The following is a 136,375-nucleotide window of genomic DNA, read 5'->3' as shown; positions in this document are numbered from 1 at the left end:
CACAAAGCTAGCCATGGGAAGTTTAGAGTTTCTTACACAGTGAACAAATTATTCCCCAACCCTCCTTCAAGGCCAGGATAAAATCCTAAGCAATAACAGATAATAAATAAATAAATAGATAGATAGATAGATAGATAAATGTAAATAAAATTAATAATAATTATTAATAATAAATCATTGTAAAAGATTTTTAAAACACTTTAAGGGGCATTCGGCAAAAGCCAAGTTCCATGCTGCCCCTCCCTGGTAAAAAAAAGAAAAGAAGAAAGAAAGAAAAGAAAAGAAAAGAAAAAATGATCCGGTGCTTCCAGGATGTGCCACACACTGCTGAGATGACCTTGTCTGGGGAGACCCAGTTACTTTTTGTTACTTCTGAGGTTTGACTTTGAACCAGCTCATTTCAAGTTGAGCCAGTAGATGTCAGTGTTCAGCGCTCTGAGACATTCCAAGTGCCAAGAATCCACGCTGAAGTTGTGTTAAGCCCAACAGAGGGTGGCCAGCCACCAGTAGATGTCACAGAGGTAGTTTCTGTATATGAACAGATTTAACCCCTTTCTGACCGGTAACTTACAGCCCACACGGGGCTTTTCGGTGAGCAGTGGCTTCGGCAGAAGCTACGGTTCTGTTCGCGCTCTCCCCAGTTAGCAACAGACAGCTAGCTAGCTGATGGGAAACTGGCTGCCTCGTCCATCCATCGCCCTCCCTGCCCGAGCCAGGGGTTTTCTTTTAACTCTCAAGCTCCTGATTGCCCTTAATTCGGTAAAGTCTGTCGTCACAAGCTTCCCGAGCCCTCTGGCTGTCTGGTCCCTTACGTGCACAAACAGAAGATGAGGGCTGAGCCAGATGTGAGACTCCCCCCTCAGATCTTAAATTCCGATCTGCAGCAGCTTCTGAAAAGTGGCACCTTACTTGTCCCTCGTGCTCATTATCGGTGAGATAATGAATTTATTTTCTTTTTTTCCGTTTTTCCCCATGTGTGTGTGCTTGGCATGTTTGCACATGCGCGTTTGCGGGCATAGGCACCTGTGTGAGACACACACGTGGAGGCCGGAGGCTGATGTTGGTAATCATCCTCCGTCTCCCTGACACCATCTTTCCTGAGCTAAGGTCTTCTGATCAACCCCAGAGCTTGCAGAGGTTGCAAGCATTGCCGGCCAGCTCCCTCTGGTGTCCCTGTCCCTGCTTCCCAGGGCTCCGTCACACCACGCCCATTTTCTGAGTATTTCTGAACTTCTGAACGCTGGTCGTCACACTTGGAGGGAATGTGATTTAGCTGCTGAGCCATCTCCTTAGCCTCAACACAGTGAATTTGCAAACACATTGTACACATAGAGGCAAAAGTCCTGGTTTTTACACATTAGGATACTTAGTTTCCCCAAACTTGCAGATGTTTGATTATTCTTATTAGCATATTGCCTTTGAGCAACCAAATAAGCCCCACTACTCGCGATGTCCACTCAGTGGTTCTTTGACCATAAATAAAACAACCTAAGGCTTGTCTCAGAACAGTTTACTATTAAAAAAAAATTTTTTAAACAAAATCATCTCCCACACCTATTCATGCATAGCAGTTTTAAATAGTTCTTGGATTCTTATAACAAATACGACCAATGCAAACATGTCTTTTAGCCTCTGTGGATCCATATGAGAAGGGAAGAGATAACCTGAGGCAGAACCAGGCCTGAGCCCTGTGTCCAAACATAAAGGACTTATGAAATGGTTTGGTGCCCTGTGTGGAAAAGCATATTTTATAAGGTCACTCCAAAAACGAAAGAAAAAAAAACAAAACAGGAGTTAGTACAGAGGGAAAGAGTCTGATCTGTTTAGTTTTATCTTCACATATTAGCTTCAAAAATATAAAAATATTACACAGTATTTTTTCTCTGACTCCCTTAGTTTCTTGTAGTTTAAAATAAGAACTAACAAAAATCCTAGGTAGTGTGAATAGCTACACATGCATACTGGCCTTGCCCCTGGCTTGATCCATGAACTGTGGGCCGTGTGTGTGTGGGGGGGGGTGTGTGTGGGTGTGTGTGTGTGTGTGTGTGTGTGTGTGCGCGCGCGCACGCGTGTGCATGTGTGCATGCATGTGAATGCATGCATGTGTGTGTACAAAAACCCCTTCTAATCAGAAAAATTTTCTGATAACATGAGATTCAATCCATCAGCACCTGTGAAACTCTAACATAAGGAGTCCGTGAAGCTAATGATGGAAACTAGACATGACATAGGTTCTGTCAGTTCTGTCAGTCATGGCATGGATGAGGGAGCTGTAAAAAAAAAAAAAATGGTGTGGAAGAAGATGGAAGCCTAAATTTAAAAAGCCTAAGAACTGAAGAGAATGTATCAAAGAAAGATGAACAGCAAAACCTGAAACATTCAAGTCTGGGGTAGAAGTCGCTGAGTGATAAGCCTGATTCAGAAGTCACATTGCTGGTTTGCACGCACGCGTCTTTCTCAAGTGAGGCCTATGCTTCCTATTATAGCAAAAGATCACAGAACAAATAATCTAAAATCAAACCAGGTTCTTCATTACATAAAATCCAAAAAATATTCAAGCCCAGCCTATTGGGTCAAGAAACAAATGCCTTTTCCATTTCCTCACCCCAGGGAGTCAGCCAGGATGGATCACAGCTGCTCAGGAATTAGCTTATTACAGACCAGGAGCAATGCAGCTCAGCCCTGACTCCTTTACTCCAGTCTGTCTCCTCTCTACTCCAGCTTAAAGCTGGGCCCTCCCCGACTGCACCATCACCGCAGTATCAACTCTTCCCTTTAAAAACTGAGCTGAGAAATTCTGCTGTGATAGTATGGTAATGTTGTTCCAACTTAGGGGGGAAACACTAAATACAGACAAATATATCAAGTAGGGGAAAACAGAAAATAGAAATACATGCTTCAAAAGCTAAAACTGATTCTTATTTTATACATACACACTTTTACACACATTTATTTTGTGCATATGTAAACATATACACATGAACATCCAGCCTTCTTATTATATGCAGCTTAATGATAGTTCTTTACATTTCATTTGGCAAGAAAGGCTCTTAATAATACAGTCACACTAACTGCCAATGGTATGTTGCATTTGAAATATTAATTGTCTAAGTGTAAGAAAAAAAACTGCTAGTGGTTATGTTAGCGAAACGTTCAAGCCATCAGTTTATTCATTGACATAAATATTTGCTATACGTGATGCACAGGCCCCTGCTAAGTCTGTGAAATTACTTTCCCTGGGGCTTTGCAGGGTCTGAAACTAAAGGTTCTTTCCTGCTGTGGTTTTGGTTTCCATTTTCTACGTGGGACCCTCTGAGCATCCTGGTACTTCTCTGCCAGGCAAGGTGTTCTCTGTCCTGGGTGGAGGTCACTCAGAAGTCCAGGTCCCATGCAACATCCCCAGGATTCCCTCACTAGTAACTGTGTCTTTTCTTGCACCCTGAGTGTCCTATAAACTCAGCAAGCTTAAGTAAGGCGCTCAGTAATGCTCTTCTTCTGTGTGAGCAGCTATGGATGCTTCAGAAGTGCCTTCAGCCATGATAATGTCAATACTGTCCTAATTTACTGCTGATCAAATCTGATTCTCCAAAAAAATAAGAAAAAGCTGGGATTATTTTGACATCCATAAAGATGTAGTGTGCTTCTACCGTACAATGAAGACAACCAGAAATCACAGCCACATATAAAGTAGAAATCAAGAAATAAAATAGTTTTTGGAGCACAAATCCCCGAAGCCAGGGTAGCCTTTTTCTGTCCCAAAGTACTAATGAGACCTTTGCATTCTCTACAAGCAAAATGCTCACAGCCATAAAGAAAACTGGAAATTGCCTGAGGGCACCTGTCACCCAGACTCGTACACACACTCTTCCAACTCTGTCTCTGCGGTCCAGTATGAGACTAGGCAATAACACAAAAGAGTAGCCTTCGTTCTCAACCCACTTTAGTGAAAATATGGGGGGACACACGGAGCATAGGAAAGAGGGGCAACAAGGGTGGAAGAGAAGAGGATAAAAATAGGAGGGAAGAAAAAATGTTGCACATAAGCCGGCAAGCAAGAGCATAATCAATAAATTCAATATTGTCTAAGCCATGTGAAAAACAGAGCAGTTCATCTGTCGAGAATAACAACCTTTATGCCAATTTATTTTCAACAGTTTCAGCCTGAAGCAGAAAGAAAATCATAAGTGATAGAAGGATCCACTTGAACATTTTCAGAGAGTCACTATTGTCTTAAACTGTCATCTCTCATCTAGCCAGTGTTCATTTCTCCCACCCTCTCCTCTGAAATTTCAAGCAGCAAGTTTCAGATCGATTTAAGTCCCGGTTCTTTCCAACCTACTTCTCCTAAACAAATCCCACAAGGTACACATCTCACATAACAGTTACTAGTGTAATTGTCGTCAGCAACTTTCATTCGCAGAATAAGGGCTTGTGCCAGTGAGGCCAGATGGTGTTGCCCAAACCGAGCACAGAACACGTTCTCCATCTCTCTCCTGGAGACCCTTCCATATATCCAAGAGCCCTTTCTGTGGAAGTGGGTGAATAACCCAACACTCTACAGTCAATAATGACAGTTCTTGGCCTAAGACAATCTCATGAGCACACAGGACGCTGTAGAGCCCAGCCGGGACCTCTGAGCTCCTACCAGCATCCTCAAGGAACACAGGACTGAGGAGCCTCAACTACAAAGCATTTTTTGGCTTCGGCCTCAATGGAGTTGTCTCACTTCCTCCTCAGCCCTCAAGTCATTGGAAAAGTGAGGGGAGAAAAGAACTTTAAAGGGGGGACCAGAAATCCCCTAACATACTCCCCAACTTCAAATATTCCAGCTCTGAGAGCTCACAGATCTGTGCAGATCGTGAGCTATGATTTACAGCCACCGAAGAACTACAGATAATGGTTGCTAATAGTAACGGTCAAAATGAAACACCATCGGATTTGATAAGGATGGTCAGTGTGAAACACGTGTGGAATTTCAGCAATAGAATTTGTGTATTCCTTCTCAAAAATGAGTATCAGGCGAGGTCTAAAAAAAATACGAAGAGGAGCACACAGGCTAAAAATATTGACTTTGCCGATGAAGCAGAATGTTTCAGGAAAAATCCAAAATTTTCTGAAATGTTTTTCAGATGCCATTTGAAAGCCCTGCTTGATAGATATGGGCCGAAACTCAATAGGAAAAAAAAAATAACTTCTTCAATTACATATTAATATTCAGAACAAGGGATCTGGTCAGTTTCTACCTGTTCTTGGTTCTTACAACCTCAAAGAAAAAGAGGAGGGAAAAGGACGGCCACACACAACCTCATCGAATCCACGGTTCCTCTGCCTGTGAATCCTGCCTGTATGTCCTCAAAAGCTCCCTCATGGACCATTGACCCCCAAGTCCGATTTTAGGCAGTAGATATTAGAACGTGCCCTCTCTAAACAATTTCAACCCTTTGTTAAAACTCACCGTGGGTTGAAGGGCCTGCCAAAACCAGAAGTTCCCTTCCTGGGCTTCTAGCTGGGTCTGCTCGGATCTGTCACGTCTTTTTATTGGTTCCTTCCTAAGCGGCGCTCCGGTTGCTTTGCACCTCCGCTGATGTTAAACATTATTGAATAAAAGGTACTCATTTTCTAGACCGAGATGCTCTCCCCACCCCTTGACAGAAAGGACCAATCATATCCTTGGAGAAAAAAAAAAAGAAAAGAAAAAAAAAACACACAAGCTCAAGTTATTGAATTATGAGGAGAGAAGCAATTTTTGGAAGCTTAATTTATCGGTGATTAAAAAAAAAACAACAACAACAACAGCAGCTACGTGGCCCTTATATTGATCAAGAAAAAGTAGTGGCGGAGACTAATGCTGTCTGCCGACTGTACTTTAAACACTATGTACTTGCTCTTCTGATGTCGAAGCCTTTGCCTAATCTTTTAAATAACTGAGGCTTAAACCTTAAATTCTTTCCGAATGATTTGTCTTCCTGGGCTATCTTTTCAATCGAGGCAGATTCTCCTCAGTTACCTGACAGAATTGCCTGAGGAGGACTACTAAAATGGGAAAAGCAAAGCTTGTCAATGATTTTAAAAGCATAAAGGTTAAAACTAACCCAGGCCCAGCTTACACCTTTAATGTTATGTCGGGGCTGAACATCAAGTTTTGTTCCTTCACAGAAAGCACCCATGGTTCCTCACCGCCAAAAGGAGACCTTCCCGGGAATGGCACTGGGGTTTGGCGGTACACGCTGCTTCATTTCAGCTCCGCAGCAACAACTACGCTGAAGCAGCCTGTTGTTGTCACTGTTTCGTGGATAAGAACATTACAGTCACAGAGAAAACTCGTGGTCGGCCAAGGCTGCAGTTAACTACATATAAGCCCAGTTTATCAGATCCAGAACGGATGCGCAGTTCACAACAGGTCCAGCTATGTGGTTCCTAATAGTGTCTCACGACAGGTGTGATGGCTAAATCAATAACGAAACCCTCAACAGTGTTGGACTTTGAATATGAAAGAGCCCCCACGGGATCGTGTGGTCCCCAGCTGGTGGCACTGTTCTGGGAAGAGGTTGGGGACTCTTAAGGGAGGAAAAGAGCCTCGAGCAGAAAGCCTCGAGCCCCTTCCTCCATTTCCAGCAAAGATCGCCCTGCTTCCTATTTTGCCAAGCAGAGCAGGCGAGCTCCTCCAAGCCCAGCTTCCAATCCTCCCACAGCCATGCCTTTCCACCACGAAGAACTGCATAGCCCCTAGACCATGAGCCAAAATAAATCCTTCCTCTTTTAAGCTGTTTGTGCCACATATTTTGTTCATTGACCAGAAACATAATACATGTAGCGTTGTTTAAAATAATATTTTTGTGAAGAAAGGGAGTATTACCTTGTTGTTGTTGTTAGAGTCAAAATGTTACACGACAATGAACACTGTCATTTTGGAGAAGTCTCCTGAAAGTAAGAGTGTCTTAGACCAGCCCTCTGAAGAAATATTCCTAGATATTCCTGCATAAACCCAGTTTTAAATATCCTAACCCACCAAAACTAGATTTATGCTTTTTATATGATAAGATCCCATTTTTTGAAAGGTTGTCAAAATATTTTTAAACTGTAATCTTTTAAACTGTCACAGTCATTATGGAAATCGGTGGTGGAGTGGAGGTTCCTCAAAACCTAGAAATAGATTTATCATACTACCCATCTGTACCGCTCCTGTTTATACACTCAAAGGATTCCATGGCCTACTACAGAGATACGAGCTCAGTTTTTTTCATTGCTGCTCTGTTCACAGTGGCTAGGGGATAGAATTAGCCTGCAGGCCTAATGAACACATGGCATACAGTGCAATACTCATCAAAAGGACACAAACATAATGTAGAAAGAGGGAATTTGACAGGTTAGTAATCGAAAATCTCCTCCTGGGGAATTAAAATGGAACACAAGCAGTGTAAACAGAAGAGAGGAAATGCTAAATATAAAAATATTAGTCAACAAAATAAAAACATAAAATCAATAAAGAAAAATCAACGGAACTACATATGGCCATTAAAATGTTTCTTGGACAACGGGTTGAAGAGGTAGCTCCTTTGGTAGAGTACTTACATGCCTGGCACCCACCAAGAGCTGGGTTTGAACTCCAGCACCACATAAACCAGGCAGAAGGTCACATGCTTGCAATCTTAGCCTTTAGAAGGTAAAGTCAGGAAGATCAGAAGTTCAAGGTCATCCTTAGCCCTGCAGTGTCTTGGACTCCAGTCTAAGGTCTGGGAGGAGATCCTTCAAAACAAAAAAGTCTTTTCTGCTTCCCAACAAGTGCTGGCAACACAAGTCTTCTTTTTTTTTATTTTTTTATCTTAGAAAGACAACAAACTGGCAGTGGGTGGGAGTGTTTCAAAGGGAATTTACATATTCTCTTATCAAATTAGCTTTCTGGAGGTGTACAGAGAACAAGTCAAAAATACTTGCCTTTAGCAAAGAGTTGTAATAAAGGAGAAAAATAAGCAAGGTGAAATAAATGGTGTTTTAAGACACCATTATTTTAGTTCCAACTAAAATTTCAACTCAGATCTCATTTGAGAGCCCTTCAGGAAGCATTTCAACTGGGAAGGAAAGCAGGATGATAGGATTTTTAAAATCTATAAAGCCTTCAACATTTATTTTAACAGCAAACAAAACGCTCCAACCACTCTCTAGTCAAATGTGACAGTTAACCAGCTAATGACTGTGGGTTTCAGCAGCCACCTCATAATGATATCTGAATATGTGTTTTCTTTCCGAGTTTTACATAAACTTCATACTTTAATTAAATTCAATTATGCAAACATATCTTTTGTAAATTTCTTTGGAAATTTTCATATATTAAGTCCATCACACATGAGTATGGAGAGATATGGTGGTCTGATAGGATATTTCAATTTTCTCTTATCTGTTAAGGCATGCTTTGTGACCCAATATGCAGTCAATTTTGGAGAAAGTTTCACCAAAAGAAGGTATATTCTTTTGTGTTTGGGTGAAATGTTCTGTAGATATCTGTTAGGTCTATTTGATTCATAACCTCTCTTATCTCCACTATTTCTCTGTTTAGTTTTTGCCTGGATGACCTGTCTATTGGTAAGAATTGCGTGTTGAAGTCTCCCACACATTAATGTGTGAGGTCCAATGTGTGTTTTAAGCTTTCATAATGTTTCTTTTACAAATGTGGGTGCCCTTGCCGTTGGTACACAAATGTTAAGAATTGATATGTCATCTTGGTGTATTTTTCCTTTGATGAGTATGAAGTGTCCTTCTCTATGTCTTTTGATTAATTTTGGTTGGAAATCAATTTTGTTAGATATTAGAATGGCCACACCAACTTGTTTCTTGGGTCCATTTGCTTGGAAGATCTTTTTCCAACCCTTTATTCTGAGGTAGTGTCTATCTTTGATGTTAAGTTGTGCTTCTTGTATGCGATGGAAGGAAGGATCCTGTTTTCACATCCACTATGTTAGCCTATGTCTTTGTAATTAGGGAATTGAGTTCATTGATATTGAGAGATGTTAATGACCAATGATTGTTAATTCCTGTTATTGTGTTGGTGGTGGTGGTGGTGATGGTGGTGGTGGTGGTGGTGGGTTTCGGTGGTGGTGTGTGTGTGCATGTGTGTGTACACGTGTGTGTGTGTGTGTTTTCTTTCTTTTGTCTTTTTCTTGTGTGAGATGATTATATTTTCTGTTTACATGGTGTAGTTAACCTCCTTGGATTGGAGTTTTCCTTCTAATATCTTCTGTAGGTCTAGATTTGTGACTAGGTATTGTTTAAATTTGACTTTGTTATGGAATATCTTGTTTTCTCCATCTATGGTGATTGAAAGTTTTGCTGGCTATATTCTGGATATAGTCTGGGCTGGTATCTGTGGTCTTTTAGAGTCTGATTGACATCTTCCCAAGCCCTTCTGGCTTTTAAAGTCTCCATTGAAAAGTCATGTGTAATCCTAATAGATTTGCCCTTATATGTTACTTGGCTTTTTTTTTCTCGCAGTTTTTAATATTATTTCTTTGTATGTTTAGTGTGTTGATTATTATGTGGTGAGGGGACTTTATGTCATGATCAATCTATTTGGTGTTCTGTGTCTTATATCTTTAGAGGCATGTCCTGCTTAAGGTGAGGAAATTTTTGTTAAAAATATTTTCTGGGTAGAGTCTTTCAGAAGTCCTCTGTGGAAGGCTCCTATCCTGTTCCTTGTCTTCTCCTACTTCTGATGTCTATCCTGTTCGTCCTTCTGAATGCAGATTAAACATCTTTCCTAGGGTCCTCCTTGTTGTTTAGCTTCTTTAGGGCTATAGATTTTAGTATGTTCATCATATATTATATGGCTAATATCCACTTATAAGTAAGCATATACCATATGTGTCTTTCGGCTTCTGGGTTACCTCACTCAGGATGATCTTTTCTAGTCCCATCCATTTGCCTAAAAATTTCATAATTTCCTTGTTTTTAATTGCTGAATAGTATTCCATTGTGTAAATGTACCACACTTTCTGTATCCATTCCTACATTGAGGGACATCTAGGTTGTTTCCAGATTCTGGCTAATACAAATAAAGCTGCTATGAATATGGTTGAGCAGATGTCCTTGTTGTGTACTTGAGAGTCTTTTAGATATATGCCTAGGAGTGCTATAGTTGGATATTGAGGAAGCACTATTCCTAATTTTCTGAGAAAGCTCCAGATTGATTTCCAAAGTGGTTGTACAAGTTTACATTCCCACCAGCAATGGAGACAGGTTCCCCTTTCTCCATATCCTCTCCAGCATGCATCATCCTTTGAGTTTTTTATTTTAGCCATTCTGATGGGTGTGAGGTGAAATCTCAGAAGCTTACCACAGAGGGCCTCTGAAGGATTCTACTCACCAGGATATTGAAGGAGATACTGAGAATCATAGCCAAACTTTGGGCACAGTGCCGGAATCCTTATGGAAGAATTGGGAAATAGAAAGACCACAAGGAGAACAACAGAGCCAAAATAGCTGGGCCCAGGGGGTCCTGCAGAGACCTATACTTCAACTGAGAACCATGCATGGAGAGGACCTAGACCCTCTGTTCAAAGGAAGCCCATTGGCTGCTCAGGTTCCAAGTGGGTTCCCTAGTAAGGGGTACAGGGGCTGTTTCTGACATGAACTCAGTGGTCGGCTCTTTGATTACCTCCCCCTGGGGGGTGCAGTCTTTGCCAGGCCACAGAGGAAGATGATGCAGCCAGCCTTGATGAGACCTATAAGCAAGGGTCAGATAGAAGGGGAGGAGGTCCTCCCCTATAGGGGACTAGGAAAAGGGCATAAAGGGAGAAGAGTGAGAGTGGGTGGGACTGGGAGGAGACAAGAGAGGGGGTTGCAGTGGGGATACAAAATGAATCATTTGTAATAAATAAATGTATAAATAAAGTTTTTAAAAATATATTTTCTAGGCTTTTGAGCTGGGATTCTTCTTCTTCTGTTTCTGTTATTCCTAGGTTTGGTTGTTTGATAGTGTCTCAGACTTCCTGGATGTTTTGTGCCAAGAATTTCTTAGGTTTAACATTTTCTTTGACTAATGTATCAGTTTCTTCTATTGTATCTTTTATGTCTGAGATTCTCTCTTCTATCTATTGTATTCTATTGATGATACAAACTTGCATCTGTAGTTCCTGTTCACATACCTAGATTTTCCCTCTCCAGGATTCTTTCAGTTTGTATTGCCTTTATTGCAGCTAGTCCCGTCTTGAACACTTTTACTCATTTCATTCACTTGTTTGTTTCTTCCTTTCTTCGTTTGTTTCCCTTGGATTTCTTTACAGAGTGTGTCCATTCTTTCCCATTGTTTGTGTTTTCCTGTACTTCTTTAAGGGATTTTTTCATTCCCTCTTTAAGAACCTTTATAATCTTCATAAAGTTGGTTTTACGTCATTTTCTCATGTTTCAGCTGTGTTGGAATATTCGAGGCTTGTTGTAGTAGGATAACCGGGCTCTGGTTGTGCCATATTGCCTGGGCTATTGTGGACTGTAGTCTTATACTGGCATTTAGGCATCTGGGTTTGGGATGAACATAGGTCTAGGTGCTAGTTTCTGAGTTTGTCTTTATTGGATGGATGTCTTGTTCCTGGGTTTCTATTTTCTCTTTGATCTTCTGGTCTTTGTGGTAGACATGTCTGGCAGCTGGTGTGACCTCTGGTCCAACAAGGAGTCTCTATCAGAGCTGGGGTATGGACTTCTAGCAGCTAGTGTGGCCTTTGGTCCAATAGGTATTCTCTGCTCTTCTGACTGTCGCAGTCTGCACCTGTTCTAGCTAGCCTGGCTAGCAGCTACCTGAGCTGCAACTCTCTGCCTAAGATGAGGTAGGCACATGGCTGTGAGGTGAGAGGGAGGGTTGCTGGGGTGGGACCTTGAAATCTGAGTTGAGAGTGTGGGGGGATTCTGAGTGCAGGGGTAGTTCTTACCTGTTTTGACTGGTGTGGCCTTCACCTGAGCAGCAAATATCCATGTGTATGGACAAGGGAATGGCAGCACGAGCAGATGGTGGGCAGGAAGGAGTGTCAGCATCTTGAATCTCTGGAATTCAGACCGGAGGCTTGGGATGATTCAGAGGGAAATTGGTGATATTACCAATTCTGACTGGCAGGACCTGCACCTGAATTGCCTATACTAGGCTTCTTGATCTTCAACCCACAAAGATGTGGTCGTCTCTTTTCCTCTGCTGTTCTTTCTCCTACTAGAAGTGGCTTAGAATTATACCTGGTGTGTCCTGCCCTTTCTCTCAAATTCTAAAATAAAAAGAAAAGAAAAGAAAAGAAAAGAAAATTATTCTTTTACTTCCTTAAACCTGCTTCTATTTTCCTTTATGGATAAGGAACTGAGGTTTCTCTGGTAACCAAGCCAGCAATAACACAGAATACTACAGGCTATTAATGGATAGCTATAAAATCTATCGATATATGCATATAACTGATGATATCGCTCATCAAGTGAAAGTGCCATTGTCAAGTCTGGTAGCGTGAGTTCCATCCCAAGAACCCACATGGCAGACAGAGAGGATCATTCCTTCAAGTTATTCTGTGACTGTCACTGGTATGTGCCCTTATTTATTCACACACATACATGCTACACAAAAGCATATATATATACATATACATATATATATATATATAATTTTAAAGCATTCAGAAATACCCATGGTATAATATATAATGTTTATATTACTATAATATGTAAATAAAAGTCTTAAAGCTCTGTATGTGTTTGGAACCAAAATGGGTATTCATAGAAGAAAGTACCTCAAAAAGTCAATTCTAGGTGGGGTTTTTTCCTATTTTCTTTCGCCAAAATATCCAATACACCTCTGTTGATTTTTAAATCAAATAAATATTTAAAGAGAAAAATAAAAGAAGACTATTGTCATACAGAGAAATTTGGAAGAAAAGAAAAAGTAATTTCCTCTAAATTATTTGGCCTGCTCCTTAATTTGACAGAAAACTGTGGTGTAGGTTTGATTTTTTTTTAATTACTTTATTAGGGGTTCATGAATGCCTCTACCTTTCTTCAAAACTCCAATCTTAGGTAAGAAAGGAAGAAGCTTAGTAGGGACAGGGGACAGGAAAAACCTCCTTAGATTTAGTTCCTTGGGGCAATCCTACTCTTCCTCATCAGGATTCCAACAGTCCAGCAAACAGCAAACAGCAACAGCATGAATCAACAGCAGCCTCCTTGAAGCATTCTCCAAAGTGTTTCACTCTAGAAGTGTTTGAAGCAGTTCTCTCTCTCTCTCTCTCTCTCTCTCTCTCTCTCTTCCTATTTATACCCTCTCAGAGTCTGCACAACCATGCCCCCTACACAAGGTAGTTTCCAGCTGATAAAAATCGTGTGCCCTCTCATGAGGCTGTGATCATCTGTGGATAAACTAATGCATTCCAAATGCCACACATGGGATTACAACAAAAACATATTTACATAACATAACTGAATTTTTAAAGAAACCAAAACTACCATTACACTGTGGATCACAGTCAGCTGTTTCGCTCTTTGTTGACCACTGACATGCTTCCATGCCTCTAGGCTTTAGCATGCATTCTTCTAGAAGTCATTCTAGCATCACCTTGTGTTTCCACAAGATTCTCAACATTCATTTCCACAGCCACGCCCTACATGGATTCTTTCAATTTTCCCACTCAATTGTAGATTTTTTTTTTAATCCGTATTTTCTTCTCTGTTAGAGACCACTTTGCCTTTTTGGTTGGACATTTACCTTATACCTAACCCCACCTCAACTTGATGCTCTGACATGGGCAGTGATTTTACCATAAAAACAAAGCCAATACAAAAGCAGTTTGTAGATATGATTTCTTCGTTTTTAAGATGTCCTATCTGGTTAAGAGTTAAAAATGTTTGCCAGAAAGAAGGGTGCTAGAGCTACATAGACTGTTACAATTCTGTGAGAAAAGGCTTCCCCAGTTGAAGTGTTACAGCTCTGAGGGGAAAGAAATCCTGGCAGTTGAGAACTGAGGAATACCACAGAGTCACACTGCACAACAAACCTCACACAAGAGATTTATTGGGAAGGACACAAGAGGGTGGCTCCTTCTGCTTAGGTGATAAGCAGCAAAGAACTGAGCAGAAGACAGGTTAGAGTTTTCCAGGATGAAGATTTCCAGGGTGGGGATTAGTGGAATTTAAGTCCTGAGCTTTAGGTGAGCTCCAGGATTAGTGGATTTTGAGCTCAAAGTTAGGTGGGTTTTCAAGCTCGGAGACTAGTAGGTTTTTGAACTCAAGGATTGTTTGGTTTCCAAAACTCGGAAGTGAGCTTAAACTTTTTCCATTACTCTTGCAATAAAATGAATGACCAGCAAAATAAAGAATATTCTCAAATAAGGCTGCGCAGACTTGTTGAGCCACATTTGCACCCCCCCATCCCAAATTCTTCACATCTCATCCTGCAAATCAACCCTGATGTGTGCCCCACTCCTTTTCCAGGGCTTCTCCTTTGTCCCGATGCCTTGATTTTGTTGTCTGTTTTCAGTTCTCCTTCATCTCTCCTCTCAGGCTGATACAGATGATGGATGGCTTCATTTGTTCCAACAGCCCTGGGTCACCTCAAAGCAGCCTCAGAGAGTTCCCTACCCCTGATGAGCTTTGGAAGCTCTGTTATCCTTTCTCCTAGCAAACTTTTATCTTTCAGCATCTCTAAACCTTTACACATATTCTCACATGTCTATTCATAGCCGACTGGATTCTGTGAATAATGTACTCCCAAGAAGAATATGTCCCTTTCCTAGAGTGCCCATCCTAGGACAAGGTACAGGAGAAGGGAGAATAACATGAAAAAGAGAGATACAAACTCCTGGGCCTGTGTCTGCTCAGCCTCAGTGCCTTCTTTCTGCCTGAATTATGGAAGCAGAAAACCCAAGGCAGACACCAGAGTTGAGGAAAATTGAAGAACCCTATACCAAGTTCACCACTGACAACTGAGCATCCGTGTGATACAGCTCTCCCGCCTTCCTTATGTTGCCCAAGCCTTCATTTAGTTTGCCTGCAGCGTGGGTTCACTTGAAGAAGAGGCTCCCGAGTTCATCAGATTCTTGAGTCTGGAAGTTTTGCAGTGTCTGTTCTTAGCTGCCTGCTATGAGCCCTGGGCCAAGCTCAAAATGGAAACAGAAACAAGCCCTACCTAACCTAAAGTTCCAAAGGCAGTAACATGGGTTAGGAAGCTGCAAAACTCACATATACAAGAAAGCAGTTGTCAAAGAAATGCCAGTTAGCAGAGAAAGGCTGAAAATCCCACCTTAGGCCACTGGCTGGGGCCAGGTACAGAGAGACTCAGCATATCTGCAGTGACCTGTGCCCCTTGCGATGCTAAAACGCTTATCTCTGGGTAGAGACCAAAGATGCTAATGAAACGTAATACATGAAGTTGTGTGGAGAACTGCATGTAAGAACATGCTTTCAAATAATCCTATTGTAGCTGAAGAGCGGCAACTAACTCCTAGTTAGGTTACAATGGCTGTGATAAAACACCAGGACCGAAGCATATTGGGGAAGTCAGCACAGGAACTCAAGCAGGGCAGGAACCTGGAGGCAGGAGCTGATGCAGAGGCCATGGAGGAATGCTGCTTACTGGCCTGCTCCCTGTGGCTTGCTCAGCTTGCTTTCTTATAGAACCTAGGAATACCAGACCAGGGATGGCACCACTGACAATGGGTCAGAGCCTCCCATATCAATCACTAAATAAGAAAATAACCTTACAGGCTTGTTTACAGCCCAGTCTTATGGAGAAATATTCTCAATTTAGATTCCCTCTTATGCAGGAACTGTAGCTTGTGTCAAGTTGACATAATACTAGCCAACATACACATCAACTGCGCTAATAGATGACTGACCATGGGGCTCCCCAAGATTTCTGGTGTCCCTCATTTATAAAATAAAGGGACAGAACACAGAGAATCTGATTGTCTAGTTCCAGCTCAGTGTTCATTGGTTGACTTGCAGATGGGTTTTCACAAGTGTTTACTGTACTGTTTAGTCCAAAGCGACAGTTACTTGAATCAAAAAGAATGCCGGTCAAATAACCAATAATCCAACATAAAAATCCAGCAGCTTGGGGCTGGAGAGATGGCTCAGTGGTTAAGAGCACTGCCTGCTCTTCCAAACAACCGGGGTTCAATTCCCAGCACCCATATGGCCCCTCACAGCTGTCTGTAACTCCAGTTCCAAGTATCTGACACCCTCACACCAATGTCCATAAAATAAAATTAAATAAAGTATAAAAAAATCCAGCAGCTTGATTTATGTCTCCTCACTAGTAAACAACTACATTGAAATAATCTTGATTTTCAAGCTCCAAATAAAAAGTCCATCATAATCAGCTTAGATAGATATGTGATTTGTATTGACCTTGACATTTTTTTATAGTACAAATGAACAATAATGATTTTCATACATTTTCTGACTTGAAGTAAAATACAGATCTTAACAGTAATTGAAATACTACGCAAATTGGTTGCAAACAGTACAGAAATTTTTATTAATGCTTTACTGATATTTGTAAATATCAAAATACCTTATCAGTTTTTGTGGTTTCCTTTGAAACTGCTATTAAGTGTACTGAGCTGGCACAACTGTTAAATGTATTTCATTTAGACTGACAAGGTTTTGAAAATCATGGCCCTTTTTTTCCCCAAAAGTCAAACCAATTCTAAGGCAGCTAAATTGCTGTCATCCACGTAGGTGGCGTGCTCTTTTTGATTTACGCAGGGGCAGTAGACTGGAGCAAGAATGAGCGAGCTGATTTAACTAACCCACTACCCACTGCACTCCGAGTGCATATTAAACGTCTTAAATGGACTTCGGACATTTGCAAAAACTTATTATGTATTGACGCTTAAAGCAATTTAAATACTACTCAAAGATGGAAGTTACCCAAAGTGCGTTCTAAACTCTGTGAGGTTATTTTCTGCATATTCACAATAATGAAAGAAACCAGAAGCAATACAAGTGTCCAGTGCCAACACAAGACTCCAGCGTACAAAAAATGCACCAGCTAGATATGTCTTACTGTGTCATTGGAACGGGAAGTATGAAGAACACAAATCTGCTTATGAGACATAATATTGCAGGAAAACAGAACACCCAAATAATTTATAAATGCACACATACAAAAACAGGATGTACTTGAAAAGTAATAATTTTTTTCATTAGAAAGCACATCAGAGGATGGACATCAGAAGAAGAAGAAAGCAGGAAACAACCTAGGAACCTGCCACAGAGGGCCTCTGAAAGACTCTTCCCTGAAGACTATCAAAGCAGATGCTGAGACTTTATGGCCAACTGTTGGGCAGAGTGCATGGAATCTTATGTAAGAAGTGGGAGATAGTAGGTTATGGAGAGGACCTGAACCCCCAAGGAGAGCAACAGAACCAGAAAATTTGAATACAGGGGTCTTCCCAGAGACCCATACTCCAACCAAGTACCAAGCATGGAGATAACCTAGAACCCCTGCGCAGATGTAATCCATGTCAGTTTAGTGTCTAAGTGGGTTACATAGTAATGGGAAGAGGGACTGCCTCTGCCACAATCTGGTTGGCCTGCTCTTTGATCACCTCCCCCTGAGGGGAGAGCAGTCTTACCAGGCCACAGAAGATGACAATGCAACCATTCCTGATGTCATCTGATAGACTAAGATCAGAAGAAAGGAGAGGAGGACCTCCCCTATCAGTGGACTTGGGGGGAGGGGCATGTGTGAAGAAGGGGGAAGGAGGGTGGGATCGGGAGGGGAGGAGAGAGGGGCTTATGGGGGGATACAAAGTGAACAAAGTGTAATAATAATAAACAATAATAATAATAATAATAATAAACACCTTAAACACAATTTTAGAGATTATTATCCAGAATAAACTCAAGGCTGTCAACAAATTTTTGAGTGATTCTTCTTTATAGATCAGGTTATAGTGTTTATATTATCTAATTTTATGAATTAGAGTCAACATTAGGAAAAAATGAAAAAAAGAAAGCACATTAGCAAGTATTTTAAATTTCTATTATATTCATTTCTGTGTTTATGTGTGCATGTGTGTGAGCATGTGTATATGTATATATGTGTGTTTGTGTGTGTGTATGTGTGTGTATGTTTGTATATGTATTTTTTTGTGTTTGTATGTATATATATATGTGTGTGTGTTTGTGTGTGTGTTATATGTATGTACGTTTTGTGTGTGTATGTGTGTGTGTGTGTGTTTGGGTGTGTATGTTTGTGTATGTGTTTTGTGCGTGTTTGTATGTGTTTTTGTGTGTTTGTATGTATATATGTGTGTGTGTGTTTGTGTGTGTGTTTTGTATGTACTTGTATATGTGTTTTTGTGTGTTTGTGTGTATATGTGTGTGTGTGTCTGTATGTGTGGATGTCTGTGTTTGTGTGTATATATGTGTGTGTGTCTGTGTATATGTGTGTGTGTGAGTGTGTGTATGTGTGGATGTCTGTATTTGTTTGTATATATGTGTGTGTTTGTGTGTATATGTGTGTGTGTGTGAGTGTGTGGATGTGTGGATGTCTGTGTTTGTGTGTGTGCGTGCACACAGGACGTGTAGAGATAAGGAAACAATCTGTGGGAGTCAGCTCTACCCTCCCACCATAGGTATCCCAGCCGTCCAGCTCAGGTCGTCAGGCTTGATGGCAAGCCACCTTCATTAGCTTAGCTGACTTGCTGTCCTGCTTAGAGGGTATTTTAGGTGTTATTTTTAGTAAAATTGTTAAAGATTACTTTTAGTGAACCTCCTATTAACTTTAAAATATGGAATTTTATATTAACGTTTCCGGAATAACAAAAAAGTAGATAATCCCTGTACTTGAGCAGTGAAGTACTAAACCTTCTGGATGGGTTTGTCTTTTTTTCTAATTTTTAAAATTTTTTAATTTTTTTATTTATTATAATTTATTCACTTTGTGTCCTAGCTGTAATCCCCTCCCCTGCCCCCTTCCAATCCCACCCTTCCTCCCTTGTGTCCTCCAATGCCTCTCCCCTAATCCAATGATAGGGGAGGTCCTCCTCCCCTTCCATCTGATCCTAGTCTATAAGGTCTCATCAGGAGTGGCTGCACTGTCTTTCTCTGTGGCCTGGTAAGGCTGCTCCCCCCTCAGGGGGATGGTCAAAGAGCCAGCCACTGAGTTCATGTCAGAGACAGCCCCTGTTCCCCTTACTAGGGAACACACTTGGAGACTGAGCTGCCGGGGGCTACATCTGTGCAGGGGTTCTAGGTTATCTCCATGAATGGTCCTTGGTTGGAGTATCAGTCTCAGAAAAGACCCCTGGGCCCAGATATTTTGGTTCTGTTGCTCTCCTTGTGGAACAGATGGATTTTTCAAAGCTCTACTGATTTGTAATTTACAACAATCACTCAGCATTTACACACACACACACACACACACACACACTGAAAAAGAACTTCTCACCACTTAAATGCAACACTATACATTTTGTAAAATATTCTTTAACAGAGTGACTATTACAATTATAAGTATATAAACATATTTTCTTTACTTTCTGGATAATGAAAATAAATTTTTTGTCTTTTTTGCCTGTTTTTTTTTATTTTCTCTCATTTTTATAATAACGTAATTGAAACTACCTTTTCGGGGGTGGGCAGCGAGCTTCTCAGGTTATTTGGGTTCGATACAGGAAGGAATAGGACAAGAAACAACCATTACAGACACTGACACTCAGTGCCACGTTTGCACACTTGGTTTTTGTTTCGCAGAGACGAAGCATGTGTGAATTTTGTCCACCTGTTGGCTGATTTAAAAATACTGTCTTCACAACATCCCTAGTAGGCTCAACTTTTAATTGGATGCTAAAAAAAAAAAAATCACTTGCAGTCATCAGAAAGTTCAATATCATAAGTAAAAAGATAATAAGCAAGGAGTCTTCGGAAAGCTATATTTACTTAAAGAAAGAAGACTAAATTGGCTTGCCTGGGAGAGGAAAGTGCTACCTTCCTTGGAGGACTGTATTCCCAGTAAATGTGTTTCAAGACAGAAATTGAAGGAGAAACCACATAATACCTTCGTCTGTCTGTTTGCTTGTCTGTCTGTCTGTCTGTTTTTGTCTCCAAAGCGGCGCATCTCTCCATAGCTTTAGGAAGGCCAAGAAAAAAAAATTTTTTTTCAATTTTATTCTTTTAAGCTTACTATTTTTAATAAATGTTTTGTCATGGCCTTACTATTGCTTTAAAAAAAAAGTGGTTTTTGTTTTGTCTGTTTGTTTGTTTTTACCCTTTTAGGATGTCCTCTCATTCAGAAGTCAGCATAATCCTCTGCGAAAACAGCTTCCAAACTGAAGCTTAAACTGACATTGTACTGCCTCATGTATCCACAACACAACCTATGAGGTCTGTTTCAGCGGAATACAACCTGTGAGGTCTATCTCAGCACCTTCTTGCCCAGGTTTTTTTGGTTGGCTTATTATGGAATGACAGTATGTGTTATGAGTCCATCAGAATAGTTATGCTGCAGGAATGGCTTTCATTTTAATCTTGCCTTGACTCGTTTGCTTTCCATTCACCAAAGCAGAAGGAAGTCTTGGCTGAAAGTCATGGAGAGCGCTGGTCTGCGCTGTTCTCACTGTCCCTTGCTCTCTGGCTTAGGGACTAAGCGGCGGAGGAAGCATCAGCTGCAGCCCAGTGAACTATCGGTCACCACAGGTAAACTCAGAGACCAAGAAATCATAGGTCAAAGAGCCAGCAAAGAATAGAGCACTGCTACGCTTGTAAGCACACCTATGACAAAATAAATCAGGGGTCCGCTGACATAAGATGGGGGTAAAGTGGAGAAAACGATCATTGCTGTGGACTTTGAGTTGGGAGATAACGATTGGAAATGAGTGTTACCGTCAGAAACGTGGAGAGGTCAGGTGAGTGCTCTGTGAACCTTCTCGGCTTGCACAAGAATGCGTGGTGAGCAATGGAAATAGTGTCTGGATTGGTGCTCCCTGCATGATAAAAACCTAACTGGGCACGTGTGAGTCTTCTCTTTGCTAGAATCATGTCGCAAGTGATCCTAATAACTCTGTGCTCCGCAGCTAAGACTTCCACACACATCTTTTCAGGGTGTTTCACGCAGAGTATAGAAGGAAGGACGTGTTTTTCTCAAGTTTTGCTCCATCCTTTTTGAATTTAGATTTAATTTATGATTACGTGTAAATTGAGAAGGCTATGCATGTGTGTGTAGGTGTCTGCAGAGGCCAGAGGAGGCCGCTGGATCCCCTGGAGCTGTAATTACATAGGTTGTGAGCCATCTGACACAAGTTAGTTGGGATTCAAGTTAGGTCCTCTGCAGAAGAGCAACACAAATATGATCTGCTGAGCCATCTCCAGCTTCTCAAGCCATTCTGTATGACCTCAAATCAGCTAAAGTTTGAGAAAAACCCATATTAGTTTGCTTTATGTTTTTTGGTGTAAAAACACTAACCAAAACCAATGTACATAGGAACAGGCTTATCTCAGCTTACAGTTTAACATGCACCATCAAGGGAAATCAGGCAAGGGACTCAAGCAGGTACCCAGAGACATGAACTGAAGCAGAGGCCGTGGAGGAACACGGCACGCTGGTTTGCTCTGTCTGGCTTGTTCAACTACCTTTCTCACACAGCCCAGAACTGCCTTCACCACAATGAGCTGCCTCCTTTCCATCAATTAAAAATGAAGAAATGCCACACAGACAATCTGATCTAAGGAATTCCTGAGTTGGTATTCCCTCTTCCCAAGGAACTCTGGGTAATGTCAAGTTGACAGCTGAAGCTAACAGACTATGACGCTGTTGTAGGACATTATACCCAGGGAGACAAGAGCTCCTCCAGGAAGCTTCTCCTTCTTCCATGTCAGCCATCTTTACTGCTTATATATGCATGGAGAGGGAAGGGCCCAGGGAATCGGGTCAGCTTTGGGGGCTTCATGAAGCTCTTTTTGAATTGTTTGTTTTCTTGAGCTTAACAAGTTTTCCTATAGATGTTCCAAACTCATCTTAGATGTTCCTTTAGCACATCCTACTCTTTCGCCTCTATAAACATCCTATCTTAAGATGCCCTGTTGTTTCAGCTCCCTTTCATAATCTGTATCTTAAGAAGTTTACCCCTAAGGAAGAAGGTTTTATCTCAGAGGCAACTGCTATATAACAGCTACCACCTTTTAGTATTAGTATTAGTGTTAGTATTAGTATGAGTTTTAGTTTTCATGTTATTTAATCTATTGTGGGACTCTTCTATTAAGGTCAAAGTCTGGCATTTCTGGATGGCCTCTGAGCCTAGTATAATATGATGGACTCCCTTCATAGCTGGGTTACCTCTCCTCCTCCTGATCTGGGAACCCAAGATCTTCTAAGAAGCATCACACAGCCCTCAGGGAGATTACAAGCTCAACCCTTTACTGATAAGAAACCGGTTCAGTTGCAGCTGAGGATTCCTGGAAACACCCACCCTATAATGATGTCTTTGGTGTCTTGGTTTTCAACCAATGACCTTTAGCCATACCTAAAGCTCTTCCCCCACCCATAGGATAATTAAGTACTGTGTTCCCCTTCTTATGATAGGGCTATGCTAACACATTCACCCTCAAAACCTGTCACACCGTCCAAGGTTTCTAAGACCCTGTTTCCCACAAAATAAAGGGGACAGCAGGCCAGTACCATCTATTTCCCCATGACCAGCTTAGACTTTTATGAGTCATTTATTTTGGGGACGAGTGGGTTCCTCTTCTCTCCAAAAAATCATCACTGGACCCCCAGTGCTTGGCTGGCAGTCAGCTACGTACTGCTGGCTTCCCTGAGCTTCTGCTATTCACCAGCATGTCAGCACAGATCACTGCTGCTATCTTTCTTGCATCCCTCTGACCACCGCAGTGTCTGTCTGTGAGAGCAAGTGGCCAGCTGTTCCCAAAGCAGCCATTTTGCCTGCCTGGTTCCAGGCTCCCGTCTTTGCCTCTCTAAGTTTTTGAAGCTCCGAGCTACCCTCCATTACTGGCTGCTCTGGAAGCAACCACCAACCCACCAAAGTGAGGCCAGGCCCTCATTGCTGCCTGGCTTGGGTTCCAGAGCCCTGAGCTCCTTTGGCGCCAGTGCTTCACCCTTCTCTGCCTGGATTGTGCGGCTCTGTTTCTGCCCAGCAGCAGCAGCAGCAGCAGAAACACAGAACTACAGCCATGTCCCTGGAGCCCAGGCTCTGTTGGATGTGGAACAACATTCTATCATACATTACATCCCAACAGTTTCCCTCAGCCTTTGCCCTCCCCCAACACCTCTCTCCCCCAGATATACCACCCCTTTGCCCCCCCTCAGAAAAGAGCAGAGTTCCCAAGGACATCAACCAAACACGACATAGCAAGCTACAATAAAACCAGGCACACACCATCACATCGAGGCTGGACGAAAAGAGTTCCGTAAGTAGGCAGGACAGTTAGGGAAAGCACCTGCTCCCACTGATAGGATTCCCACAAAAACATCAAGCTATTCATCCATAACATGCATGCAGAGGACCTCGGTCAGACCCCTACAGGTTCCCTGATCTTTGTAAGCCTCTGTTAGCTCTGGTCAGTTGATTTTGTGAGCCCTGTTCTCATAGTGTCCCTGACCCCTCTGATCCTTCCTCACCCTCCTCCACAGGGCTCCCCAGTTCCACCTGTTTGTCTGTGGAACTCTGCATCCACTCCCATCTGTTGCTGGATGAAGTCTCCCCGGTCTCTTTGATGGTGATTCTGCTAAGTTCCAGTACCAGAATACTGTGTAGTCAGGACAAACTCAGATGCCACCTTTAGATAATTCTTGTACTTCTATTCAGACACGGTTCTGAAGAAATAGTCATGAATTTGTGTATGTTCATCCTTGTTCTATTCATAAGGCATTTGTGACCACAGTTAGAGGGATAGTTCTAAAAACCTGAATTAGCAGGTTTCTGGTCAATTCTATCACAGGTCAGGGAGAGCCAGAGCTAAACAGTCTCTTCTGGACATGTCAGGATTGCTGCCCTCACAACTCATAGCAGCTGGAGTTGCTGAAACAAGAGTAAACCAGTAAGTATTCCAGCATGGCGTAGGAAGGGGTTCTTAAACCTCTAAGCCTGAAGGCTATGGACAGTATATTATGGGAGAGGGAGAGTAATTTTCTTTAAAGGAGTGGTTCCTGATAGGTCAACATTGCTCCAGTGAGAGAACCCACACCCACAAGTAAGTGGGCAACACAAATTGAAGTTGATTAAAGAAAAAAGGAGGACACAAAGTTGGGGGTCAGGAAGAAGGGGTAGATGTGGGAGGAGTTGGGATGAATATAATCAGAACACATTGTATGACACACTCAAGTAATCAGTAAAATAATTTTTTAAAAATAATTTTTCCCATATTCTTACCAGCATAGATTTTTTTTATGAGGGCCATTTTGACAAATTTTATCTGAAATTTGATTTGTCTGCTACGTTGTAGTTGCTGCCTGGGTTGGATGTTTCCTACAAACATCTTCCTGAATCACCTTTGCATTTCCCATGCTTTGTAGCTGCTCTGTAAATTCTTTCTGGATCCCAGGACCCTTTGTCCCTCTTCTCAGAATAGCCTTTATTTTTAAAAGTTTATTTTTAAGCATGTGTGGATGTGTGTGTATTCATGTGTGTATCTGTATGTTTGCATGCGTGTATGTGTTTGGGCATGCATTTGTGTGTATGTGTGTGAACAAGTGCCTATGGAGTCCAGGAGAGGGTGTTGGATCCCCTGGAGCTGAAGGTACAAACGAAGTGCTGGGAACCAAACCCTGTTCTCTTCAACCACAGTATGTTTGCTTTGAAACACTGAACCATGTCTCCAGCCCTGTCTTCCTTCTTCACATTGATGGTCATCAACCATCAAGCCACAGGGAGAAACTTCTAGTCTATCTTAACACAAAAATCTGATATAATTTTAAAGTGTAGCGATACCTAGTTCGTTGAAGGAAGTCTCTAACTTTTCTGGATAAGCTAGGCTGCTTTACACCCGCACCATTCCAGAGATTTTAATACTATTACATTGAAACTTTTGCCTCACATTTCATATACTTCTCCCTCTCAAGCAAGCAGTCATGAAGCTTAGCTTTGGGTCCACCGGATGTTAAATGCATGGCCTTTATATACTTCTGACTCCGTACCTATAAACTGGAAACAAAATTTCGCATATGACCACATGGATTTGTGAAGATCAAGTACAATAATACCAACAAGCCATTTCAGAGCTGAAAAGGATTATAAGATGTAACATCCTGATCACACTGTTGGTGATTTGGGGCATCTATCAGTATCTGCTACATGCCAGAACAACTGATGCCTGTGTGTTGTCTAACTCCTCCTTGTTAATTGTCATTTCATAGGTCAAAAGGTCATACTTTCATGAGTTCTTGTCTTTTTAGAGCCTAGGACATGGTTGTTTTTAAAAGGAAAGCATACTAGATGTCAGCGGTGGGTGCTAAACATACAGGACAAAAGTGTACATATATTTATGCATGTTTACATATGCAAATCTATACATATGTGCGCCCTTTACATTATTGGGGGATGTTTAGAAATGCAACCATCCTCTCCCTTTTGAAGTTTTGTTACAGTCTTTGAAAATTCCATTTATGTATACAACATACCTTAATCATTCCTACTTCCCTCTCTCCGACAGCCCCCAGGAAATACCTTCACATACTGCTCTAAATTTTGTGTCCTCTTACATATTTCTTAAATTTATTCATTCGCTTTTAACCCACTGAATAATTCTCTGCTTTCAAAATTACCTTTTACATGTCTGAGCGTTTTGCCTGTGTTTGTGTGTATGTACTCTGTGTGGGAGGCCCACGGAGGTCAAAAGAAGGCGTTGGATCTTCTGGAACTGGAGTTACATTTGGTTGTCGGCCTCCATGCCGGTGTTCGAACCAAACCTGGGACCTGTGCAACAATGATAAGTGCTCCCAGCTACTGGGCCACCTCTGGAGTTTCTACCTTCTCCCCTTTTAAAGAACCAGTATATGATCATAAGTATTGTCATAAATCTTAAAATAACCTTTTTGTTTTTGCATCCTCATCTCAAGGAAAATGCTTTAGATTTGTGGCATTTCTTCTCCCCCTTATATTTTAAATTTGGTCCTGTAGCACTTGCCATTTCTTTGGCATACAAACAAAATATAGGATTCAGTTCTGAGAAGAGAAGCTATGAGAAAAACGAAGCAGCTCCTGTCTCGGGGCAGTTTTATTTACAAGTTCTGACTCATTCTGATTCAGGTAAGTTAGGGTTTAAATTAGACTGCCTCTGTTGGGCAGGTTATACTGATCCAAAAATGGCACAGGGTGAAGAGAGGTGTGACAGCCACGTACAGTGATTCATTTTTGGCCACAATTAGACTTTCTCCATCACCCGCCAAGTGTCGACAGTCTTAGGTATGGATCTGCATGGCCCCTGTTTCAGGCTTCGTTGACTTCTGGTAATCTTCCTCAGCTACTGAACAGTATTGATTCTATTTCCACACATCTCAATGTAATCGGCTTCTCCTTAAGCGTCCCCATGGACACCAGAGACCAACTTGACCTGTTAAATAAGCAGAGTTATAAGCAGAGTTATATCCTGTTAATATTTTCTCTCTGCTAAGGTGAAGTTAGACACCACCAACTGAGGCAACTTTTAATTTGTTCTTAAAATAGGACAAATGAAACTGGACGACCTACCCCTATTGGTCCATATCATTGGCAGTCAATCAATAGTAGAATTGGTATCAAAGGTATCGGGAGACAGAGAATGACTTGTACACAAAAGAAAAACTAGGCCAAAGGGCTCTGGAATCATTAAATTTAAATCCTTCAGCTATCTCTTTTTAGGTATTTGCAATTGCCAACAAATACAGAAGTACAAAGCATGAATATTCAGTCCTCTGTATATTCCTAATATAAATGCATTAAAAAGCTATCATTGTAGAACATTAGTGGTCCCGCTTGTAGAATATACATAATCTTCATTTAATAATAAATTCTAAAATTCAAAATGCTTACAGGAAAATAACGCAAAGAAATAAATCAGTCTGTATAACCTCACGTAATAATGTTACGAAAGTCAAATTCTACACCAATGGAAAGTAAATTTCAACATTTTCCAACATACAGCCTTTGCCCCGCGGGATGTCAATGTATTCATGTTAAATACTTTCCACTATTCTCCAGCTGAGTCTGCTTCAAGGCACAGGTTACACCTGGAGTTGAGCACATAGTAGGACACCAACAATTACCTATTGGTGAGCAACAAACTCCAGAGTGTGCTGTTCTAGGTGCCTTTCATATTTCTCATGGCAAGAATGTAAACTCTTTGTCCTCTTTTTCAAATGTGTCGCCAGTTAATACTCTCCCTCTACGGCAATGTAACACTATTCCTATTTAAATCCCATGCTTCTATGTTCTAGGAACAAAATACTACCTTCAGACTTCATTGTTATAAAGAGAAGTGCAATTGGCATTATGTCTTCAAAAGACATCAGTAAAAGAAATTGGGGGCAAGAGACACTATTGGGGTTATGCTTCACACTTCCAGAGGATCAGAAAGATCTTGCATAATTATATATAAATACATCTCCCCTTGACAAGAATACTTACTCCATTCCCCACACTCAGATTCCAAAACTACTGATCCAAAACATATATCTCCCTCTGTGAAAGATAGTTTATTCTGAAAAAAAAAAAAGAGTGACCATGGCCCAGGAATTCAGGTTGACCCATATTAAAAATATCCGTAAGTCCATGAATTCTTAAATCTCCTTTCTATACCTTGCATCTTTGGTGTTGACCCTACACTGGCTAACGTATCATAGTAAACCCTTTGTATGTCCCCTTTGAAAACCACAAACTCTATTAAATCCAATTCATCACACTCACCTTCAGTCTCTTTAAATGAATCAAGCAGCTTCTTCATGTTGCCCAGTAGTCGAGAGGCACCCCAATCTCCAAAACGAGCTCTCTAAATCTCACCTGGTAGAACAAGTCTATAATGTTGGCTACTTAAAAGACTGAAGCAAAAGGATCACAAGGTCAAGGCCATCCTGGGCAGCCTAGTGAGAACCTGTCTCAAAATAAAAAAGGTACCTGGGATGGATGTAGCTCAGTGGTAGATCACTTCCCTGGCATGCACGAGTCCCTAGGTTCAATCTCCAGTAACCAATATTACCTTCCACCACCCCAAAAATAAAAGAGGGCTCTTCTCTGTTTCCATATTTCTTTCCCCATCCTGTCCTGACCAATGAGTCTTTATTCTATTTCTTTAAGACAACAGAAGCTACCAAAAGCAAACTTTCAGGGACAGCCCACCATCACTGCCCCACCCCCACACACACCAGCACCAACCATCGGTGACTCTGGCAGTCTCCCTACTTCCATAGCTGATAAAGTCTGAAGTCAAATGTTTTCCGGGTGGTAGCTCCCAACTTTGAGCAGCTGTACCTTCATGATTCTTACTAACATTTCCCAATTGCAAGGAGCTTGAAGAACTTGAATAGAATCCTTAATAACAATGTAGTGATACAAAATTTATTTTATTCACTTGAGACAGGTCACAAAAGAGGGAAAGATCTGTACAGCATTCACAACTGATCACGGGCCATAACTTGAGTCACAATTATACGACCAACTGACTTAATGATTTACACAAGTTACTAAACACCAAAGGGTTGCCTCCTGTGACACCATCGATCATATATGATACTGAAGACTGGATGTCATGTAAAATGCATCTAGCATGTATTCTCTTCAGGTTTATTTGTTTTGTCCCCTTTCAGATTTGTTAATTTTACATAGGTGAAAGAAACAAAACAGGACTGAGAAGGTGGCTTAATATGTAAAGCATTTGCTGCCAAGCCTGAGGACCTGACTGCCTGAGTCCCTTCCCCTTCCCCTAGGTCCACATAGTTGAGGGAGATTACAAGAAAAAACAAAAGACTCTTATAAGTTGTTCTCTGACCCTCACATAGGCTTCATAGCATATGCATGACCCTTGACACATGTATGCACTGACACTCACACACACACACATACACACACACACACACACACACTAAGTAAATAAATGTAAGAAAACTATAAAGAAAATAAATTACAATATTAGTTCTACTCTGTGGGAGGCAGAGAAGTATCAACCACAACGTCATGCCCAAATTATCCCAGAAATGGTGACTGTGCTTCTTTCCTGGAAGGGAAGGCTGTTTTATCAGATGCAATTAACGATTGTGATGGGAGTGATCGTTCTGCATGTTCTGGGTTGGCCTTGTGTGATCACAAGGATCCTTAATGGAGAAAGAGGAGTCAGGAAAATGAGACAAAGGAAAATCTATCTATAGAAGAAGTCGCTGTGACCAAGTATGTGACAGATTCAACCTAGGCTGGGACTTGAAGATGGTGGACCAGCCACAATGACATCAGGTGGACTCTGAAAGCCAGAAAAAGGAGCCAAATGGGTCCCACTCCCCAGCCTCTGAATAGAAGCTCTGATCTGCTGACCCCGTGATCCATCCAGTGAGACCGAGGTTGAACCTCTAGGTTTTTAAAATAATAAATATGTAGTGTTCTAACTTATGGCAATCTGGCACTCAAAAAGGAACTAAGATATAGGCCTCCTACCCATCACCAAATGTCTACCACTGCCTTGCCTGCTCCTGTCCTAACCAGACAGCTGCTTTCTACTTTAACCCCATGGATGTGTGTTTAAAGAGAGATATTTGTTTCTCTTTCTTTCTTCTCTCTTCTTTTACTCTCGTTTGTGCTTAGAAGCCTTCTTAAATTTTGAATTAATTTTTAGTATTATACTTTTGTTAATTCTTTGATAATATAATCCCCATCAAATTTCAATTGCAGTTCTTCACAGAAATTGAAAGGAAATTCCATATGCAAAGAAAAGTGACCCAAGATAATCAAAACTATCCTGAACAAGAATTAAAAAAAAAAAAAGATAAAAACAAACTTTGGAGGTATAAACATCACAGAATTCAAGTTACACTACGAAGCTATAGCAATAAAATCAGTGTGGTATTAGCGTAAAAACAGACTCACTGATCAATGTAATAGAATCAATAACCCAAATATAAGCCCACACTTCTACAGCCACCTGATTTTCTCTTTGTTGACAAAGAGACTCATAATACAGTATGGGGGGAAAAAAAGACATTTTCAACAAATGGTGCTGTTCACACTGAATAGCTACAGGTAGACAAATGAAACTCAGTCTTTATCTCTTACCTGGCACAAAACTCAATTCCAAATGATCAGGGACCTCAACATAAAACCTGATATCCTGAATCTGATAGAGAGGAAAGTAAGGAATATGCCTGAACTCACAGGTATAGACAAGAATAGGCTTTCCGAACAGGACCTAACACAGGCATTAAACCAGCAGTTCATGAATGAGAATCGAGACACTAAAAGTTTCTGTTCAGCAAAAGACACCATCACTTGAGTGAAGAGGCAAGCTACAGAATGGGCAAACATCTTTACCAGCTGTATGTATCACAGAGGATAAGTATCTAGCACAGACAAAGGAAGAAAAAACCCAAAACATCATGAAAATGAACAAACCAATTTAAAAATAGGACACGAAACTAGAAAGAAAATTTCCTATTTAGAGTGTATTTTCATCACCTCCAGTCTCTCCTCACATGGCTTGTCCACTCCCTGGGTGAAGACCATGATCACTAATAGCCACCAAGCCTGAAATATCCTTTTCCTCCTTGCAAAGCTTTCTAGGCTGTTTGCTTTTGGTGGTGATGGTGGTGGTGATGGCAGTTTATTGTTGCCGTTGTTGTTTATGTGAAAACTGATTCTACAGAGCTTAGCATGACCTCAAATATCAAAAATCTTCATCAACATACTAACATAGGACATTCAGGCCCTCAGTAATTTCTCCTTCCTCTCAGCAAAGAACAATATTAGCTCACAACTATAAAAGTATATTCTTGGTGTCTGGCCATCTGCCTGGAAAGTGCACAAAGGTTTACTTTTCAGGAAGGATTTGGGGAAGTGTTCTTGGGAGAGCCGTGGAGCATAGGAGGAGGGGGGACAGGAGGACTATGTGGCAGGACAGTAACAGCTACTGATCCCACAGGAGGCTCCGTAGCCTTGTGGTCCTTCAGAAATGTTACAGACTAAGCAGGCCCTTATTATCCCCCTCAGTCCATCATTTCTTGCCAGGTGATCAGTTGCTTATGGAAAGAGGAAGTTTTTTTCGGTCCCCGAAGGACAAAGCAAAGAGATCAGATCAGCTGAGAGCCACCACACTCGGCTGCCACCTTTACTCCCTATAGCTGGGAGAATGGGAGACTTGATCAAGCAGAAGCTCAGCTATGTCACTGCATCCCCAGCCACAGTGCAGTGTGGGGTTGCAGTTTGTCTGTCTGTATCTACTGTACTAGCCTTTCTGGTGGCTTTAGAAACAGTGAATAGTTGGAACAAAAATCTGTCATATTATTGACATTTTTTTAAAAATATGGATAAAATCATCTAAAGTGATGCTGACATGCAATCCTTCTTTCAGGACCTGCCAGGTATCCCATGAGTAAAGGCTCTTACTGTTTGAGAATCTGATTTCCATCTCAGAGATCCTCAATGGAGAAAGGAGAAAGATGGCTTCCACATGCTCTTTCCCAACACAGAGAGAGAGAGAGAGAGAGAAAGTAAATTTGATTTTTAAAGCATCAATAATAGCAAGCTGAACACCCATATTCATCTCTCTCAGCTTCCTGACTGCAAATGAAATGGGACCAATTAGCCCTTGCGAGGCCTCCTGTCCTAACAACTCCTCCACCAGGATGGTCCATACCTCCAAACTCTGATCCAGAACAAACCCTTCCTTTCTTATGTTGCTTTTGTCTGGCATTTTGTCACAGCTATGAGAAAAACAAGTGATACACCAGACAGCAGAATTTATCTGCACAGTTTGCAGTTCCATGTTGGATTCACCAGCCTGTGAGTCTGGACTACTGTCCTTTTCATTCTTAAGACAGATTCTTTGCCTGGGACCAGGCCAGAAAGCTAGCAGAGACGACTCCTATCTCCAGTCAGCTCTTGCTCTTGGGCCTAATAAAATTCCTTATACAGAAATCATCAGTTTCCTTTCTCTAGTCCCCACTACCAGAACTGGGGCTGTAGATAAAATACATGCCAGCATGTCCATGACCAAGGGTTCAATCCTCAGCAGTGGAAAAGAGAGAGGGAGGGAGGGAGAAAGTAGAGAGAGAGTGCTCCAATTCCCATCTTACTTGCTATACAAAGCCCACACAGCCACAGAAACAAGGATGGGAAAAGATAGCATTGCTGCAGCTTGTAGCATGTGTCACACACACAGGGGCAGGGGCAGGCATTTCATAGCCATCACCTTCTTCACTTTCTACAGTACAGCAAGGCGTTTGAAAGTTCATTTTATAGAGAGATAAAATAGTAGACACAACTGACCGATAGATTTCCCAAGACACCCATAAGAGGTTTGACGTGCTCAACTACATGTCTCCAATCCTCCTTTCTTTTCTGTTGGATTACGTTGTTTAATTGACACGTACCCTCCCCCAAATTTCTGGAACCAGAAGCTTAGGGGTTCAGTTCATTCCTTGCATTTCATACCCCATTTATGCCACTGTCTTAGGACACCTTTCTATGCAGAGTAGGGTTATACCTCTTCCTGTACACATCAGACCATCTCCTGATTTCTGAGGTTCAGTATTCTTTGCTTGTTTATCAGTTGGAATCTGTTCTTTGCCAACTCCTCATACCCTGCACGGAGAACTCATAAAACCTAACAGGCCCTTCCCTGAGAAAGCTGTGAGCCATGGCAGGGTAGGAGCTTCACACCCTTATTACATAGTTTAGGGGAGCCATCCATTTGGTCTAGTGTTCTCAGTCTGTGGAAACTGGTTCCCCACTCTCTAGCCAGAGTGCTATGCTATCTCTTGAAGGGCTGGGTGGAAACCAAACACTGAGTAAAATCTGTCCCCTAAATCTCATATTTGTGTTGCGGACCTTCAACCACACCTCTCAAAGAAAAAAAATAAAATGTAAAAATGGGAAATGACGACACGTCTCCTGGCCAAATAGGTAGGTTAAAATGCACTTGTTTTTAAAGAGTGGGAATGGAACCAAATCCAATCCATCACTGACTTGTGCACAAATGTGACAATTTTCCAAGAGGAAGAAACTCCTGGGAGGGAAGTTGCAAGATGAGATATTTCTGTCCGAAGCCCATTCCTAGATGCAAGAGTCAGAGCAGGAAATTTATTCAAAAGCTTGTGTAACGCACTCCTGACAAATGTCCTCTCTAGTCCACCCCTCTGGCCCCACCACATTTCTGTTTGGTTATAAATTAGTCTAGGTTCTCTGGAAAAATGGAACTTATAAAATAAAGGTCCAAGAATCCAGTAGCTGTTCAGTCCATGAGGCTGGATATCTCAGCTCAGTTTTCATCAGTACATGCCAGAATGTACATGCCAAAGTGGTCTCCTGGCCAGGTGACTGACAGGCCCAGGTGTGGAGCAGATCAAAATGTCTGTCTCCACCAATTACCAGAGGTAGATTCAACTCTTTTAACCAGGAGGATGGGCAGTTAGGATGTTTTCCTCTCTAGGTTCAGAGGGAAGAAGGAGGTGGGATCCAGAGCTGATCCTGAGGAAGAGGTAGAACAGCGGTGCCTTCAAGGCTACCAGTCTCCGTCTAGATAATGAATACAATCCCTCCATCCCCCCCCCAAACAACCTTGGTTTTCCACAGTCTGACATATTCTCAATGACAAGCATGGCTCTCCACGTGGGCCAGGCTGCTCTGTTCTTAGTCACCCACCAATGTTTGCTTGATTCTCACTCCCCTTTCTGAAGAGCTTGCATGTTCTTCCCAGCCTAAAACAATCACCTGCCACATCTATTCAAATCCTTCCCAGCCATTAGACCTGCTCTGGTGGCCCCCTCTCGGGTTCCTTTGTGTGCGGGCTTTCTAAGCTCCTCACTTCTTAGCACATTCCCTGATACACAGCCATTCATCACAGCAAGTGTTCATCCAGCTGCTCAATGTGGGCCCAGCTTTTCCTGTCTTTTTTTTTTTTTTCCATCATTTTTACATTTGGTCACAAGACAAAGACAAGGAGATTTTTTTTTTTTTTCTTAACCTGTTCCATTCAAAATAGGGGCAGATACCAGGAAATCAATATACTTTTACCTGAGTTAAAATTACTAAGTACCAATTTAGTTCTCTTCCTTTGTTCCAGCAGTTTTGTTTTGTTTTGGTCTCCTCTGATAAGAACCTGATTGATTTAGAGTTTTTAGGAAGTAGGGGAGGGCTTTAAAAAACTTCAGAAGCATTCCCACTGATGTTCAGCGAGTGTGCTGCTGCTGTTTGTGGTGGCCCGCCATGATGTAGGCTCAGTTCTGCCAAAACGTTCTCAAAAGCTAGCATTTGTTCTACTGGATGGACATTTCTGACTAATTTGAATGTCACATGAATTTTTTTTTCTTCTTGGGGTTGTGGTAATTATCTAGACAGAGATTGGTAGCCTTGGAGGCCGTAAGGAACATTAGGCAAACATAGAAAACTACAAGCACATAAACCAAGCCATGGAGGAAAACATAAAGTACCTACACACACATACATGTACATTACACATACACAGGTACTACACATATCATGAACACATATACACACATACATACAATTACACAAATGCACACACAGGCATGTCTGTACACATATATACATACATGCAAAGTCATATATACACAAACACATGTACATTTATGCCACATACATATGAGTTCACATGCATATACCTACACATAGACATACATATGCACATACAAATGTGCATGCATGTACCATATACCTATCTACATAAAAATGCATATGTATACACAGGTGCACACATGCCTATGTACACATAATTGTACATATACAGACATGAAGACACACATGTTCACATACACATATGTTCCACACATATTTACAAATATACATACATACACAGAGGCAGACACATCTGTGTGCACGCACATATATCTGGAGTTTCTTTGGGAAGTGTTGCCATTATCGTACAGGAAGGCCACCAACCTTGACAAAAAGCTGAAGCGACAGGAGTGAATGAGCATGGGTGCTGACCTGAGGAAGCTTCCAGATTATTAAAATTTGGGTGTATGTGTCTGTGTGTATATGCATACACAAACACACACATATATAATTCTATGTGCATGTGTGTGCATTCACATGTGCAGGACAGAACAATGTGCTGGAGAGGGTTCTCTCCTTCCCCCATGTGGGTTCTAGGGACCAAACTCAGGTGGTTAAGTATGCATTAACCTCCATTTCCAGCCCCCTTCAAAGAATATTTAAATGATACCAGAAGATAGTAGTTTATAATTTCATAACACCATTTGGTTTGATACCAATTTTTGTTTCTAAACCCAAACTAAAAGTTGTGGCTACAATCCTGCAGAGATGGTTATTGTTGGGTCCAAAAGAGCTCCCAAAATGGCAGTGCTGGTGACAATGTCCTAACCCCTCACCCTTTAGCCCCCAAGGAAGCTCCCTTATACTTTCAACTACCTTGGACAAGGGCATCTAGTTCCCAGTCAATCCCAACAGTCTGTATCTGCTCAAAGGCCTGCTTACTATGAAATTTGCTTGCCTTTCTACCATTTTGCTCCTCTCTGACCCTTCAGGGGACAGCATTGGCAGTTTGATCCTCAGTAACCTTTCTTTTTAACCGAAGAGTGGTCTGGTTCGGTGGTTTCACTGTGCCCTCACTTAAACATACTAAGGATTTTTTTTTTTTAATGAAAAAAAATGTCATCCAAATGGCCCACACTTAGCTCCACCTCTAGTCCTAATGATGGCATGAGTCTGAAGGTCATTCTAAGGGAATGTCATTTACCAAACCATTGCAGGTCTGTACTTCAAATGCTCATGACAGGACAATCTTCCCAGGGCCCATGAATGGTGTCAGCACTGCTGATACCCAAGATTGTATTGTTGCCATCAGAAAAGCCCATCCTGAGTGACAACACACATGACCGAGTTAGGGAAAGTAAATGCATCTTATTTTTATTTCTAAAATAACACCCTGAAAGCTCTTTACTTACAGTTACTTAAAGAGAGACATATACACATGTGACCTGTGACAGCATTGTTTCTGTCCCACAACTGAAAAAGCTGAGATCCTACAAGCTACAAGCCAGGTTGTTTTACTCAAGGACTAAGACAGTAAGCACACTGAACACCCACCCACCATCTTTGGGGAGTAGATATCGCACCTCTCACATTCGACCTCCAATCCTACCACTGACAGTGAGTGATTCTGACGTGAGAGGCCCAGACACCCGGGATCACCTCAGTGTGGAGGATGTCTGCATATAGAGCCACAGAGCAGTCTGAGGGAAAGTAGGCAAGTCCACAGGCCACCCACCAGCCCTGGGCTCATCAAGGGAACTGTACAATGCTTTGCAGCTGGATGGTGCATCTTGCCGAGGTGAAACAGAAAGTCAGCCTTTGTCGGACCAGAGTCAGCGGGTCAGTCTTTTTAAAAGCCGCTATGAACCTCAGTTAGTTTTCCAGCTTAGGTAGCGCTCCTGGCTGGAAGAGGATGTCACTTCATTCCAGGGACGTTTGTGCATCCTCCTTGGAGCCCTCTCCATCCCAGCAAGCAGAACGTCTCTGAGAAGAAAGCATCGGGGACAATAATGTCAGAACACTTGTTACTGCAAAGAAGGAGAGCTGCCATTTCTTGACAGCTTAGTTTGAGGCAGGCGATATTCTAGGGCAGCGGTCCTCTCCTTTAGAGTTGAAAGACTTTAAAAGGAATCACGTATCAGGTATATCCTGCATATCAGATACTTACATTACAATCTATAACAGTAGCAAAATTATAGTCCTGAAGTAGCAACGCAGTAATTTTATGGTTGGGGCTCACCATGACATGAGGAATGGTGTTAGGAAGGTTGAGAACCACTGCTCTAGGAGAATGTTTGTTTATTCCTGAAGCCATCCTATGAAGAATGTGCTACTATGCCCTGATTCACGGAAGATGAGATGAGGTGTAAATTACCTGAATACCACACAGCGGGAGGGCTGCTCCCAAGCCTGTGTTGTCCTTAGTCCTGGAACCTAAAATGAACTAAGAAGAACCCTCTTTGTTCTTCTGGGTCTGCAGGTAAGTCTTTAGCATAACCCCAGTGCTACAAATTTATGTTTATGTTTTTATGTGCTCAGTAATCTTGTGTGATTGTGTGCTCAGCAGTCTTATTTACATTGTGGAATGAACCCTGTCTCCTTTTAAGTACACTTGAGGCTTTAGCAAGGAAACATCACCCAGGTCAAATGGCCTCTGTGTCATAAGGTATGCTTCGGGGGTGAACAGCAGAGGGCGCTGTGCAACTGTGGCCTCGATAGGAATGAGGTCCACCTTGCTTTGTCTTCCCTGATTGGGATCTGCCCAATCCCCACCTGAAACAAAGCACCCCAGTTTCAGAGCCCCACAGCCCTCCTTCATTCAGTATGAGCCTCAGGACAGAGCTGCCCCAGTTCTGTATCTAAACCCAATCTTTACCTGAGATGCATGGGGTAAAGAAGCTTCTGTGACTTTGTGGGAGACTATCTCATTCCAAACCCAGTCCGAATCACTGACCTCTGGAGCTGGGTTTGCTGTTTAGTCTGTGACCTTGCGTGTGGTTTGGGAACTGCAATAGTGCCTTTTCTGCATGGTTTCACCATGCTTTCGTCCGAACGCCTACCTTGTGCTTACCCAACAACATCCAGTGCTTTTCTGTGGTTGGAGCCTACCCCTATTAGAAGACCCCCTCCATAGGCCACCATCTTTCCATTCTGGGCTTCAAACTTGCACCTACTATAACCTCCATAGCCCTCTCTACTAATGCATATTTGATCCCCAACCTTTTTCTGCCACAGTGCCAGCTGCTCTTCCAGAACCCTCTTGATACCATGTATGTCTAGGTGTAAATTCACAGGCCCCAATTACTGAGAAAATTCAATAAGGATGGAGACACCTGCAGAGCATATGCCAAAAAAAGATGCAAAAACTCAGTTCATCCTCTACCTCATAAGTTCAAAAATAGAATGGAAAATCAAACAGCAATATAGAGTGGGCTTTGCTGGCAGGTACACTCCCAACTTCCCAGCCTCCCTCCTGCACAGATCTAAGCCTTCCAGAGCTCTAGTATAATGTGAGGCTTGTCAGGAGGCTGCCCCATTCTTACAGCTAACCAAGTGTGCCCGCCAAGTGGAGAAAAGTCTTCATCTACGGTTCTCCTTTCCAGAATGACTGGATAAAGTATTCCCAGAAATCTCCTCCTGCAGACATGACCTAAGAGAGTAGCTGTCAACTGAGACCTTGCTGGAAAGCCCAGCTCTAAATTTCTATCAGGATAGATTAGTTATACATAACGGAGTTCATTATGCCATTTTGTACACACATACAATATATTTTGGTCACATTCAACCCTCCTCATTTACTCTCCCATTTCTCTTTGTTTGTTTGTTGTTTTTCGGTTGGGTTTTTCATTTGTTTTTGTCTTTTCTGTTTGTTTTTTGCTTTTGTTTTATTTGTTTGTTTTAGGCACAGTCTCACCACATACTGCTAACTGGCCTGGAATTAACTATCTACACCAGGCTGGCCTTGAACTCCCAAATATCTAACTGCCTCTGTCTCCTGAGTGCTGGGACTAGGGGCATGTGCCACCACACCTGAGACTCCTCTCCTCCTGCTGCTCTCCCCAACTAATGCTTCTTTTCTTTTCTCTCTTTTTTAGTAGTTCATCTGAGTTAGTGACAAATCACAAACTGCTCTACCGTGGGTGAATCCCACAGCCTAAAGAATGGCCAGAATCAGTAAAAGTCATTCTTTTCAGCATTAAATCCAAATGTGAGAGTGATCACTTAAGGACTCTACTGGTTAGTTTTAACTAGCTTTGTTGAGTCTTGAAACAACCTAGAATCAATCACCTGGGAAGAGAGTCTCAATGAGAAATTATCTAGGTCAGAATGGCCTGTGGGCATATCTGGGAGGCTTTGTCTTGATTAATGATTGATATGGGAAGGCTCGGCCCATTATGGACTATACCATTCTGTAGACAGGGGGTCCTGAACACTTTAAGAGAAGAGAAAGCAAGCCAAGAACAAGCATTCAAGCATCCATCATTTTTCTCTCTCTGCTCTTGACTATGGACATGAGTCTTTAAGCTCCTACCTTGGATTCCTCAAAATAACGAACTGTAACCTAAAACTGTAAACCAATAAGCCACTTCTCCCCTAAAGCTGCGGTCTTGTTGGTGTATTTTATCACAGCCACAGAAGTTAAAGTAGGCCTGAGTACTTGACAGCATGCTCCTTTATATGCTTTCCCAGTACCCCACACCTGTTTCAAACCCTTGCCTAAGCCATGCCTCCGAAAGAAAAAAAAAAATGTAAAAGAAGACATGGCCAATGCCAGATGAGGGAATAAAGAATCACACTCAGCTTATGGACATATTGAAAGGTGATGGAAACGTCTCCAAGACAAGGTCTGATACCAACGTATCCATCCTGTATCGGCTATTACTATTGGTCCAGTTTTTGGCTGCTGTTTTGTCACTTACTGGCCTTTTCATGGCTGCCTGACATTTATTTCCTCCCAATTTTACCTATGTAGAAATAACCCTCGGGGGTCAGCTGTGAATAAGAAGCAATTGCCACATGTCCATCCTTACCCTCTCAGGAATGATTCTAGGCCCCACTTCACCTGGGAGAGGCAGGACTGCCTGTTGTTTTGCTACTGTAATCAATCAATGCTTTTATGTCAGCAGTGGAGTTACTGTAAGCGCCAAAATCAATTCCCAAGGAGGAACTAAGCCTTCCTTTAGCAGTGAACAGCAGTAAATGCAGGGGCTCACAGCTGTAAGAAAGAAGCAATAGTAATGGGCTCAGCTCTTGACAATACACTGACATCACCATCTCTAAGGCTTGGGATACACTGTAGAAGAGGAGGTAGGGGTCTTCCAAATGTCACCCTCTAGAGTCTACATAGAGATACATCCGTTTCAGTCATCAGCTCCCAACAGCTGCAGATACTTGCACTTGGATAGGCTCTACCAACAATCAGCCATGGAAAGGGGAGAGACTCACAATGCTCTAACCTTTGCCTCTGAACTATGATTGGATTCTGAAAGAGATGGAGTCACTATCTTTAGTTCCAATGATTAGTTCTAAACCTATGATCAGACTCAGCCCTAACTGGGTCAGAAGACAAAACAAATAGACCTGAGCATGAAAGAGAGAGAGATGTTTGGGGACAAATGAGGGTGGACAGGTGGGATAGGAAGAGAGGGGGTGACAACGGTCAGTATTCATTGCCCATATGTATAAAACTGTCAAAGAACAGATTTAACTAATAAAGAAAATAAATACTTTAGAAAGGAGCTAAGGTGTGAGAGCTTAGCAAATGGGTCCATATAGCATACATCAGCACAAGTGAGGTTGCAGCATCTTTCACCAAGGCCACATCATTAAGCTCTGGTCATAGAAACTCAGCTGGCACAGGTGTCAAAAAAAATTTCTTCATTTCCATTTTTTGGGCTGAGCTATAGAAAATAGCATCTCCTCTGATAGTCTTGCTATCTTATTCTGTCTCATCTCAGCCCAGTATCATGTAATGGGCACCAACCTACTCACAAGTGGATCAGTGACACTTGCAAGTAAACTTTCTACTTGAGCTTTCAATACTCACATTTTAGTCTCAGCGATTCAGCACTCTGGATCCATTGACTGGACTTAATGATGCCTTCTAAATGGGGTGAAAATAACAGAGTTAACAATGAGTAAGGATACTGGCAAGAAAAAAAAAACTATGCATACTTATAGATTAATGTGCAAGCTGCCTAGAGATAACAGTGTGAAAACTAAGCTATAAAGAGAAATATCCAAATTGATACAGCCACAAAAAATTGAATTACTGTATTTCATTGAATGTGACATTATGAGTGACCTTATTGTCTTTATTTTGCTTTTTTAAATAAAGAAGCAAAACCAATCAGTTAAGACTGTTTATAATTGATTAGATGGTACATTTTAACTTAACAAATAGTAAAGAAAATGCCCATCTTAAATTTGATGAACTGTGATACTAAAAGTCAGACTTAGAAATAGCTGTAGATGGTGCTTCTCAATCCAGAAGGCCTGTTTCTAAAGCCCTGAGGGAGAATTTACTGGCTGAACAAATACTTTTTAGCAGATTCAGAAATTTTGACACTCTTCTTGGTGCCTTCAAATACAGATTGCCCCCTCCAAAGCCTCCCTTACAGTCAGTAACTGCATAGTTGCTCAGCCCAAGAAAGCATGCTCTATTGCAAAGAGTCCCAGAAACAGAGGCTGGGCAGACTTTGATTGGCATTTATTCTACTTCTAATGAAATGGGTGACCTTTCACACATCCCAGGAAGTTCTCCGCTCCACTCTTCACCTATAAAATGAGTGGGTTAAAATCAAATCTTATTTCTAACTCAACTCTCATTCCTCAGCTCCCACCTATTATAAATCTCTGGTCTTGATTTCATCTCAATGGCCCTATGTCTAGCTAAATTGTAGGCACAAGCAAAATTCCCTCAAAGGGAACCTTCTGCTAGCTTTCCATTTCAGCATAATTCTCAGTGTTCGTGAAATGAAGAAAAGAGTAATTCACTTTGCTAATAAATTCTGAGTGCTGGACCACAGCACCCATCTCAGCATGAGCAAAGACACTGACCCTCCAGCGTGTCATTGGGGGGGGGGACTTTACCTCTGCAGCCCTCGATTTCCCCTTCAATGAAGATACCCTCATCCTCAGCGCATCTCTTATCTGAAAAGTAATGACAGCCAGTAGTCAACAGATGTCAGGGGAAGCAGCAGCATTTCCACAGTACAAACACATGCCCTAGAACTTTAAGGCCAGTGACAACACTCGATACCACAACTCAGCACAGCACCCAGCAAACAACAGGGTTTGGATAAGAATTGAAGAGCAATAACAATCCACTGAACTATTTTCAAAATGCAGCCATGGTTTCTATTCTTTTTACCACCAATATTTGCTTGCAATCTCTGCTTGTCTTGATAATAAGCAAACACAGAAAGCGTAGCATTCTCTTCTTCCTTCCTCACAGTTGATGCCCTGAGCTGTGCTCACCAGTTAAAACGATTTTACCCTCCTGCTTTCCTCGATCACATGAAACTGAACGGGGCAATGAATGAAGCAAATTCAATTTACCTTGTAGTCCATGATGGTACCAAACAGCAAGATGAAGAAGCCCTGTGGTGAAATTCAACAGAATCATGAGGGACAGCTTCTCAAAGAGCATCCCAGTGTTATTTCAATCCTACTCCTCTGAGCAACCCCTTGGACAGTACCTAGGCATTAGAAATTCATTTCTGCTGATGCTGATGAACACGTGTTGGCAGAATCTGACATGGTGACACAGATCTGTATTCTTGACATTTGGGAGGCAGAGGTAGGAGCCTCTCTAGTTCAAGGCTATGTAATGAGCTCAAAACAAGCCTGAGTAGCTTAGCAAGACCCATTTGTAAGATAAACAAAATAGGGCGGGCCAGCACAATGACTCAGAAGGTAAATGCACTTGCTGCTAGGCCTAACCACAGTTTGATTCCCTAGGATCCAAATGGGGGAAGTCAAGAAAATGACTCAGGTATGTTTTCCTCTAACCTTTACATATATGATATGGCAGGTGTGTGTGTGTGCACACACACACACAAATAGGGGTTGGAAAAAACAAATATTTTAAGAAGTTAATGAAATAGGCATTGATGGATCCTTCCTTTGAATCTACCTCCTTCCTGGCAAAGACGATCACCCTCTCAGACTTGTACAAGTGGGTTACTGATTCCTATTGAATGACTACCGATGTAGAAAAAGGGGAGTTAGCCTTACTGTATGATGTGAGTGATAAGTAACCCCACAGGCTCATGCATTTGAACCACTAGTCTCCAGCTGCTGGGGTTGTTGTGGGATATCATGGCACTTTTTCTACATGAGGCCCTAATGTGCAGATATAGGGCAGTGGGGGTGGGGCCCAAGGACGATAGCTAGACCAGCTTTTAACATGAGCCTTCTACCTCCTGATTCACAGAAGATGTATAGAGGCCATGCTATAAGCTCCTGCCATCGGGACCTGAGCCCCAGCTCCATACCTCCTCACCACCACCACCACCACCACACACACACACCGTGAAATTGAGAGCTGAAATAACTCACTCCTTTTCTTAAGTTTCTTGCCTCTGGCATCTTATACCAGTGACAAGAGCAATCACTGAAACATGAAATCTTACAATTTGATCTCAACTGTTGAATTGTCTAGTCTTCCTCATGATAACAGTTCCCTATGACATGGAATCTGATCATTCAAAATCACAACCAGGGCAACTGTCTTTTAAAAAATGAAATTAGGGTCCTGGTTTATTCTGAGTTGGGGTGGGCTTTCTGGGAAGAGTCAACTATGACCTCTGAGATGGTAGAAGAATTTTCTGAATTAAAAGCAAAGAAAAACTACAGAGTTGGAAGCTGTGAAGACTATTGACAGTTTTGTCTTGATGAAACACTGGTCAATGGACAATGAAATATTAAATATAAATCACAGAGAACGCTGGCTAAGAAAACAGGATTTAGCATAACTAAAGGCATTTTTAACATTTTTCTGTCAACAAAGGAGAAATATAAATATTCTGAAGAAGAAACACAGACAAAAGATTCCCAAGGCTCAATTAAGTTGCAAAGGGTAAGAAGGAAAAAAACAAACAGCATGGTGGTGCACAACATTTAATCCCAGCACTCAAAGAGTGCTGGTGGACCTCATGAGTTCAAGGCCAGCCTGGTCTACAAAAAAAGTCCAGGACAGCCAAAGCTACACAGAGAAACCCTGTCTCAAAAAAAAAAAAAAAAGAAAGAAAAAGAAAAGAAAGAAAGAAAGAAAAAAAAAGAAAAAAGAAAAAGACAAAAGAACAAAACAAACAAAAAACAAAAGAGGACAAAGGCTCCGACTGCTGTGCCACGGTATTTGCTGGTATAGCTTGTGTGAGGGCCTGAGATTGGTTCCCAGCACTGGAGGGGGAGGGGAATGGGGGACAATGAAGAGGAGAAGGTGAAGAGAGGAGAACAGGGGTGAATGGAATGGAGAAGAGAGGAGAGGAGGGGAGGGGAGGAGAGGGGAGGAGAGGGGAAGGGTTTGGAAAAGGGGAGACGGGGAAGGGAAGGAGATGAGAATGAACCTGCTAGTTACTGGAATAATTTCTGGAGTGGGAAAATTAAGAACATTTGGTAGCTCACGCCTATAATCCCATCATCCAGGAGGATGGGGCAGGAGAAATATTATGGGTTTGAGGCTAGCCTGGGCTAAAGAGTAAGATCATTTTTCAAATTTTTAAAACAAAACAGAGGGCCAGAGAGATGGATCAGCAGTTAAGAGCCCTGGTTGCTTTTGCAGAGGACCTGGGCTCGGTTCCTGGCACCCAGATGGCAGCTTCCAACAATATGTAACTCCAATCCAGGGGAGCTGATGCTCCTCTGGCCTCTTTGGGGACTGCCTGAAGAGATAACCGCAGGCAAAATATCCATACCCATAAAATAAAAAAATAAAGGGAAAAATGTCTTACTTAAGGCAAAAAGAAGAAAGAAACTTGTGTCAACCAAGATCTTTTGAGCTCAAGAAAACAGCGGTTTTTAATGTTTTCTCCTTAAAGCAATACAACAGGAAGAGTAAAACTGGCGTGGTCCATAGTAATTAAAGAGTGAGGAAGAGTCTCCAGTAACCTAAGCTGCTGTTTCTCTAAAGACTGTGTTAAGGTTACACTTTGTGTGGTGCCTTTAAGTACTAGTCACGGATCAACAGAAAGGCTTTGTTACTGTATTGAGTAGTTATAATATTTAAGGCAAAAGTTGGAAAACTTTCTCCCAAACTCCAGACAGTAAATATTTACACTTACCCCTTTGTTGCAGCTACTCAAATGTTTCACTATAGCCCAAAGAAAAGCATAAATAAATGAGCACGGTAGTTTTCCACTAAAACCCTATTTGCAAAGACAGGCAGAAGCCTCGGTGTTCCAAGCCCTGATTAAAAATGCCGTTAGGACTGTGACCCTACTAGGTTTTCTGTTACTCATAGACAGAGAAAGCAATCTGATTAAATGATTGCCCAAAATGCAAGGTTAGAACTGTGAGGGAGGAAAACAGCATTCACAGGGACCATCTTGCCAGAGTGTGCATGCTAAAGTGGGAAAAGAACGGAAAGGATTCCACACCCAAATCCTTATTTTATCAGATGAGAGAGTTGACAGCTGGTGAGAAATGGCCTTCCTAAGACTAGATAGGACACGATCTATAAATAAACAGAAACCAGCCTCAGTTTCATGTGAAATGGCAAGAAAGAAGTATATGGATTCCTGACTGGTCAACTTAGAAAGTGAAGGTCAAAGATCATCTCTTTGCACTACAGAAAAATATGCCTCTTTTGCTGAGTTCCTTAAAGAAAGACAGCATTGTGCTTATTTTGACGCAAGAGCGTCATCCATGATTGGATGAAAAGGACAGTCATTTATGTAAGAGGGTTAGCTTCTGAAATGATATGAAGGGCCCAGAGTCAGAGAGAGAAAAGGAAAAATGTTCTCGTCCAACCTGCCTGGTCAAGTAACTCCAGTCTCACTAGTGGTCAAACGAAGTAACTCATACCTGTAATTTCAGCACACAGGAAGCTGAGACAGGCAGACAGCTACAAGCTTAAGGCCACCCTGGCTACAAAATGAGACTGTCTCAAAAAAGCAAACAAGCAAACAAACAAGCAAAACCACACACACACCTTTTTTTAATGAAGGAAGAGGACCAAGTGAGATGGTTCAGTAGGTGAAGGTCCTTGCACCAAGCATGATGATGTGAGTTCAATCCCAAGGATCAGCATGGTGGAGAAAAAGAACTGACTTCTGTAAGCTGTCCTCTTACAGGACCTCTACATGTATTCCATGGCATGCAGACACCCCCACACACATGCATATAGAGTGTGTGATTGATAGATGGATGGATGGATAGATAGATAGACAGACAGACAGACAGATAGATAGATAGATAGATGATAGATAGATGGATAGATAGATGATAGATAGATAGATGGATGGATAGATAGATAGATAGATAGATAGATAGATAGATAGATAGAGATAGAGAGATAGAGAGAGAGACAGACAGATAGACAGATTATTATTTTTAAGTATGGAAACACGTCAGTGCAATTAGAAGCTACACTCAGAGACCCCTGAAACACAGAAAGAAAACTTGGTACATTCTAATGGTAAATAAATCTAGAGCTATCCTCGAATGTCTAGCCAGAAATACAAAGCAAATTCCCCTCCTAGAACTTACCTGGAAAGCATTAAGCAAGGCAAAGATTATATGGAAGGCCAAGTGTGTGCCTTCCAGCAGGGTTGCTATCCCAAAACCCCAGGTCAGTCCCAGAAGAGGGGTGAGGATGGCAACATTTTTGCTGATCCTGATAAGTATGGCCATATCCTGAGATTTTGAACTGCCGATCAAAGGCCTCTGTGTGTTGATAGCAACTGCCAGAACCACAAGGAGATTCACAGCCACAATGGCCAAGGCTGGGATGGCAAAAGCAAACAGGGCTTTGGTTTGGTTCCAGTTAAGCCAGCAGGCATCTTTTCTGGTGTAGCCTTCCCCAGGCTCTGTGACAATAACCGTGACAGCAGCGATCACGAGGGGACACCCATAGCCAATGGCAAAGCCAATGGCCATCATACAAGACTTCATCATCCTGCGGAAGACAAACAGTATTCCGTAGACGATGAGCAGTGCTTTGAAGAGCATCCAGAAGAACAGAGAGAGGAAGAAAAAGTGGCTGAAAAATGTCACAGCCACACACCACTTGTGATCCTCCTGAATGTTTGCATCAAAGTTGGAGCCAATGATGAACCACACATTTGCGCTCAGGAGGGACACAGCAATGTTCACGATGCAGGTGTGGTGCATGTACGATATCTCCGTCACAACCACCCGAGACCAAACCACAGCTTCGATGAGCAGGCAGAGCACCAAGCTAAAGATGGAGACACTGAGTCCAATGAAAGTGATATATTTCAGAACATTGTCTCTTACAGGTTTGGACGACATGAGAATGGAGAAGGACATCACAGCTTTGGTGTATTTACACTGGCATTTCACTGTGCTGGTGATGCCCCGCATCATTTTACAAGGGCTCTCATCCCACTGCCTTCTTTCGGAATGCCAGCCGACGCACTGGCCACCGGTGCTCCGGGACCTATTGATGTTATCAAAGGTGAGTATGATTTCATTCAGACCTTCTGGCAAAACCAGTGACAGGATCAGATCATCTATGGGCTTTTGGAGATTCATATTTGGCCGATGGACTTCGTTCAGAATGGCCCCCAAAGTTGGAAAAGCTATGCCAATGGCCTGGGAGGCATTGGGTGACAGCTTGAGGAGTGCTTGCCTGGGTATTTCTATCAGCACTAAGACATGTTCTGTGGCATTGTACATGGGTACGGAGAGGTTGAATCTGTTCTCTGGGGTACTGTGAGAGATTCGAGAGCCTTTTGTCTGAATGAAGTGTTCATCTACAATGCTCTCAGATTTACCTTGGATCTGGAGTTTCTTGGCAAAAGAGTTCACTGACTCGAGCAAATCTGAGCTGGCATTTTTGTTGGGAATGAAAGCCCAGTTGGGAATGGCAGCAGTGGCAAGAATGTGGTTGGCCATTTTCCCGTAATTCTGTAATGGAAACAAGCCTGTCAGTGTGATAAAAATAATAATAATAATAATAATAATAAATAAAGTCAGTTTCTAAAATCTGCAACATTAGCAGATCTAATTACCTCATCTTGTTTGATACTTGCCCCCTTCAAATTCACTATGTATGGTAATCATGCATTAGTAAGGCTAATGGAAAAAAAGTAAAAGGATAAAAAAATGTGTTTTAGTATAAAAACTAGAGAGAGAATCTCAGCAGTTGTTCTGGTTAGTTTTATGTCAACGTGACGAAAGCTAGAGTCGTCTGAAAGAAGGGAATCTCAATTGAAAAATATGCTTCCATAAAATCCAGCTGAAAGTCACTTTCTTAATTAGTTACTGATGAAGGCATGTCAAGACCTTTGTGGGGGGAGCCGTCGCTGGGTTGGTAAGACACTGTAAGAAAGCAGGCTGAGCAAGCCATGCCGAGCAAACCAATGAGCAGCGTCCCTCCACGGCCTCTGCCTCAGCTCTTGACTCCAGGAGCCTGCCCTGTTTGAGTTTCTGCCCTGGATTCCTTCAAATGATGGACTATGATGTGGAAGTGTAAGCCAAATAAATCCTTTCCTCTCCAACTTACATTTTGATTATGGTTTTTATCGCAGTAATAGAAACCCATACTAAGATGGCAGTTAAGGGCATCGGCTGCTCTTTCAGGGGACCCAGGATCAGTTCCCAGAGCTCATATAGCAGCCCACAACCAGCTGTAAAAAAACTCCAGTTCCAGTTCTGGCCTCTGAAGGCACTGCTCACACATAGTATACATACATACATTCAGGCAAAACACCCATACACACAAAAAATAAATCTTTAAAAAAGAATATGTATCATCTATACATGCATATATCATATATGTCATATATAAATACATGTGTTTATCTAATTGTTACTATTGCATTCAAGCACGATCTTCACAATACAGAATATAGAACTTAAATTCCATGAAAAGTGAATGATTGTCTTATGGAAGGAAGTGTCTGTGTACCTCATGATAAGTTTGGGAAATACTGCAAATATGCTGTATCCCTCTGTCCCTCCCTTTAATAATCAATGTTAATGCTCATGAACACCCTAAAGTCTCTGGGAAGCTGACCTGGGGCTTGCTGAAATAGAGCTCAGTTAAGACAGAGCATTCCTAACATAGACGAAGCTCTGGGTTCCCTTTAAAACACTGCAAAGCCTGGAAGGAGTGATATGTATCCAAAATTTCAGTATGAGGGAGATAGAGGCAGAAGGATCAGGAGTTTACAGTCAAATTCAGCTGTATAGGAAGTTTGAAGCTAGCCTAGGCTACATGAAACCCTGTCTTAAAAACTAAAACCAAAAGACACATCTTAAGGAAGCACATTTAACTTTTTTCTAATGCACAGCTTCTAACTGCTGTTGTGATATACAACTGCCTTCTAAAAATGGAGAGTCAAACAATGGGATTTACCAGGGTAGACTTGGTCTATGGCTAACACTATATATTCAAAATCTAACTTTCATAAAGAAGAGTGCTGAACAGAAATAGCTACTGCTGTTGTTATGGTTCTTGTTCATTCTACCTTGAAAGGAACATTTGACTCTCTTACAAATGCACAGATGTAGACCATGGCAGTCCAGTGTCCAAGTGGGTTCCATAGTAATGGGAAGAGGGACTGCCCCTGACATAAACTGATTGGTCTGCTCTTTGATCACCTCCTCCTGAGGGGGGGAGCAGCCTTACCAGGCCACAGAAGATGACAATGCAGCCACTCCTGATGAGATCTGATAGACTAAGATCAGAAGGAAGGAGAGGGGGACCTCCCCTATCAGTGGACTTGGGGAGAGGCATGTGTGAAGAAGGGGGAAGGAAGGTGAGATTAGAAGGAGAGGAGGGAGGGGCTTATGGGGGGATACAAAGTGAATAAAGTGTAATTAATAAAAGTTTTAAAATGTTAAAAAAATGCAAGATTTAAGAAAAACCATGTCTGTGTTCAGTGAAATTAATTTCTAAGTTACCTTCATTTTCTCCCAAGTCACATTAGCATGTATTCCATAAGTCTGCAGGTCTGAAGAGATGTTTTTTAACAACTCGACTATGAATGCAATATTCCCAGACGTGACTTCAGAAGTATTTATGGCATCAACTATGCAGAAGTAGTCCTCAGGGCAGTAATGCTGGATTCCTTGAGATAAATTCCCAATACGGACTGGTGCCCTATTGTCCATGAAGTTCATGGGAATATTAAACGATGCTACGGAAAGGGTAGATGGAGAATTTCTGTGCTGTGTAAAAAAACCATAAACCAACATGCATTAGCTGAAAGAAACTAAACCATAAACAACCCCATGGGAAAAACAGATAAATAAAAAGGTGGCCCTAAAAGGAGCTTACTTGCTGAGAATAATTTAAAGCAACCACAGAAGGCCTGGCCATCACCAAAATTCCCAGAGAGTGACCCTTTCTAGAATTTGCTTTCAGAGAGTAATGGTTTAAACCAAAGTATGGGAGAGAGAGAGAGAGAGAGAGAGAGAGAGAGAGAGAGAGTTATATCTATGCACACATGTTCATGTATATGCATGTAACTGGATGGAGAGTAACTGCACATGTGTATTCATATACAGACATCCAGAGTCAACATCAGGAAATGAAAGTGGTCCTCAATCAGCATCTCTATTTTATAACTTTTTAAAGATTTATTTTATTTTTAGTGATGTATACCTACATGTCTCATTGTGTCGTTGTGTGCACATACGTGCAGGTGCCTGGGGAGGCCAAAAAAGGACATTGGGTTTCTTTGGAGCTAGACTTACAGACAGTTGTGAGTCATCCAGTCTGAATGCGTGGAACCATAACATGGGCCTCTGAAAGGGAAGTAAGATTTCTTACCCTCTGCGCCGCCATCACTCCAGCTCTTTATATTTTAAGATGAGGTCATCCAGTGAACCTGGAACTCATTGTTTTGGCTAGACTGGCTGAGCAGCAAGTGCCAGGGATCTATCCCCAGGGCTAGAGTTAGAGGCATGGACGGCTGGTAAAGAAATGCTGTGCTCTGCACTCTCGTCCCCATACTCACTGACATGGCAAGAACTAGCCACTGCACCATCTCCCCAGTCCTTTAAGACAAACACTACAGAACCACAGAACCGGGGGAAGGAAGATCCAGGCAGAATTTTACAGAAGAGTCATTGGGGGAAGTTAGCTGTTAGAACACCACATACTAAAGAAAAACAATTGCAAAAAAAAAAAAAATATATATATATATATAGTTTTTTTCCAGTTGTAAGTTAGTTGAGCATCTCCTGTTATTTTTACCTATACTCCCTCAGAAAGTGACTTTGACTAAGCAAGCACTTCCTCCCATTCTCTTGTGCCTGTCTCTGTAATTACAGGGACTTCACCACGACTGCTCGTGCTATGAAAGCAACGCCATCTACAATCCTCTTATAAGGCTATCGTCAAATACAAAAGCATGGAGGTCCTTCAGCAAGACTGGTGAGAAATAGGAGCAGTGGCTAAGTGGAAGTGTGTGAGATAGATTTTCATTGTAATTGAGACGTGTAGGTGCCGCTGAGCTTTTGTTCCTTCCAGATCCTCTCTGTTTTAGCTTAAGGATTGAAAGCGTTAGAAAAGTAGTCGTGTTTAATTTAACCAAAGCGCTAGTTAGTTGGTTAACACAAGAGGCATATTAACCCACTCATAAAGCTAAACTGAAAGTTTTCAAGCCATCATTTGCAGGTAGTTTAAGTATCTGTTACTTGTTTGATTCAACCTTTTGTCTCCAAGGTTTTGGCACACTCTCATTTCTCAGCTGAACTCCTCACCCAAGCTTCTAACTGACTCTTTGCTGAGAGTAGTAGGAGAGTAGTAGTCAGGAGAGAGGTGAGCACATCAGAATTTGGGTAAGAAAAGAAGCCCTGAGGCAGATACAAGCCACCAGATAGTTTTCTCCAAATGCAAGCCTGAGACTTACTGTCACTTAAAACAGATGGAAATGAAAGTGCCATCTCTCACCCGCCACACCCCACCTCTGGAAGGGTTAGCTCCTGTCATCAGGAATGCACCAGAGCATTACCTTAAACAAGGTGTCCACAGAGAGGCTTGTGCATGTTTCAATTGTCCTTTGCCATTTGTTTTCATTACATGTGGATACTATCTCTCCATTGAAACCCTGAGCACAGCTCTGGCTACAGCTGGAAGAAGATTTGCAAGGCTCGTTGCATTTATCTGAAAACAGGAAGAAAAAAAGAAAAGAAAGAAAACCCAGCAAGTCAGAGGCCAAATTACTTTTTCTACACTCTGGCAAATGCATCTAGTCTATTCTGGGACTTTATGGATAGCTGGCCAAGAAGACGACATTAAGCTGCCTTGCAACAAGGAAAAGGACCAACGATGAAGCTAGTGTCCAGACAGAGTGAGAAGGAAGCAGAAAGAGGGACCTCAGGCTGTTCAGAAATCCCTACTGAGAACCATGATGTGGTAGGAAAGGAAGAGACAATAGGAGAGAACTCAAGAGTCTAGGAAAAAAAATACTGTGATGGTTTAAGTGAGATGTGGCCCCCAGTGACCTCGTGCATTTTTGAACTCTTGGTCCTCAGCTGGTTGCACTGTTTGGGGGAGCTTATGACAACTTTAGGATGCTAAGCATTGCTGGAGAAATTGTGTCACACACAGCGGGCATTGAGAGTGTATAGCTTCACTCCACTTTCCCTTTGACCTCTCTGGTTGAAAATGTGACCCCTCAGCTCCCTGCTCTGGCTGCCTGCTACCATGCCTCCACCACCACGACGGACTCTCCCTCTGGAACTGTAAGCCCAAATGAACTCTCTCTTCCTGAAGTTGCCTTTGCTTGTTTTATCACAACATCAAAGGGCAACTCATACAAATGCCGAGCAACAAGCATGACTGGGCTCGTGACTGGAAGAGAAGTGATAGGTTCGCAGAACAAGTGCGGAGCTATACACATAGCATTGGGAGATAAGACACGGGGGATGCTCACAATCTTAACTCTCCCTTTTAGGTACAGCCACGGAGGTGAATTCTGTTACTCTTTATATGGTCACCATGAATACTGAATTAGCAAGCCCTCAAGTTCCTAGAGGTTAAGATTAAAGATTAAGGTTAAATTCCTGTGGATTTCTGCTCGTGATGGTCTCAACAACTGATGAGGCTGTGGCCGCTGTTTATGTATGCTTCTAAATATAGGTATGTTCTTTAATATATATTGTTCATTTACGAAGTTGAGCTAATTAGTGCACAGCACTCAGCGCCTATTGCTCTAACTCGAGCCTGAACAGGGCTGATCTAACATCTACATCTATGCCTACACTTGCACCTACACACACACACACACACAGACACACACACACAGACACACACACACAGACACACACATATTTATATATACATTTTCTCTATTGCAGTCCCAAAATACAAAATGATGTACCCTGGTTACAGAGTTTGTCTGTTTGTTTCTGATTGCTTTTTGGTTTTTTTGTTGTTGTTGTTGTTGTTGTTGTTTGTTTTTGACAACTTACGTCCAGAACAGATTGGACTATGGCCACTGTGACAGGCTATCTTGATTATGACTGATGTGACAAAGGCTGGCCAACTGTGGGCGGCACCGGTGGGCTTGTGCCGTAAAATAAAGCTGGATGACCATGAGCGCGTGAGTGAGCAAGCCAGAAAGCAGCATTTCTCCATCGTTTCTGCTCTAGTTCCTGCTTGAGCTCCTGCTCTGACTTCTCTCAATGATGGACTGTGACCTGGAAGTGTAAACTGGAATAATCCCTTTCGTCTCCTCAATTGCTTTTGGTCATAGTCTTCATCATAGCAACAGAAAGCAGACTAGGGCATGCTGAAACATGGCTCCTGTAAGGACTACATAACTAAGGGAGACCAATACTTTGTCCCAACCTAGCTAGGAACGTGTGTACCAGGAAACACAATGGCTGTTTTATGAAAAAAAAAAAAAAAAAAAAGCAGTGAGTTCTGTCTTAGGTGTTGCTCAGTGAATAGGCAAATTTGCAAATACAGAATCTGCAAATAGTGGGGGTGAGTTGTCAATGTGTATGAAAACAAAAGAGAAACGTTTTCAGATGCAATGTTATTTATTGTCCGAAATTCAGATTTAACCAGCCATCCCCTATTTCCTCATTAAATGTGTTTGTTCTCGCAGTTATGTTAAAAATGGTAAGTTATCGAATTAACGGAGCCTTAGCTTCTGTGAAATAAGGTAACTGTTCTCAGTTGCCTGTGTTAAGATGGTTTAAAGGGGATTGTATTCTTATTTAGATTTCATCTCATGTAGAACATAATTTCTTGCATTCCAAATTGTAGCAGGATATTCATAGATGATATAATCTAAGCTAGAGGTTGTATCATATGTAACATTGGAGACTATAACAAAGCGATGCTCCCCACCCTCAAATTTAGAAGCTACTAAGAAAATGATTTTAAACTTAATGAAGTACTGGCATTCAAAATAAATTAACAAAAATTATGAATATGTTGAAAACAGTAAACTTTTGACTTTAGTGCAGTGGGCAACTGAAGATCCTTTTTCCTATATCAGGACTAACACCTACTCCTATATTAGTGTTGGTTGACCAAATGCAAAATATTGCCTATAAATAACTTCAAACTATTCTTGGTTGTCAACCTGACTATGCCTGGAATTAGCTAAAACCCCAGTAAATGGATACATCTGTAAGGGATTTTTTTTTTCTTAATTAAATCATGTGAAGTGGGAAGACCCACTTTGAGGTGGAAAGGTGTACCATTAATCTGGGCCATCCCTTCTGCTGGTAACCTACTACAGGACATGGAAGAAGGAAACTTTTGCCCTTTGCTTTAATGCCCTCACTCTCACTGGCAAGTCTATTACTTCACTGGCATTAGAGCCTACTCCTTTGGGGTTCCACATATATTGAAGGTCAGAGGAGACATCCAGCCTCATGCACTGTGCAACTACTGGATTCTTGTTGGAGCTTTCAGTTGGTAGACAGCCATTGTGCTGGACTAGATGGACCACAGCAAGTAAGCCATTCTAATAAGTCCCCCATATGTGTGTGTATGTATGTGTGTGTGTATACAAGTACATATATATATGCACATATATACTCTCTAGAGAACCCTGACTGATATAAACCATATAAACAAAAACTAAAATTCAGACAAAGGGCACTAAATTGGGGATGAAGAGATGGCACAGCAGTTAAGGGTGCCTACTGCACTCACAGAGAACCAGTGTCTGGTTCCCAGTACCTACATCAGGAAGCTCATGACTGCCTGAAACTCCAGTTCCCAAAGATTCAACGCCCATGGCCTCCCCAAGCACCTGCACTTGTGTGCACATATTCATAGGTACAAACATTTAAAAACAAAAGAAATATTTTTAATTCAGTAAGTTCAGTTTTCTTTTTCTAAACAGTATTGTTCCATAGCTCTGGCACTATCTCTGGCTTGTCTGGTGCTCTCTGCGTAGGATAGGCTGGCCTTGAACCCATGAAGATTCACCTGTCTCTGCCTCCTGAGTGCTGGGATTAATGGAATGTGCCACTGTCCCCTGATAAAGCAATAAATTTTTACAGTAAAGTTTTAATAAACAGAGGCATATTAGAAAAATGAATTAGGAATGTTCACCAAGTTTTAGAAGATAAGCAAAATGAGATCAAGAAAGACAGAAATATTAATGTAAAAATAGACATGCTCATGAGTATTTGGAGGAAAATAATAAAATACTAAAGTATCTGGAAAAAAAACTGATTTTTTTCATCTCATCTTTTTATTTCCTAAAAATGTAAATCTTGGGCAAGAATATTTTTAAATATTTTTATTTTATTTTATGTGTATATGTGTGAGTGTTTTGCCTGAATGTATGTCTGCACACCATGTGTGTTCCTGATGCCCACGGAAGCCAGGTGAGGGCATAAAATTTCCTAGGACTGGAGTTACAGGTGGTTATAAGCTCCCACATAAGTGCTGAGAATCAAATGCAAGCCCTCTGGAAAAGCACCCCGAGCTCTTAACCACTGAGCCATCTGTCCGGCACCACCATAGTAAATATTGGCAGCTTTTCCACTCTTGGTCCCTGTGTCATCCACTCAACAATGTGTTCTTATTGTGAAAGCAACCAAGGACAATAGGAAAGTGAGTCAAATTCACCATGTTCTGATAAAACTTCATATTTACAAAAGTTTGTGGTACTTCATATTGGCTCATGAGTCAGCATGGGTTGTAAGCCTCAGTCAAATAAGGAGGTCAGCACTTCTAGAAGAATTTCCAAAGGATCGTGCTAAGAGAACAGAAAGAGGTAGATGATAATTTCAGAACTTGGGAGAGAGAATCAAGGGAATAATCCTGAGTTCAAGGCCAGCCTGGGCTACATAGTAAACTTAATTTTCAAGCTATCCAGGGCTATGTAGCAAAAGCCTGGCTTTTGCTATAAAAGCAAAAGAAAAGAAAACATAAAAGAAGGGAGAAAAATTAGTGTTGAGGGATATTACAGTGTTGAAATCATGAAAAATGGAAGAACAATTAAACAATTTGCCAAGAATGAAGGATACCAACACGTTTATAACTTGGCCAGTTCTAGGTACAACTCTACTCCCTGATAAAAGAAGTAAGTAGGTCTGTATTTTTCCCTGACATCTCTCCAGGATACTTTTTTTTTTTTGCTAGTCCATAAACTAGAGTAGTACTTAATTTCTTCATCCACTGACTGGAGATGGTAACTTGGTGATGCAGCAGATATGCAGTGGGGCAGCATCTTGCACAGGAGTTGATGTTTAAATACCCAACAATTGTTAGCTTCGTCTCTGTCCTCTTTCCCTTCCCAGTACTACATTTACATAGATAGATGTACCACTGGACTTAAACCTGACCATGCAGCGTCGTACAGTAACCCAACCTGTTTGGGTGAAGCCACACGATGCTAAAAAGTCAGTCGTGATAATGTTTTCATTCCTCTACTGCTCTAGGGTGACTGGTCTTAGCACCATTGAATCACCTTGCTTTGCTTTACCAGAACTCACAGCACAAAAAAAAAAAAAAAAAGTTGCATACATTTAAGAACCTTGAACATACTTTTGAAGGAAAGAACAGTGCCCTCTTGCCCTGTTCTGAGTTTAACAAACTTATTTCCCTTCCGAAAATGGAAATTTGTATACTATCCTAGACTGTGTGTGAATATTTGTCAGACTGCTTGGTTATGTAAGAAACCAGTTGCAAGAAAATCTGTCAGTGCTGGTAAACACACAGAGAGATTATTATTGCACTGGGAAGCCTGACGTCTGCAGACATTCTTGCAACATCCATCTTTTACTTTTTCACCCCATCTCCAAATGATCTTCATTCTACAGTCATGCTTACCTTGTATCCATCTAAACTCATGCTTCCCTGGAGATATTTGAAGTTTATCTTTGTCCTGAAAAACATAAACATAAATCCCCCAAAAAGAAATTTACTGTGAGATATTCTCTCTCAACACAAGTTAGAGAATCCATGTAAACATGGAGAGGAATGGTGTTCCAGGCTAGGACGGAACTGTGCAGACTCACGTTGATGGTTCTGTGGGAACTTGCTAGAAAAGACACAGATGGGGACACACTAATTCCTCACAGGGGCTAACCTGAAAATCTCTTGAGCTTGGCAGGTCAAGTTAGTAGAAGAGGTGTATCTCTTACAAAGAGAACAGGGAAATGAAAATTACACCATCAAGCTAGTCCCCACCTATACTGACTGCATGGATGGAATACAGCTGAGGAGAAGCCTCAGGTGCTATAAATACATCGTCAGATGGATGAAAAGAATAGAAACTAGAGACGTTCCCTGGGTTGCAATAATCAAATTATGCATCTTGTATACAAGTAAAGGAGTAAAGTATTACCTTAAAGTACAAACTTTGATATGATAAAAAGTGTAATATATGATAAAGAAATTAAGACTCGGTAAAGAAAAACAACTTCCGGAGCCAGCAAAAGCTAAAGTAAGATCTGAATCTAAATTTCCTGCTGCCAGCTTGGGTCTTTCTCCTCTCAGCAGCTACTTGTCTACAATCTCTGTGGCTTGCACAGTGGTTGCCACACTGAACTGTTGACTCCTGGGCCATGCCCTGCCAGCTCTTCCCTTTTGTTGTTCTTGTTCCCGTCTTTTGAAAATTACTCTCGATAAGAGTAAAGTTATGATCATATAAAAATGTATTTTAGTTGGCATGATACTTATCAGATATCAAGACAGCTAAGGGAACGGAGGGATTTCTCTGGAGATCACACAGGGAGAGATCAAACTTACTTTTTTGTGAGTCTTGGGTTTAGAGTAAGAACATCCTGTGGTCAGAAAAACCACTAAACAGCAAAGCATGGTGACCTGGGGCTTCATTTTCACACATGGGGATCTTAACCTACAACAGAAAAGGAAGAAGGTAGATCCAGCTGAAGGTGCCAACTTCATTTGACCCAGAGTGAAACACTTACTAACTGTACCAGAGAGTCACTCTGGTGCACCCGGAGTTATGGGAAAGCGGGAACTCAACTGAGAAAGCGCCACCATCAGGTTGACCTAGAGACATGTCCGTGGGCATTTTCATGATTAATGATTGATATGAGAGGTCCGCTGTGAACAGCTCAACCTCTGGGAAGATCCTGGGTGATATAAAAACACAGGCGGAGTAAGCCATGGAGAGCAATTCAGAAATCAACATCCCTCCGTGGCCTCTTGCTTCACTTCCTATTCCTGCCTCTTATTCTTACCCAGGCTAGGCTTCCCTTCATGGTGGACTGTGGTTGGATGTGAAAGGTAGATAAACCCTTCCCTCCTCAAGTTGCCTCTGTCCAGAACATCTATCAAAACAATAGAAAGCAAAGCAAGACCCACACCAAAGCTTCTTTAGGAGGGGGCTTTGATACCTATTTTCAATCTAATTAAAATTAAAATGAAAAAAAAAAAAACAGAATTTCTCTCACCCATTGATCTTTCTATTATAGACAAAAGTAGAAACATCCTAAAAGATGCATGTTCAGCAAATCTCCAGTGTCTGTTACTTGCTCAACAAATTTCTTTAAAGCAATATTTCTCAAACTTTCTTGGGAGTCTGGGAAGATGGTGTAGTCACACCTGTAATCCGCTAGTACTAGAAAGGCTGTGAAAGAAAGAACCCTGGGTCTCACTAGCCAAATCAGCCAGTTCCAGGTTAGTGAAAGACCCTGTCTCAAAAAAAAAAAAAGAAGATCCAAAGTAAAGGAACAAAACACCAATATCATCCTCAGGCCTACATATGTGCTCAACATTCACACACACACACACACACACACACACGGGGTGGAGGGGAGAGAGACAGTCAGAACTATCCAGTTACTATACACCAGGTCTCTAGTCACTAGGGGACAAATAAAGAGGTGAATTAATGTCCATGTTTGCTTGCTACTAGATCAAGTGCTGAGACTCTCTATAGTCAGTGAATAAACTACTGTGCAGATAGACTGAAAGCCCTAGGGAGTTATTATCTCTTCTGTGGCCATGTCTTGCCTTTTCCTTAACAATCTTTCAAAGTCATACCCCTAACAAAGTACCATCCCCAACTTCGAAGTCCACCACAGCACTTCCATTAGGCAATTCAGAATCTTTACTTTCAGAAATTTTTCCTTATAATTTATGTCTTGAAGGTACAGACATAAAAGAACAAAAATAGCCCGGATTTTGGAGACAGAGCTGGGTTCCAATTTTTCTGTCTACTGTTTATAAACTGACTTACCTACCTAGCCTGTTTTCCCATTCATCTTTTAAAGGTGACATAGATTCATCCTATTTATTATTTATCATTTATCAGGTGGCTCCTGGATGCCAGAAACTGCACCAGATGTGAGAAAGTAAATATAAAAGAGACTAATCTGCATTGGTTACTCTTACGTTTTTATGATAAAATAGAATAGAAGAAGGAATTTAGTTTGAATTACATTTTCATAGGAATGAGTTCATCGTGGAAGAGAGGTGTGGCAACAAGCACCAGGCATTAGAGCAGGACAGGAAGCTGAAAGCGCACATCTCAATTGCAGCTATGAAGCAGAGAGAGTTAACAGAATGTGGGATGATGCTACAAACATTCAAAACCAGTGACATTATTCCACCATCAAGGCCACACCTCCTAATCCTTCCCAAACAGTGCCACTAACTGGGACTAAGTATTCAAGTATTGTAGCCATCCACTATATTGTCCTTTCCTTAAAGGATGCAGTGGAGACTACAGTCAAAACCAGCCAACAATAAGATCATGTCCATACTGCAAGGCTGGGTAAATACAAGTTCTTGGCAACTATCAGAGCCCTTTATTCTCTGCTGCAACTCTGCCCACAAGGCAATCTGTAGCCTGGGAGCAGACAAAACTAAGTGATATGGTCTTAGATTTTCGCTATGGAGACTGGGCCTAACATAGGCTTTCAGGAATCCCAAGAGCCTTCGCCTAAAAGGAATCCCAGGTAGTTACAGACAGGCTTCCACATTCTCTTTGAGTTTAAAATTCCAAACCAAGCGGGAAAAGAAATAGTACTTTGGCTTATAGCATCATCTTGAAAAACAAGACTAACTTATAAGCCAAAAACTTTAACACATTGAAGAAAAATTGAAGATGATATTAGAAGATAGAAAGATCTCCCATGCTCATGGATTGGTAGAAGTAATATTGTAAAATCCTACCAAAAGCAATCCACAGATTCAGTGCAATATTTGTCAAAATTCCAACATAATTCTGCACAGATCTTGAAATGACAATTTTCAGCTTCATATAAAAACACACTAAACCCAGGAGAGCTAAAACAACCCTGCGTAACAATAGAACAGCAGAAGGTATCACCACCTCCAATTTCAAGTTGCACTATAGAGTGTCAAAAACACAGCATGAAATTTGCACAAAAACAGACATATCAATCAGTGAAATTTAATTGAAGGCCCAGACATAAATTCACACACCTATACATTTTTTAGAAAGAAGACAGAAATACACACTGGACGGTGTGGGGATAGCATCTTCAACAGACGGTCTTGGTTAAACTGGATATCTGCATGTTGAAGAATCCACAAAGATCCATATCTATTACCCTACACAAAACTCAACTATGAATGGATCAAAGACCTCAACATAAGACCAAATACACTGAATCTCATGGAAGAGAAATTTGGAAATTTATTGGCAGCCTTGAACTCATTTGCACAGAATAAGACTTTCTGAACAGAACGCCAATAGCACAGGCACTAAGATCAACAATTAATAAATGAGATTTCATGAAACTGAAAACCTTCTGCATGGCAAAGGGCACTGTCGTTTAGACAAAGCAGCATCCTACAGACTAGAAAAGGATTTTTTTTTACCAACTACACTTCCAATAGAAGATATATGTGACTATATAAAGATACTCCCTATATAAAATATTAATATAAAAATAAAATATGAAAGATATATAAAGAACTCAAGAAACTAGATATCAGGAAAACAACCCAGTTAAAATGGGAAACAGCTATAAGCAGAGAATTCTCAAAAGAGGGAATTCAATTGGCTGAGTGACATTTTTAAATGGTCTCCTTAGCTATCAGGGAAATGCAGATCAAAACTGCTTTGAGATTTCATCTAACACCCATCAGAATGGCTAAGATCAATAAAAACAAATGACAGCTCATGCTGGCCAGAATGTGGAGTAAGGAGAACACTCATTCATTACTTATGGGAGTGAAAACTTGTACAGCCACTATGTAAATCAGTGTGCCAGGTCCTCAGTAAGATGGAAATCGATCTGTCTCAAGATCCAGCTATACCACTCTTGGGCAAATACCCAAAGGACGTTTCATCCTACCACAGAGACGCTTGCTCAACCATGTTTGTTACTGCTCTGTTCGTTACTGCTCTGTTCGTAATAGCCAGAAATGGGGGGAGGGGTAGATGTCCCTCACAAGAAGAATGGATAATTTGCACAATGGATTATTACTCATCCATTAAAAAGAATGGAATTCACAGGTAAATATATAGAACTAAAAAGGTAATTATCCTGAGTGAGGTATCTCAAACCCAGAAAGACAAATATTGCTTGTATTCACCTATGTTTGGATTTTTGTGGTTAAGTCAATAATAACCAAACTACAATCCATAGGTATGAAGAAACTAGGAAGGACAGATAAGTCTTTTAAAAAAAGGAAACTAGAATAGATATCTCTGGATATATGTGGGGGTGCTAGAAAGGGAAGGGTTAAGAGGGAAGTGAGAGAGGACAGGGGGATGAAAATGAGAAGATGGGGAGAAACAGCTAAAATTAAGGGTCATTTGAGGGATAGTATGTTTCTAATACAGCAGAAACTTTCTAAAATAGATACACATATGAAGGTGATATAAATAAACTTGCCAAATAATGAGGAGACAGAACCCTAACTGGACATCTCTTGTCTCAAAGTGAAGCTCCCAGCACTGGGCTTGGGTTACATCTAATTGAATTGTTAGCCAAAAGGTACCGTGGAAATCCTCAAACAATCCAGGCTGTGGCCAATACTATAGGTTGCTCTCCAAACTGTCAGCAAGGCCTCACTGATGAAGATAATACCCACACAGCTCGTTAAACATGAAGAAGGTAAGCTGGTATCTACACAGAGCCTTCATTCCTTTGGTCCAGAAAGGTACCCTTCATGCCCTCAAAAGAGAAACATCAATGCCAACACAGCTACAAATAATGCTGTCCTGCCTGCAAGATAAGCTAGAGCAATGGTGGCACAAACTTTGTGGGAATAACCAACCAATATCTGATTTGACTTAAGGCCCACTCCACAAGATGGAATCCATACCCAACATGGCTTGGGTGGCCAGGAACCTGACACCATATAGTCCAAAGATCTAGGGTAAAACTATGTACTACTGTTCTTTAAAAAAAAATTTTTTTAAGCAATAAAACAACTCCTAATGACATTTTGCTACTCTCATAGACTAGCGCCTTGCTCAGCCATCATCAGAGAAGCTTTCTCCTTCAACAGATGGGAACAAATACAGAAACTCACAGCCAGACTTATGCAAAGAGTGAGAGAACTTGGACTCCTCCACCCTAAAGGGAATTTCTCCATCTAATCTCTCCCCCTCAGGGTTCCTGGGAGTTTGTGGAAGAGGAGGAAAGAGAGTGTAAGACCCAGAGGTGGTGGAGGACACCAAGAAAACAAGGCCCTCTAAATCAACATGATCAAAGCTCATGTAAACTCACAGAGACTGAGACACAGCATTAGACACCTGCAAGGGTCTGTACCAGGTCCTCTGTGAATGTATCATAGTTTCCTGTTTAGTGTCTTTAATGGATTCCTGAGTATGCAAACGAGTGGGTCTTTGATTCTTGTGCCTTCTCTTGAGCTCTTTTCATTATGTTTGTTTGGTTTGTCCAATTCCAATGTGTTAGTTTTTGTTTTTCCTTGTTAGATTTAATTTTACTTTTTATTCTGTTTTTATCCCTTAGAAACCTGTTTGTTTTCTATTGAGAGACAGAAAGGGGGTGCATCTGGATGGGAGGAAAGGTGAGGAGGAACCGGAAAGAATAGATGAAGCAGAAACAATAATCAGGATATATTACGTGAGAAAAAAAATCTATTGTCAATAAAAGAAAATATTAAAAATAAATGAAAAGAAAGTCTGAACAGAGAAACAGAAGCAGGAGGAACAACAGCAGAGGAGTGGTAATGAATTTGCAAGGACACCGAGATTCTGTGTACGGAGTTCATGATCTTAAGCTGTGGGTGGGAAGAAGCCCTCTTGTCCGATTGGCGCGTGGTATGTAACGCATTGCCATGGTAGACATTGTGATGCTAACCATCACAAAACAAGATTCCAGAAGAACCTGTGTAAGGCATCGTCAAGTGCCCACACATTTCACAGGCACACCTCTGACTTTCAGATTTTGTTACCATGACACAATAAGAAACAGCGTACATTCTGGGTCAGCATGCATATGCAAATGTAGCTATGTCTATATATTTCTATATACAAAACTGAAAAGCATAATTTTTTTTTTGCTTTAAACATTTTACATAAAAAACATTTCTCCCCCGACATACACTGCCAGGTACCCAGCTGTATCCAGCATTTTTATCTTGTGTACTACTTTAGTCTACTTGGCATCTTCCCAAGCACTGGTTGCGACCCACTGTAGTAAATTCATGAACCACTAACACATTATCTCTTGTCAGTTAAAAGGCAGACAGTCCACTCTAAGGTTGGTCATTGTCAGAGTTTCTCAGTTCTTTCACTGCTAACATTTTCAGTCCTTCCTCTTTACTTTCAGAAGTATTCTAAAATCGCCCTCCCAAGGTATGTGTATCAGAGATGAAAGATAGTCACTCTCTGGACCAAATATGTAGAACAAATTCTGAAGATTAAACAAAGTCTCTTCCACTAGGGAAAAAAATATGCAAATAGGTGAAATGCCCAAAGAGGCATATGTAAATGATAGCACCTGCATTCGAGGCGTCCAGAAGAGATAAACTTTCCCTATGCAGTTTTCAGTATAGGAATTTTTCTTAAAGCTAACCATGCTTACCAGGCAAGGCGATGCACATCTTTATTCCTGGGACGTGGCTGCTGAAGCAGGAGTATTGTGAGTTTGAGGCCATCCTGGGTTACACAGGAAATTTCTGTCAAAGGAAGAAAGGAATGAAGAGATGGATAGAGAAAGAGACACAAAAAGAATAAATGAAGGGAATGGAGGAGGATGGAGGGAGGGAGAGGGGGGAGAGATAGAGAATGGAGAGAAAAAGGAAGAAGGAGGAAGGGAGGAAAACTGACTTTACTGGAAGAAGGTCAGGCACAGTGAGGTGATGTGATTTATGGGATTCCCAAAAGTAGGGTTTCTGCAATTCACAGAGTTCTTGGGAGTATGGGGGGGGTAGATCCAGTAGCTGCAAAGTGTCAAGCTCATTGAGGACTCTGAGGTATGATATATGTTCTATATTCCTACCAGCTAAAAAAAATTTAACCAGCAAAACACACACACACACACATACACAAGACCCTAAGCATATATATATATATGTGTGTGTGTGTGTGTGTGTGTGTGTGTATGTGTGTGTGTAAGACACAAAAACGTTGCACTCAGCACAATTAGCTGCGTAGTTTCAATCATTTGTGTTATTGTAGCCTGAGATATGTGATGACATATCATTTGTTATGATAATTATATGTTAATTTTTTTTCAATCACATCAAATATTGGAGGAGAATTTGAAAGCTGTTATGCAACAGGAGTCACAGCATTTCTAATTTTTGCCTACTCTGGTTGGCAAGGATGAATGATCTAGATGCTTTCAGGTTGGTCTCGATGGGGTTTGTTTCAGTTCTTGTGAAAAAGAATTGAATGGGATCTACCTTTCTAGAACTCAGGTGTGACCAATGACAAAAGCTGGCCTGCTCCCTAAAGTAGCGAATAAGCTGGAAGAATGGGAATTAAAAGATAAAAAGAAGTGCTGTCCGAAAACTCACAAACAGAGGTTGTGAGACAACAGGAAGGAGGAAGCATTAAATTTACTTTTTATTTATACCTTCTTAGATTTACTATTGATAAATACTTGAGGTGAATTAAGGGCTGATGAGATGGCTCAGCGAATTAGATGTTCTTGTTCATGAGCCTGATGAGCAGAGTTGAATCTCCAGAACCCATTTAAAGAAATGAAAGAAGGAACCACTTCATGAAGCTGTCCCCTGACCTCACATGCACACTGTGACATGTACCTGCACACACACACACACACAAAAAAAAATAACTTACAATACTTGAAGTGAACTGTATATTTTGCATGATTCCAAAGTGAAACTTTTCTACAAAGGCATTAAATTAAACACTTCTCTAATCCTTAGCATTGTCTTATATGTTATAATAAAATATTTTTTAAAAAAATTTAAATACTACATTAACTGCAACCAAAAGGTGTAAGCTATTCAGGAAAGCAAAGCACAGCTTTCAGCCACGAGGCTCTGTCACCTGGCTGGACAGGTCAGTGGTTCTCGGTGGAGGCTGAGCGTTAGGCCTCGGCTCTGCTCTGCAGCGTGTTCAGCTTGTCGGCGGGGTATGTGCGTCCTTCACCTCTATTGCTAGGAACCATGGGTATAGCAGCAGAGAGGCTCCCGGGAGGAAGGTAGGCCACAGGCTACTTAAATCAAGACCTTAATCCAGAGATAGTTGCAAGTAAAAATGCTCACTTATCTTAGGAAAGGCCTTGGCTTCAGTCCTTATAGTGTGAAGGAGAGAGAGACACATACAGAAACAGAGCCTGAGACGGAGATAGAGAAACCCTAGTATCCTGTGAGGGAAAACATAATAAACAGGGTTCTAATAGAACAGTACCACAGTAGTGCGCATTCTCTCATATATATTCCCAAACATCCATATATATATGGGACAATTGCATATTACCTACCAATTATTTATGAACTATTTGCAATAGACACCAAGTATGAAAGAAAATGAAAGCAGAAAAAAATTTAACAATCTGGGCAGTTCTATCCACTGGCTTCAATTTTCCTTGAGAGTGCTGCCTGTTTTCCCCTGGGAGGCAGGGTAGGTTTCCTGTACATTGGATTAAGTGTCCTAAAGTAGGATTCTGTGGAACATTAGTTTCATGATATATAAAGATGTTCCACCATCAAGTCACTTACAAAACAAATTATACTAGCCCACACTCCCTCTTGCCATCAACACACACTCAGGCACGCACACACATGCACACACACACACACACACACACACAAAGGCACTGAAGTTCATCAAAAATATTGACTCATCCAAATTTTACCAAAATTACCTCAGCATCAAAAATTCTACTGGAGCTGAGGAGAGGTTGGATAGCTCAGAGATTACGTGCACTGGCTGCTCTTTCAGAAGACCCAGGTTCAATTCCCAGTACCCACAGGGCAGCTTGCAACCTTTTTTTTTAATTTTTTATTTAAATTTTATTAATTACACTTTATTCATTTTGTATCCCCCCATAAGCCCTCCCTCCTCTCCTCCTGATCCCACCCTCCCTCCCCTTTCTGCATTCATGCCCCTCCCCAAGTCCACTGATAGGGGAGGTCCTCCTCTCCTTCTTTCTGATCTTAGTCTATCAGTTCTCATCAGAAGTGGCTGCATTGTCATCTTCTGTGGACTGGTAAGGCTGCTCCCCCCTCAGGGGAAGGTGATCAAAGAGCAGGCCAATCAGACTATGTCAGAGGCAGTCCCTCTTCCCATCACTATGTAACTCACTTGGACACTAAACTGCCATGGGCTACATCTGTGCAGGGGTTCTAGGTTATCTCCATGAACAGTCCTTGGTTGGAGTATGAGTCTCTGGGAAGTTCCCTGTGTTCAAATTTTCTTGTTCTGTTGCTCTCCTTGTGGAGTTCCTGTCCTCTCCAGCTCTTGCTATTTCCCTCTTCTTACCTAAAATTCCATTCACTCTGCCCAACAGTTGGCCATCAAGCTCAGCATCTGCTTTGATAGTCTGCAGGGCAGAGGCTTTCAGAGGCCCTCTGTGGCAGGTTCCTAGGTTGTTTCCTGTTTTCTTCTGGCTTTCAGAGGCCCTCTGTAGCAGGTTCCTAGGTTGTTTCCTGTTTTCTTCTTCTTCTGATGTCCATCCTCTTTGCCTTTCAGGATGGGGATTGAGCATTTTAGTTAGGGTCCTCTCTTTTGCTTAATTTGTTTAGATGTACAGATTTTAGCGGGTTTATCCTGTTGTATGTCTATATGAGTGAGTATATACCGTGTGTGTCTTTTTGCTTTTGGGACAACTCACTCAGGATGATCCTTTCCAGGTCCCACCATTTACCTGCAAATTTCATGATTTCCTTATTTTTCATTGCTGAGTAATACTCCATTGTATAGATGTACCACAATTTCTGCATCCATTCTTCAGTTGAGGGGCATCTGGGCTGTTTCCGGCTTCTGGCTATTACAAATAAAGCTGCTACAAACATGGTTGAGAAATGTCCTTTTTGTGTACTTGAGCCTAGGAGTGGTATGGCTGGATCTTGAGGAAGCGCTATTCCTAGTTGTCTGAGAAAGCGCCAGATTGATTTCCAGAGTGGTTGTACAAGTTTACATTCCCACCAGCAGTGGAGAAGGGTTCTCCTTTCTCCACAACCTCTCCAGCATGTGTTGTCACTTGAGTTTTTGATCTTGGCCATTCTCATGGATGTAAGGTGAAATCTCAGGGTTGTTTTGATTTGCATTTCCGTAATGGCTAATGAGGTTGAGCATTTCTTTAAATGCTTCTCTGCCATTCGATATTCCTCTACAGAGAGTTCTCTGTTTAGCTCTGTTCCCCATTTTTTAAGTGGATTACTTGGTTTGCTGCTTTTCAGCTTCTTTAGTTCTTTATATATACTGGATACGAGTCCTTGTGTGGCTCAGGTCCGAGGGACCCTCTTTTGGCCTCTGCAGATACTACATGCATGTGGTGCACAGACATACGTACAAGCAAAACAGCCATAACACACTCTTTTCAAAGGCCTTGAGGGGCTGTCGAGATGGCTCAGGAGATAAGAGTCCCCAGTGCTCTTGCAAAGAACTCATTTCGGCTTCCAGTATCCATGCCAGGCGGCTCACAGCTACCTGTAACTCCAGCTCCGAGGGCTCTGCCTCTGTAGCCATCCTGTACTCGTGTGTACATATTCCCACACAGGCATACACATAATTAGAAACGAAGGTAAATCTTTGTAAATGCTTCGAGGACTGTAACGCTGCTATCACCTGAAAAGCGTGCCATCTCAGAGGAAAACACACTCGGCTATGTGTCTTTGGAGCCCAGGTCTATTTGTTGGGCATCTAGCCCGGTGCCCACCCTTAGGCCGGCATGTTCGTGGGAAGCCCTTGCCTCTTTCACACCAAAGCTCTGGAGAAAGAAGGAAAGATTCAGAAAAGAAAACCAAGAAGTAAACAAGATGCCAGTGAACTCTTATTTCGAGGTCATCTGCGGCAATGACGCAAATGGCGAGCTACTTGCCATTTGCAAAGAACCTCTCTCTGGTTTTTGTACCAGCCCCCGAGCGCGGGCAGATCCACGCCTTATTCATGGAGCGAACAGTACAAGGTACTAATTTCAGCGATAAAAGCCTCTGAGCCACCTAGCGTGGCAGTTTCTCAGGACCTATAAAAGTAATTGAAGCACACTCCAGCTCTCTCCTTCCCTCCGGAGCAGCTCGCCTCTCTCTGCACCTCCTGACAAAAGCGTGAATTGCCCTCTACCATCCACTTTCGCTTCTCACGCGATAATAAACAGCAATTCTGAGCTGCCAAATACAGCCAGGCTCCCTGTTGTAACCTAGTGATTACAGAGAGAAAAAAAACATGGCCTGGCCTTAAACGTTTAAGGGGAAAATGCAGCTAAATCCACTAGGCAGCCCGGAGTGGAGTATCTAAGTAACTACCCCTCCCTCACAACCAATTTACTGTCCTGGACATTGTGCACTCTCCAGCCAAGCCCTAATCACAGTGGAGCAAGAGAACCTGAGCAGAAGCAGGTCACAACTGAGAGGGGGAAAAATCAGGTTGCCATTAGCCAACTCTGTCTTCAGCCATTCAGAGTGGGAAATACTCCTTGAATAAATGAGTGAATGAATGACCCTGCAGATCAAATGAGTGTATAAAGATCCAGAGTAAAAACAACAACAACAAAAAATGTGTTGAATAAATGAGTGAGTAAGTGGTGAGTGAGTGAGTGAGTGAGTGAGTGAGTGAGTGAATGACCTTGCAGATTGAATGGGTGAATGAAGATCCAGAGAGGTAAACACTCATTGAATAAATGAATGAGTGAGTGAGTGATCCTGCAGATGGAATGGGTGAATGCAGACCCTTGCTCAGCGTCTGAGGGTTTGGCTCTAAACCACAAGGAAACCCCTCTGTCCTCAAGAAGCAGGTGGGCATCAGTAGCCTGCTTCAGACACCCACATTCTGACATATGTAGGTCTCTTCTAGAAAATGGGGTAAGCATTAGCACCAAACCTCTCCCTAATGCTATGCCATCTCAAATGCTCTTTGAATAGTTGTCATCTCGTTGTTTAGGAAATAACACTGACAGACATGGCTGCACGTGCTCAGTGAAGACACAAGGATCTTCCCTGCAGCTTTTCTTTCTCTGATCAAAGATGGAGATGAGAGGACCCCAGCATTTGAAACTCTTGATGAGTTTTGGAACCTGCTGAGTTTGGTAAAAATGTTCTCCCTTTTAGGTAGCCTCCATTTTTGTTGTACTGTTTGGACCCTGATTTAAAAAAAAAAAAAAAGGTTAATGTAGGAAGAGATATGGAGAAAGGAAAAGGAAGGAAAGAGAAGAAGAAATGGAGGAGAAGGAAGCAAGGCAGCGTGAGAACACAGTAGACTGACTACACATATGTCTCTCCCTGTAAGGAATCATAAAACACTGACCCTCTGGACAGACCATGCTCCTGAACACGGCCTCCTATTTGTTCCAGGTTTTCTGTGCATAGAAGCGAGTTTCTGAGTGAGTTGCAATTCCAAACAATAACCAGTCTGTCTGGGTCCTGGAACTCACTCCTGTCCCTCGCTGGATGAAGCTATAGGGTGAGTCATGCTCACTGAGGCGCTCCTCACCCGTCTCAACACGCCTGGTGAGAGCTGGCATCGGGCTCCCGACGAAAATAAGAAAAGGTCAGGCTGGGAACTGTCAAACAGATAGTGCGGAAGGATGACTGCCATGGGAGCTCTCAGACTTCCTGATGATGTCGCCTCCAGTGAAGTGCACAGGGCGAGAGGGAGGCACATTGTCTATTAACCTTGTGGACGGCAACTGGCTTCCTCCTCCCTGACCAATCCTCCTGGCTTATGAGAATGACTAATTCAGAAAGGTTAACTGGAGGATGAGGGACTCAAGAGTGAGGTGTGTGTGTGTCTGTGTGTGTGTGTGTTGTTCCCCTAAGCCTAATTCAATAACCATGTATTCTTACTCTGATTGTGTAATTAGAAGCTTGCTTATAACATCAAATAGTTAAATGCGCCTTTTATATTTTGACCTCAATCACTGAATCCCTTTTACTGGGTCTTTTCACCATGGATAAGGTGGAAAGAGAACTGAAGAGAACTACTAGAAATAGAATCAGACCAATCTCTTCTTGGCTATTTTAGATGACTTCCAGCAGTCCCCTTGTGACTGGATTCAAACTCTGATGGCTCTCAAGAATCACAGAATTCCACGGTTGGAAGGCATCCTCATCTCACCCACTGTCTTAAATACTTTAATAATTATCACGTAATTATCAGTGCTGGAGGTTTACTTCTCTGTTCTGTGAAGGAAGCTCACTGCAGAGCTGACCCTAAAGTTATAGAAAAATATAACACCCAGTGAAGCAAGAGCCAAACGCTCCTGCAATTGCCCTCTGAGTCCAGAGTACAGGCCTTCACGCAGCCCACACTGACCACTCAGACGAGGGGGGTGCTTTAGGGAGAGTTTTCAGCAGTAACTGGAAGGAATGTTTCCCTTTATGTTGCCATAAAGACAATCTGTCAGGTTCACACAAAAAAGAAGAAACAAGAATTTGAAAGCTTTGCATTCCATCTAAAGGGAGGGAATTGAAATTTATCTGGCATGAAGACGGTGCAGAGGCAGTGAGTCTAATTGCCTGACAGGACATTTTGCATTTTCACTCTGAGGAATAAGCAATTCAAGCCTGACAGATGACTCCATGAAGAAAGACAAATACAAAATAGACACTCCAACTCGGAGGTAGCCGAATTCTAAAAAGCATCGAGGGGTGGTGGGGGACACTGCACAGCCAAGCATTCCAGAAAACACGAGCCCAAATCACAGGTTTTCCCCATTCTGGAACAGGTGCAGAAAACAATCAGCTCTTCGCTAGGAACGGGCAATGGCATGGGTCACGTACTCACGCATTCAGGAAGTAGATCTAGCAGCCCAGAGACCAACAGCCACCCGGCAGGAGAGTCAGCATTGAACTCCTTACCACGGCGCCCCACCATTACGTGTCCACGCCGAAACCCTCCAGCCCTCTTCAGTGATAGTGACTTGTCTCAGCCCTTTGAAAAGCAAGTCCCCGAAGGCCCCAGTGAGAAGCAACTGCCTGTAATGAGAAGCCAATCTGGCCACACAGAAGCAACACAGCCCACAGCTTAGAGGATTGGGTAAGGTTGTGAATCATCCCACAGTGGGTCTGTCAAGCATGCCTAAGAGAAATTACAGGTTTCTCTTGGCTGAAGCGAATCCATTAAACTGAGTCACTTGTTTGTCCTTCGATTCTTTCTGGTCTTTATCTAAGATGATCACACGAGAGTCTGTGTTGCATCTTCCCTGGTGTAATTAGGACAACATGTCAGGTTGTGCCACCATTGTTTATGGTTTTTAAAAGGCTATTGTTGCATTTTACCTCTACCCATGAATTTGGAGAAAACCGACTGAGAAAGTGACCAGGAAATTATGCTCTAGCCTCTACCTTGGCGCCAGAGGGATTTATGGTTCTTTCTGTCTTTTTAAATTTATTTGTCTCACTGTGTATTTATTTATTTATTCTTGTGCACGGGTGCCATTGGCACGTGTGGAAGTCAGAGGATAACTTGCAGGAATCATGGGGCCCCGAGATCAAATTCAGGTCATCGGGCTGGGTGGCAAGTGCCTTTTCCCACTGAGCTGTCTTGTCAGCCCTATTTACTTATTCTTTTATTTCTAAGGATTGGGATGAGAAATTCTTTTGGAGCCGCTCCATGCCAATGGGTAACGATGAGCCAGAAAGCATAGCCTCCACCTGCAGAGAACTTCACCTGACCCAGCCTCCAACTGAGTAGTTGAACTGCTCTCCTCGCCACCAGAGTCCCATACATTCTGATTCTGACGTCTCCTGTTTATAAGCCTTCTTTCCCCCCAAGGGCTACTGTCATTCCCCACTTCTAAGTTCCGGTGGGGCGAGGCGGAAGGGTGGACCAAAGAAGAGAAATAAGTGAGAGGCGATGGTGTTACGTAACAGCTCAATGCAGGTTAAGGAAGCAACATTTGCACAAATGTGCCAGTTCTATGTAGGTCACCCATTAAATTCTGGGTCATTTGGGGACTCATTTGGGAGAGGGAAAAGAACCAGTCTCTAGCAGTTGTGTAATCCAAGGACTTTATTGGGCCTACTTATTTACTGAAACATCATTCTCTGTGTGTAAGACACAGGAGCCCTATCAGCAGGCAGAAGAAAGTTACAAAGTGGTTCCCAAATGTAAAGTCGGCCTGTTCCTAGAGACTCGCAACCGTATCTGGGAAAGAAAACGTACATAGAGAAAAAGACCAAACCAAACAAACAGTATAGCACAGCAACTACTAACGGAAAGCGAACAGCATGGATTATCAGTGTTCTAAGAAATTATGTGGAGGCCCCAGTCAGAGAGGACTCCTCAGAGAAGGCAGAAAGTAAAGCCAGGCTTAGCAACACCACAAAATGAGTGGAGCTCCGTGGTAGACGCTCCTGTCCCTCTAGAGTGGAACTTTGCTTTATAATCGGGCAACACGAGGTAACAGGCCCATTCCATGAGCTTCGGTGGGTTGTACTGGTTCCTAACCCTAGTGTCATGCAGACAAGATCAGATGCTTCGTTGTTTTACTTAGGGGTCAATTAACTCGTTCCCACAAGGAGATCCTCATTCAAACTCATGGCGGAGGACACAGCCGTGTGTTTACTCGTGAGTGTGTATGTATTTGTATGTGCATGTATTCACAGGCACTCTAATAAAAGAAAGTGACATTTTGGCCAGCGAGTATTATTTCCAGGTGCTATTATAAATACTTCACTGTTTTTGAATTATCGCAATAATCCTAGGAGGTAGACTCACTTGTCCCCCACTTACAAGGGAGGAAACCAAATTCTAAAGAATTCAAGTGATTTTTTTTTCCAAGCAGGGCCATGTAATAAGTGTTCATTCGAGCCATGAAACTGCTTCAGAACAATGTCGCCTGGGGCCACCATCACATCTTTGTGGTATGAGAGCGGGATACTACATGTGTCTCTCTTGAAGGTCACACAAGTCATCTTCGTCTGTGTAGGCCTCGACATCTTGCAAGACACTGCATTGTGGGTTTGGGGCTAGAATTCTTCAAGAGATTCCCCAGGAATGCCAGAGGGGTCCTCTGAGCATCCGTGGGCCTTTCCTGCTTACTGATACCACCTGCTGTCACACTGAGTGAGTACCCCTGAGTTGAGAGCGGTCAAGCCAGACACACCTGCTCAACACATAACGCAAAGAAAAGATGATGGCCTCCTCTCTCGCTGTGCTCGGACTTCTCATTGCTAAGCAGGACAATACTTAGTCTTTTCTAAGCTTTGCACACATGTCCGTTCTTCTACCCACCTAGCTATGTGAGCCTCCGTCTTGACTTTATTTCATCGACCATAAGCAAGTGCTATTTCGTGATGCTGCAGTATCTGTACCGAGGAAGAGCCAGCATTGTATCTACCCCATCTTCTTCATTTAAAGAGATCTGGGAATATGTTGGAGTGAAACTGACTAAATCACCTCTGACACACAAAAAGCATGCCATATCCCAACACAAGCAACCCCAGTGGAAAGAGAACTCTTTGTCCTAGCTAGAATATCGTTTCCCAGCTTCTAACTGAACTTCACTATAAGTATGCCCTTTCAAACTTCCCTACTTAAAAGAAGATTTATTTTTGCTTTGTTAACTGGGGTGTGGATAGGCTAGGGAGATGGCTATTAGTAAGAGAACTTACTGTACCCCCAAATCCACATCAAATACAGGTATAGCCATGGCCACCTCTAACCTGTGGGTGGCAGATACAGGGGGGTCACTGGCACTTGCTGGCTGCCAGTCTAGCTCCAGGTTCAGTGAGAGACCTTATTTCAAAGAAATAAGGCAGAGGGTGACACAGCAGAACATCCTGAACTTCTAAGGAATTCTCACAGCTGTGTAGAGACACCAAAACCCATCCGTGTTTTGTCTTGGTTGTAGTTGGGGATTTTGCTTTTGGGTTTGCATCTCTCTCTCTCTCTCTCTCTCTCTCTCTCTGTGTGTGTGTGTGTGTGTGTGTGTGTGTGTGTGTGTGTGTGTGGTTTTATTTTTGTCTTATGAGGAGGTTGATTGTTTTTTTAGACAACGTCTTAGCCGTTAGTTTTGGCCCTTCTGGAACTCACCATATTAACCAAGATGGCCTCAAACTCACAGCAGCTCTCTGTGTCCCTGCCTCCCAAGCTCTGGGATTCCAATAATGCCCACCATGCCCAGCTTCCCATCTGTAATAGAACATCAATACTGCTGGCCTCTAGATAGGTCAAATTGGACCTTCTGCCTATGTCACTTTGTCTTTAGTCCCTGCTTTTCTTCAGGAGCAGCTGCCTTTGGGCTTGCTTCAGAGAGGACTTCTACCCTTGGCATTGTTTTCTGTCAGGTGACATCTGCTTTGAATGTTTAATGTGTTTACATACAGCTAGAAAAATGAGTAACACTGCACTTGAAATACACTATTTCCTCTTCCCCACTCAGGTTCCAGCAGCCTCCCACTTCTGAAAATGTAAACAGAAAGCCCCTTGGAGTTCCCATGCTCTGGGAGAGAAAGTGCAACACTGAAAGCCAATAGAGTTGGCTCAGGCTAGCAGAGCCGTGGGTCACAGCTCCAGGCTTCTGTCTCATCTTAAAACAGGCGTCATGTCCGATTCAAACACTCAGCAGTTTTCACTTGGTTTACTGTCAAAGAAGAGGCAGGCTGACAACCTAAATAATTGCCTCTGACTTTGAAAAAGTAGAACATACTGGCAGATGGGTACCTTCTATATGAGAACCGGCGGCGAGCTATTTAGTGTCAGTGTGACTGTTGGCGTCTACTCTTCAGAGACCTCCTTCAGAATCCCATAGGTAGCAGCCTAGGCCACCTTTGCTAGGATAAGCAGAGCTCTCTCCCTTAGGATCAGTGTGACCCAGCAGTGTAGAGGTGGAGGCATTTGTGAGACGCTGTCACTGTGGCCTGCTTTGTCTTCCTGTCCCTTGCGGACGCTTAGTGTGTTGTATACAGATTTGCAGTTGGTGGCCAAGACATGTTGAGAAGCACAGAACAGCTTAGACAGAGGGGCCTTCGTGCTTTCCCGTGTCACCCCCTCCTCCGTCGGCTCTGCAGCGTGGGAGGTTTTCTTCAAAGTGCCCAGTGACAAGAAGACAGAGATGACGTGCATGCTTCCTCAGACACTGCCGTTCCAGGAGTGAGCAACCTTGTCAAGAACAGAAGACCACAGCTTAAACATACAAGTAATGTGACACAGATGCTTCACACTTGCACACTGAGTTTGCTCTGTAGAAGCCCCTTTGGCAGAGCCCAGCTGCCAGATGGACTGTATAAACCTCTTTGAAACCCAGGAAATTGTCTTGTCCTATTTTCTGCGGATGCTGAGTTGGAAGCCTTGCCTTTCTCTCACAGGATGCCGTGAGGCGAGCACTCAGGTAGCACAGGTTAGCCTCAAGCCTTTTATGTAATTGAGGGTGACCTCAAATTTCCTGGTCCTCCTGGGATTACGGCTGCATGTGTTAAGCACAGCTGGACCCACTTCCTTCGAAGTATAACTCCTCTCAGAAAACAGTCAGTTCTCCCTGTCAAGGCCTCAAAGGCTGCTGGAGACTGGTTGTGTGGATTAGGAGAGGGAGTCTCTCTTTACACACCGGAGTGCCTCTCTCTGCATCTCTGTTTCTCGGCACTCTGTGGGAGTGTGTGTACATCATCCTCACCACGTCATTCTGCGTTTCTCTGGGTTTCCAAGACACCTTTCACCCTCTCCACATAGATCTCCCATCCCTTCGAGTCTTCCCTTGGATATGAGTGTCTCTGCCTTCCACCCTGTTGTTCTAAAGCCTGCATGTGTCCAAGCCTGAGCTACCCTGTCCCCCTATGTGGCTCTAAATTTCTCTAACTCTAGTTCCCTAATGACTCTCCAGCTTCTACATCCCCACCCTACAGCAACCTTTCAATATTGTCAGTCATAATTCCTTGACTTTTTAAGACTAGGGAAAGGAAAAGGACCACAGTAGGAGATCTGGGGACATTGTTGATGTGAAATGTCCTTAGGGTGGAAAACCAGAGACGAGATGGAGCAGAGGTAGCAGAGAAGAGGAGGCTCTCTACTCAGCCTTCTTATGCACACCCAGGCCAAGACATACGTCTTTTCAGACATGCCTTACTGTTTTATGGAACAACAGAAAAATCAGTAACCCAAGAAATGAAAGCTATGCCTTAGCCAGGCAAGAATCAAGAGAATTTCTTTCTTTTTTTTTTTAATTTGACATAACTTTATTCTATAGTTTTATTCCATAGTATGTATGTGTGTATATATATATATATATATATATATATATATATAAAATCAACACTTGTGTGTTTATATATTTTTTTCAATTTATTTTTTCTTTTATTTTTTTAAATTTTTTTATTATGACCTCTACTCTTGCCTGATGCGTCTAAAACAAAAAGGGGGAACTGTAGAGAGCTGCGTAATGCCGCGCCTTAAAGTTGGAGCTGGTTTCCACCTTCCACCTTCCCGATGGTGAGTGCTCTCTGTCACGAACAACTCCACATTTGGCTAAGGCTGAGGATCTGGCTTGCTTCCATGTATGTGGACCTATCTGCATTGCCCATGTGGCATGCTGGGGCTGGCTACCTAGAGGCTATTTAAGCTGTGGGCTGGCTTTCCCCAGGGTCAGATGATTGTTCAAGGTTCCTGAATAAACTGCATTGAGAATTTCTTTCTAATCGTAATCAAAGAAATATCATAAACACAAAGCTTACTCGGAGACCCTCTTGCTGCATACTCACCTCCCATGTTAGGGATGCATCCTAGTTTGTTAGCTTGGCCCTTTGGTAGGATGACAAGAGAATTCAGAGGAAAGGTCCTGTTGGGGACAAAATATAATTAGCAGTCAGTTGACAATTTTCCCAGAGATTCTAGGTGCACAGACAATCAGAGGCATAGCACATTGTCTTATTCCTGCACATCACTCCCTCCTTTCCTGTTTATATTAAAACTAACAACATAGTAACAGTTTAGTCCACGGGTTCCTTCTCCCCCATAGCCTGTCACCAAGAGAGTTCCACATGGAAGAAGAGGAGGAAGAAAATGAGGACGAAGAGGACAAGAAACAAGAGAAGGAGGAAGAGGAGGAGGAAGAAGAAAGGAAAAAGAAGAGAGGAGAGGAGAGGAACAGAGAAGAGAGGACAGGAGGGGGAGGAGAAGAGAGGGGAGGAGAGGAAAGGATAGGAGAGAAGGGGAAGGGAGGAGGGGAGAGGGCCTAGAAAGTGGGAGAGGACAGCAAGCTGGTGTCCTGCACTCAGCTTATTCTGCATCACAGCTACTGCAACCCTCAATATTAAAATCCCATTTCACCATTGTGATAACCACGTGCCAAAGGACCTTTTGGGCATATTTTAGACACGAATTGTCTAAAGAGGCAAGAGATTCAGATTTACATTTTGTCAGACCCGTGGCTACACGACCATGGGCTAGCTCATTTTGTCAGCTACAAAACGAACAAGCACATGTCCTGAGGGTTAGGGAATTGGGACTGGTCCTGTCCAGGTGAGTGTGACAGAGGAGTTAAGTCTGGACTGAAGAAGATTGCTACCAGGGGTTAGAGGCCTTCAGAGCAGAACAGAAAAAAACTGGGGACCCTGCTTCGGCACTCAGGTAAAGGTGTGAAAGCTAACGACAGGCAATGGCCTAAAGCTGCTGAGCAGAACGAACAAAGGAATGCAAGATTAAGAGTAAATGTATGTTGTAGTAGGGTCAGAGGCTCATAACGCTGGCCACATACTAGAACCGCTGCAGAGCTTAAAATAGATGCTTAGGCTCAAGCCTCAAGTGTTTATGGTTTAATTTTTGAGTGAGGCATGGAATGTGGTTTGGTGTGGGTTCTGCCCCTCCCCCTGCTTAGGCTTTCAAGATGTTTCTAAGGTACAACTAACATCAAAAACCACTGACCCAGACCATGAACAATAATAAGAGGCCTAGGTGTCTTTCTGACTTATGTAAAAACTAGATATGTGGACAAAATGGCTGTTTTCTTAGACATTGAGGCCAGAATTTCCTGATGGGGGGCCCAAACAGATCATTCTAAAAACACACAAGGAAAGGACCGAGGCTAGTACTTTGGAAGAGATATGAAATAGTCAGGCCAAGTGAGAAAAGAGAGGCTGTGGGGGTTTGAATGAGAATGCCCCCCTCCTATCTGTAATAGAACATCAATAATACTGGCCTCTAGATAGGACAGCTTGGGCCATCTGCCTGTGTCCCTTTGTCTTTAGTCTCTGCTTTGCCTTTGTCCATAGGCTCATAGATTTGAATACTTGGTCACCAGGTAGTGGCACAATCAGAAAAGATTAGGAGGTGTGGCCTTGTGGAAGACGTGTCTATTCTTAGTTAATTTGCCCCTCCCCCCCCCTTTTGAATGGGGAAAGAATAAAGAGAAGTCAGTTCTCTCCATCGTATGAAAGACCAAGAACTAAGAATGTGACCAAAGCTCGGCTAAAAGTAAAGAGGAAGAGAATAGGAAAACAGAAGAGACAAGCTGTAGGAAAGGGAGTGGGAAGACAGATAGGGAAATGAGAGGCGATGCACTCAGCCCTGAGTGCCAGGCATACAGATCAACAAGGCCGAGAAATGGCAGACGGTGAGCCAAAGCTGTGGATCACCTTTCGTGGTTGGGTTTGTTCCTTAGGTCAACCCTGAGTCCCTTCTGCTGATTTGTAAACATTTTCAGGTCTTCCCTCACTCAGAACGGTCCTGCATCACAATAGAGCTTATAAATTATACAAAGAGGAGACGGGTTAAAGGCATGGCATAGTCCAGTCCCCACCATGACTGAACCACCCCTGTCACATCCCTGAACTGGCCCTGTGCCTCCGCCTCCAACACTAAAGTAACCATGGCAACTGTGTCCCTGATAATCAAGCTCCCAGAAAGTTTTTTGTGTAGGGTTTTAGTGTGTGTTTTCCTTGGATTTTCACTTTGCATGTGACCCAACAGACCAGGAACAGACAGAATCACCAGGCTGTTCTGGGAGCCTGGGACCCTTTGTCTCCTCTCATTTCTCCTTCTCATCATCTGCTTCCTATTTCGTGGTCCATGCCTACAATGCCTGCCACCTCATCACCTCCTCTTTACACATTTAAGCTGACTTTCGTCTTCATATTTGGACATCATACTCCATAAAGGTTCTGAACAGCTCAAAGAAGCACCCAGCCAGGAAAAATCCACACCAAAAGGTTTTACATTGTTGCTTTGTCAAACGAATGAATATAGTGTTTACCTCTGATACTCTGGAGATCCATTTGGCAGATGTTACTCGACTCTTTAAGGCTTCTCTTATCTGGAAATTTAACAAAATGAGTTAATAATTAAACTTTTATAAGACGTTAACAATGTGCTTGGACTGGACAAATACTGCAGCAAGGGAACGGGTGGCCAGCTGGGTCTTTTTGGAGGGATCAGTAACATGGTGAAGTGAGTTAAAGAAAATTAGAGGGGGTGAGGAAGGACAGGAATGGTGGATGCAGACACGTGTCCTCAGTCTTAAACATGGACCGAGTGGTGAAGAAGCAAGGTTACGCAAGCTCAGGGACTCTAGTTACAGCTTTGGAATTGTTTTTTGAACCAGCAAAATAGTTCATCACATCTTATTGTGTGTCAGTTATTCACATCTTTTATAAAGGAGAAAAATGTACTAGACAATGCATCAATGGGTCCAGAACTAAGAAAACGATGATAATAACAATGATGTTGACGATAATGATGATTTTATTATTTTACAGTGTTTTTTCTACATGTCATCCAATTTTATGAAGAAAGTAACTTTGAAAGATTGTTATTATTGCCCCCAATATACAGCTGGGGATGGTGAAACTCCAAGATTAAATGACATCCAAGGTCAGTAAACTGCAAAATCCAGGGCTTGGATTCATGTCCGTCAATTGTAGATCATCCTGCCTTCCTCCTCGAGTCTGTCCTGTTACCTTCCTCTTTCTCTTCTGCCATGGCCTGCCACACACTGACTTTGCACTAATGCTTGCAAAAGCCCTTCGTCTCAGGGAGACCTCATCCCACCCTGAAGACGCAAGTCTTTGCTACAAGTTTGTAAAAGAGGGAAGTGCTCCTGGGGTCCACTGAGATCCCTGAAGCCATATTGGTGCTTATATTGGTATTTCCTGCTCTGGTCCTTTTGTAAATTCTATGTTTCATAATGCACATACTATTTATTAGAAATTATATTAGTAGAAATTATATTGATATTAATAGAAAGTGCACTTCGGAAGACATGCTCAGTTTTCAGCTGATCCCAGCATTTCAAGACTCCTCGTTCATATTCCTTTACCTCCATTAACCAGGTCTATTCCTATGCCACCTCCTGCACTTGTCTTTCACATTTTAATTTTAAGTGGTGAGATTCTGATCGTTACAGAGGCTGCACAGCCTGGAATCCTTTGCACATCTCACAGCACCTAACTCTGCACTCAGAGCACAGGTGCTACCGTTATTTGACTAGATAGATAGATAGATAGTCAAATATATATACGTATAAATTACATGTATTAGTTATGTGTATTAGTCACAGTCACCAGACACACAACCCTGGCCATTATGACTGTGGGGTATCGCAAACGGTTTCAGTGTGTTTTCACTTGTAAGGTTGCTTTACAGATTTTTTTTTTTAAATCTGGGACTCATATGCACTGTGGAGTTCAGCTAGAATACATGCTCACCACGGAAGGAGCTTGCATCAAAGCGAGCCCGTGCTAAGCTGAAATAAGCTCTAGTCACAGCTGCACTTGGTCTGCCTATCTGCTGAGCAGCGGCTTTGTGACACCAGGGAATGTCGCCTGTCTTCCATGGTAAGCTCACAGCTGACTCAGAGCTGCGGCTCCATGCCACTGCCCTGTCTGGTGAGAGAGCGCCGCGATGAATAAGGCTAGCCCAGGAAAGAAGCTCCGTCCAAAAGAGAGTTTCTGCTGAATGGACGCCATCTTGCACAGTCATAAACTCAAAAGTGTAAGAGTTGAAATGTTGTCTACCTGATTATGTTTACACGTAGAAATATCAAGCACAACTTCGTTTTACCTCTAAGTAACCTTTAGGTTGACATAGCATCTTGGTATGACAATGAAAGGACATTTTTTTTTAAATTCCTCTCACAAACTTTTGATGCTAACATCACAATAGCACTGATAGTTTAAAAATGTAACACCCTAAAGTAAATGTAGGTATTTTTCTTTCAATTCTTTTGGTGTTATTTCTTTTTTACTGTTTTTTTTTAAAAACTTTTAATTTTTGTTTTAAACTTTTTACTCTACGGCTGTGAACTGTTCACCGGCAGATACATCGCCATACTATGTGCGTGCAGTGCCGCTGGAGGCCAGGAGAGGGCATCAGATCCCCTGTACTGGAGTAATTGATTGTGAGCCTTCAAGTGTTAGGAATTGAACCCCTTGGGGTCTCTCATTGAGCAGGTGTGTTGTGCCCGAGGGAGCGGGGGTGCTATTTCTGGTGTATGGCTTTCAAATCCAAGAGACATCTCCCCAAAATCTTATTGTTAGATTGAACTAATTCCATTTCTAATGCCACAAGAAGTCAGAGCAGGATCTCGAGCAAGCTGTTTCTTTGCCAAGTCTCTCTCTCTTTTTTTTTTTTTCTGTGAGACAGAATAAAAATCCCCTGGACTATTTTGAGGCTTAGAGCTAAGGTGTATAAAATGTGTATCTTCAAAAGCTCTTGAAAGGTAATAAGAATCACCAGCATTAAAAGAACCAGAAGGGGCTGGAGAAAAGGATCGGTGGTTAAGAGCATTGGCTGTCTTCCAGACCAGGATTCAATTCTGAGCACCTCTCTGGCAGCTCACAACTTTCGGTAACTTTAGTTCCAGGTGGATCCAACGCCCTCTTCTGGCCTCTGCAGGCACTACACCTGCTTGATACCCAGACATCATTTCAGGCAAACACTCATACACATAAAAATAAGATCTCCCTCTTGATTAGTCTCTTTAGGTGTACAGATTTTAGTAGGTTTATCTTATATTATACGTCTATATGAGCAAGTCAGGAGCCTGTCACAGAGGACCTCTAAAAAGCTCTGCCCTGCAGACTATCAATGTAGATGCTGAGACTTATGAGCAACCTTTGGGCAGAGTGCAGGGAATCTTAGGAAAGAAGTAGGAAACAGTAAGATCTGGAGAAGACAGGAACTCCACAAGGAGAGCAACAGAACCAAAAAATCTGAGCACAGGGGTCTTTTCTGAGACTGATATTCCAACCAAGGACTATGCGTGGAGATAACCTAAGACCCCTGCACAGATGTAGCCCATGGCAGTTCAGTATCCAAGTGGGTTCCATTATAATAGGAACAGGGACTGTCTCTGACATGAACTGATTGGCCTGCTCTTTAATTTCCTCCCCCTGAGGGGGAAGCAGCATTACCAGGCCACAGAAGAAGATAATACAGCCACTCCTGATAAGACCTAATTGACTAGGATCAGAAGGAAGGAAAAGAAGTCCTCCCCTATCAGTGGACTTGGGGAGGGGCATGCATGCAGAGGGTGGAAGAAGAGAGGGATTGGGATGGGAGGAGAGAGAGAACCACAGGGGTGATACAAAGTGAATAAAGTGTAATTAATAAAGAAAATAAATAAATAAATAGAATCTCAAAATAATTTTTTTAAAGAGATGACTGAAGCTTTGAGGTCAAAGTTCAATAAATTCTTCACAAGTCAGCATTTCAGGCCAAGTATTCGATACGGGGAAATCAAGAATGGTTTGTACAGTACCTTTGGATCCAGGATTGTTCCAAACACCAAGATGAAGAAACCCTGTGGAAGATAAAGGGGAAGGTAAATCCATTTACAATACAATGATGGTAAGAATAACAAAAGTCACCTTGCTTCTATTCTGGCCATACGGAAACAACTCTATCCCATCTTCTTGTTCCCTAGTCTAAGGCCACAGTGCCTACTCATTTGTCCAGCAGATACTGTCTAAAGCAACAACGACAGAAGCTGCTTCATGCAGGGACATCTTAGAAAGCTCAGGTTGAGGGACGTGAAAACGTTTCTCATTTGTCAGGAGCTGCTCCCCTCCAGCACGATGTAGAGGAGATACTAGGCAATGTAGACTTGCAGACTCTGAACAGTAACAAATGACAGACGCTCCCACGGCACAGAGAAGAGCAGGCGTGCTCATAATCTCCTCACAGCATGCACGCAGAGGGAGACCCCAACAGTGAAAAGACGACCATCTTCGACAGCTACAACCCACATGGGTTTTTGTTTTCGTATTTTCCCTTTTCCCCTAAGAGCAATACAAAACCTCCCTGGCGGAAGGCACGTAAGAGGATAGCTCCATTTTTTCTGATAAGGAAAAGGAAGTTCCAGGAACTTTTAAAACCCCACCTTTTAAAATGCTGTAGACAGCAACGTCCCTTACACACACTTCTTGGATGCTAAATGGCTTGGGTGGTGGATGGAAAGGGAAAGAGGAGGTGCCCTTCCTTTCAGGCACTCACTTGCTAAAGCGCTCTGGTTTCATAAGTGAACATGAGCCCAGTCAGTGAGACACAACTGGCACCATGAAGATGTCCCAGCCAGTTGTTGAACAGGGCGAACTACGGGCTGTTGCCGCCACAATTTGTTGGAAAGGCGGCCGACAGATGGAGGGTGACAAGAACCAGTCTGAAGCCAGGCGGGTCACTCATTCCTCTAACGTACTCAGATGCACATCACCATACAGACAGTAGGTAACTACCCAAGCTTGGTCTGCAGGGGGAGCGTTACCACGTTGTATGCGTGTGTGAACTCTTCTTTTAGAAATGCTTGGGACTGTTTAATTTTGCTTCCTATTGACATGCGTGTGCACATGTGCTCATGTATGTGTGTGTGTTTGTGCGGCTGTAACTGCGGGTGGGTGGCTGAGCCAGGGGGTGCTATGGCAAACATGTGGAAGTCAGAGGATTGCTCTCAGGCATCAGTTTTGCCTGTCCACATTGTTGAGTGGGAGTTTCTCTTATTTCTGCCGTGTTGCATATTCCATTCTAGCTGGTCCACAGGCTTCGGGCCAGGTCGGTCTTGACTTTCCATCTTGTGGGAGAAGTGCAGGGTAGCAGATGCTCACCATGGCATACGGCTTTTTACATGGGTTGCAGGGGCGTGACTCAGGTTTGACAGGCTTGCAGAGCAAGTGCCTTTACCTGCTGAGCCATCTCACTTGCCCTCACTCTCTTGAACCTACGATGGTCGTTAACTCTAGTGTTAAAACACCATGGTTGACACAAATCATTAGTCTACAAAGAATTATTCTTGTAAAGATGCTTGGAACAGACACATCCGAGTCTCTTTCGGTACTACAGATACATTTAAAAAATCAGAATATTAATGAAATTGGCCCAGAAACTTTTTTTTTTTAATTTGGTGTGACGGTTTGAACAGGAATGGCCCCCAAAGGCCAATTGGTTTGAATGCTCAGTAGAACTGTTTGGAAAGGATTAGGAGCATTGCCTTGTTGGAGTAGGTGTGGCCTTATTGGAATTGGTATGTCACTGGGGGTGGGCATGGAGATTTTAAAAGCCCAGGCCAAGCTCAACTTCTCAGTCTCTTCCTGCAACCTGCTGATCAGGATGTAAGGCTTTCAGCTACTGCTCCAGCACCATGCCTGTCTGCCTCCAGCATGATAATCATGGGCAAACACTCTAAAACTGTAAGCAAGCCTCCAGTCAAACGCTTTCTTTAAACAGTTGTATTGGTCACATCCAAGAACCACAACTGTAGAACATTTCCTCTACACAAATTTGTGGGGTTTTGGTTTTGTTTTGCTTTCTGGTTTTGTTTTGGTTTTGGCTGAAGGACTGAAAAGACTGTTTCCCCTCATCAGGGTTTAATTCACTGGGGTTGTTTTAATGTATTTGTATATTCAACCTTTAAAATGATGATTGGCCCCGGGCATGGCGGCATATATCTTTAATCCAAACACTCAGGAGGCAGAGGCAAGTAGATATCTGTGAGTTCAAGTCAGCCTGGGCTACAGAGAGAGTTCCAGAATAGTCAGGACTACATAAGGAGACCCTGTCTCAAAAATAATAATAATAATAATAATAATAATAATAGTAATAATACGCACAAAACAAATATGTGTTGATTCTCTATTCAGATGTGCATTTATTTAATAACTTCATGTGGTTTCTTTGTGTGGAGGAGGTACTGGGGATTGAACTAGGAGCTTTGGGCATCCCAGAGGCAAGGACTCTACCGCTAAACCACATACCAAGCCCTCACAACTTTATTTCCCACCCTGAGTCTATATAGCCACAAATACGCAACATTAAAATATTCCATTAAAATCACTTTTCATTAGTTTCTGCCACCTTGTAGAGAGTTTACTCAAGAGTTCAGTATCTAGCACAGAAGATACGAGAAAATAAACCTGAAAAAGAAAACCGGCAGGAGAAGAGTCCTCCCATTTCTTTTAGTGGACAAAGCACAGCTTCATCGGATAAGGTTGAGGTTTTAGTGTATAATCCTTTATTCTCCTACTAAAATATCTTCAGGAGAAGAAGCTGTCCCAAAATCCCACCCAGCCCACAACAGCTCTCGATAAACACGGGAAAGAAGAGTGGCAGCAATGACTGTGGTACCCAAGGCAGCCACCAGCTCCATGCTATTACTTCCACAGCCAAAAGGCTGGGCAGACTTTTAATCAGTGGAGATATTTCTGCAGGACTAGAGTCGGGAAAAGCTTTGCCTCTTTTGCTCCAGCTGCCCCAGCTGCCCCTCACTTCTACCTTCTTCTCCCTCTAAGCCCCATCTCTGCTGCTGCTGGCCTCACTGGATCCCTCTCTTCTGTTCCCTTTCTTCCCTCAGTGAGTTTCCCAAGGAAGCCCTGATTCAGTGATAGGCAATAAAGAGTATATCAAAACAGACCAACAAAGAAGTTTTGGAAATGCATGACTATTGTTTTCAATCTAATCCATACCCTTGTATATTGGGGATTGGTTCGATGCTTGTATTTTGATGCTAACTGCTGGCCCTCAAGATCTGGTTACTGCCTGGGTACAGCTATCCTTGTTATGTAAACCTACCTAAGACATTATTCCTAATTGATTAATTTAAAAAAGGCCTGTACCTGGGCAGGGCAGAAGGAGGTAGGCATGGCTAAGGTTCCTGGGTTTGGGGGACAGGAGAATCATGAGAAGGAGAAAGAGAGATAGGAAGAGAGGAAGAGGATGCCAGGATGGTTTATCATGGAGAAAAAGACACATAGCTGGAGGAAGGACTCTGTAAGTGGCATAGATGGAAGGAGCGATCTAGAAGAAGGATAAGCAAGTATTTACGGAATTATGGATGGGAGATGGTTAAGATAGGAATGGTTAAGGCAGATGGCATTGGGTGGGGGATGGGAGATGCATAAGGAGGTTATTGAGATAGCATAGAGTTGACTATCTGCCCAGCCCGAGGTAAATAAGGCAATTATAAAATCTAACAGGTGTCTACATCTTATTGATTGTGACAGCAGGTTAAATAATACCACCAAAATAATTATAGGGCTAATAATAAGCATTGGCCTGATACTTTTTATTTACTACAACCCTTGTAAATCTGAATTTCACTGATGGCTGTGTATATAACGAGCTAACAAAATTCCTAAAATATAAGTCAGTTTCCATAAGCCGGTGCCGGCCAGTATAGCATTACCTTCTCCCATCTCAGTGTCTTAGCCCTCACTCACACTGGTTGGCAGCTGCCCACTTCCTCATGGGTACTGGTGCCTCAATGACTTCATCCTTCTCCTTGACAGGCGTCAAGGCAGAAAATGATTTGAGTTTCAAGTTGATCCTACTACAAGTGAAAGTGGCCACAGTCTCAAAACACAAGTGCTCACAGTCCAATCCAAAACAAAAGTCAGATAGCCCGGGGGGACCAAGGAGAGGGACTGCTGTGGCGTGAGACAGGGGTTTATTAAGGGTTCGTGGTGGTTTGAATGGGAACGTCACCCACAGACTCATGTGTATGAATGCTTTGCCCATAGGGAGCGGCACTACTAGAAGGTGTCACCTTGATGGAGTAAGTGTGGCCTTGTTGGAGGAAATGTGTCCCTGAGGATGGGCTTTAGGGTCTGATGAGCTCAAAGTCTCTTTCTGAGGCCTGCAAATCAAGATGTGGAACTCTCAGCTCCTTCTCCAGCACCATGTCTGCCTGCATGCCGCCATGTTTCTTGCCATGACCATAATGGACTATGATACCATAAGCCAGCCCCAGTTAAATGTTTTCCTTTAGAGGAGTTGCTGGGGTCGTGATGTCTTTTCACAACACTAGAAACCCTAACTAAGACAGGGTTTATGAAGAGTAGATTGGGGCTGTGCTGAGCTGAAAGTTAGAAACACTGGGGTCTTACCTCAGTCCCATTGAAGACTAGCTTTGTAAAGACGTGCAATGAACTGATAATGACTAACATCACTATAAATCTAGACTTTCTATAGAAATATAGAAAATAACCAAGATTTAAAATGTTAAGCAAAAGCTGGGCATGGTGGCTCACGCCTGTAATCCCAGCACTGGGGGAGGCAGAGCCTAGCTGATCCCTGTGAGTTAAAGGCCAGCCTGGTCTACAAAGTGAGTCCAGGACAGCCAAGGCTACACAGAGAAACCCTGTTTGGAAACAACAAAAAATCCTTAAAATGTTATACATGCCCTACTACCGTTCCTCAAGGCATCAAAGTTATTATTACAAAATGTCATTTATATTCACATTTTTAAAGAGAAAAAAATTAGTAGATAACTGATTTTAAGTCTCTGTTACCAAATAGGTAGAACATGTACTTGAAAATACTTTTACTGGCTACTTTATACACTCCAAAAACAAATGTTTAGCTCTTTGGGAAACTATCAGATTTCTTTCTAATTAATTGCAATTTTCACATTTAATAATGTAATTCCAATCAGGAAGGAAAATGTTAAATAGCAAGTACTATCCAAACATTAAATAGACCTATACACTAGGCTAGTGAAAGAAGGACATACGACTTTAAGCTCTGATGTAGTTCAGTGGATAGAGCACCGCCTAGCAATCCCTAGAGGCCCTGAGTTTGACCTCCAGCACCACCTCAAATGGAATATGTGGGAGGCACACATGTCTGCAATGTACATAATTCTCTACGTAACTTTTCAATTTTTGTACTAAGTCTGTATTTGTGGTAGCATACAGAATTTAGTCAGGATACACATGAAACTTTGAACATTGCTTAATCCATCAAGTGTGAGAGGGGTGGAAAAAAAAAGGCCGTTAAAGCCTTTTTGTATCGTTTGCCTTGTCCAAATAAGGTGGTGCCTACTACCTCCTGCTATCTAGAAACTCTAAGTGGCAGAAAATGTAACGGAAGCATGAAACCCCCGGTTCAACGTCCAGGCCCTCAGAAATGGTGCATGGTTGTTCACACCTGCAATCCCAACACCTGGGAGATGGAGACAGGAAGATCAGAAGTACATGGTCATAGTGAGTTCAAGGCCATCCTGGGATATATGACACATCTCAAAAACAAACAAATAAACAAACAAACAGTCCCAGCCTATTAACAGCTGTTCATGGTCTTTGGTACCTAAATTTAGTATTTGAACTTAACCACTTTCGCATTCATCATTTATTTCATTTTCTGAGCACCTCTAGAAAGTGGCAGCATTTTACTCTCTTCCAGTATGTAAAAACTCTCTTCCATGCTTGTAAAAACTAAGCATGCAAAGATGATACCACATATTCTTAGTAAATAAGAGAGTCAGAATTCAGGTACAGGAGTCTGGAGCGATGGCACACGCCTGTGATACCAGCACTCGGGGAGGCAGAGGCAGGTGGCTCTCTGTGAGGTTGAGGCCAGCCTGCTCTACAAAGCAAGCCCAGGACAGCCAAAGCTACACAGAAAAACAAAAACAAACAAGAAGAATTGAAGTGTGGGCCTTTCTGAAACAAATACGCATGTCTATTTAATTGAATGAAGCGTGATGCCTAGGGTCCTGATCACAAAACCACTGCACACGCTCGGTCTATTCAGACTCCATCACAGCATCTGGGCTTACCTGCAGCGCATTGAGTAAGGAGAAGATGATGTGGAAGGCCAGGGAACGACCATCAACGACCGTGGCTATTCCGAAGCCCCAGGTCAGCCCCAGCAGTGGTGTGAGGATGGCGATGTTCTTACAGATCCGCACGATGGCTCTTACTTCCTGGAACATGGAGCTGCCAATGGTGGCTCTCTGCGTCTTGATGATGACCAGTGTGACTGTAACGAGGTTTACCACCACGATGGCCAGAGCTGGGACCACAAAGGCCAGGAGAGCCTTGGTCAGGTCCCAGTTAAGCCAGCAGGCCTCAGGCCGGAGGTAGCCTTTCTGAGGCTCTGTGACAGCAAGCGTGGTAACAGCGATGAGCAGGGGGCACCCATAGCCCACGGAAAAGAGAGAGGCCACCAGGCATGACTTGGGCAGTGTATGGAACACGATCAGAATTCCATAGAGGATGAGGATAGCCTTGGCAAACATCCAGAAAAACACAGACAGGTAAAAGAAATGAACAAAAAATGTTGCGGTCACACAGCCGTTGTGGTGTAATATTGGGCCACTGAGGAACGAAGCCACAATGAACCACACGTCAGCCATCAGCAAGGTGGCAGCGATGTTGGCGATACACAGGTGGCGTAAATACGAGATCTCCGTCTTCGTCACTTGGCTCCAGACCAAGATCTCAATGCACAGGCAGATGACCAAGCTGCAGATGGAGATGCCCAGGCCTACGTAGGTGATATAAATTAGAACCGGGCTATCCAAGGTGTCGGGTGACATGAGAATGGAAAAAGAGGTAAATGACTTGTTTGGCCAACAACTGCAAACAGCTTGCTGGGAGTTTTCGTAAATCATTTTACAAGCACGTTGGTCCCATCTGCTCTCCAAGGAGTGCCAGCCCACACACCGGGACTTCCTTTCTTCCGATTTTCTGATTTTTTCAAATATCAATGAGATTTTGTTAAGCTCCTTAGGCAAAATGACAGACAGGACAAGCCCATTCACAGTCACGGTTTCGAAAAGACTGGCCTCCAGGATGGCCCCAAGGGTTGGAAAAGCAATGCTGATGACCTGGAAAGAAGAAGGTACTTTCTGAAGCTCTTCAGCGGCGAGCAGTACCCTCCCCGTGACCTCATCGCTCGTGTCATTAATTCGCATTGAGAACGTAAAATTCTTCCCAGGGTTGCCCCTGGACATGACGGTACCCATGGTATGGATGAAGTCATGTGATATGTTGAGGAGATGTTCCTTCAGAAATAGCTTGCTTGCAAATGAATTGATTGACTGAAGCAAGACGCAGCTGCTGTTTTTGTCTTGGACGAAGGTCCAATTTGATACGCTGGTGCTGTCAAGAATGTGGTTAGCCATGGCGCTGTAACTCTGCCAAAGAAGAACTGGCATTAGTAGCGAGCCACTCTTTGAGACCCCCAACACTTGTAAGACTTTCTTCTACAAAGCACAGGCGCTTCCCCAGACCTCCTTAGAAACGAAGGATGTCACACCCCACCGCAAACTCAGCGGGTCACATTCAGTATCTTGACAGAACCCCTGGGTGACTTGCTGGACCAGTAGAGCTTACGCTTACTAGCAGACATGTCCCACCTGTGGCCCACAGGCTGCATGCATCCCATAATAGCTAATAATGAAGCACAACACATTTGTGGTTGACAGTATTGTTTCACCACATCGGAAGGTTGGACAGGGGCTCAGAAACAGCTCGGTCCTTAACGTGCTTGCTCGAGAAGCATGAGGGCCCGAGTTCAGATCCCCAGCACCCATGTAAAAGATGAGCCCTGTGGCACATTTGTAATCCCACCATTGGGGAGGCAAAGACAGGTGGACCCCAGAAGCTCATTTGGCCAGTCAGTATATCCAAATCAATGATCTCCAAGGTTAGCCAGAGACTCCAAGGTTAGCCAGAGACTCTGTTTTTTAAAAAAATAAGGTGGAAATGAACTGAAAAAGACGTTTGACATCCGCCTCTAACCTTCACACATGAATGCCTGTACACACATGTGTATACACATACACACACACTCTCTCTTTTTCCTTGCCTTGCTTTCCTCCTAGTTGCTCAATCCTATTCGCTTTCCTGAGCAAACTGAAGGTACGAAGTTCATTTCTACCACCAGTTCCACCACACACCTGGACAAACCCCATCCTTTAATAGTCCTGTCAGAATAGCCATAATGGAGTTGACATCTGTAAAGCACAGCCATGTTGTGGGACCCTGTATAGAAATATGCTGAAAACTGGAACTTGGCCTGAGGTTGAATCACCCTTTACTACTCTCTACTTTAAGCATCAAACCCATGAAGAAATGAATCCAGTTTCATTTCACACTTGTGTAGTTCGAAGGTTTGGCCATTTGTTTTACACTCAACTGTTTTCCATTTTAGTGACTTCTTCAAATTCACAAGTCCTTTTTGTTCGACCTCCAATGCTTCTTAAATATTATCAGTAGCTTTCATATGCTTCAGAAAAGCAGACCCTGGACCCTAAGAGAGTCCAGAACCTCACAGAACAGATTCAATCCCTCAAAGATCTTGACCTTTAAAGACTCCAGCAGTCATAGAATCAGCCTTGAACCTTCACAGAATTTTCCCCTCATAGAGTCAACCCTTCAAAGGCTCAACTTCTTAGGGTCTTAGCCCCTTACATCCTCCACCCATCACAGACCCAGACTCTGGGGAAATAAAATCAATCAGTCAATCGATAGATAGATAGATAGATAGATAGATAGATAGATAGATAGATAGATAGATAGATAGATACTGAGAAGCCGATCACATAACCAAATAAGCCTTCTGTATTAATGGGTCTTGACCCAATGTGTTAATTTTAATCTTTTGTTTACTATTCTTCCTTCCATGAGGTTCGTTGAGCACTTGCTATATGTGACATTAGAAATACTGAGGTGGGATAAGGTTCTTAAGCTCTGGGATCCAACTAACCTAAGTCTCTTCCCCCACAGGGATAACCCTCTCTTGGGTATGCAAGGCCACTCACCCACATCTTTTCCTCATCAACATCTTTGGATAGAGCTGTTGAGATGTTATGTAAGAGCTGAACCACAATAGCAATATTTCCTGGTAACTGGGGAGACTTCTGAATGCTTTGGATCACACAAGACAAATCCTCTGGACATTTTTGCATCAATATATCTGTTATGGTTTCAGGTTGTATACGAAAATCTTGTACTTGTATAGGTGATTCTGCATGTTGAAGTGAATATAATTCTATATCCTCCTGAAACAGAACCAAAGTAAAGAAATCCTTTATTTGTTGGTGTTAACTACAAAGCGACTTTTGCTAGAATTTAGAAGACCCTTATTGTACAACTCTATATCACATAATATGCTTTCGTTTTTGTTTTTGTTTTGTTTTGTTTTGTTTTTCATTTTCAAAATCGCATCTAGAGTGGAAAAACTTAACCAACACCAAGAGGTACGAGGCAAAAAATACTTCTAAATTTCCCAACTGATGGCTCCCTAACCCTGTCTTCTGAAACAGCACCTGTTTTCTTTAACATGTCACCTCAGACACTTGCTGTACTATACATTTCATGTATATCTTGTATATTTACATGGATCGCTATTGCCTTTCCACTTATTTTTACATTCCCAAGAGGCAAACCAAGAGACACAGTGTCTTTTTAAAAATAGCAGGAGCTGGAGGACTGGCTCGGTAGTTAAGAGTGGACACTGTTCTTACAGAGGACTCATGGTTCAGTTCCCAGGACCCACATCAGGTAGCTCACAGCTGCCTACAACTCCAGCTCCAGGAAACCTGAGGCCTTTGCAGGCACCCACATCTTATGAAGACCCTGATAGAACCACAGCTCCTCGTCAACTGAAGTCTGAGGTGCAGCCTAAATTTCATGGGTCTAACATGGTTGGGGGGCCGTGTTACTAGTCAGTGAAGCCCACTGTGGGTACCAAAGATCTGGGTTATTTTAAAGGCTGAAGGCAAAGATGGGGAAGCTGACTGTGACAACCCTCTCTCTGCTCGGTCTGAATGATCAGAATCCTACATTTCATGCAGCAGGGAGGGATCCGCTGCGCTAACTTTCAGAGGTCCAAAGCGAAGAGAGAGGCTGTAGGTATGCACTTACGCATCCACGGACAAGCAACTTTTTGCTGCTGTGGAAGCCTGTCTCTTCCCCTGAGTGAGTGATATGATTATCTGAAGCTCTGCTTTGCTCAGAGAGCCCACGTGAGAATCCACAACACAGAAGAAAGGACATTACCTCCAAGATGCTGAGGGCATTAAGGGTGTGGCAGGTTTCGGTGACTTTCTGCCATTTCCTGGCCTTACAGGCAAATTCTATGTTGCCCTCACTGTGAGGGGGACATGACTGAAAGCAGGGGTTCTCGTTCTTCTTACAGGCACCATCACATACAGCTGGGAAAATAAAAGGCACCCATATCACACAGGAAGATCTGAAGCTATGGCTGCATCAGCCAGTTAGTAAGGTGTCACTGTGGCGGAGGCACATCAGTTCTGTACGGTATCCTTTCTTGGTGAAATTAGAGATAATTGAAGATGTGCTAGCAATAATAACGTAGCTCTGAAACACGGTACTGAAGTTTCTGATAGAGTCGGATGCTGAATTCCAATGTATAAAACTGACTAAAGTGTAAACTCCTCCCATTAAGTAGGAGAAAAGAGTCCATAGGCTCTTTTTTATTGTCCTGAGTCTGAGTTACCCTCCCATGTCCATAGAGACCCCTAAAGACCCCTAAAGACCTCCCTATGGTCCCAGAGGAACCCAGGTCAGCTCTAGTTTGTACTCCACTCTTTCCCTGATGTTGCCAAAGAGACTTCCAACCCAGAACTTCTTAGCAAGCCTCGTGGTCAGTGAAACCTATTCCTGTCACTGCGCTGGTTTGAATTAGGCCAATGAGAATTCTACAGCAAAGAAGTCTGAGACGAGGTGCAGCAGAGGATGCAGGGAAGAGATGAATATTGCTGGGGCCAAAGACACGATGGATTTGCAGGTAAATTATCAAAATACAAACGTAATCTATCAAGGTGTCTCATCTCTCATTGCACTATCGAAAAGGGCAGAGGGTGGCCTGATGTCACAACAGACATCCAAATTCTGGGCGTTTGGTAACTGCTGCCAACATACCATGTGTCCTGGACATCAGATTCTCCTTGCTTTGGCTGGTGGCCTGAAAAGAGAAAATCAAAATTGACAGCAAAATCAAATGGCAACATGGGACACCACTGGTTCCTTTTAGTCACAGACAAACAACCACATCTGAGTCAGCTGTGATGCAAACGCAGCCACTGAAAGCCCAGCTGTTGCAAATGGCCCAGTGATTTTTTCCTTCCACTTTTCCCGTCAGTGCCAGGAAGAGGGACTGTCCTCTCCTCCCACTCATAATTCAATATCATTACAGTCCATAGCCTGCCCTGAAGTTACATTATGGGCAGAGGGAAATTTACTAGAGAGCTAATGATGTCTTACTTCGCTTGTACGGGCCCCACTGATCCCTGGGAGAATGTCATGCCACATGAGCACATGTTCACATGATCATCTTTATCAAATTTTCAAAGACAAAATATTCTAACTGCCTGCCATCTGTTGGGACAATGTTCTTTTTTTGTCACTCTATCCCACCCCTGCCCCTTCACACTCTATCCTGTTTGGGGCATCAGTACAGTGGTGCATGCATTAATGAAATCCACACAAGAAGTTGTGTGAGGAATACATTTCATTGTATTTAATTGGATATACTTACGTAGTTTGTAGTCGGTTCTAAATTGTAAGAATGTCAATGCTTAAACTTCATTGATTTAAATTTATTTACAGGTGGCCACAGAACAACAAAGGTTACGTGCCCTGACATCTTGCAGCTCTTTGGAAAGAAAAGGGAAGTTTCCCCAACTTCCATAGCAATCTTCCATATTTACATGGCACTGCTAATAACAAGTGGAAAAACTAAACGGTGTTTTTCCAGACTAGAAACAACATGAGAATGCATTGCAAAGGGAAAGACTGGGGAGCTGAAGAGATGGCTCAGCCGTTAGAAGCACCAGCTGTTCTTGCAGAGGACCCTGGTTCAATTCCCAGCACCCCACATGGAAGCTCACAGCCATCTGTAACTACAGCTCCAGGGCACCAGGCACACACATGGTACACAAATGTACACACAGAAAAAAACACACAAATACAAAAAATAAATGTTAATAAAAAGATTTTTTAAATGAAAGAAGGATCTTTCTATTGTTACACATAGAAAAAATTATGAGTTCACTAATATGTAAGAAAATGCAAGTGCAGCTTTATCTCATAAATTATTAATTATTACCAGTATTATTTTTACGGAATGCACTACTGGGTAATTTCTGGATACAAATCCCATTAGTAATTCTGTTTGAAATTTATTTTGGTTCTTTTTCTCATTCTAAGAAAACATTCTCTTTCATTTTGCATTTTGTACTTTATGTTACTCTTCTTTAATGGAGCAAGGGAGTTGTGTCCCCTACCCTCACTCCCTATCCCACCTACCCATGCAGAGCTGGCTGTCCTGAGAGAGTGACATCTGGGAAAAGGCAACCTGGGTTCAAATCCTGACACTGTCACTTAAGAGGGAAAGTTCAACTGTGCCTCTGTTTCTCCATCGGCAGCAGAGCAAACATTACTGTCTTTGCAGAATAAATGAGTTCACACGTGGGAAACCCGTAGGCCACCCCGAGAAGTGTGAGATCTGCTTGTGATTTGGCTGCTGCTGTTATACAGACACTGAATAGTCATTACATCAAGCTCATGTTTCGCCCTTCAAAGCAATCTTTTCAGACAGAGTTCTAGGTGGCCTAACCTCCCCTCTGCCTTTTGAAGGACTTGTCAACCACACTACCATACAACACTGCTTACAGAGCCAACCTTGACTCATCTGTCCTGCTATCATTCTAACCTTTTTCATGGTATCTTCTCCATTAAACTTTAAGTTCATTAGAAACATGACTGTGGCCTACGGCCATACTACCCTGACCGTGCCCAATCTCCTCTGATCTCGGAAGCTAAGCAGGGTCGGGTCTGGTTAGTACTTGGATGGGAGACCGCCTGGGAATACCGGGTGCTGTAGGCTTTTTGGAAAATGGTGGGAACTACAAAAGATAATCTTGAGTGAGGTAACCCAGAAGCAGAAAGACATACATGGTATATACTCACTCATAAGTGGATATTAACCCCATGATACAGGATAAATATACTAAAATCTATACTCCTAAAGAAACTAAACCACAAGGAAGACCCTAGGGAAGATGTTCAAACCTCATTCAGAAGGACAAACGCGATAGACATTGGAAGCAGGAGAAGACAGGGAATAGGACACGAGCCTAGCACAGACAGCCTCTGAAAGACACTACTGATCGAGTTTTCAAAGCAGAGACTGAGACTCATAGCTAAACTTTGGGCCAAGGGCATGGAATTTTTTGAAAGAAGGGGGAGAGAGAAAGACCTGGAGGGGACAGGAGCACCAAAAGGAGACCACAGAGCCATAAACACTGAGCCCTGGGGGTCTGCAGAGACTGATACCCTAACCAAGGATAATGCATGGAGAGGACCTAAAACCCCAGCTCAGATGTAGCTCATAGAGTCTGTATCCAAATGGGGTCCCTAGTAAGGGAAGCAGAGGCTTTCTCTGGCATGAAATCAGTGACAGGCTCTCTGATCATCTAGCCCCGGAGGGTGCAGCCTTGCCAGATCACAGAAGAAGACAATGCAGCCAGTCCTGATGAGAACTGATAGGTGAAGGTCAGAGAGAAGGGGAGGAAGACCTCCCCAATCAGTGGACTAGGGGAGGGGCATAAGGGATGAAGAGGGAGGGAGGGTGGTTTGGGAGGAGATGAGGGAGAGGGCCATAGCCAGGATACAAATTGAATAAATTGTAATAAATGGTAATAATAAAAAAAGAAACATGATTGTATGATGTCTTACTTTATCCCCCAATGTAAATAACTCAAGGTCTTGTCTACTTGTGTAAGAACATGTCAGTATGCAAGTATTCACAAACGCAGGCATACATATGTTAATGTGTATAGGAAAACAGGCAAATTCAGTCTTCTTATTTCTGGACATTGCTGTTTGACCTACACATGAGATTCATTTTATTCTCTTATTAACAATATTATTTTTTCCTATGTTATCAAAAAACAAGATTGAATACTCAATGTTTTTTTCCACCAAATAAAACCTTGGAGAATCTGAATTGGGCATTTGAGGTCTCTCAGTAGCTGAGATGGAATCGCTGAGGAATTCATGAAGCAGAATACCCTTAGACTTACCAGTGTATGACGGCTTCTCATTTTTATTCATGGGAACAAATCCCTAGTGTTTCCATCCAAAAGCTGCATTGCTTCCACTAAACCAAAAGGCTACAGTAACATTTTAGAGATCTTGAAGACTGTGTAGATAGCCTAGTCCAACCTCCTTATTCTTACCAATAAGCAGGCAGAGATTGACGTAGGTGAGGTGACCTGAAGAAGACCATTCGGGGAATTCCTCTTATTCCTGAGATTAGAATTTTGCTCTCCTGATTGCTTAAGCATGGCTCTTTCCTAAGGTTAGATGTCAGACCATTTCCAGGTTCAATAGGTAAAGGAGATATATGGCAGGAAGTAAAAGCCTCTAAAGTCACCCCAAACTTATACTGACACGGCCATAATCTACAGTATGCCAAAGTCAACACCAATGAAGAATCTCTTGTCAGTAAACAAACTATAAAAAAAAGTGCAGCTGATTAATTAGGTGTGTGGGCCAGAGGCTGTGGGGTGCTGTTGACAGCAACGTTCTGAAAATTCAACCCAGATTTTCTTCAACCCAGATCATTTTCTGAGGTACATCATGTCTGGTCCCTCTGGTCAGTTCATGTCTAGAAAGCACCTAAAGTGGGTGATTTTAGCTCCAACTACCAGCATTCCTCAACCTCATACTGCACAAAAAGTAAATGCTAAACTGTGACCCACTCAAACCGCTGAGCTTCCTGGTTCATAGGCCAGTCAGGAGAGGGAGAGAACCTGGCAGCTTGAGAAGATAAGGATGAAATGTTCCTGGTAGGGTGACCCCAACAATAACCATAATAACTGTTTCCCCTGCTCTGCCTACTCCACATTTTGTTGAAAACTGTAGACAAGAAAACAAAAGATAGTACCAAGCTGAGCTGCCTTAGAACACCCCAGCAAAAGGTCTTCCCAAAGCATCTCTAATTTCTCCCAGACACCAGATTTCAGCTCAATGTTGGGATGAAGGGGGAGTCAAAAAGAAAAAGGGCAAACTCGTTATACAGGAAGTGTTGTTTGGAAAACTCATGATGAGAACTTCCAAAATCATCTCTCCTAAGGAGGCTTTAAAAATATATTGTTATTATATTATTATTATTATTATTATTATTATTATTATTATTATTTATCACTTATTCACTTTGTATCCCTGCTATAGTCTCCTCCCTCATCTCTTCCTAGTCCCATCTTCCCTCCCTCTTTCCCCCCCTATGCCCCTCCCCTAGCCCACTGATAGGGGAGGTCTTCCCAAGGAGGCTTTTGGTCAGTTCCTTATCTCATATGAACCACACTCTATAGCCCTGGCCCCAGCCTCCCTGTCTATAACATGAGGAATGAGAGCGTCACCAGTTTGTCTCCAAGCTGCCTTCCAGGCCTTACGGTCAAATTGTAGCACCCTTTCCCCCAAACTCTCAAAATGTTTTAAAAACCATCACTTTCCCAATGCTTCTTCACACCTTATTTTAAAGAAATAAGAGGAAAATTATGGAGGTGTATGGCATGAGGGAACATATACCACAAAGAGCCACGGTGCTCACTGCCCCTGCTAAATTTAAGAGTCATTTGCTTTAAACTCCACCATTGTTCTTCCGCCAAGATTCCAAAAGGAAATGCTATTGCCATTTTGAATGGGAAGATGCCCCCTTGTGTCCCCTAACTGTCAGTAGAATCGCCTATTAACTGTGGCACCCTTCGCTACCTCTACGGCTCAAGGCCCTGAAGACACAGCAACCACCTCGATAGGAGGTGAAAGATGAACTACCCAAGAATACAATACGGGGAGTGTGGCTCTCTTACCCTTGAATCATCTCAGCTCCATCGTATTCCAGAACTGACTAGGGAAAATTAATGTAAAACAGATTCACAGCAAGGTGGTCGTTCCGTCCCCTGTCACTGTCCTTCCTTCAGCTGGTGCCCACCCACTCCATCCCCACCTTCCCCATATGCTTCAGCTCTCAGACAACACAGCTGGTGGAACTGGTGGATTCTTCGTCCATCTGCTCTCCGGACCAGATCAACATCCACTCCCCCCTGTTTTTACCTGGCACAATATCCTGCCCGACTCTGTAGGCAAAAGAAGCACCAAGCTGGACAGCCAAAGTGCAGGAATCATTGTCTTCCACCCAGCAGATGGGCTTGTTTCTGTAAGAATAAATGAAAAGGCGAAATGTCTCCAAGTCGGAAGTGTCAGTCCATCTGTGAGAACTGACTCTGTATCCAGCGTCATCTGAGTGGACCTCTCTGGTCGGCAGTGGCGGCCCTGTGCCCCACCACAAGCGTTACCACGAGGCTGCCGGTGGAAGCATCAGCCCACACTGGCAGACTCAGGCCGAGGCTGAGCTAGCCCTGTTCTCTGTTGTTGATTTGCATGGCACGCCTTACATGGGAATCCCTCTAAACAAAGCTGCTTGATGGATTTCACTTGGCCTTTGTTATTTGGCTGTAACAAATAACAGCCTGTGCTCAGGGAGTGGGGATGACAGTTCACTCCCTGGGTTAGACAGGGCTGAGAACTGTGTGGGCGGCTACAGGAGATGAGCAGGGATTCTTGTGGATAAGCTTGGCCTAGAAATACCTTTGAAGAACAAGTGCTAGGCTTATCCTATTATCTCTCCTTGCCTCAACCCCAGAGGTGTGTCTTCATAACTAGCAGTTTCTGCAACTGATCTTGTTCTATCTAACAGAAAAATGTCAAAATTGAACCAATTGCATGCCATCACCAAAAACGTTGGCATGTGATAGACACACAATACACCCAGAAATAAACGCAGTAGATGAAGAGAAAAGAATAAAGAGGGTATGAAGAGAGGAAAGGAAGAAGGAAAGGTGGGTGGGAAGAGCTGACAACTGGCATAAAGGCCACAGAGGATTGTATAGAACCCAATGTTAAGGACTCACGTGAAAACATTATCATTAAATTTTAGTGTTTTCATCCTGAGTAAGACAGTAATTGGAAGACGTTAGATGTCTGCCTCCTCAATAAAATCTTTGCATGATCAGAATTCGTTGAATACATAAATGAAAATTACATATATAAATCCATTATTATGCCTAATTAATATATGTCCAGATAAAGCTTTTAAAAAATAAGATCCTACATGTACCCAAAGGCATGCACCCCTCCCACCATGATGGTTGATAGATGGATAGATAACAGATGATGGGCAATAGATAGATGACAGATGGATAGAGAGACAGATGATAGATTAGAGAGATAATAGATAGATAGATAGATACATACATACATACATACATTACATACATACATGCATACATCGATAATAGAATAAGATTCAGAAGACTTGGCTGTTATTGAGAAGCCCCTGGGCTATTACAATAGTTTTTGTTGTTGTTTGTTTGTTGCTACTTGATTATCTTTAACCAGAAAGAATTCTTCCACCCAATTATGCATATGTTAAAATGTCATTACTTAAACAATGAAATTGTATTAGCTTTTTTATTCACGTTTTCTGATCTAAAAGATTAATCAAGAAGAAATTCCACTAAATATCCAATGACTGTGCAAAATATTTGCAGCACGCCTTTCACCTTCCTATCAGTACAATTATGGCACCTCCACAAAAGGGCAAACATACTCCCCATTGGTTTTAAGTAGCAATGCAGAGGGGCACATAATTTCCAGTGAAGTCACAGCTATTTTTACATCTTTTATTTCAACGTAAGTCGCTCAACTAGACAGTGACTCGGAAGAGTGAAAGTGACCTGTCTGCCGTCTCTGAGGCCAGCATGGCTTTGAGTGCACTTAGTAATGCCGAAACATTAAAGCTGTGCATGCATTTGTGGCTTCAAACTCACGAAGTTACACCCGCCTCTGCCTCCCAAGTTCTGGGAGTAAAGTTGTGTGCCACCCAGTTCGCTTTAACTTTCAAAGAGTTAGAGTTCGCGTAATGTTTATAAAAAATAGTTTGGGCTATTACTAAATGTATGTTTCTATGCGTGGCAAAATAATCACTGTTTCGTGTGGAAACATTTCTCATTGGGACCTTCATTAGACTTTGCAGGGTGGCCTGTTGATAGTTCCATTGCTAGAGAGCCCAGAACCTTCCAACACCATCTTTATTTCCCAAGAGCACCTTGCCATGCATAGAAACCAGACTCTGGAATGCTGTCTTGCCTCAAGTTTTAAAACAGAATGCCACACAATATTTTTTTTTTGTGTGTGTGTGTGCCTTCTTGAGCATCTTCTCAAGGTTAAAGATAGTTCCTAAAGTTGACTCTTTCTTGGATTTTGCTGATAGAACCGGTCATTCGTTAAGCGGAGCAGTGTGTTTTAATGTGGACTTGCAGGAAAGCGTTCCCCTCCTGGTGGGTTCCGGGTTAATAAACTGCACTCAGCAGCCTCTTTTCGGTGCCAGGAAAGCAGAAGGTTCAGAAGCAGAAAGAAGGACAAACTGCAGAACAGAGGTGTGACTCAAATATCCAATGCTTACCCCATTGCCAGGGCCTCAACCTCTGCATTCTTGTCAAAAGCCGTGGGTGTGTGGTAGGTAGTTACATACACAAATAATAAGTGTTGATTAATTAACAATGACTTTTCCCTTACCCTCTTCAAGGTAGCCAAAGTATGGTGGAGCCCTTGGTGCCCAGCCCAGGGCCTGGGATTTCAGATAAAGACTTGCTCCCTGGAGAATAGCATACAGGCTTTGCTGAAAGCAAATAAACACTCAGATGCAAACAGCAAACAGGGTGAGCAATACACAGGGCATCTATGTCAGGCACTGACCAGGATGTGTCCTGAGAATCAACTACCTTATGAGTCACCGCAAAACCAAAGCCAATTTACTCTCATCCAGATGCTACAAGGACAGAGCCTAATAACATATGCAAAATTTAGGGCTTGGGTGATAGCTGAGTCAAGCCAAATACTTGGTATGTAAACATGAGAACCCAGACATGAGTTCCCTGAACCCACTCAAGCAGTGGAAAGGAAAAAAAAAAAAACTGACTTGTACAAATTATCCTTCTGACCTCCACACCAAGTACATAAATAAAAATTTGATTTTTATTAAAAATTCTGAAATGGAGTAGAATGCCATAAAAAAAGCACAATTCCTAAATATTACTTTCTTTTCACTCCTTTTAAACTCACTGTAGATGAGACAGAATCTCCAGAAATGTCACAAAGTCCAAAAAGTACCAGTCCAAAGCCTGTTCTGAGCTCTGGGGAGAGCTTAGCAGAGAGGCAAGCACAGGAGAGACAGGAAAGCAAGGTTCCAAGACAAAGGTCTCAATCCAGTCATGAGGCTCCGCTATGCACTTTAAAGGTTATGTCAATGAAAATTTTGGCAGGACATTCAAACTGTAGCCATCACCCAGCTGAAGAAATTTTATGTTGAACATTCAGGATATGTTGTGAAAGAGAGAGAGAAGTGTGAGACTTCCTTGTCTGGTAGAAGTAAGGACCCTAGGCCTAGCCCTGGATTTGAAAAAAAAAAAAATTAGAGCCTTAACATATTCGTACATGCAGCCCATGGAATTGGAGGCTCTGGCCAGCTTTCCCAATCCTATTCTTCCCTACGACACTGACTTCCTCAGATGGTCTTGTCTCTGCTTCCAGTGGAATTCCCCAGCCGAATTCACTGGTGGCAGATTAGAGCAGGGCTAATTGCACAGTGGGTAAAATGCTACACGATATGAGATCCTGGGTTGGGATCGCTAGCGCCCAGATGAATCCCCAGCATGGTGGCTGATTATTGGAGGGGCAGATACAGGTGGATCCCTGGGGCTGGCTCTCCAATCGGTCTCACTGAAACTGCCGCTTCCAAGGTTAGTAAGTGATCCTGTCTCAAAGTTAAGTTGGAGAGTCACAGAGGAAGATGCCTGACATTGACCTCTGACCCCCAGATGCACCCGTGCATGTGCGTCTCTGAGTGTGCCCATACACACACTCACCCACACATGTGACATACTCACACATGCACTATATACACACTCATTCACTCACACACATGTACTACGCACAGACACACAGACACACTACAGGTAACAAAAGAAAAAAACAGTATGAGTAAAGTAGAGGAGTCTCCAATATGGAGAACCTGGGAGGAAAGAGACACTTCCCAAGGGGAATTTTTCTCTTTTTATCTATAAAGTAATTAACCTTAAATAATTATTCACTACTCCTCATCAATATGAAGAGAGGGAGAGAGGAAGGACACACACATACATGCACACAGACACACACACACACACACACACACACACAAGCTATCAAAGATAACAGCCATGGAGACTAATTTGGGTGTTCAACATTTGTCCATTTTTTTTAATGTAAACCATCCTCCCTTCCATTGTCTTTGTTCAGACAACTCTGCTTGTGTGCATGTGAGCGCACGGTGTGTGTGTGTGTGTGTGTGTGTGTGTGTGTGTGTGTGTGTGAATTACATTTTCTGGTTTTTCAGAGACTATAACTGTAGTTGCTTTCAGTTATTTTATCAATTTCATACTTCTATTGTATTAGTCAGGGGTCTGCAGAGGAAAAGAAAGAACAGCCTCCCTATCTGCATGCATGCACAGAAGAGGAGTTATAGACCTTCTTGCACATCTACAGAACAAGAAGGACCAAGGATGGAGGCCCATTGTGAGGCTGAAAGCCTGGAAGCTGCCTGGTGAGGTGCTGCTGTGAGCCCATCTTCTACAAGCTCATGGGAGAGGGTCCCAGCAGATGACTCAGCTCAAGGACCCAGCTCACCTGGGTGCTTCCTCCATCTGTTCCCCTTTCCTATCAGAAACTCCAGCCTGATGTAGGGCTGCCCATGCCCAGAGTGGGTCTTCCCATAGCTCAAGTGTCAATCATCCCTGACAAAGTCCTCACAGAGGCACTCAGAAGTGTCTTTACTGATTTCCCAGATGTCTCTCTAGCTACTCAAGTTGACAGTCAAGAAGAACTCTTACAGTTATTGTCTTTCTGTTTGTGTTTCTCTATCAAAGTCAACTGTTGAGTTGCCTCAAATGTTTCTTAGGTTGATACTTTTCATCAGTGTCACTTGGCTTCCATCTAATTTGTATATAAAGTTCATGAAGTTATGTTTTTGAGACAGGGTCTCCAGTAGTCCAGGCTATCCTCAAATGGAATATAGGTGACGATGACCCTGAACTTCCGGTCTTTCCCTTTTCCATGTGCTAGGATTACAGGTGTGTTCAAACAGGATCAAACTCGGGTGTCCAGCCTTGCAGAGTATCTCACTGGGCCCACGTTCGCTCTTGTCTAACATCTCTTCCCTCTTCATCTCTATGTCTAAAAACGCTGAATTTTTCTCCAGTTCTTTGCCGCTGATGGATTGAGAATCCTGCCAAGTCCCCCATCACTGTTTCTGGTTCACAGTGGGACTTGACTACAGTTTGGTTCTTGAGGAAGAAATGGCTTCCCTGGAAAGTTGCCTGGAAGAACACCGGACAACTGAGACATAAGCTACATGGCGTTCGGTTGAATGAGGCATAGGAACCCAAAGGCCCCGCCAACATCTTGAAGGGAAGCAGAGTTTCCTGCATAGGACAGTGTGTAAGGAAGCAGAACCTAATGTCTAAACTTAAGACAAGTGCACACAGACTAGGACCATGGCTAGCAGGCATGAAGTTAACCGGGCATGGATGTAGCCATGGTTTGGCACTGTCACAAAAAGCTCTGGAACCTGAGCCTATAATGGAAAACTTGCCCCTACAAGGGCAGCTTGCTGACTCCCGGTATGAACTGGGTCTTCATCAGTTCGCCGTTTCCCCCCTCTTTCCCTCTTGCCTTCTCCCCTGACACGATGCCCCTCACTGGGCTAGAGGTGAGCCCCCACGGTGTGTCAACAAGAAGCACGGTCACAGCTGGTCTTTAGGCATCGGTGCCCAGTCCTCCTCTGCCCACACTGCACCATCTGCTCCTGCCCTCACCTCTGGCAGCCAAGTGCACACCAATCACACTGACTCTGTCTTCTCGGTGGCCAGAGTCTGAGTCAGGAGCCCGTCTCTGGCACTTCTCATCGCTGTAGAGGAGAATTCCTCTCATCTCATGTCCTTCCTCAGGTCTGCTGCTTTGAGGACATGGGAGGGGTTGCATCGCTCTCTCTCTCCCTCTCTCTAACCCCATCTCTGTGTCTGTGTGTCAGCTCAGAAAACAACTTGCAGGGGTCAGCTCTCTCCTTCTGCACTGTGGGTTCCAGAGACTGAAGTCAGATCATTGGACCTGACAACAAGGACCTTCACCCTCCTCACCAACCTGAAATGTAGTTGTTTTTAACCCTATCCTGGGGCCAACTTGATACCTGCTGCAACTGGGACATTATGCTGAGCAGAACACTTTGGACTACTTACTTATTTACTTTATTCTATGCAGAGCAATCTGGAAGGAGCATTCTGATCAGGGTTTGTTGCCAAATCCATTTAATTTGTGTTTTGTGCTACACAACTTTCCTGTTAATGAACATGAATTCATTCTCACAATTCCAATCTTTCCATACAAAGATATAATTGGGGGAAAATAATCTCCATAACAAATAAGGACTTTGCTGGACCAATGGCCAGATGTTCTCAAGTTTAGCTGCTCAGGGTTTGCCTTCCTTTTAAGATAGAAGAGTAGTTTAGTCTCCTGGTAGGGTTATTACTGTTATTATTATTGTATTATCATTATGACTAACAATTACTTGCCTGGGCATGTTTTTATCTCAGCCAAACTTGTCTGGAATTTGCGTGCCCTTTCCATATTTATCATGGGTGCAGCCACGTGAACAATAATAAGCTTGGTCCAGCTCTTTGAACTAAGGAACAACACCTGACCTCACCAGGCCCATGAGCCCTCAGCTCAAGAATTTTTCCCTCACTTAATCCAGAAAAGGAGAACACAATGGAAGCTCAACACAGTGATTCCAGACTTAATTGCACAATAAGATTCCGGGAGAAACTTTCATGAAAATACCCGCATCTGGGGCCTGAGTTCACTGAGGCTATCTAGAAGTAAGCCTCAGACACCAACATCTTCTGTAAAACTTTTGTGTCAGTTATTGTGTCGTTTTGACACAAAGTTCAGTTTCCTGGAAAGAACAAATCTCTGTTAAAGGGTTGTCTTCCTCAGACTGGCTCGTGGCCATGTCTTAATTGCTAATTGGCACAAGAAGCCCCAGCCCACTGTGGGCAGTGATAACACATCCCTGGGCATGAAGCCATGGGCTGAATGAGAAAAGGAACTGAGCAAGCCAAGGGTAGCAAGCCAACAATCAGCATTTCTTCCCACTGTCTATTTTTTTCTGCTTTGAAATTTCTCTTTCACTTCCCTTGATGATGGGCAGTGCATAACCTATTTCCAAATAAACCTCTCCCCTCCCCCCAAGGTAGTTTTGGTTGGTACTTTATCACAGGAAGAGAAAGCAAGCTAGAACACCTTCATTCTACGTGACGCAGACCGCCAAACTGGAGAGAAAGTGTGAGGATGCACCTTGAATGCACTTGCCATTAGCATTTATTAGAAAAGAGCCAACTTTTAGCACCCCCAGCTGATATTAACATATGAGATTGAGGGGAAACCCCGGGATTCATGCTAATCAGAAGTCATTGAGAACGATCCATCCACTGAAGGAAAATGAAGAAAAAACCAGAAAGAGGCCACAAGGGAAACAGAAGTGAAAAACGAGAGAAGGGCCACTGTCTTTCACGCCCTGGGTTCTCTAAAATGTCCCAGCATCACGACACAGTTCTTTTGGGACACTCAAGCTAGAGTGGTTCAGGAGTTTGCTTGCTGCATTAAAAAAAAAAAAAAAACAAGAATAATATGCAGAGCCAGTAAGATTCTACAACTTTCATTAAAAAAAAAAAAAATCAGGACAGGAGAGAAGGCCCAGGGGTTAAGAACACTGGCTCTTCTTTCAGAGGACTTGGGTTCAAATCCTGAAGCCACGTGGCAGTTAACAACCATCAAAACTTCCAGTCCAAGGGATCCAACACCCTCATCAAGCCCCTGCAGGCATCAGGCACACGCATTATTGCGCAGACACACATGTTGGCAAAAACACCCACATACATAGGTAAATAAATAAATAAATAATGTTGAATTTTTTTTAACTTAAAAATCTTTAAAAATAAAATCAAGTCCCTGTCTACTCATGGCTATGTACTGGCTAATCTGTTAAGAGGGACAATTAGAAATAACAATTTCTGTATATTCCCAAGACCACCTCCTAACCTGTAGGTTTTCAGAAGTACCTAAGATGGGCTGAGGCTAGTTTCCACTGTTGAGTTCAATCACATCTCACCCAAAGACCCAAGGGACAGTGGCAAGAGTGGGTGTGGCCTGCCCCAGTAAGGAGAAGCACATTAACACTTAGTGGTCTAAAATTTCCAGAATGTACTGATGATGAAAGGAAGAACAAAAGAAAGAAAGGATGGAAGGAAGGAAAGAAGGAAGGAAGGAAAGATGGAAGAAAGGAAGAAAGGGAGAGAGAGAGAAAGAGAGAAAGAAAGAGAGAAGAAAGAAAGAGAATGTCATTTGAAACACACTTGTACTACTGTTTTCTACAGACCCGGAACCCCCATAACTCCCATTACTGCTTAGACCCAGGGAAAACTGCTCCCAACCTCATTCCCTGTGCCCTGCTCCATATTTAGAAAGACCAATCCTGGTTCCTGTTTACAAGTTTTCATTTATCCAGCAGTAACTTCCAGTTCTGCATATCTGGCTGGAAAGGGATGTGGATGTACCTGACCTTGGAACACAATCTATAAAGGCTCAAGATGCAGCACCGGGGGACTGGGGCCTGGCTCAGTCAGTAAAGTGCCTGCTGCTCATGCACATGGACCTGACTTGTCTCCCCAGCATGTAAAAGGTTGGTACTGGAGTGAGCACCTGTAGCCTTGGCTCTGGGGGGAAGAGACAGAGGGGACCCCAGGGGCTCCAGTACTGAGAGATCCTGTCTCAAAACATAAGGTGGAGAGTAATAGGAGACACCCAGTGTCAATCCCTGGCCTCCACATGAATGTAAGGCCTCCTGTGCAAGCCACATACAGATGTGCACACACTTGAGCTCTTCCCCCCATCTCCCTCTCCCTCTCTCATACACATATACACACAAACATATACACATACACACACACAAACACACACCTATACACATATATACTCACAAACATACACATGCTCATAAACACGCAAACGCACTTCACAAACACTCACACACACACACACACACACACACACACTCACTCACTCACTCACTCACAATGCAAGGCTTGCAGTCCAGTAAGACAAACCATTTGCTGAGTGTACTAACGGCCACTCATCTGAGCTACTAAGAAGTCAAAAGTCTTTTTTAAAAAAATTACAGATCAGCTCTGACAGAGTAAATGAAATAAGCCAAGAATAACGAGAGATAAATGTGAACTGGGCTCCCTTTTCAGGCAAATAAGCCTTTTCCAACGGGGAAACAAACCTTCTGTCAAAATTCAAAAAGTAAACAGTCTGAATAAAAATTAAGCTTGCTTTTAAAACTGCACTCAACTGACAGAGCCTCCTTCCCGTAAAGGAAAACATAAAGCGAGGAATCAACCACAGTACGACTTTAGGAAACAGTATGAAGGTAAAGAGAGCTGGCAAGCTCAGCGGATAAACACACTTGCTGACAGGACAACCCGAGTTTGGTCCCTGGGACCACATGGTGAAAGAAGAGCAGCGACTCTCTAAAGACAGCCTTCTAAACCATAAGAACCCTCCCTCAAGTTCACATTAGCTCAGTGAAAGTCTAGGAGCTGGCTGTGCCTAGGGTTAGTTGGTGGGGCTACAGGCTATCTATCTATCTATCTATCTATCTATCTATCTATCTATCTATCAATCATCTATTTATCTCTATCTATCATCTATCTCTCTCACCTATTTATCTCTATCTATGTATCTATCATCTATCTCTATCTATCTATCTATCTATCTATCTATCTATCTATCTCACAGCCCCACTGCAGTTTCCCCTCCCTCCTCTTCTCCCAGCACTTTCCCACAACTCCCCTTCCACCCACCACATCCACTCCTCCTTCTTTTCAGGAAAGGGCAGGCCTCCCAAAGATATCAACTAGCTCTAGCATATCAAGCTGCCTTAAAACTAGGTGCATCCTCCCCTATTTTCCACAGTATGAGGAAAAGGGTCCCCAAAGCAGGCAACAGAGTCAGAGACAGCCCCAGCTCCCACTGCTGGAGTCCCACATAAAGCTATACAACTGTAACATAGGTGCGCAGGGCCTAGCTCAGTCCCATGCAGGCTCCCTGGCCCATGGGTCAGTCTCTATGGGGGCCTCAGGATTTTTTGAGGAGGTATAGAACTTGCCCTCTGGTATCAAGAAGATTTTGAAGCTGGAGAAACTTTAATAATAAAGTTGGTTATTAAACATCACAGCATCTGATGGGAGAAAATGACAAGCTCTCATGACCATCTGCGTTTAATCACATGGCCATCACCAGGGGTTGTGGACAGAATCAGTTGTCCAGACATTCTGATTCCTATAGTTTAAAGTCTAGATGGGGTGAGAAGAGCACAGAACCAGGATGCAAGTTTTTCCCCCCAGGCTGGAGCTCTTATTGAATAGAGCTTCAAAGTCACCAAATGCTTTCTTGGTACTCATTACCTGTACGTGTTATTAACTGAGGCCCCAAAGACCAAAGCCTCCCAGCTATGCTGCCATTGTTAGCTGCTCGTTTCTGAAATTCCTCAGCACAGGAGGTCACAGGAAAAAGGAGGATGTGAGGCTACTCACTGTGGCTGGTCAACAGAACTCTCCAGGGATATCGGTGCTCTTCCCTGGCAGATGGAGAGAGAGGCATCATTGGCTTTCCCTCGCCATATCTCTCTTGAGATCAACAGCTGGGCTCCTGTACTTCCTGAGCAGTCACATCAGCCAGCCCGGAAAGGCAGCTCCTGAGACCCAGGCAGCTGTGCTGGGCTCTGTCCTCCCACAGACGGCTGCCTCAGGGGCAGAGGTGCCGCAGCCTGACAGACAGGTCCTGCCTGGGAGTAGCATCTGCAGTGGGAGGGGCACCGAGCTGGAGTGTAGATGAGTCACGTGCCAAGTGACACACTCAAACACTCTCTCTCCAGAGGTAAAGGCTCTGCCTTTGACTAGAAGCCCCGGGCTGTGGTGGTATCTGTGGTACTTGACCTTACCTTCTCATCCTGGCAAGTCTACCTGTACCTGAGAATAAGGCATAGACACCATATGTCGGCACAGGGGCTGTACTTGCCTGGCGTTGGTGGGGCGGGGGGTGCTAATGTTATTCTAGCAGGCCTTCGCCTATTCCTACTTGTCTTTACTTCCGGGAATAAGTGGTAATGCAATTCTCTACTCCTTTGTGGTGATGGGGGACACAGATAGTTCTACCGTGGTGATGGGATGCAGGGGAGCAGCAATTCAGAATGTCAGCTCGGCCACCAGCCTGGGCAGCACATGACTGATCAGCAGTCCCTTAGCAACTGGCAATGGGCCTAAGGCAAGGGTGTTGTTTTTCTTAGTCACTGGTATCTGGGAGTTAGTTTTCACTGCACCAGAACCTAGGGTACACTGACTGATAACAAACTCTTGAAAAGCAATAGGATCATACCTTTTGAAACTTAAAGCAGCCCGGTACAGAGGCACATGCCTGTAATCCCAGCATTCAGGGAGGCAGAGGCAGGTAGATCAGCCTGGTCTACAAAGCAAGTCCAGGACAGCCAGGGCTACACAGAGAAACCCTGCCTCAAACAAAACAAAACAAAACAAAACAAAAAAGCCTTAAAGCAAATAAAAAATCCTTTTCAAGTTTTTTTTTTTTTTTTGAGGGAAGGTTGAATTTGGGGGGTTTCTTGGGTGGGGCTATGTTTGGTTTGAAGTATTTAGGGCCTTTTAAATGTCTCATTCACATTTGGAAAGCTACATTCATGGTGATGTAGAAGACGGCCTTTTCTTTTTAAGCACGCACAGAAAAGTTCTTGCAGTGTAGTGAGAGGCACCCTGTCCTAGTTTGCTTTCCATGAATGGGAGAGACACCACACACAAATGCAACTTAGGGAGAAAGAGATTTGTTTCGCCTTATAGCCTATGGCTATCCCTCAGGAGGGTAAGTCAAGACAGAAACCTGGAGGCAAGAATTGAAGCAGAGAGCATGGAGGAATGCTGCTTAGTGGCTTGCTTTCTGAGGCTTGCTCTGTCTGCTTCCTTACACAGCCTACCTGCCCGAGGGTGGTACCATCCACAGTATACCTGGGCCCTCGCCATCAATCAGTAATTAAGAAAATGCCCCCAGACCAATCTGATGAAGGCGCTTTCTCAATGGAGTTTCCCTCTTCCTTTCTGAACCAGGCTTGTACCACAGTGACTAGGAAACTAGCAAACACAGCTCAGTTCTAATCCCTCCCCCTACAGTCATCCCATCTTCCCTCTGTGACCTGGACTACTCTAAATATTCTAAGGAGTGATCAGAGCAGGAGGGAAGAATCAGTGGATGCCAAGTTGGTTTTTATTTTCACAAACTCTAGACTTCAGAATTCTTTTTGGGGTGAGCTCTGCCATCTGGAAATCCAGTCACCTACCTCAGACGGGAAAATTCTATTTTCTAGTGTATTTTTATTTTTAGAGTGTTAGGTTCCCGGCGAAACTGACCTGAGAATATAAAGATTAATATAAAATTAAAAGATCCTCCATTTATTTCCACTCAAACCCACTAATACTAGTATGTCCTACTTATTACAACAAAAGAAACTTCACAGACACATCCTTGTCATAGTTTCCTTCTGGATATGAACAGTTTCTGTCACATTTGATATCTGTGGGTATGCAGGCTTGCTTACAGATGCCCCTTCGTCAGGGCTTCTGAAGCACCACCTCTAAGTGAGGAGCTACTGGCAACTGATGGCTGCTGAGGGAGAGTCCATTTTCTTCAGGGATGCAACCCCTGAAAGAATATCCCATTCTAGTAAATGATCCCACATCCAGGCACAGACAGGCAGCCCTGAGTGGAGTCAGTGGGTTTGGGAGAGAAAGGTTGAAGACAGAGATAGGGGAGGAACCGAACAGGAAAGAGTGAAGGGTAGATTTGATCGAAACCATTACATGCGTGTAATAAACATGCCTTCTTCGCTCCCAGAGGTCACAGTCTTGGGGGAAGAAAACGCACAAGCATAAAACACCTCCGAGACATTCTCTGCTAAAACCCAAGGCGGTTATTGCTTCTGCAAAGCAGGGAGAGGTGCCTGCAGGCTGCATGGGGTGATGCTGCTCCATGGACCTTCCAGGGTCAGCCCAGAACCGCAGGAGGAATGCGTTCAGTTCCTATGAGGAGCACAGTTCTGGTTAATAGTCCATTTGTTGATCAAACTCTTAAGCATCTACTACAGAGCAAAGACTTAAAGTATGAAATTGTTCTTACAGAGGATCCTGGAACAAATGAGAAAAGAATCTCAGCTCTCACTGGCGGAGCTGGGACTCCCAACTTGTATGAAGGTGGAGGCTGGCCTTCACCGAACAGAGCAGCTGCAGCTGGCAGAAGGTACCCTCTGACTCACACATGATACTCTGGCACTGCCTGGCAGAAGACTTTTATCTCATGTTGAGCCTCCAAGCTTTGGTCCCCAATGTTCAGAGCTGACTCCGGTCCTCAGGCAGAATTCACCCCAACACTTTCTAGAGGAAGCTTCATTCAGACCCAGATGAAGCCCAGCACCCTACTTCTGCAAAGGTCACCACATCACCGATTTTGCAATGCTGCAATCTATCTGATCTTTGTGCCTGCGCCCCCACTCCACCCCCTGAACACACACGCACACACACAAAAGTCATCTCCACAACGGTGGCAACCTACCCCGTCCTGTTCATCCTGCTCCAGCCATACAACCTGGTTCCCACCCCTTGCCTGTATGTTGGCATTGATTCTAGCCTGGGCCACCTCCACCCTTCTCCACCTACAGCTTCACACCTGGCTGACTCACCTGTGTCCTGAGTGTCTCCTCCTCTGTCAGGCTTTCCATGACCAACCTCCCTGACTGGCTTCTCCCTTCCAATCCCAGAGCACGGGAGGATGGCTCCACCTTACAGTGTGATTTCAGCTCGAATGCTGTCTCACCAGACACAGAGCTGTCCCTTTTGATAGACCCCCACATCATACTGCCTACCTTTCTTTGATTTTTTTTTAAACAGAAACATAGATTTGATTATTCCTTATGACGTTTCCAGCTGCGGCAGGTCCTCTTTGCTGGTCACCAAACTAGACCTGGGCTGATGACCATTTTTACCTAAGAAGTTTCAGGAGCTCCTCTTGGGAATAAGGGGTATTCTAAGAAGGATGTTTGCCTGAGAGATGGAAATACTTTTCTAGGTACATTAGAAAAATGACCAAGTTGTCTCCATCACCCTATGTTCCTTTCTTCTGACTTTGGAAACCATGAGAAGATGATGTAATGTTTGCAGCTATGACAGCCATTTTGCAACCACGAAGAGACAAAGCTGAAAACACCAATATGTTGAGCCAAGGGCTAAGTGGCAGGAGGGGTAGGAAGTTGTAAAACCCTTGGTCCTTAATAGCACCACTAATTTCCTGGGATCATTGGCCTCTAAGCTGTTACAACTTTAAAAAAAAAAAAAAATTGGATGCATTGTGCTTAAGGATGCTTAAGCCCTTATCAGGTTTTCTATTACTTGTGGTCAAAATAATCAAATTGATCCTATCTGAAGTAATGCCCAAGTTTCCTTTGTTTTCCTCACATCCATTAGGCCTCACATGACAGTGATGTGTTCTGAGAAAAGCATTATAACTTCATAATTGTGTTAATGCCACAGAGTGTGCTCACATAAGCCTACATTAATGCAGGCCCATCCCTTCATATAGATTCTTAATGCAGGTAAGAGATGTGGGCAATACAAGGTCTGTGTGGCTGCTGCTAGAGTCTACAGCCCATGCTATCCTGCAGTAATTTTTAAAAGCAAGAGTATATAATAAATAAAAAAAACAGTAATAAAAGATAGTTTTGTAAATGTGAGAACTGACATTAAGATAGCTGTTTCCTGGCTAAGAAGATGGCTCAGTCAGTAAGTGATAAACAAGCCTGAGGCCCCGAATAAAAGGCTGGGTGTGGAGGACACCTCCAATTCCAAGTGCTAGGGAGGCGGAGGCAGGAGGTTTGCTGGGCTTGTTGGTCCAACAGTCTAGAGACCCTATCTCAAGATAATAAGGTGGACAAGTGACTGAGGAAGAAACTTGACATTGACTTCTAAACATAAACATGCACACACAAGCATGTACACACATGAACTCATGCGTGCGATATTAATCCATCCTGAGATTCACCAGAGAAAAACCAGTCCCACAATTTTGAGCCAAATGTGAAGCAAGCTTTAGTTAAGTACTGACCAGGCTGGGCTTCAGGACCATCCCCTGGAATTCCTAGCTGAGTGGTATAGGGGCCTTTTAAGGACAAAGCCACACAGGTACCGTGTATTCCCATGTAGGTTTGTTATTTTTCCAAGACCTACAACTTCCAGCACAGAGCCCACTGTCAGCCACATTCACTTGACTTGTGAATGTTCATTGCAATGAGTCAGTAGTCTGGTTTGAGGTGTCCGGCCTCTGCTACACTATCAATACTGAATCCTCACCAGGACTTCCCCCAGATATCCTGCTGTTGCGCTGTGTCATGGAGATACTACAGCTTTGGATCTGCCGGACCTGCCCCTTCATGCACTCCAGCAGTTCATAGATGGGGCAGATGTTGGGGTAGGCCAATTCATAGCCCTGAATCTAGACCTGGGTTGTAGCTGGGTTGGTCAGCCCACCTTCCAGGCACCCTCACTACCGGTGGAAGCTCTCCACCACTGCCCTGCCTACCTCACCCCATGTCAAAGCCAGCAAGCGGCAGGCCAGCTCACCTGTGCCCACACCACCAGGGCCAGTTCCACTGTGTTGCCCAGGTGATGTACAGGGCACTCTCTTGAGTGGTAGCTGGTGAGAGGAAGAGCCAGCTCACCAGCCAGGGACAGGTGAGCGGGGAGGATGGGGGACTGCCCTCAAAAGCGGGTGTCTCTGCCCGCACCACTTTGTAATTGACCTGACTAGTAAAACTAGGGAATAAAGTAAGCACAGGCATGGAGGTAATCTTTTGGTGCGCTGTGTGAAGGTCGTAGGTTGCGTCTGCATATTCAATTGCTGATTGCTGTAACCCGCAGAGAGCTGAATACTGGCTGGATTTTTCATTGTTATTCTTATGGATCACACATGTGCCTCACGTTTTGTAAATGTTCACCTTCCTCATTTGTCGATTGGCTTAACAAAGATCTGACAGCCAATAGCTAGGCAGGAGAGGAAAGGCAGGACTTCTGGCTGGGAGAGGGTCTCTGTGAGAAGAATCAGATGCAGGGAGATTCACCAGCGGGACACGGAGGTGGGCACACTTGAACATCAGCAGAGAGGTAGAGCTGGACACATGGTAGATTGTGGCAAGATCACCAGGATAGGTTTAGAGTAGCTGAGAGTCTGCTCAGCTAAGGCCTAAGCTTTTATAAATACTAATAATTCTCTGCGTCTTTATTTAAGCACTAGCAGGCCCAAAAGAAAGTCCCGTTGTAGACAGACACACAGACACAGGTCAGAAAAGCTGTGGTCAGGTGGGCCCTCAGATGGAGATTCCTCAGCATCATGGAAATGTGGGGTGCTTATTATATATGAGGACGCAGGCTTATTGAATGCAGTTGAACAGGGAGGCAGGTTTATGACACAGCAGAATGTGGAGGCAGGTTGGCTAATCTGGATAGGAGGTCTCTGAAGCCAAGCAGTTTCTTATTGCTCTCAGGGAAGAGGAGGAAGCTGTGGTTCATGGCTTCTGCATACAGCTGGGCTGTTTTTTTTTTTTTTTAATTTTAATTTTAATTTTTAGCTAAAGGTCAATCAATAGTAACATCACCCCTGGTCCAGAGAAGAGCTTTGCTCCTCCCCTGAGCCTGACCAGGAAAAGGCTTTCCCTATTGCTATGGGTCTGGGCCACTGGGGACATTCACTCAGGACTTACCTGCTCCACACAAGTAAATCTACCCACATTAACCTGGTTACAGTTGGCTGCTCCGCCAAGGGTGATTGTGCCTGAACAGATCAGGTACCATACGAAGCATCTCTGCAGCACAAGCCGACATCCCCATGATGTTCTCTGCTAGAACCTGCCACTAATGCAGTTTCTGTCCTATCTGTTGCATCTCTCACTTCTGGCACCAATCAGCCCCTGTCACTTATACCCCAAGGCTTGAATTCTCATGTCATCGTACTTACTGTCATCAATCATCAGGTTCTCTGCATGAAAGAAGTTTGGTCCTCTTTGGGCAATGGTTACACTGTTCTCCAACAGGTAACACTGCTTCTTTGGCTTGCAGTGGGTCTGGATAGTCTTGTATTGCAGGCTCTCAGGGGTCAGTCACGCTTGAGGTCATGGAGACATGCATATAGTTTAAAGCTTTGGGTTGTTTGCTCTGGCAGTCTCTAAGCTATCTTCTAACTTGACCTCTCTGTCATTGTGTCCCTCCACATGGCTCTACCTCCCTGTCCTATCCGTTCTTCCTTCTGTTTCCTGCTTCTCTCTCCTACATCTGTTTCTGCCCTGGTAGTTCTGGCAGCTCTGCTCCCAGATCCAGCAGCCAGCTCTTTAGTATGCAAAAAGCCACACCCCTTACACAACCCATTGGCTTTTAGGGGCCATGTGACCTTCCCCATGACATCCTGCCTTTATTTGGGGGACAGGTAAGGAAAGTGTCAAACGTTTACATAGCCTGCTAGCCTGGTGCAGCCAGTCCAGCAATTATCAACTGAGAACACAGGGACACACATTTTCATAGCCAGTAAATACAATATTTGTGGATCATCCCGGCAGTCTTAGAGGCAGGGCCAGATACACAGCATCAGGGCATCTGTGCAATAGATCCTAAGCATCTGTTCTCTAGCCTTCCCTGCTTGCCAAGCCTTTGCTCTGGGTGGTAGCAATAGTCTGGGTGCAGTTGCCTTATGCCCTGGCAGGCCAGCTTATAGCTGACAAGATCATAGCGCAGGGCACACCATCACTTCTATTGAAACTTTGAGGGAATTTCATGCCCCAATGGGGGGATGTGAAGTCAACAGTCTACAACCCAGCACTGATAAGCAGGAAGCCATGCACAGGCTTCCAGAGGTTCGTGTCCTCGGGCACCTGAAGTGATGTTGACTTTCCTTCACATACTTCAAAGGCTGGGGCAGGACTGAGTGTCACAAGACTTGGATTCTTCCTTTTTGCTGGCGGGCAGTTCACAACCTCTTTCCCCTTTACTTTGGTTGGAAGCTTTGCCATGCTATTGTGTGACACTCTTCCTGGGGAGATGTAAAGAAACATCTGCTCACTTCAGCGAGGAAACCAATGGCAGAACAAAGCACGGAGACCATCAAAGTCCAACCTGGTGAACCAATGAGTTTATTGGGTTATGGACAAGAGGATGGATGAGAGGTTGCTTACAGGAGCAGAAAGGACTCAAAGGCATCTGCATCACTGAAAGGCCACCCTAGATGGCTGTGAACGCTGGAAACCTGAATCTTTCTGCACACTTTGCAAGAAACTCAACAAGTGGGAAAGTATCTCTTCAGGTCAATCTGGATGGTTTGTGCTTTTTCCTGGCAGCTCCTCTGTCTGAGAATGTCTCTTAACAGTATTTACTGCAGGGCTAGAGAGATGGCTCAGAGGTTAGGAGCACTTTCTGCTCTTCCAGAGGTCCTGAGCTCAATTCCCAAAAGCCACATGGTAGTTCATAACCTTCTATGAGATCTGGTGCCCTCACATGTAGCCAGAACACTGTATACATAATAAATAAAATTTAAAAAAAGAACACACACACAGTCCTTACTGCTTATATAAATTTGGACTGGGAAAGGTCAGTGAATCTGATCCATTTCAGGGACTTCCTGGGAGTGTTGAGTTGTACACATCCTACATTTTAATGAACCTCTCTTTAGTATGTTCTGAGTCTTAAATAAGTTCCTATGGGATGGAAAGTTTCATCTCTGTTTAGAACATCTTGAGTCTTTCAGGATTTCCCCTTCAAGATGAAAGGAATGCATGCTTTTCTCAAGGAGCTCATTATCCAAGTTCATCCTGAAGAACCTGGACAGATGACCCTTTCTGTTTGGAGATGGTTAGGCTCACATCTTCCCTGCCAGTGACCTCCCACCCTTTGAGCAGCTGACAGTGACTGGGGCCATATGGATGCATTTAGAAATTTCTGGAAATCTTTCTGAGGCTGCCAGCATGAACAGTTTCTCCACCTAAACATCAGCAGCCTCAGCATCAGATCCGGCGTCTGTGAGGCTCTTTAGCCTAAACTGTCTCACTCTGCTTGCCTCTTTCAACTCCTCTACCCAAATTTAAAACTAACCACAGGCTTACTTAGTTGAAGGTTCTCTGCTCATATCTTACATCTGCCCTATCCCTAAGGACAATAGGAGCCATCCACACAAAAGGCATTTGGGATGAGTTTAAGGCCACTCCCTCTTGAATAACATAGGTTCAGAATGCTTGGCTTCCATTCACTCCCTCTGCCTCCCAAAGGAGGGTGGTGTTTTGGTAGCAGAGAGTTAACTATAAAATTGATATGGGAGAGAAGGTTTCTGTGAACTTTTTGAATTTTCAAAAGTAAAGGGAATTGAAAAATTCTTACTCAGCAATGAAAAATAAGGAATTTGCAGGTAAATGGTGGGACCTGGAAAGGATCATCCTGAGTGAGCTGTCCCAGAAGCAGAAAGACATACACGGTATATACTCACTCATATAGACATATAACATAGAATATACCTACTAAAATCTGTACATCTAAAGAAACTAATCAAGAGAGAGGACCCTGACTAAAACGCTCAATCCCCATCCCGAAAGGCAAAGAGGATGGACATCAGAAGAAGAAGAAAATAGGAAACAAGCTACGAACCTGCCACAGAGGGCCTCTGAAAAGCAGACTATCAAAGCAGATGCTGAGACTTATGGCCAACTGTTGGGCAGAGTACATGGAATCTTATGTAAGAAGTGGGAAATAGTAAGATCTGGAGAGGACAGGGACTCCACAAGGAGAGCAACAAAACCAGAAATTTGAACACAGGGGTCTTCCCAGAGACTCATACTCCAACCAAGTACCAGGCATGGAGATAACCTAGAACCCCTGCACAGATGTAGTCCATGGCAGTTTAGGGTCCAAGTGGGTTACATAGTAATGGGAACAGGGACTGTCTCTGACATGAACTGATTAGCCTGCTCTTTGATCACCTCCTCCTGAGGGGGGAGCAGCCTTACCAGGCCAAAGAAGATGACAATGCAGTTACTCCTGATGAGATCTGATAGACTAAGATCAGAGGGAAGGAGAGGGGGACCTCCCCTATCAGTGGACTTGGGGAGGGGCATGCATGAAGAAGGGGAAGGGAGGGTGGGACCAGGAGGGGAAGAGAAAGGGGCTTATGAGGGGATACAAAGTGAATAAAGTGTAATTAATAAAATAAAATTTAATTTAAAAAAATTCTTGGGGGGAAAAAAAAACGACCTTAAGAGGCTGGAGAGATGTACACAACCTTTTGCAGAGGAGCCAAGTTCATTTCCCAGAACCTATGGCAGGTTGTTCACAGAGCCTAAAACACCTCTCAGCTCAAGGCTGTCTGTGGCTCCACGAATAACTACAGACACATACTTTCTCTCTCTCTCTCACACACACACAAATACACATAATTTATAATTGAAATAAAAATTTTAAAGATACTTTTTTTTTCATTCTTCTCTGATACACTACATCCTGACCACAGGCTCCCTTCCTCCACTCCTCCCCATTCCACCTCCACCTACCCTCTCCTCCAGATCCACTGCTCTCCATTTCTCTTCATTTAACCAACCAGCTTATTCATTCCAGTCAATCAGTCAATCCAGACTTCAAATTCTTAAGGGTATTTTGATAGAAATACAAGGGACTTTTTTTCTAACAAGAGGAAATATACTTTGCTTTACACGAGAGAGCAGTATTTCTTGACATAACCACTGCCAAGGAACAATAAAACAAAAACAAATAAAAAATTCTTCAGTGGTGAGGGAGATGTTTCAGTCAGAACATAGCGACCCAAATTCAGTCCTCAGAATCCATTTAAAAATGCTGGGCACAGCAGCAGGCACCTGCCGGAATTCATGCCAGCACAGTGTCATGCACCTGTAATCTGAACACTGAGGAAATAGAGACAAGAGGATTCCAGGGGCCTCCTAGCCAGCAAAACCCAATCAGTAAGCTCCCAGTTCAGGGACCAGATCTATCTAAAAACAAACAAACAAAAAACAAAGGGAAAACCAACAGAGAAAGCCCTCAATCCTTGGCTACACACACACACCACATACACACACACACACACACACACAAATACACAATTATTTTTAAAAAAAACCTCATTGTTATGCAAAGCTAGGTCCACTAAGCCTACTGTAAATAGTAGGAGCCAACTCTATCTTCACAGACAGAAAGTTCTAGAAGATGGAGTCAGAAGGAAACAGACATGGCATGGCATTGTAGATTTTGGAAACTGTGCAGCTAGCTGGTGTTGAGCAGCCTATGACATATTTTGATAGATCCACACAATTTGGTGAAGATCTTGGCTGAATCTCAATGAACAGCTATTTCTCTTGATAAAAACTATAGTTTTTGTTTGTTTGTTTGTTTGTTTTTGTTTTTGCTTTGATCTTTCAGGAACAAATACTTTCTAGAAAGCAAAGGGCTCGGCTCCTCTCCTGGCTTTGTCTCTTATTTCCCGTCACAACAGGGAAACACATCTGTTCTCAGTACCTTCAGGCATCAGTCTGAAAACCTCATGAAATTCTAAAGCTCATCCTCAGTTTCAGTTTGCATTCCCTCCACTCTGCCTACCACCCTCCTTACCTCATTGAAAAAGTCAAAAACTTCTTTTCCAGCTTAGTCACTGCATAGCATTTTAGGCTCACATACGATCACCAGGAAAACACCAGTTTTCTCTTATAGTGTGCCTCTCCTCAGGCTTGACCAACAGGCTGACTTTAAGACTCCAGTTGTTGGGGTGTGGTGTGGTGGTTCATTGTCTTAGGGCAGAGCAATTCCTATTCCAGTATCATCAGTTCCTGAAGGCCACCTCCTCCTCTTCTTTTCCAAACAACTGGTTCTTCCAGCTCATCTCTTGTGGTTTTCAACATTTACCTGCCACTCTCAACCCATATCATTGAGTGGCACCTCCCAGTATCTTTATTCTATTTGTGGTCCTGGAACCCTTTATGTTTTAGCTGAAACAAAAACTTTTCAGGAGTGAATCACACTTTTTGACTGTGGTCATCTAATGAAGGACTAAATAATAGACTGTTTTAGTCTAAATAGGGGTTACAACCAATAATTTGTATTGCACCAATAACCAAGAGCCAAAAGGGTTGACTATAAGATTATTGCATGTATATATATATATATATATATATATATATACATATATATGCAAAGACATATATACAAATATATATAGTAATATTAGGGTTACAGTAGCTCTTAAAACTTGTTTTCTAATTTTCCATCTCAATAAACACACCCAAAGATGTGATGAAATCTCTTGAGAGGGTGAACAGTGGTAAATAAACTCACTGTAAGGAAACCTTTGCATTGTCTGGGGAACCTTGCTTACATTGGTAGTCTCTTATACAACTCTATTTAATGAGAAAGTGATGGGTTGGTTATTACTGGTTCCTTTTACTGCAAAAGATGTCAATTAAAATAGTCTAGAAATCTATGAAGCTGGAACACTGCATGTGGAACTGTTCTTTGCATTCTTGGGTACATTTTTCTGAAGCTTTTGGGGATATTCCAAAACTTTGAATACCCATTGCACTAAGAGACAAATATATTTCTGTCCATCCCTCCGGTATAGCGTTTCCTTCAAATTAGCACTCCTTCCTGAATAGAGGAGGGCAACTTGTAAGACTTGGAAAGTAAACAAAACCCAGGAAGTCCCTGAAACTTACAAGATACAAAAGGCTCATCCTCAGTTGTACAAGAAGTCAGCACTGCTGGGGAGAAGACTCTCAGACCATAAGAGCTCTCTGCAGGTTTTACAGAAATGATGTGGCTTCCATGAAATTGTCATCCATAAAGGTTTTGGACTTCAGAGTGAAGTTGTTTCAAGGCCACCCACATTCTTGTATGTAAGCCCAGCAAAATCATTGTCTTATCAAGTTGGGCTTTGGTGGAATCATTACTTTGGTCTGTCATTGTTGGTGTCCTTTCTGGGGGTGAATAGACTTATGTCCACATCTCCCCAGGAAAAGTTAATCACTTACCTGTGGAAGTCACTTAACTTCTTTTTTCTCTGCAAATAGGGGAAACAACAGACATCACTATTTGGCCATCTTTTTTTTTTGGGGGGGGGGGGGGTTGAAACAGTTGCTCTGTGTAGTCTTGACTGTCCTAGAACTAGCTCGGTAGAGAAGGCTGGCCTCAAACTCTTAGAGATTTGTCTACCTCTGCCTCTCAAGTACTGGGATTAAAGGCACATGCCACCCACTACCCAGCAGCCCATCAATTTTTGTTACACTTTTTAAAAGTTAGTACTTCTAAGCCCTGACTTTTTTTCTTAGGACAGGAAAAGTTCTCCATGAAAATATGGAGCTTCCTACAAACCTGTGCAATAGGCTGGGATGATAACCAAGTTGTGAGAGTGAAATGTCAGTTGAAGGGACATTAGACAATGGTGATGGTGGGAGCTTAACCAGAGCTGCTTACGTCGGTCTCCTATTTAATCCTCAACCTCATGTCAGGACCCTAAATAGAGACTTGGGATCATTGAACCTTTTTGTTCATCTTCCCAACATGGTCACATTGAATAAATCTTTCTCTGTTTTCTATTGTAACTCATCTTTTTAATCCACATATTGAGGGTGGACGGCTGAGCTTAGCTTTAGGGCTGCCAGGGGCCAGGCCTTGACCCTACAAAGTAAGAAAAAGTATCCTAGGCAGGCATGCGTCTTTGCTTCTCATACCTCCCCCATTTTCTGCCTGGGATGGAGATCCAGTATCTCTTTTTAAACAAAGTAACAAAGACTACATACTAAGGATGTGTGACTTTGGATACAGAGCAGGTGTGGTGCTTGATTCCTTCCCTGTAGGTCACACACAGACTGTTTCCTAACTTAAAACATTGGGAGAAAAACTCACAGTGTCCTAGATTTTCATCACATCCAGATAAATACAAGATTTGGTATGAGCGCCTGCCTTCCATGGCCATTTAAAAAAAATCAATAAATAAATTAGATTGCTGGGCAGTGCTCTGCTTCCCAGTACTTAGAAGCAGAGGCAGGCAGATCTCTTAGTTCCAGGGCAACCAGAACTAAAAAGAGAACCACTGTCTGAAAAAGAAAAAAAAAATCAATTAGATTAGTGCACTTACTGTCCATTGGGTGTGTTGCTTCCAAAATTCAGGTACAAAGTTCTCATTCACATGAGGGTGAACTTGCTGTCTGGGAACCCTAGGATTGACCTACTCATGTCCTGTACAGACTGAGACAAGTTGTAAGAGAACAGTGTGAGGCTGGGTAGATCAGTTGGTAGAATGTATGCCTAGCATGCTTGCGTGCGTGAAGCCTCGGGTTCAGTTCCCAGTACTAAACAAGCCAATCATGGGAGGCCCACACCTATAATCTCAGAATTTAAGACATGGAGGCAGGGATATCAAAAGACCAAGGTCATCCTTAGCTACATTGTGAGTTTGAGGCCAACCTGGGCTATATGAGACCCTGTCTCAAAAAACAAAAAGGGAGAGATGTGACATGCAGTGAGAATGCCTGTAATCCTGGCACTTGAGAGGTTGAGGTAGGAGAATCACACATTTGAAACTAGCCTGGGTGATATCACCTGGGATGAGGGGAGTATGATGGGTCCAAGTTATCTGGATAGTCATTGGTGGAATGAAAACGCCCTAGAAATGTGTACACTTCTAAGGGAATGCACATTTATTTCATTTTTCTGTTTCCTGCTTCCCTCCAGAGCACTGTTGATTATCTTGGCAAGAACAATGCCATTTACATCCGAACACTGTTCTCTGGGCTGTGACAAAGCATGTAACGAAAGTAATTTGCAAAAGGAAGAATTTATCTTGGCTCGTGGTGGGAGGTTCAGACCATCACAGCAGGGAAGGCATGGTGTATGCAACCAGGAAGCAGACAGAAATGAATGCTGTTGCTCAGTTTACTGTCTCTGTTGTATTCTGCCTAGGATTCCAGTCAGTGGGGTGCTGCTGTTCACATTTATGGGGGGGGGACTCTTCCCTCCTCATTTAGTCACATCTGCAAACAGCCTCACGTATGTGCCAGAGGTGTGCCCGCTAGTTGGTTCCAAGTCCCTTCAAGTTGACACCGAAGATGAATTATTACAACACCCCGGAATCACCATTAAGAACCTTAGTCTCCGGTCTGGCATCCTGTGTAAGCTCTGAGCCAATGGCAAATGCTATCTCTGGAAGCTCTCAGTTTTCCGAGATGTGTGCTAAAGCTGACTGGTTGTGGGAAGCTGTGTGATGTCATGGCACCTTTCTGGGTCCTCCCCCAGGGCACATAGCCCATCTAAAGTCATGTGGATGTGCAAGCTATCTCTGGAGTATATCTGTTTTTGATGTCTGTGCTTATAACATTACCACAAGATGGACACTTCAATGTTCTGTAGGGTCTGTTCTTTTTCTTTTCATTTGAGACAAGGTCTCAGCTATGTAGCCCTGACTGGCCTAGAGCTTGCTACGTAGAGCAGGCTGGCCTGGAACTTATTTTTTGTCTCTGCCTCCCAAGCAGAGTCCTCTTGGAGAAAAAAAAAAAAAAAAAAGTTATTTCCTACTTAGAATTAAATCAGCAAATAAACGTGCTTCTTCTTGCACTCTCCTGGTACCACAGTCTCCATGGGCCACCCTCCCAGCACTGCAGCACACTCGGTGGATTGCGGTGGGCTCCCAGGAGAAGACGAGAGCAGAAAAAAAATCAGGAGATGCCCTATGCAGAACCCCCCAGAGAAGATGCAGTCTGTGGTATTGTGAGTTTGGTACATAAGGAAGAGATGTCAAACTGCATCACAGGACAAAACAGAAACAGAACCCAGAATAACTGAGTGAAGGGCAGAGGGTGGCAAAGACAAGATGGAGGGAGGAAGGACCATGAGTCTTTGCAGAAGCCTGGGGTTAAAGGAGCCTGACAGCATGAGCACACAACTAGGTTGACAGGACAGCCAGTCTGTGGCTGTTGTGGGACCTGACTTTGTTTTCCCAAACCTCAGGGCCCTCTGTCTGCCCTCCCCACTCCACCCCAGTGCCCGACAAGAAGAAATGGCTTTAAACTGTAGCAGGAATTGTTCTTTGTACGTCTTGATAGTAAGAGAAGCACCAACTTTTGAGTGACGTATAAAGCTTACTAATTTGGAGAGCCAGTTTTCAAAGCCAAGCCGATCTGATTCAAAAGCCCTCAATCCCATTCCTCCAGAAATGGTGCTTGTGCTTGGGGAGAGGGTCAGGCTGAGGAAATGAAAAGGCTGTGCCCAGGTTCTGCCTAAATTCCACAGATGGAGCCCTTCGTGACATAATGCACAAGTGCTGGTTTCCTCAGTATCAGCAACATCATTGAGCCTTGCCTGCCACCTAGCGTTCATTTAATTTCCTTTTAGCCACGAAATCATTTGAGTTTACAAAGATATGCACTACAAGATAGTGTCCTTTAAGGAAGAATTGTAGGAGCCAGAAGGGTAAAGAACACCACAGGAAAACCCACAGAAGCAACTAACCTGGGCCCATAGGGGCTCACAGAGATTGAAATGCTAACCAGGGAGTCTGCATGGCTCTGCACATATGTTACAGTTGTGTACTTGCTCTTCTTGTAGAACTCCTCACAGTGGGAGCAGGGGCTGTCTTCGACTCTCTTGCCTGCGTTTTAGGACCCCCTTTCTCCTAATGGGCTGCCTAGTCCAGCCTTAGTATAAGGTGAGATGCCTACTCTTACGCAACTTCATACACCATGGATTTAGCTGGTTGACATCCATCGAGGCTGGACTTTTTCTGAAGAGAAATATGAAAGAGGAGTGGAAAGAAGAGGTGAAAGGGAGGCACTTGGAGGAGAAGGGGTTAGGGGAAACTTTATTCATGATGTACAATAACATAAAATTAAATTAAAAAAATGTCCCCAAATACTCTATGTGTGAGCATGCCGTGTGGAGTTATCGAAACAGACTATGAGGTCATGTCAAATCACCCTGATAAATTTATGGAGGTTCTAAGAGTCGTTAGAGGCTAATAAAGAGCAAAAGTGGAAGTGGAAGCAATCTAGAATCCTCATCCTGCCTCCCTTCCTGTTCAGAGAGGTGTCAGTAGCATGGCTGACCAGGAGCCAGGTAGGGGCTCAGAACTACTATAGTTTTATTCATTGTGTGGCCTTGGTTGTCTGAGTTGCTTAACTTCTCTGAGCCCGTTTCAGTGGTCCAACTTTAAACACACTTACACCTTATTCGTGGTGCAATAAAGTTTTTCGATTATCAAGGGCTCAGCTGTACCTTGGTGTTAGCTGCTTGCCAAGTTTCCCTCCTAGGAAATGAGAGATTTTATTGGAAGCTTTTGTAGGGCAACTTGATTTTGTTATTCATTTGCACATTACACGTCTATAAAGATACTCAAATCTGATGGCCCAGTGTGGAATGGTGTCAGTTACTTCCTGAATAACACGGAGTGAGAGGCAAAGGGCCACAAATTCAGTTTCTCTAAAACACCCTCTCATTAGAACGCTTATGGTTAATCTCAGTTGTCAGCTGATGAGACCAGTTCACCTGGGAGATGGACCACTGGGCATGCATGCCAAAAGGGGATTATCTTAGTTAACTGAGATGGGAAAACCAACCACCACCACCCCCCCCCGTCCCACTCCCGAGACATATAACAATCCCTGAGCTGGGATCCTGGGCTACATAAAACCTAGTCATGACTGTGACCCACGTGGTGAGATAGAATTGTGCAATGGTAGCACATGAATGGTGTAACTGACCTCTCTCTAATTGGACTTAAGCCCCGCTCAATCGGAGGGAATCATGCCTGATACTGAAAACCTAGCCAGCCTCCTGGATGAGTGAGGTCATGTCATTAGGTATGAATCTACTGGGGTTGGCAAGGTGGCTCAGAGGTTAAGAGCACTGGCTGTTCTTCCAGAGGAACCTGGTTCAATTCCCAAGTACCCACCCACACGGCAGTTCACAACTGCAACTCCAGTTCCAGGGGATACTGGAACACTCTCATACAGACATACATGCAAACCAATCACCAATGCACATTAAAAAAGTAAATGAAAACCAATGATTTTTAAAATTAAAAAGAAAAGAATCTACAGCCCACTACTTTGCTAGACCAGCATAATTCTACATGTCTAAATCTTATTCTTTTTTATTTTTTATTTATTTTATTTTTTATTTTTATTAACTACAGTTTATTCACTTTGTATCCCCCCGTACTTCCCTCTGTCCTTCCCTCCCAAGCCCACCCTCCCTCTTCCCCACCCGTGTCCCTCTCCCAGACCACAGATAAGGGAGGTCCTCCACTCCTTCCCTCTGATCCTAGTCTATCAGGTCTCATCAGTAGTGGCTGCATTATCTTCTTCTGTGGCCTAGTAAGGCTGCTCCCCGCTCCAGGGGAGGTGACCAAAGAGCAGGCCAATCAGTTCATGTCAGAGACAGTCCCTGTCCCCATTATTATAGAGGCCACTTGGATACTGAACTGCCTGCCATAGACTACCTCTGTGCAGGGGTTCCAGGCTGTCTCCATGAGTGGTCCTTGGCTGGAGTATCAGTTTCAGAAAAGACCCCTGTGCCAGACTTTAAGGATCTGTCACAGACTTTAAGGAGCTCCTGTCCTCTCCAGGTCTTACTATCTCCCACTTCTTTCTTAAGATTCTCTGTACTCTGCCTAAAGTTTGGCTATGAGTCTCAATAGCTGCCTCGATACCCTGCAGGGTAGAATCTTACAGACGCCCTCTGTGGTAGGCTCCTGTCCTGTTTCCTGTTTTCTCCCTCCTCCAATGTCCATCAAAGACAATGTAAATTTTATTCTTCTACCCACAGGTAAGTGTAGCTACTGTCTCTCCTCAAAGAAGCCTCTTAATAGCAAATGGAGAGCATAACAGGAAACAACAGATGGATTCAATACAGAGATCAAGCGTTCATGGGAGGCCAGCCCCAACAGATGTAAAAATCTACCTGCCTGATCCTGCATGTATGGCTCAGAGAACATTATGAAGCAGGGGTGGGAAGGACTGTCAGAACCAGAACAGCAGGAAGTCTGTGGGAGTCCACAGTGAAATAATTTCTCCTAGAAATGCCTGAAGGCAGACAGAAACAAAGGCATTATCGTGGACATGTTGATGTAGAAGGAGGAAATATTCTCAAGAAAATTTTCCCCTAGACAAAGGCTGTAGGCAACTAATAGCTGCTGGGAGGGAGAAAATTAATGTCTCCCAGGGATACCCCTTTTCGTTTTTATTCAATGCAGAAAGTGGTCAGCCCTGAAACTATACACATAGAAACAACAAAAAGGCTTTCAGAAGGCTGCATGTATATTTCTGCATACACACACACACACACACACACACACACACACACACCCTGTGTTGGTGTGAATAAGAAGCCTCCATAGGATCATCTCTTTGAATGCTCGGTCCCTAGTTGGTAGAACTGCTTTGGGTAGGAGTGGGAGCTAGGGCCTTCTTGGAGGACGTGTGTCACTAGGGGTGGACTCTGAGGCTTCAGCAGCTCATTCTGGCCCAGTCTCTGTCTCTGCCTCTTTCCGACTGTTGGATCAGTATGTAAGCTCCCAGATACGTCTCCAGCACCGTGTCTGCGGGTGCGCCACCATGTTCCCCACTGTGACGGGCGTGAGCTAACTTTCTGAAACCATAAACAAGTCCCCAGTTAAATGCTTTCTTCTTTCTTTCTCTTTCTCTTCCTTCCTTTCTTTCTTTCTTTCTTTCTTTCTTTCTTTTATTTATTTTGGTTTTGTGTGGTTTTTGTTTTTGTTTTGTTTGTTTGTTTGTTTGAGACAGGGTTTCTCTGTGTAGCCTTGGCTGTCCTGGACTCACTTTATATGTAGACCAGCCTGGCCTCAAACTCACAGAGATCCACCTGCCCCTGCCTCCCTGAGTGCTGGGATTACAGGCTTTGCCCAGCAAATGTTTTCTTTTATGAGTTGCTCCGGTGATGGTATCTTTTCACAGAAACAGAAAGGTGTCTTTTCTGGCTCTCAGACTTCAATTTAACAGGTATTAGTATCAGTGGCGTTTCTTTGTTCCCACCATTTCCTTGCTAGGTGACAATAGATTTGGGCCAATTGTCCAATTGGATTGGATGAGCCTTTGAAAAAGATCCTCATCTGTTACAAAGCCTGGAGAGGATTCTGTCAGGTCTATGTCAATACTGCTCCCTAAATTTCTCCCAAATTGCAAAGTTTCTGGGAGGTGTGTTCAGTATATGTTGTGGATGTTCTGTTCATTCAAGAGAAAATGCTTTAACATTTGCTTATTATACTGTGTGTGTGTGTGTGTGTGTGTGTGTGTGTGTGTGTGTGTGCAATGTGTGCATACCATGTACAGGTCAAAAAACAACTTGCAGGAGAAAGTTTTCATCAAGAAACTTTTCTTTTTCATCATGTTGGTCCCAGGGATTCAACTGAAGTCATCAGGCTTGGCTGCAAGTAGCTCTGCCTATTGGACCAGTGAGATGGCTCCCACTTTTCTCTATATAAAAGGATTTTTACCTTATTGACACTTTTTATTTTTAAAGGGTCTTTGTGTATGTTCACATGCAGGTATGTGGGGGTGAGCATATATGTGGCAATGAGGCTGACATCAGGTGTGAGTGAGTGTCTTACTCAGTTTCTTCCTCACTTTATTTTGAGGCAGAGCCTCTCACGGACCCTGAAGCTCACGACTCTGGCTAAACTGGATGTCCAGCCAGACCAGGGATCCTCTGCCTCCCTAGTGCTGGATCACAGGTGTGCACTGCTTTTCACCCAGGTCCTCATGCTTGCCCAGCAGGGACTTTATCACTGAGCCATCTTCCCAAATCGCCTTCCAGTTTTCTTGGAGGAATTTCTTACTGAGCAGCCTGTTTTATGAAGCTTGAATCCCAAGTACCACACAGTGAAAAAAGAATGGTTAGAGTGTAACAACACCAAACCATACAGGATACACAAAAGCCCTTAAAATAACAGTACATTAATGGAAGTGGAAGCATTAGAACGGGTAGCTGTCCGAATATCCTTATGTCCAGCTTAAGCTCAATTCTGAATATAGTGACAACCTGAGACCTAACATGCCTAGGATTCCGGCCTTCTTGTGCCATCACAATTACCATCCCCAGCTGAGAGACAACTGCAGACGAGAGAAACTATGCCCCTTATCATCAAGGCTGGGGTATATTTGGACAGTCTCAGTCTGTCCAAATATTCAGGAATGAGCCTAACCTGGCTATATTGACAGCCTGAGACCTAACAGAAACCACTACAAAATTTGCTACAAAGTTAAAAATTATTAGTGGGAGTGGGAAGGGGTTGGGGTGGAGAGATGGCTCAGTGGTTAAGAGCACTGGCTGCTCTTGCATGGTCCCAGGTTTTGTTTCCAGCACCCACATAACAACCATCTATAACTCTAGTTTCAAGGATCTGATGCCCTCTTCTGGACTCTTCAGGTACAGCACATACACGGTACACACACATACATGAAAAACAACCAAATACATAAAATAAAAATAAACATATCTTTAAAAATATATTTAAGATAAATGTGGCAAATAGTAAATGGATATGATGAAGGAGAGTGACTAGGAAGGGAGAGACAGGAGAAGCGAGGTTGAGAGAAAGATAGAAGAATTTTATGGAGTGAAAAGACTAAGTGGTTAACAAACTACACAAAGTAAAAGCACAAGATTTATTTCAAGAGTGTTATAAATAAGTTAGATAAATGTAAGATTAGTTAATTGTATTTATTAAGTTTAAATTTTTTCTTTAAATTAATCTCAATTAATAAATTTAGAACTGGAAGAGAGATCCAAACCAACAGCAGCATAAATTGCAATGGAACAATAAGCCGTGCAAAGGACATGAAAAGATGAGGCTGCAAGACTCCAAAGATCCTCACTCAGAGACTAAAAGAGGTAAAATGCCAGACAAAGATTTTAAAAGGTCATTGGTGAAAATAAGCAATAACCTGAAAAAGGAAATAGAAAGCGAATATATTCAATCCAGGACCTGGAGAGGAGAGTCAGCAACTCCAAAGACAAAGGCAACAGAGTGGGAGAAAATGTCAGCAGAAATCGTGAATTTTATAAATTAAAAAATAGAAGTAGTAAGATGAGACCTTCAGTTAATATGTTTGTTTTTTGTTTTTGTTTTGGTTTAGTTTGTTTTTTTAAATAGAAAGCATCATCAAGACTTGGGCAAGCTGAAGAAAGCATCAAGGATGAAAGATGAGGTTAAAGACGTACCATATTCAAAAATAAATAAGAAAAAAACATACTAAGTAGCCAGGCAGTGGTGGCTCACACATTTAATCCAGCAGAGACAGAGACAGGCAGATCTCTGAGTTCAAGGCCAGCCTAGTCTACACAGCTAGTTCAAGGACAAACAGGGCTATACAGAGAAACCCTATCTCAAAAAAAGAAACAAAACACCACAGTAAGTAAGCATGACTATAATGCCCAGAGACCAAGCTTAAGAATGATAATAGAAGGAGCTGGTCAAAAGTATGAAAAAATCCATTCAATAAAATTATAGAAAAAATTTACCAAACCCAGAGAAACAGACATTCAAACACGTAGTTAAAACTCCAAATGAAAATGTACAAAGAATGTCTCCATAATGCATTACAAAAGAGGTATCAATAATAAAAACGGACGAACTAAAAGCTGTAAGGGAAAATGCCAGCTCCCCTACAACTGCAGAAGACATCAGAATAATGAGCTCTACTGTCAGCAACCTGAATGCCAGGAAAGCATGTAATGATACACTCCGGGGTCTGAAAGCAATAACTGCCAAGCAAGAGTACTGAATCCAGCAAAGCTATCTTTTAAGGTCGATGGAGAAATGAGGACACAACCACAAGCACAGACTACATGTCTGTGGGAGCAGTCGTAAGAGATTTAAAGGGATACCACACACAGAGGCCAGTCTCAACCATGGGATCGCAAGAACAAGTAAGTTTCATGTGAGTCCCAGCTAAAGCAGAAATAGGAAGTAATTCACTATACCCAACAAAGTAAGCCAAGAAAATGCTAAAATCAATAGAAAAAAAAAATCAAACAATAGTTCAACCAACCAGAAAAACCACCAACAAAAATTCAAAACATAGTAAGTGTGTTTCAATAACAAACTCGATGTGTCTTCAAATCACCAATGAGAGACTGACTAACTGGGTGAAAACTAACTCCAGCTGTCTGTTCGCTCCCAGAAATACACCTGACAGGTAAAGACACCCCACAGACTAAAGGACCATCTGTCAAGTGAAAGGAAGCTAAACATGACCTGGAGCAGCTATTCTGCCGTATGGTAAGATAGGCTTCAACACTTGAAGAGATAAGCTTATGAATACAGCGAACAATTCCTCGAAGACTTACAAGGGGGAGAATATGTGTACAGCATAAACACTAATGGACATACACACAACAGAGATTAGGCAGCTAGGGAGAGGTGGGGGCAGCTGCAGGAGAATGGAACTGGAAACCGTTGTGCTAAGCAAAGCCAGGCAGACCTCAAAAAACATTTTATGTCACACGTATCGAGTTCAGATTTTAAAATTATGTGCATTGTGTGTGTGCCTTGCTTCCCTGCGCGGGCTAGGAGGCTAGGATGTGGAGGAGGAGAGCAAAGGAATCTTGGAGGTAGTGTAGTGGAATGAATGATAAAGAAACAGAAAAAGCAACTATTCAAAGGAAGAGACCCAGTCACGGGGGAATGGTTCTGAAACAAACAGGGGAGGGAAATCAATAAAAACAAAATATAATTTTCCAAACTGTGGGACAAAGGCTGAGATGGCAGAGTCAGGTAAGTGCTTGCATGCTAGCATGTGGATCTGAGTACAGATCCCCACAACCAGGTAGAGAGCAGAATGGGACATATGCAGGTCCTGACATATGCTGCTTCCTGACCAGCCAATCTGTGAGCTCTGGGCTATGACTCGGTTCTGGAAGGGCTCGACACAGATGCATCCACCCCAACATACATGCACACACACACAGCCATAATGAAACCCATTACTTTGTGCACTACCCCAAGTTAAAATCACTGGTTATGGTAAAAATATTTTTTAAATATTTAAAAGTTTTACCTATTTGTAAACTTACTGTATATGAACAAAGTAGATTCATAGCACTAGTGATAAGATTAAAAAAAATGAATATTAATGATAAAAGTAAAAATTTTGGGAGTAGCCAATCTCTCTTAACTCTGGAATGGAAGGTCATACAGCTAAAAGATCCACTTGAGTTGAACAGTTAGTGCTTTTCTTCCCTAGAATTGAATCTAGTATTTCTCTTCAAGCAAAAGCCATGTGCATAGAGTTAGACAGCAGAGATTGTATGGCTCAAACCTTGCTCAGCATTTGCCTAAAAAGCCAAATTTTGTCCCGTATTTATGCAGATCAAAGAAAGCAATCAGAACCCAAGCATGGTGGCAGACACTCAACCACACCACTTGGAGAAGCTGGAAGGTTTCAGACTCAAAGGGCTGGATTAATGCCAGAGATGGCTCAGCAGCCAAGTGCTTACAGTCCTTAGACAGGGCCCAAACTCCTCCTCTGTGTTCAGGGGCTGGCTCATAACTGCCAATAAGGTCAGATCAGGGAGATCCAATAGCATGACACATATACATACATACATAATACATATACGTGTGTGATATATATATATACCCACAGATATGTGTATATATACACAGTGGTACAGTGCTTGCCTAACATGTGAGGCCCTGAGTTTCAATTCCCAGTCCAAAAGCAAAACAACAAAAAGGACTTGAAAAAAAACCTCAAACCATGATTGCTAATTTAACTTAGATGTGGCATACTTCTTTTCCGTACTATGTATGTTGTGTCTTCCAGCAAACATTTAAGACAGCTTTCATGGCCCATTTTCAACCAGGATAGGTAGGTCTTTCCTTCCTTCCTTCCTTCCTTCCTTCCTTCCTTCCTTCCTTCCTTCCTTCCTTCCTTCCTTCCTTCCTTCCTTCCTTCCTTCCTCCCTCCCTCCCTCCCTCCCTCTTCTTCCTTCCTTCCCTCCCTCCCTCTTCTTCCTTCCTTCCACCAAGGTTTCTGCCACTATCCACTTTTCTTTTGTACTATCTGGACTTTGTGAGTTCCAAATCAGTAAGTTTATGAGCAGATGTCGTCTGGGAGCCAAGTGGGCAACTGAAGCCTCAGGGACTACTGTAGTGAGCACCAGTCCTGGCTCCTCCTCACTCCAGCTTCACTGACCTTTGTTCTTAAAAACCAGCTTCTTTCAGAAGACAGAAAATTATGTATGGGAAGCTCTCCTGCTGACAGCTACTTTTCCACTCTGAAAATCCCAGTCTCTGACCACCTGAAGTTGATCTACGAGTTCTCTGAAGCGGCAGTTCTCTTCGAACGAGACCCTCAGATGGAGGCGCTCCCCCAAAGAAAGGAATGCTGTATTCAAAATCAGAGGAAGAAGTCTTTCAACCTTAGTCTAATTTGCATCAGACCAACACTTTAAAATTCTTCTGGAGAAAGATGGCAACCTCCCTTCTTTTTCAACCTAACTGTGCACCTCACGGAACCTCAGATTCTATCCCCAGCCTGAGGCAGGAAGTATCTAAGTAGTTTCAAATGAAACAGCTACTCAGAGCTTCAGTAAAATCTACCCTGCCAGAACTTCCAATGCCCTAACTTTGGCAGGTTTGTTGTTTTTTAATCAAATTAACACAAGCAATTCTCATCCTCCTTAAAAACACAGCACATAATGAACATGTCGGTTTGAATTACAATGGCCCCACAAACTGGGCATAGTGGCACATACCTTTAATCCCAGCACTTGGGGAGTTCAAGGGCAGCCTGGTCTACAAAGCAAGTCCAGGACAGTCAAGGGTATACAAGGAAACCAAAAAAGAATGGCCCCTTAGGCTCACGTTTTAATGTGTAGTATGCAGCTGCTGGAACTGTTTTGGGAAGGACTTGGAAGTGTGGCCTTGTTGGAAAAAGTGTGTCACCATGGTACACCTCTCTCAACCTATCAGGGACGTGAGTCAGCTGTTCTGT

General features: G+C 43.0%; 2 protein-coding genes and 1 non-coding gene across 6 annotated transcripts; 1 reads left to right on the top strand and 2 right to left on the bottom strand.

Annotated features, from left to right (window-relative positions):
* Window positions 1-36,046: 36,046 nt before the first annotated feature.
* Window positions 36,047-71,806, bottom strand: LOC110556565 (adhesion G protein-coupled receptor F4). 2 transcript variants are annotated; one of them, XM_021650410.2, is made up of 10 exons: window positions 71,617-71,806; window positions 58,033-58,141; window positions 57,112-57,166; window positions 51,815-51,966; window positions 49,758-50,024; window positions 46,374-47,756; window positions 42,222-42,263; window positions 41,754-41,813; window positions 40,708-40,764; window positions 36,047-36,644 (listed from the first exon to the last, which is right to left on the bottom strand). In XM_021650410.2, the coding sequence occupies exons 1-9, from the start codon at window positions 71,622-71,624 to the stop codon at window positions 40,717-40,719; spliced, it is 2,124 nt and encodes a 707-aa protein (XP_021506085.1). In that variant the 5' UTR covers window positions 71,625-71,806; the 3' UTR covers window positions 36,047-36,644; window positions 40,708-40,716. The 2 variants fall into 2 exon arrangements, with proteins under 2 accessions (XP_021506085.1, XP_021506086.1); XM_021650411.2 differs by having other exon boundaries at window positions 71,621-71,806.
* Window positions 71,807-72,829: 1,023 nt separating this feature from the next.
* Window positions 72,830-110,992, bottom strand: LOC110556564 (adhesion G-protein coupled receptor F2). Of its 3 annotated transcripts, XM_021650409.2 has the most exons (10): window positions 110,820-110,992; window positions 100,126-100,226; window positions 94,927-94,969; window positions 94,042-94,196; window positions 92,802-93,041; window positions 89,811-91,172; window positions 83,526-83,567; window positions 80,022-80,081; window positions 77,533-77,609; window positions 72,830-75,940 (listed from the first exon to the last, which is right to left on the bottom strand). In XM_021650409.2, exons 1-9 carry the CDS (start codon window positions 110,887-110,889, stop codon window positions 77,562-77,564), a joined length of 2,121 nt encoding a protein of 706 aa, XP_021506084.1. In that variant the 5' UTR covers window positions 110,890-110,992; the 3' UTR covers window positions 72,830-75,940; window positions 77,533-77,561. The 3 variants fall into 3 exon arrangements, with proteins under 3 accessions (XP_021506084.1, XP_060225683.1, XP_060225684.1); XM_060369700.1 differs by lacking the exon at window positions 110,820-110,992 and having other exon boundaries at window positions 100,126-100,387; XM_060369701.1 differs by lacking the exons at window positions 72,830-75,940; window positions 77,533-77,609; window positions 80,022-80,081; window positions 83,526-83,567; window positions 110,820-110,992 and having other exon boundaries at window positions 89,778-91,172; window positions 100,126-100,387.
* LOC132648431 (5S ribosomal RNA) lies at window positions 96,774-96,892 on the top strand. Its single transcript, XR_009586833.1, has one exon. It is a non-coding gene; the product is annotated as a 5S ribosomal RNA (ribosomal RNA).
* Window positions 110,993-136,375: the final 25,383 nt, after the last annotated feature.

This window comes from Meriones unguiculatus, chromosome 16 (assembly GCF_030254825.1).
Source record: "Meriones unguiculatus strain TT.TT164.6M chromosome 16, Bangor_MerUng_6.1, whole genome shotgun sequence".
In the NCBI taxonomy this organism is placed as follows: domain Eukaryota; kingdom Metazoa; phylum Chordata; class Mammalia; order Rodentia; family Muridae; genus Meriones; species Meriones unguiculatus.
The sequence above is the reverse complement of the archived record's forward strand: the minus strand, read 5'-3'. Positions and strand labels throughout refer to the sequence as shown.

Coding starts and splice junctions, on each gene's coding strand:
- LOC110556565 (XM_021650410.2), bottom strand. Junction 51,967..57,111: donor TGAGTTTAGATGGATACAAG/GTAAGCATGACT, acceptor TCCTGTTTTCAG/ATAAATGCAACGAGCCTTGC. Junction 47,757..49,757: donor TGACTTGGGAGAAAATGAAG/GTAACTTAGAAA, acceptor TTTCCATTACAG/AATTACGGGAAAATGGCCAA.
- LOC110556564 (XM_060369700.1), bottom strand. CDS start 100,311: ATGACGCTGGATACAGAGTCAGTTCTCACAGATGGACTGACACTTCCG. Junction 94,970..100,125: donor CGGGCAGGATATTGTGCCAG/GTAAAAACAGGG, acceptor TTCTCTTTTCAG/GCCACCAGCCAAAGCAAGGA. Junction 83,568..89,810: donor CCTTACTCAATGCGCTGCAG/GTAAGCCCAGAT, acceptor TATCTTCCACAG/GGTTTCTTCATCTTGGTGTT.